At 47.6% G+C, this 143560-nt stretch overlaps 6 protein-coding genes, 1 long non-coding RNA gene and 1 pseudogene across 10 annotated transcripts; 7 read left to right on the top strand and 1 right to left on the bottom strand.

The window, feature by feature from the left end:
• Positions 1 to 6205: 6205 nt before the first annotated feature.
• Positions 6206 to 8017, bottom strand: LOC108164030 (protein snail). Its single transcript, XM_017299605.2, has one exon. It carries the CDS (start codon positions 7821 to 7823, stop codon positions 6609 to 6611), a length of 1215 nt encoding a protein of 404 aa, XP_017155094.2. The 5' UTR covers positions 7824 to 8017; the 3' UTR covers positions 6206 to 6608.
• Positions 8018 to 16051: 8034 nt separating this feature from the next.
• Positions 16052 to 16794, top strand: LOC108161462 (mitochondrial import inner membrane translocase subunit Tim17-B). Of its 3 annotated transcripts, none has more exons than XM_017295725.2 (2): positions 16052 to 16162; positions 16227 to 16794. In XM_017295725.2, the coding sequence occupies exon 2, from the start codon at positions 16227 to 16229 to the stop codon at positions 16740 to 16742; it is 516 nt and encodes a 171-aa protein (XP_017151214.1). In that variant the 5' UTR covers positions 16052 to 16162; the 3' UTR covers positions 16743 to 16794. The 3 variants fall into 3 exon arrangements, with proteins under 3 accessions (XP_017151214.1, XP_017151215.1, XP_017151216.1); XM_017295726.2 differs by having other exon boundaries at positions 16053 to 16150; positions 16208 to 16794; XM_017295727.2 differs by having other exon boundaries at positions 16133 to 16150.
• A 14261-nt stretch (positions 16795 to 31055) lies between these two features.
• LOC108163529 (serine palmitoyltransferase 2) lies at positions 31056 to 36249 on the top strand. Its single transcript, XM_017298878.2, is given in 5 exon segments — positions 31056 to 31497; positions 33979 to 35097; positions 35163 to 35425; positions 35499 to 35536; positions 35539 to 36249. Coding segments are annotated over 5 exon segments (1779 nt in total). The 5' UTR covers positions 31056 to 31314; the 3' UTR covers positions 35715 to 36249.
• Positions 36250 to 36389: 140 nt separating this feature from the next.
• LOC117188952 lies at positions 36390 to 37647 on the top strand. The gene is made up of 4 exons (XM_033393635.1): positions 36390 to 36989; positions 37067 to 37120; positions 37184 to 37474; positions 37531 to 37647. Exons 1-3 carry the CDS (start codon positions 36756 to 36758, stop codon positions 37274 to 37276), a joined length of 381 nt encoding a protein of 126 aa, XP_033249526.1. The 5' UTR covers positions 36390 to 36755; the 3' UTR covers positions 37277 to 37474; positions 37531 to 37647.
• Positions 37648 to 78707: 41060 nt separating this feature from the next.
• LOC117188953 lies at positions 78708 to 79259 on the top strand. Of its 2 annotated transcripts, none has more exons than XR_004473012.1 (2): positions 78708 to 78948; positions 79002 to 79259. It is a non-coding gene; the product is annotated as an uncharacterized LOC117188953 (long non-coding RNA). The 2 variants fall into 2 exon arrangements; XR_004473013.1 differs by having other exon boundaries at positions 78999 to 79259.
• A 7187-nt stretch (positions 79260 to 86446) lies between these two features.
• On the top strand, positions 86447 to 87051 carry LOC117188718 (annotated as a pseudogene).
• A 5898-nt stretch (positions 87052 to 92949) lies between these two features.
• LOC108163768 lies at positions 92950 to 94033 on the top strand. Its single transcript, XM_017299243.2, has 3 exons — positions 92950 to 93239; positions 93299 to 93556; positions 93614 to 94033. The coding sequence occupies exons 1-3, from the start codon at positions 93070 to 93072 to the stop codon at positions 93636 to 93638; spliced, it is 453 nt and encodes a 150-aa protein (XP_017154732.2). The 5' UTR covers positions 92950 to 93069; the 3' UTR covers positions 93639 to 94033.
• Positions 94034 to 95290: 1257 nt separating this feature from the next.
• On the top strand, positions 95291 to 129540 carry LOC108163767. Its single transcript, XM_017299242.2, is given in 5 exon segments — positions 95291 to 95572; positions 97269 to 97758; positions 124501 to 125342; positions 125345 to 126413; positions 127672 to 129540. Coding segments are annotated over 3 exon segments (3063 nt in total). The 5' UTR covers positions 95291 to 95572; positions 97269 to 97758; positions 124501 to 124552; the 3' UTR covers positions 128876 to 129540.
• Positions 129541 to 143560: the final 14020 nt, after the last annotated feature.

The following is a 143560-nucleotide window of genomic DNA, read 5'->3' as shown; positions in this document are numbered from 1 at the left end:
CCGGCCGCACAACTAGGAAATGCCAACTCCCAGGCATCGGAGGTTGGCACAAGCACACTGGGAGTACTCGTACTCGTACGAGTTCATACGTAATGCGGTAAGGTGGCCAGTGAACCGGGTGTGGCGTGGCATAGGGGATTCCGGAAATAGAAAGTGGCCAGACCGCAGTGGGAGAACCGCGGCACATCTTTTCAAAGGAGAATCTTGCCAAAGTCCATCCTAAGGAGTTCAAAATCCACTTTGGTCAACAGAATGTATTATATTTTTGCAGGGAATCAGGCATTTCCTCGGCTCAAAGGTCGAATCGAACTATCGCCACGACTTAAACAGGCTCCAGGCTGCATTAGAATCCTGTGAAGCTGTCACTGATGATAGGGACTCCTCGACTCCACAGAAACCTTTAAGATCAGCAGCGGAGTATGGATTATGGTTAACTGAATCACACCCAAAGGCCCGAGCATTGCTTTTGGCGCCAGCCTCACATCACCTTCCTTTCTCGCCTGGCAATCTAGCCAGCAGCGGATCAGCTTGCGAGATATCACAGTGCTGGCATTGAACTATATAAAATAGGGACAACACCCACCGGAGGCCCCAAAGGCAGCACCGATTCCGATGGCGATACAATCGGGCGTCACTGGCAACGCCATCTCTGACAGATTTGAAGTCTCTGCCGGCAAGCGGCAAGCGGCACTGCATTCTCATAATTTGTATGCAAAATATTGAAATAGAGAAATCAGCCCGAGAGCTCTCGGCTTGGGGGCGTTGAAGCAGCGCAGAAACATTTTCAATATTTCAATATTAAATTTGTTAATGCGCGGCCTGAACCTGAGAGGAGGCATGGACTTGGACTTGGAAGTGGAACTGGAACTGTGGCAGGGACTGGGGCTTGGGCCGGGCTTGGGGCTCGGGGCTTGGCCACTTGTTTGCATCAATTTGAATTTTAATTGAAAATACCGTCGAATGTAAGCGAAAAACACGCGAATCTGGCCCGCCATCGGGGCCTGGCGCCAGTTAGCTGGGGTTCTGCGGAGTCATGTGGGTGGATACTTCGGTGGAGACATCTGGCTGCAGCATTGGCATTGGCAGAAATGCAAATCTAAAAAGCAACAACAAAAGATAGCTAATTAATTAGTCTTTTCGTATGTTGATCATAAATATGAACAGTCCTTTCAGCTCTTTGATTAATAGAGGTGGACCCCGACATAGACCTAGAACAGCGTCCAACCGCTTATCAAAACACCATCAGAATGTTCCGAAATATACAGCCACAAGAATGGAAAACATTGTTTAATGTGGTCTGGTTTTGGGTCTGGGTCTAGGACCCCACTAATATGCCGGACACACCCAATAAATTCCGAAGAATGCTCAATCCTTTTCCCATTTCCAGGGAAGAGGGACCTGGGGCCGGCAGGACTTAGGCAGGACTTAGGGGTTGCAACTGCAGTCAGAAACATCAGAGCCGTAGCGCGAGGATAATGAACCCCAGTTTACAGCCAGAAAGTGAAGCGAATGAATTCATTAGGGAAAACGAAACCTACGGGCCGGCCAGAAGGGCAAGGGTCAGAACGGGGCAACTACCATTTGACCAACTGTTGTGGGCCCGAAAATTGATGAAAAGTGAGTGCTTCGCTCCGGTCTGGAGAGGAGAGGAGAGGAAAGGAGAGGAAAGGAGCTGGCACACGAACGGCACACGAGGGCGATGTCGATGGCGATGGCGAGGGCCTGAAGCGTGTCGTGTTAATTGCCACTAACTAAGCGGGTCGAGAGCGGGTCTTATCGGTATTGTTTGGTAGGCGTATGGGGGCAGAGTCAGAAACAGTCGACCATATGGCTATCCTGGCCCGAACTGGGCCGGTCTGGTCAGAAGATGTATCTATTTTGGGCAGTGCTGAAATTAATTACGAGCTGACCAAAATGTGATCATCATCATCGGCATCGGGCTGCCGACAGTGGCAGTGGCAGCCGGGGATCTCAATGAAACCATCGAAGGGAAGGCTAAGGATAAGGCCGGGCCTACAAGGCAACGCCGACACCTGATGTTTGATTTGATAGCCCAAAGACTCGACTCAAATTAGACCCTCGAGGATTTACGGTTTCACTTTCAGCGCTCAAATCAGAACAGGTAAACGCCGGACGATAAGCAGACGGTCCGACAGTTGTGCGTCTCGCCGCGCCTGTCGATAAAGTTAATTGCCCCCCGACGCCGCCCCCCTCCGCGGGCCTGGCTACTACAATCTTCGAGACTGTTAGTTTATGGAGTGTGGCCGACACTTCTGTATCTTCTTCGGGTCGTTAAATGCATCCCAGAGTCCCGCTCCGGCCGCAGCGGAAACGGAAGAAAGTCTTTCGCTCATGCATATTTCAGCAGCCGGGGGGCTAGTCGAGTACGTCAGCTAGGCGGGGATGGGGCCAGCCGCGGGCTGCGGTCGATCATAAGTCGCTGATCGATTTGCATACCGCCTCGGGGGCCCTTCTCCGCGCATGTGTTCGGCTGGGGCCCAACACGTGAATGGGTTGCAACACTCCGCACAGCATATATTTTCATAGAATTTCGATTTGGGATTGCCAGAACAAGTCGCCAGATGCATAGGTGCCCGTTCCCCTGCCCCTCCCCGAGAGGAGATCCGTGATGAAGTGCTGTCAATGGCTCGTAATGGCCAGGCGCATTAGCTACTCGAGGCAGGCCCACTTCTGGGAGAGCGAAGAAAGTCACATACATAAATCATTTTTGGCGTAGGCCGGAGCATCAGTCTCCAAGCCTCCAAGAACGGAGAGGGCTATTTTTGGACATCGAGTCGCATCTTTTGTAAGCGCTTTGGGGCGGTATAATCCGGAGCCGGCATGCGGGTATATTTGTAAATGCTACCGCATCGATTTGCGTGCGATGTGTGTCAAGTAGATGCAATCGATGGGCGGACGATGGAGTGGAATGGAATGGAATGGAATCGATTTGCCTGCAAATTAACGAATCGGATATGCCCGTTGGAGGGGGACTGGATGGGAGTGGGTGGTGCAGAGCGGGGGCTCTGAGGGACCGTCCACCCTTTGAGCGTGTACTTAATGCAATATTTATAACTCGTCCACCGCTCATAAGAAATTCAAATCGCAGATGAAGATGAAGATGAGTCCCAGATGCCGAGCAGGAAGCAAACGTAATTTTCGTGTAGCATATAAGGCCACTAATTAAACTGATTGCGGACAGAGGCAGCGACAAGCAGCGAAGACGAAATCATAACCACAATTAACCGTTTCGGCCGGGATCGGGACGCCAAACATGTCAATGGCAATCAGTGGGGCAGCCCTGAGGCGATCGTGGTTGCCGCTCTGCCCATGTCTCTATGTCCCGCTGTCTGTTCTGTCTCTTCTCCGATCATCCACATCCACTACAGCGATGAGGATGACGATGATGATGATGAGCAGAGGAAACACAAAGCGACATGTCAACTATAACCACCCATCGATCGGGCTTGTCGACAACTAGGAAAACTACAACTGGCGAACGACAAGTAACAACATTTATCAACGCTTGGCGATCTACAGCATCGAAGGCACGAAGCGCAGCCCACTGGGCGGGAGAGAGGGGGGAGCGGGTGATGGGTGATCTTCATCAAGTTGATGGCCACAAGATGGAGTCCGCACTGAGGCTTTGACTGCACTTAGCGACTACTAACGCCACGTTTCTCTGGTCTCTGGTCATGTAACTCAAAACTGCAGCCCAGACTGGAAGAAGACTAGAAGAGAGGAAGACTAGAACCTTTGCGGTCTGTGGGACCCGCTTTACAGTTAAGGTCGCTGATCGCTGACAGGTTGGCAATGCCAATGCCTGGAGACGGTGTCGAATGTTGGGCACGATCATTTGCATGTGGCGCGGCATAAGGCCAAGACGGAGAGCGGGGAGCGGGGAGCGGGAGTGGTGCAGAGCGGAGCTCTGCAGATGGACAGTTGTCGTGGCTGGGCTGTCAGTCGGCGGCGCAATTTCTCTCCGGGTTTTGATTTATGCAATGCGATCGGCGATCGCACATCGCTCACTTGTCGTCGGAGTCGTCGTCGTGGTCGTCATCATCAGGCTGGATGTTCCCCGGTGAGGGGGGGCTGCCTCGAGATCATATCTTCTGCTCCACATCAGCGCTGCGATTAAGCAATATGTTTTTGGCCATGTCGAAGCATTTGGCAGCAATAGACTAACCCACACTTACACCCGCCTATCTGCAGTTGGATCTCTCTCGCGGGGTTACGAAATCCAAATCCAAATCCGAATCGAAATCGAAAATCGCAAGTCGCACAGCGCTGGCGCTGGCGATGGCGATGGCAATGTGTGTGCGGGAGAGTTACCAAGATTAATGTTGATGCTTTTTCAATTACAACTCTGGCAGCATACAAATTTGGAGTAAAACGTAATCGGCCGTAATCTCAGACGTCCTAAACGACCGAACCGACCACGACTCCTCGACTCCTCGACTCCAGCCTTCCTTCCACTGACTGACTGCCTAAGTGGCTGCTGGCTGCCTGATCTGAGCCCAGCCCGCTCCGCTCTGCTCCTCGAATCCACTCCACTCCACTCGGTATTGGATTTCCTAATGTTTGTTTTGCATGAGCTTTTTGTCTTTCTTTCTTTTTCCATTTCTGTGTGACATGCGCCTCTCGCTGATTGCCACCTCCTCGTCGTCGTCGTCGTCGTTGTTGTTGTCGTCGTCTTGGTCTTGCAGTCGCAGTCGATGCTGTTGTTGCTGTTGTTGTCCCAGCAATTACAAATGCCGCGACTTGTATCATGGCCCGCCATCGATTTGTATGGCATGGAATTGGAATCGAAATCGGAATCGCATCGCATCGCATCGCATCGGATCCCATCCCATTCCATGCCATCCCATCAGGTGAGGCTGCCTCCATCGATCGCATCTGGTTTGGCCTCGGTGCTGGGTTGCTGGGTTGCTGGGTTGCCTTTGTCAAATGCAATTTGTTATCGTGTTGTTCGGTCGCCCGGCCGGACTAATGGGGGATAGGGTACTGCGACTCAGGTGGCTCTCGATTCAATCAAAAGGATTTGCATGCACCGAAGCGCAATGAGCTGGCTGACTCTGACTCCAGCGGTTGTGATTCCCTCCCTAAGACCTGATTACGGCCAGGACAATGGGCGAGCCAAAGGATGACGCGGCAACAATAGGCGGCACAGATCACAGGAGCTGGCCAAACCGTGCGGAGGAACGGCTCTTCGCAGTAGGTCACTGGGTGAGGACAAGGCCTGGTCGGGCAGACAATCGGGCGACAGGTACACCGAGTCCTGACTTCCCATTGTCTGGCCCGCAAGGTGTTTCCTCCCAGCTGATTCGATGCGACCAGTTCTAGTTTTTTGCAATTGCACAAGAGACGCGCTCTGATTACCAAGGAAGTGAAATTATTGTCCATTGTTTGGCCCGAAACCTTCCAAGAATGGTCCGCTTTTTGTGGGCTGTCTTATTTATGGTCAAAAGGTGTTGCTGTCGCTAATGGTTCGATCATTGCGATCCACATACGATCCACTGGGACCCGTACCCCTACCTGTCGGGGATTATGTCTTATCAAGACACAAACAAATACAGTGCACGGCTCTAATCAAACACCCTGCGCAGTCAGCAGATAAACCTCGTCTGGGTCTAGTCTCCCGGCCAAATCAGCGAACTACCGTCTGGCAGGACGGCATGTCAATCAACAAGGACCGACCTCGATAAGCAGCCGCCGTCACTACGGTTATCACCTGCACTTCGTGGCACTGAATGCGCATGCGCATGCGCCGAGATCCGTTCGTCAAATACCGATGAAAGTTGGAAAAGGATTGGAGAAACCCCAGAGGGACCCGGAAATGTGCAGTGTCGTCTGTCCCGGATTGGAGGGGCAGCTAATTAAATGTTTGCACTGGCAAAAGGTGCAAATTTCAGATGTTCCGAATACGCATTGTACGCCATGTATTGTGAGGGCGGGTTAAGAGGAAGTGCCTGATAAATCGCTTGCCTGTTTGCATTCGGCAAAGGTGTTTTCGCCGAGAACTCGATATGCCCTTTGTGCTCCCCCTTTGAGCTCTATTGACTGAGAGAGAGGGTTGGGCTGCTGCTCGGCAAATTGTCACAAAGTACACGAAGCACCGAAGGAATGAGGCTGGCTTCCTGTCGATGAAATGATCCCTGAGTATGTGTTTCTTGTTGTGCTCATGGAAGATGGAGAGATGGCCAAGTTCGTGGTGATTTCTGTAGTTTTATTTTCATAAAAATAGATGTTCTTAAAACTAGTAAAAGTCTTAACAACGGTGGTTTAACATAATGAGAATACGTGTGTAAAAATAGTCTGTTAAATAAACTAGAAAACTAAATGGTTAAATTTGGTCAAATGCTGCTGTGATGATGGGCAAATATACATGATCTTAGGACCTACGAGAGCTATAACTGATATAAATAGAGAGTTGTTGCGGGAGTAATCGTCCTAACTATAGCACCAAAACCGAATCGACTTAGGGATAACTAATGGTAACTAGCATCTGAGTGGATTTATTGTCTGTAGTTTGGTCTTCGCCAGCGGAATGTGTCAGCTTCGTTGGGGCACAGTCAACGTGCCCCGTCTGGAGTCGATCTGGCTGCCGACTACGCAATCGTGATGGTGCAGTTGGAGGCGGAGTGCTTGTTGAGGAGCGACATGCGAGAGAAGGACTTGTGGCACACCTGGCAGGCGTACTTCTTCACGTCCACGTGAGTCTGCTGGTGGGCGCGCAGGTTGGAGCGGTCGGCGAAGGAGCGCGGGCAGTCCGGGCACTGGAAGGGCTTCTCGCCGGTGTGGGTGCGGATGTGGCCTTGGAGCAGCCAGGGCCGCGAGAAGGCCTTGCCGCAGATGGGGCACTTGCAGGGCAGCGTGTGGGTGCGGATGTGCATCTTGAGGGCTCCGATGGTGGTGTACAGCTTGCCGCATTCCTCGCAGGAGTGCGTCTTCTTCTCCTGGTTGCACTCGGCGGCCGGGCAGTGGAACTGGCGGTGCTTGGACAGCCCGATGGACGTGGAGTACATCTTCTGGCACTGGTCACACTTGAAGCGGTAGTTCTTGGCGGCGCTCGAGGCGGAGCCAACGGCGCCACTGGCATTTGGAGCACTGCTGGCGGCCAAGTAGGCGTAGGAGCCAACGCTGCCGCTGCTGGAGCTGGCACTGCTGCTGCGGGCCTCGTCGAAGAGGTGGAACAGGGCCGGCAGGGGAATGTCGTTGCGCACGGAGAGATCCTCGGGCTCGGAGCTGGCCTCCGAGCCGGGACTCGAGGGCGGCGTCATCTGCTGGTAGCTGTACACCGAGTGCGGGGAGGCCATCGAGCTGGCCATGGAGCTGGCCGGCGACGGGAAGGCGCTCAGGTGGCTGGCGATGTGCGGCTGGTAGCTGCTCCACAGGGCCGAGATGGGGTTGCATCCGGCAGCCATCACGAAGGCCGACTGGTACGGGTTGGTCGTGTATCCGGCCGTGGCGGCCGTCAGTCCGCGCATGTGAATGTCGGTGGGCTGGGACTCGGGCTGGTAATCCGAGTGCTCGGCTATCGGCGAGAGGAGGGCCGAGCACAGGGGCGAGGCCGATCGCGGAGTCTCCGGGGTCTTGGAGAGGTTCAGGACGTATTCGCGCTTGGCGGGCAGTTCGTAATCCTCAAAGTCCTGCTCGCGGCTGGCCTTGCGCTTGAGCGACAGATCCTGCGGCTGATCCTCTCCGGCGGGGAGTGCGGCAAACGAGGAGTCCTTGGTCAGGGCCAAGGCCTCCGTTTGCGGGTGCTCCTCCACGAAGACGAAGGGGCGCTTCTTCAGCGGGCAGCTCTTGTAGTTGGCGGCCATTGTGCAGCGGTGTGTGTGTGTTGAGAGGGGTACGATTTCCGTTGGGCAAGATCGATCGAGAGGTAGTTCCGGGTTAGTTCACTGAGAGATCGTGGCTGTGAGTGAGTGTGGCGTTGCTTACTCAACGAGCGTTGAGGTTGGTGTGACAGGTCGAGGGCCGGGCACTCTCTTTTATACGCCAGAGCTCGGGGCTGCTGCTTCTCTGCCGCTCTGCTTCTGCTTCTGCTTCGATTTGGTGGTGGTTCTTCTTCAGTTCACACACACACAAACACACACACTAGGTGGCAGGCGCACGTGTGCGTTGTTGCTACCTACCAGCAAACGGCAACCAGCAACAACGACAACAACAACAGGCACATCGACACTTTTCCCATACCCTTATTGCGTGTTTCCCATTTGTCGCTCTCCCTCGCTCACGGGAGTTCTCAGGGGCTCTCCTCTACCTGCGCTCTCCCTGGGAAGTACACCGGAATCCACGAGCGTCGAGCATCCAACGCAGGCGCACCCTCCCCCTCCCCACACACAGAGAGAGGGCAGAGCGAGGCAGGCCGGTGATCCAAACTCTCGGCTCTCGTAGGTAACTTATGACAGCTTCTCGCTTTCAGACCTCCAGTCACCTCTGCTAGCGATACCCAGGGTTCTCCAATTGCCCCGCATCCGTGCTGTAATAACTCGTCAAAACATCTCCTGCCCTCTCCCCGGGTCCCTGTCTCCCCCTCAGGAGATCGTCAATCTCCTGCAGGTTCGGGCTTGGCAGCGCTCTCTTCTCGGAGCTTCTATTTATAGCCGCTGGTATTTTCCACGAGTCAAATTGGACGCCGACTCCCTGTCGGATTGTTTGGGGTGGTTTCTGCATTCCATTTGCGCTCTAAGTGCATCGAGTACTCGGCCGCCGCACATCTGTCCCCGCAGGCCGGGGCCATAAACTGGAGGGGAGTTGAACCTGAGCAGCACGGGCTTCAAAAATGACACCTTGGCGGAGAGGTGCTCTATAAATAGTGCCGCGAAGCAGTTGATAATGAGCCGAGTGCCAGCCCTAGGCTATACTCGCAGTGTCTGCTGGCTCTGGGGTGCACTTTTCTCTGACTTATGAATCATCTCCAGTGCCTCGTTGAGCTCATCGATCGATTCGATGCGATAGACACAAACTAAAGTTCCAACCTGGAGGTCCTTGGAGATTCTACAAGGCTCCTGTGAACTTACACAGTTACAGTTCTTTTTCCCACGCGATATTTGGCTAGAGGAAGCTCAACAAGATAGCACAAGATATTCTTTACCTTTGAGATATAGATTTTTGAGAGGACTGTGAACATCGGATGTACATACAAACGCTTCCGAGAGAGAGCTATTCCAAAGCTATCCTCAAAATAAAGTCTTCGAATAATGCGCTATATATTTCAGAGATCAAAAAATCCAAGGCATATCGAATAGGTCTTACAATTATTGTAAAAAAATTCTTGTTTCCATGCCGTAGATGTACCCGCTATGTATTTTGCGAGTACTTCGTCGGATCATGGGCCGGCTGGAAAGCTTTGATGCAAGTTCTATTTACTGCATTCTACAGTAATTTACGTTCCTATTTGCAATCAATTTAAAAAATATCTTTCTTTGCTATAATTAAATACAAATTTTATGTAAATAAAGTATAAAAGTAAGGAAACTAATTTTTTGGGGCTCTGTAAAACTTTTATAAATGAATTTTATTTTTGAACAATGATTAACAATGAGTCAAAAAGTGTCCGAAATCCTCAACTGCTTTATAAAACAGAAAAAAACGAGGGGGAACGTTGTGAGTTGCTGCGGAGACCGTAACTCTGCAGTTATACCCGATACTAAGTCAGTATGGCTCTCCTCCGGCAGACGCCGCTAATATTAAACGACACGACAAAGAGTGCGTGCGAGAGAGACAGAAAATCAGTCTGAGCGTGACGTCGGGCGCTGCTCAATCGACTCGGCTATTGATGCTTGTCAAGAATATATATACTTTATGGGGTCGGAAACGATTCCTTCTGGACGTTACACACATCCACTTTTACCACAAATCTAATATACCCCAATACTCATTTTGAGTATCGGGTATAAAAACCCTAAACTCAGGAGCATTCTTCTAATTTTAAAAATTATTTCGATTAAACCTACAACGATTGTGATTAATAAATACAATAAAAATTAGTTGTGTTTCAAATCAACTACAACTTTTCGCAAATAGCCTTATAAAAGATCCTTGAAAGATCGTTCCCATGACAGAAAGTTTTGTGCATCATCCTGAAACCTTAAACACTTCCATGTGCAAAAAGAATTCTTTTTGTTTATAGTTGAAAACAACAAAGTTTTACTCATTTGGTCAGATTTTTCTTATGAAAGCTATAGAGTATCACTACAAAATCACTAGAGAATCGCAAAAGTCTGATAAATTAATATTTCGCATATTTTTCCAAGAGGCCTATCCATCGAACTAAAATATTGTAGAACAAAAGGTAAACATTAGTAAAAAATATTCCATACAAAAATTCCACTAAATATTTGAAAGAAATTATCAGAATATTATTGTTGAACCATCTCACGTTGCCGTCCTCCTCCCCTGATCTTTGACTGGCGATAGCCTCATCGCACAAACAACTGTTCCACCCACTTCGAGGCTGAGTCTGAGGCCGAGACTGAGACTGTTACACCGCCCATCAGGACCCACATCTAGAACTTTCCCAACTCTCTCCTCGAAACAATTTTCCCAAGCAGCAGACTGTCGGCTAGAAACCAATTTCCCAGTCATCAAAAAAACCAAATCAGAAGTGCGCATTTTCCGGCGCGGTACACATGGAGGAGGATGAGGTTGTTCCCAGGAGAATATTTGTGAAAAAACCAAAGAAAATCAACCCAAAAGTTTTCATAAACCCAGGACGTGACAACAAAAAATTCCAACGCGATCGATCCTATCCTATCCGAGGATCCTAACTGAAAGCGAAGAATCCCAGGACCGTCAGAATTTCCCTTTCGAACAGGCCACCACCTTGTCCGGATGTGGATCAGCGTTGGATTTGAAGCAATTTCCCGGATTATCCAATTACGAGTCAGCCAAACTCAAGCAAAACACCGATGAGCGGGCCGCGGGAAATGTCCCCGACCCCATCTACCTACCTCTGACGGAATACGTGTGTTATTCCGCGCAATTAACCGCCATGCCAGCTCCAGGACAGTACCTCCTCATCATCACCGCGCAGTGCCGCCGCGGAATTGCCGCGGGACACAGGCCACAGGCCGCGCGGAGAGTCCGACTCCTTTCATTCATCCCGCAGAAAAACCCAGCCACCTTCGGCCGCACTCGCACTTGTCGTCCAATGATCGGTTGGATTACCTGAACTGCAGACTCCGATCCGGGCTGGTCCGCTCATTAGCATTAGGTAGAGATTGTCCGCATAATTTCCACCCAAGCCGTTTCCATCTTTCATTCATGCGAGCCAGCGCTATCGGAATTTCTACAGGTGCTGCCTGGCTTTCTGCTAATCTTGCCTCTGCGCTCTTACCTCTTCCCTCTTGCCTGTTGTTGTTTTCCGCAGACAATGGGCCCGTCCCATTTTTGCACCTTGTGCTGGCTCATTTGTTATAGCCGACAATAGCAGTGATGTAGAGACTTCGAAGGGCATTGTTGGAAGAGGAGCCAGGCTCGTAAATCTACAGAATACTGCAGAGAACTGAGACCCACCAGAGATGAAGAAAATTGACAGAAGAAGAGCGAGAGAATGCCGAGAGGGAACCCATAAGACAGGACCAAGATTCTAGCGGGAATCCATTTGGAAGTATTGCTCTCAAAAACTGGAGGGTACATTTTGGGGACAATTATGATGGTAAATCGAGAAAATGGGTACAACTATATGATGAGGCTGATCCAGTATTAGCCTGGAGATTCTTGGCTTCGGCACCCCCGCAGACCTACAGCGCTAAAAGCCTTCCCTTACGATCATAGCATACTATATGATGACTTTAAGGAACTCTGCAGGACATTCTGCATTGCCCCAATACCCAGCCACCACTCGGTCTACCATAGGGGAGCCGTTTTAGCTCATGGAGTGTGGGATAGGGCCTTGTGTAGCATCAGCAGTAGCGGAACTTTATTCTAGGTTGGTTATCCTTCCCTTATCTCTCTTTTCTTCCCTTAGAGCAGTTTTTCTGCATCTATCATCTGTATCTGCTTTCACAGCTTTCAGGTCTTCGCTATCTTGTCCGTGTTGCCCTATGGCAGTCCCCATCGCGCCATATCCTAACAGCATCTCCGAATCACCGCCAGTGCTCACCTGGCCCGGTGCACCTTTTGCAAAAAGCAATGAATAGAGCCGTGGAGAAAGGAAAGAAAGGAACGAACATTTCGAATACCACCAAAGAAAACAAACTCTAGGCCAAGATATACGATGTGTGATCTCGTTGACAATGAATGGTTGATTGCTACCCCCAGGCCAGGCCAGGACCGGTGCGGAGCGGAGCGGAGCGGAGCGATAGGCAGAGGCCAACTGCAGCTCCTGTTGTTGTTGCTGCTGCTGTTGTTGCTGTTGGTTTTTGGCACACAACAACGAGACTTCGATCCATAAATCGAAGAGGGGAAATCTCTGCCACGGGCCCTGGCTCTGGCTCTGGCCCTGGCCCGGGTGCATTGCACAATCAATAGGTCCACGACACAATAAACCCAACGGCCGAACACTGGGGTAAATGTTTTGAAAAGCCAGCGAAAGGAATTGCTTCCAGGAACCCGCCGCCGTAGCCGTTGCCGTAGCCGGCGTATCAATGTCCTTTAGCCAGAAGAAATCAAAAAGTTGGATCACCTGGCCGTATCGGGTTGTCTGTCGGCGATTATGTGCGGGTGCCGTTTCTGTCTCCATCTCCACGGCTGCGGGGCTACCTGTGTGCCATTGTTCTCGCCAAATTGTGAATGACCCCCGACCCGAGGACCAGGCCCAGGCCCAGACCCCAAACTACCCAAGAAGCTCTATTGTCCTTGGCCTGCACTTGTAGCAGCTGCCTTGACTCCGTCTCCATCTCCATCTCCATCTCCGAGTCCGTTTACGATATCGCTTTGTTCGCGGGACATTCGCGCAGGTTTCGTGCCTATTCATGCTTCGTTATCCTGTCAATGCGTCGGCATTACAGCCATTGTTGTCACCGTGCTGTCGTCATCTGCCCCCCGATTCCCTCCGTCTCCACCTCCATCGCCGACTAAGCTGATTAGGGAGCATTGCGTGTGTCCCCTTGTTGGCCATACTAAACACTCTGTTTAGCCCATTACATGTGTCTCCTAAATGCAGTGTATAAATATTTTATAATTCTGTTGCGGTGATTACAACTCCGACTGAAGAAGAGGAAGTCCTTTAAGAGAACTAGGAAGTAGGTCTTACAGGCAATCATTGAAAGACTCCAGGTGGGGGGTTGTTCTGTATGGAATAGAGTAGAAGTAGAATCACTGTACGTAATATTGGAAGTGAGACTTCAAGGACTCGTCGCTGAAGAAGGAAAAGGGCAAGGGGATGGCCTTAAACGGAAGTCATTCTTCCTTGGGAGCCTACAGTCTCAGAATATATCCCAATTCATACAGCTCTGATATGTTTAGCATAGTGTTCCGATGCATTAATAAGGGTGGACATTTATAGTCTGGAGCAGATCTGGGACACCCTGGAATCTGCCATATCTTACCCCAGTCCGAGCCACACACAAAGTTATCACAGGTCAAGCCATTAACAGCATATTTAACACCTTGGGCATGATTTTAGCCCAAATAGGAGTTCCTCCTGCAAAATAAAAAACCTGAAGAAAAATCAGACCGGGCAGAGGAGGAAAAATCATTGCACCGGGCGGTGACCGGCCAACAATGCCGAGGAAACCCAAAGGAGCGTAGAAAGGACTCGCATCTGCACTTCGGGCAGAGGCAGGAACAGGGACAGGGGCGGCAGGCAGCACAAATCAGTTTTGGAAATATTGTCAACTCGCCGAGCGTCGGTACCGAGGCGATGCGGCTCGAGGGTGGCACGTCAGTGGCTCGGCATTGACAGCTGCAGCTCAGCCCGGTTTGGGCCGGCTCCTTTGGCGCGTCTTCGACTTGGCATTGGCTTGGGTTTTTGGCAAGACGTGCATCTGTTTGCACAGACCAGGCCTCGACTCGGACGTTGACTTACATCTGCGGGCGCACAATGGATAGCGGGGAATAATTCAAGCAAAAGGGAAGAACAACATCCATGATCGTCTCGTCATCAAAATAATCACAGCCAGAGCCAGAGCCAGAGCAGGGGAGGCAGCCAACAATAGAGCACCGTTCGAGATTTTTAATTTCTTTTTTTTTTTTCGTTTTTGGCGGCATGCCGGGCGTTACCTGAGCTCCGTATCCTTTGTTGATTCCCCAGACATGTCCCTTGATTGTTGCCCGTTGCCGGCTGGAGGCTGAGCGGCTGAGTGGTGGCTGCCGCACTCTGGAGGATGCTGGAATTTGAATCGGAAAGGCTGCCAGTGGCTTCTGGGGTAATGCAACCGCAATTGTTTCCTCATTCTTTGTCCTTCGATGGCGTTTTGGCATGTGCAGGGACGCTCGCTTCGTGTTGGGCAAATGAGTTCAGTCCGTCCCGTCTTATTGTTATTGCTTATGCAGATGCAGATGCACATTATTATAGATATGGAAAGTTGCATAACAGCTGTCGAAACAGCACAAACACTGGCACCTTATCATGGAATCGCCTAGCGGGATTAACGGAGCAACGAAGCACTTCTTGGAGACCATCTTGAAGGATCATTCTACTTTACATAGGATTTTCCTTGTAGACCAAATCAATCAACATTCGAGTGGATCCAACCCATCATTTCGATGCTGTCGACCGGTCTATAATTACATGAGAATGTAACCCCCAAATCCCAGTCTTGATATTTCCCTGTCGGGTTTGTCGGTGTCACTGCCTGAAAGTTCTTGGGAAATTTCCCAAACAGAAACTCCCGGATTCGTGGGAAGCCCCTGGCCATCCAGATCCTTCGTAGACTTCGTAGAAATTGCCAATCCTTTGAATGCCCAAACATAATGTGCCCACATTAACAACTGATCCAACCCCAGTCCAGCCCGGTCATTTATAAGCGACAACAATTAACAGGGAAAATGAAGATTTCACAGGAAATTCTCCTCCAGCAACAATGTGCCCCGTTCGCCACCGGGGGATATCTCGCGTATCAACAATTACAAATTATACAAGAGTTTATCGGGCGGCAATTTCCTGACAAATGATCCCAGATAGCAGACTGGTGCGCCGGGGGCGGAACAATCAATCCAACACGTTCTAACGATTTACATGTCAACTTGACAGACAGTCGGCGTGGCTCGCGGAGAGAGAGAGAGAGAGAGAGACAATGGTGTGGAGAGTGTGGAGAGTGGTGGCGCTATCCTAACCGGCCATCGATCGGGACAACGACAACGTGTGTGTCCAGGTGTCCCCGTTACTCCATCGATTTCGAATTCTATTTTTGGTTTCAGTTTGAAATTGGAGTTTCACTTTCATTTGTCAATGCTGTTTGACACCTTGTTGTGTGACAGCGAGCGGCGATAGTCATCGTTAAACGAAACGATAGAACGGGAGAACGGGCGGGTCTGAAGACCAGTCCCTGTACCAGTCCCCGTCCGCGATCCCATCCCAGTCCATGTTTTGAGTAGAGCAAACACAGTTGCGCCAACCGCCAGCCGAATCAAAATTTCGATTATGCCCGCGTGATAATTATGCATGCAGTCGTAAGCTTCTCTTTCTGGAACGCAACTGCTGTCCTATCGGACGACGACAATCGGTCTCATTGTTTCCGTTTCCCACCATTTCCCATTGTACGAACTGCGTCTTTGGAAAAGGCTGCCCCAACCATCCCCATCCCCACACCCATCCCCATCCCCCTCAAATGTTGTCCAGCTGCGCAGCCCCGTGCGGCAGTAAATTTTATGGTTAACTACGTTCCGACATTCGTGCTTTTTAACCTTTTTGTGTGCCATGCTTATCAAAGTTCTCCCCAGCCCCCCCTCTGACCGGAGCTGAAAAGATCCGATGCTGACCCTCTGTTTGCTTTGCCTCCGTCTTGCTGTTCTGTTCATCGCGGTTTCTGTATGCTAATGAGTGCCAAGTGCTTCGATATTGTACAATAATTGTGTGTGTTTCTGTTTGCTTTCAGGGGGTCAGGGGTAAGGGGATCCGGCCCAACCTTCTCCGTCTCAGCAGCCCGAGACACTTGATTCGTTTCTCCATTGACGTTCAGGCCTGTATCGAATCTTTTATCGTATCCATACGTTTGTAGTAGTCGGAGTCCAGCTTTTCAAGGGCCGTGGATCACACGTACGGAGTAGAGTAGGAAAATTTCTATAAATCTGTATAATTTTGCCGTTTTCAAAGCGTAATACTTTTTGTCAAGATGGAAGAGTACTCGCGTGAGCCGTGCCCCAATCGCATTGTGGACGATTGCGGCGGAGCCTTCGCCATGGGCTTGATTGGAAGTGGCTTCTTCCAGGCAGTCAAGGGTTTCCGGAACGCGCCCCAGGGCATGGGGCGCCGCGTCATGGGCGGCGTGGCAGCCATGAAGTTGCGCTCGCCCGGGATAGCGGCCAACTTTGCCGCCTGGGGCGGAGTCTTCAGCATCGTGGACTGCACCTTGGTGAGCCTGCGCCAGAGGGAGGATCCCTGGAACTCGATCATGAGCGGCGCCATCACCGGCGGCATCCTGGCCGGTCGCAGCGGAAAGGTTTCCATGGCCTGCAGCGCCGTCGTCGGAGGCCTTCTCCTAACCATCATCGAGGGCGTTGGCATCCTCTTCACGCGCATCTCGGCGGACCAGTTCCGCAGCCCAGCGCCGCCCGGCAGTTCGACAGACCCCCAAGGCGGCCGGGATGAGTTCACCTTCGGCGTCGCCAGCGCCAACATATCCACCTAAATTACCGTTTATTTTCTTGTCAGTAAAGTCAGCTTAATTATTGACTCCCGCACTCGCAAGTGATTTGATTGCATTACCGGCTACAGGTAGGACGGCGACCACTTCACACCCGTCGCTGCGCAATCATAACAGGCACCTGACACGGCCACGGACACAGCCACGGACACGCGTCGGTGCATCGCATCGTGAGATATTGGCAAATGTTTACCTGTTCTCACCTCGCCTCTTATTTGCCTCTGACTCGGCCTCGGCCTCGTACCTGTGCGGAAGCCTGCAACAGCGCCTGCGCCTGCGCCGGCGCATAGAGTCAAGTGTGAGGTCTGTGAGGTCTGTGAGGCCCGGAGCCGTAGGAGTGTCCTCCTCGTTACAACCTGTCCACTCGAGATGACCGCACTTTGTGCGTTGAGCGGCCTAATGATGATCAGTGCGCTCGGTTCGCTACCGGCTACCGGCTACCGAGTACCGAGTACCGGCCAGGGGCCACATGTCGGGAAGTTCTCACATGTCTCGCTGCGAGGCAGATTTTTCCCCTGCAAGGCAAAAAACCAAAGGCAGGAATAAACTCCCTAAACACATGGGATGTGTGGGATTCGCCGTGGGAAATGAGAAATTCCTTTGCGGACTCGGACACGCCCGCCCCGGAACATATGTAACGTTGGCTCGTGTGTTTTTTCGAGCGCCGTCTCCCTCGCCGCCGTAATGTGCGAGTTGGGAGAATTCTCGCCTTGAGAAATTCCTTTCCTGGCGCTACGGGAAAAGCACAAAACATTATCATGTGGCACAACATGGCAGACAATGGGAATCCAAGGACTCGCACCTTCGCGTAGTACGTGCTCTGGAAGCGACTTGGTCACACATGTGTGTTGGCTCTGTCCTCGCCCTCGCCCTCCCGTGCGCCATGCAGCCATGCAGCCGTGCAGCTTGTTCTTGCTCTGCCTGATTTTCCATTCCCCGCCGGAGTTCCATCACGTGTGAAAACGCGAAGGTGAAGGTGAAGGTGAAGGTGAAGGTAAGGGCGCTTCTATCTCGGCCCTGTTGGCCCTGGTGGGAAAATGCACACTTGGCATGGGCCAGAAGAGCCTGGCGAAGTCGGAGGTATGACGGAGGACCACCCTTGGAAAAGACCTGAAGATTCACGAACATATTCCCAGCTCGAGGACGATTTTCCTAGAACAACAGAGCAACAGTTAGGAATAATATAATTCCCATGGGTAGACAGAAGGGCAAGGCCTTATTATTGGGTCATTTCCTATCAGTTTTAAGTTGAATGCTAAACATATTAGATTGGTAGTATAATCTCCTTTAAGAAGCACTAGCTAGCAACCTCCTGTCTCCTACGAGTATCTGTTATCATTTCCTTGGCCAACAGTCAAGACCCCGCCTGACCGTCACACCTACGTCTCGCCTGAGGCTCGATGGTAGGACTGTCGCCACACATGCCCAGCACATGTTTGTCGTTGGCCAACAAAACACCTCAGTGCAATAAATAAGCACAAACAGAGGATGCTGGAGAGGAAACCCTGGGAATCGATGTTTTCGCATGCTGCGCCCGCATGGCGCTAAACGCGAGCCATTCGCCGGAGATCCGATGGAACTGATAGATGGATAATAGTCCCGTACCGTGCCGTGCCGTACCGCAGCGAGCCTTGGCACATGTCAATATCAATATCAATGTCAAACGTTGAACCAGAGTCGAGGCGCATTAAAGGAATTTCGCCGACTTGCTGGCACCTTTCGAGGCGCATTAGAGAGGGGGAATTCATTTGTTTGCATTTCGATGCGATGCGATGCGATGCTAGATTTCGTATGCCAGAAAACAGGCGCCAAAAATCTCATGCATATATGACACACATTTGGTGTGAACAGAACACCACAGAACACCACAGAACAGAAGCGAAACGAAGCTGGGACTGAGGCTGGCAGAACGTTTGAGGAACAACTTTCGGGGCAAGTCTGCAGGCAGACGAATGCATTGATCGCTAGAATTGAATTTAGAATATCTAATAAGGTGCTTAGTGCATAAATTAGGCCCCAGCCCCCACACATCGGTCAGCCCAGGTTCAAGGTGTTCGACTGTACCTCCTCCCACTCCCAGAAGCACACGTTCCCTGCTCGGGATCGGGCTGGGGATCGTACTGAGGCTGTGGCTGGGGCTGGACACTGTCCCTGAAATAGCGTTTGGTGCATTGCACCCTGGCCAGAAAGGGTAACGTCGAAGCCAAAGCCAAGCCAAAGCAGCGGTGGGGCTGGGGCCTCTTCCATCAAAAATCAAAAATGTGATTTGTACTGCAATAGTTTGCGGCGCAATGACTCTTTCCGTATCGCATGATCGGCGATCGGCGATCGGTGATCGGTGGCTCGGCTCCATTTACATATCGATAAATATTTGAACCGCATCGATAATCGCTTTCAATTTTTAGCTGCCGCTTAGTATGCATGCGATCTCTCTAGATGCTGGCATTTGCATGTTTTTGGCTGATGAAATCGATGAAATCATCGCCGAAGCAGTGCCCGAAAGTGCGTTCTCTTTCTCCCTTCGCCAAAGGGAAACTGCATCTCGCCTATCCAGCCCCAGCATTGACCTTAGCCCACAAACTTCGATGGGGACTCCGATTCCGTTGAACTCATTAATACGGAGTTATCTGCCCCCGCGAAAGCACCTCAAATGCAAATGGTCGATCGAATTTCTTTGAAAGCCGTCTGCTGGGCAATCTCAGGTGATAAAATGTATATAAATCCATTTCTTGGAATTCCAGAAGAGTGTCTGCAAGCTGTTCGAAAGCGAAAGGAAAGCAAAATCGATGCGGTAGGTTATTGATTGAAGAAAGCGGAGTTGAAGAGTATTGAACCATTGAACCACCATGTGCACTTACACACATTCTATCAAAGGGATCGCTTTCTTTGCGTAGTCCTCAAGTTCTCAGGATTGTATGAGCATAAAGTTCCGTCAAGATTGAACCCAAAAAGCAACACAGCTTGAAACTCTGCAAATCTATCAAGATCATTTACCCATTTGACTATTGTATTCGAAACTATTCCCTCATTATGTGATTGCTTTGGCCCCCCCGGCTGCCAGCCGCCAAGGGCTTGCGCTGGCTCCCTTCGCCTCGGCTGTGCGCTTTTTACAGTCATTAGGCAAACGGAACGCAAAATCGAAGTCAAATGGCAAATTATTCACTGTCAGGCAGGCAGGCAGTCAAGCAGCCAAGCAGCCAAGCAGTCGGGCAACGCAAAATGCAAATCCGAATAGAGCCGGAGTCTGGCAGCGGCGCAAGGCAACGGCTGCCACTAGAAAAGTGCAACTGGAGGCAAACGATTGCAGTTAGTATGAATGCAGCTACAAAATATTATTGCCAAATGGTCGCGCCATCGATGAGGCCGCTGATAAGCGTCGGGGAGTCAGGCGAGCTGTATCAGAGGTAGACATAGAGCCACAGCCACAGCCACAGCCACAGCGATTGTGGTCGGGGCTTTCAAGGCAAGTAGCTCCAGGTCCTAACTGCCGTCAATTGTTGACTTTAATTTGTTTTATTGGCGAACGACGAGCGAAGGAGCGACCTACGTTTTCTTGATGCCGATAACGCTCACTAAGCGGGTCAGGGCTGCCACGTTGTCAGGGCTCGTTGTCTAGGCAGAGGCCCAGACACCAGGCAACAGGCACCCGGCAGCCGACACCAAGAGGTTCTTCTAGAGTTCACACATGACAGCTTCTAATCGCTTGCCGTATGGAAAAACACGTCGTATACGCAACCTGAGCAGCCTTCTTTGCATAACAATCGACTCGAGAGCCAGCGACAAGTAGCAAAAGTCGATTGCTGCCTGATACGTAAGGCCTTTAATGCCTTTAGGAAGTCGCAGAGTGCAGTCTCGAAAGCAGAGCAGAGCAGAACAAAGACTCGTACTCCTATTTACAATAACAAAGGGGGGAAGATCGTGGCCAGAGTTTTTCCAGACACAATAGACAGGTCCCCGCATAGGTCCAATAATAATTGTGCAGTGTGCTGCGCAAAGCGGCGGTCGGGGGGCAGGAGACCCACTTATATTTTATGTAAATGCCATAACAATCTCAAGACCCGTCCCGACCGTCCAGGCCAGTCGTCTACGGTTACAATTCGGGAAGTCAGAAGACAGCGGAGAGAAAGAAATGCGAATCAAAAGATGTACACATGTACGAGGAGTGTATATACCGTGTATAAAGGCGAGCACAAAGCAAATTATTGTCGAAATGTTTAATGACAAACTGTTGATGCCATGTCACGAACTCTGGCCGCGCTGGAGTCGGGTTCTCCTGCGCTGCGTTTTCTGTTTTCCAAGCCAGACGATTCACGAGTTTGTAACGGATTTAGCGTCATAAGTAGGGATATCAGGTTCAAAGACTGGGCCAGCCGATGCCCAGCATCCGCAGATTGGCTTAGAAAGTGCAGTGCCCAAGATGGATGGCCTCTTTCAATCAAGATTGAAGGGGAGTCAGCCGCTCTTTGCCAACAAATTTGTCCGCCTGTGAAGGGTAAGCAGGCTGGGCATATTTACTCTTTTTCAAGTGCAAAGCAAATATTTGTCATAAAACAAGCTAATAGGCAATCCACAATCTTGAAACACCCATCAAATCTCGAGTGGGGGGCACTCCACCGAATAGGTTCCCCTATCAATAGTAAATACACTCACAGCAGTGCTGTCGTGCCGCCACCCACCGCCACCCACCGCCACGCACGCTTATCAAAAATGAGTGTAAAGAAATTTCCATCGATCGACTCGGCTCGGTAGCCTACATAACGAACAGGAGCGGAGCCTGCCATGGCCTGCCCCAACACAGCCGGGATGCCGGGATAGCCACAGCTACACACGGTTTATGCGTGCCTGGAACTTTTGGCATTCTTATCATTTCCCAAGAGGCGTGTGAAAATCGATGCCAGCCAGCTAAAGCGCGTAGCGTAGTGGGCCAGGAAGAGGAAGCAGGCAGCATGAAACAGGAGCCGCCCTGGAATTTTTACCACTATTTGATTAGGATTCTGGAGAGGAGCCAGTCGCGTGGCAGCGGAGGCTGGGTCCCCGTTAGATGATAGTTGATGAGAGGAGCTGGAGCTTTGCTTTCTCTCTCTCTCACTCTCAGTGTGTGTCTCTCTCTGTCTCTCTCTTTGGTTCTCTTTGGGGGAAGTCATCCATCCACCCACACAGCAGGAATTATGACAAAAACAAAGCTGTGGCTCGCAACTGCTACCCTGTGATGGAGGGGTATGCGTGTTGAGTTAGAGGAACTATCAGGTGGATAGGAAGTATCCTTAAAGTATTTCCTTTTAGTAAAGCTAAAAAGTTGTACCCTTAAGGGTAACACTTAAGAAATATTTATGTTAATATTAGATGGAGTATGTTAGATGGTGCGCGGTATTTCTTTTTCGACGCCAGCCCCCGCTCTGGGAAAAATCAAAAATGGGGAATTCACGTGCTCGCCTCCTCCGGAACTCTGCGCTTCTGTTCCAGGTTCTACACCATCCGCAAGTCAGTCTCCCGGTTCTGTCTCCCCGTGTGTGCGTGAGACTGCCGCACCGTGCGCGTGTGTGTGTGTGTGTGAAAGAGAGTAGATATTTGTGCGCGCGTGAGTGGAAAATGTTTGCCCGTATATTTTGGGGACTTCTGGAGAGGTGGGGGCTACTGACACCCAGTAGTGGCTGGGGGTGGCAGTGGGTGGAATGCTGCATGCCGCATCAATAGAACAGCATCTCCTAGTTTAGTATGCGTGATGCTGCTGGCTGCTTTGGTTGCCTGTTCGCCTAAAATACGTGTCGCTGTGATAATGTGATGTGCCCTGTGCTTGTGTGTGGCGGCAGAGGCGCGGCCCTGACTAGCAGCCCCACCACCCACTGTCCGAACGGAGAGTGATAGTGAGGGGGAGAGAGAGAGAGAGAGAGAGAGAGAGGGCTGCTGCGAGAGGGTGGTATTGAGTGCCGGACGGACGGGAACTTTTGGTGGGCTGGCGGGTTCTGCGAGCCCGTTACATTTGAGAAGTAAAATCTACGCTATGTCGTGCACTTGAGCCAATCTTCTCTCTCTCGGTGTATAAAAAATATATAAAATTTAAATCCCTAACATTTGTTTGAGGCAAGAGGCAAAAAAACCGAGTCGCGACTGCTGCAAATAGGATTATCCGCAACTGCTCGAAAAGTAGTTTCCGCCTGGGATGGGGTGCATGTACGTTTCTCCCTTGGCTGTGGGATGCGCTGGGCTGGGTTGGGTTGGGGTGGGATGCTGCTCAAGTGAGCAACTTCAAATCCACCACTCACCTGCCTCTGCTTGCCCCCTCCCTTGCCACGGGCGACCGCCTCCTGCCGAGCCCCGAGCGAGACACGCACACAAGTGAAAATGTTGAATTTTGGCGCCTTCGTCTACCAGGCGAGCAGCAGCAGCAGCAGCAGCAGCAGCAGCAACAGAGTGAGAATTGATTGAGCGCAAAAACAGGGCTTTTGCCATGGCAGCCAGCAGCTGCGCGCACTCTCTCGCCGTCTGCGACGCTCTCTCTCTCTCTCTCTCTCTCTCTGTGTGTGCCATCCCCTGTGCCAGTATGTGAGCCATGTCCTTGATTCGCTTGTGGCTCAAGGACCCTTCTGTCGACTGTTCTCATTTCGGTTTGCCCTGACCTTGTTTCCCACATTTCACTCTCATTCGCAATTCCTTGCCCGTTCTATCTGCCTCTGTGTCGAAATATCTGTTGCTGGGCAATGGAATGTCGGACCGGAAGTGGAACACTTTCCTCTCGTTTCTGTTGGCCTGTTCAACAGGATGCTTTTTGCGTTTGATTTCAGGGACAAATATAATGATTGATGGAGCCGGTTGCTATGGCGAGAATCTCCATGCGTGAGAGAATGTGGGCGAGATGGTGGGCGGATGCCCCAACCCCCCCTTAAGAGTGGAAACAGCTACTATTGATTATTCCGCCGGGGGGGCCATCCATTAGCAGCCCCCCATGACCCACATGAACTAACCCAGATGCTGGGAATGTACTCGTATACTCGTATGCTGAAAAGCTCAAATGTAATCTGCAGTTTGACGAATGGCAATTGCATTTCTGGGCGCTGCTATGAAAATCGAAATTCGAATTTTGGCTGAGACTAATGTGAAATGCCTCGCAGAGATTTAACGTATTTAAGAACCAGATTTCGTACTTCGATTTCGTCCCCGCCTCTCAGCACAATTCCACTCCCACTGAACAGCCCCGCCATGCACACCGCTCTCTTTCGCAGTCGGAATTGGAAGAATTTTCGGGGGGATTAAGGTAGCCCTGTCTTATCAATCGCCAGCTGGCCACAAAAGGTCAAAGGTGGGGGAGCCACTGGGGTGCCGATTCGCCCCCCGCTCCCTCCAGCAGCGTCTCCACTCTCCACTCTGCAGTGATCTGCACGTTTCGCTCATTTGGCTAACGTGATAATAAAGTGCAAATAATATGCCTCACACAGTCGAAGTCGAAAACGAAAATTTCAGACAATTGTTGGGTCTTTTGATCTGGCAACTTTGATAGCTCTCTGCAACAGCGTCAGTGGCAGCAGCAGCGGCAACAGCAGCAGCGGTAACAGCAGCAGCCTGTTGCAAGTTTTCCGCAATCGATGCAACAACAGCAACATGGCATTATCGCTGATGGAAATGCACCTGACGCTGGCTATCATGAGGCTGTTGCTGTGTGCTGCTTGTGGTATTTGCACGACTTCAGCTGGGGCGTTGGTTGTTGTTTGCACCTAAACTGAGACTGGGACTAACACTGGGACTGGGACTGGGACTGGTCTGAGTCGGTGCCGTTGCCGGTGCCGGTGCCCCACTTGGTTGATTCTAACGCACCCAACGTAATGTTGTGGGCAGCAGCAGCAGCAGCAGCAGCAGTTGCAACAGAAACGAAACAGCAACCTCCGCAACCAGAGCCAGAGCCAGAGCAAAGTGCAACGCCAACCCAACTCTTTTGCCCTGAAGGCTAGTCTCTCGACATTTGCAAAAACCTCCAGATCCAAGCTGCCTTCGACTCCAGCTCGTTATGCGGCAATTACTCGACAAACAATTTTTACCTTTAGCCTCAAGTTCAAATTTCAAAATCAAAATCAGCAGCAAAACCGTACCCGAAGCTGGGCCAGGTAATTGGTCTCCTCTCCTCAACTCTCGTAAGATTTCCCATGGGTAACCTGTTGGAGCGACCATCAGACCATCCGACCGACCGACTTCCAGCCAAACACAACTGTAATCACTCACTCAAGCAGAGATCAGACCGGTACCGGGACTGGGACTGGGACCGGGACTGCGACTGGGACTCTGGGCCCGATTCACAATCCAAGGTGTTAGCCAGTCAGTTAGTCAGTCAGCCATTCAGTCGGTGCAGAGGGTTCGCATAGGGACACGAACTTCAAATCAAAGCCAGCCTAAGTGCTGGTTTGTGGCCCAAAAGCCCCAACACAAGCGGCACAACAGCCGCCAAGGGACGACGAGACGACTTGCGTCTCGGCGAATTCGGAAGATTTGCATGTGGCAAACTGCTGGAATGCTGCCCAGACCCGGCAGGGGGCCAACAGCCACACCATATAAATAGTTATAGATAGTTAAGTTTTTTCGGCAGCAGCCTTGGTAGTGGCTGCCACCACCACAGGTTGCTCAGAAGGGCAGACAGCTTAATTGAGATTTTCCGAGACGAATAATGCTGCTGCTGCTGGTGCATGGAAATTTCCGCGGAATCTGGGTTGCTGCAGGAATGTATGCTTCCCATGGTCACAATGTGTCGGCGGCCTGTCGGATTCCCTTAAGAAGTTCTACCAAAGTTCATTCCACAGCTCCTATATCTTCTGGGTGACATTTTATAATATTATTTCTTAGTCCCCCTCCACTGGCCGGGGAGTGCCGGGGAGACTGGCATCAGTCTCTCTCTTCCTTCGTCCGTTTAGAGTTGATTTATTTCATAAGGGGAAACCCATTCACAATTCCCTAGAAATCAAACATTTCGCTGTGCCCCCTTTTCGGAGGATCGGATCTTGGCCACAACATCTTGCAGGCCCGATACATGCCTCGCCGCCCACAAATCTGGCAAAAGTGGCTATAAAACGGACAATTAGCAAACATTTTCACGCACTGCACGCGTCCAAGATGTTCCCCGAAGGAGTGTTGGAGCTCGCTGATGGCCAAAACGTGAGCGAGGCGTGAGCATAAATACGATTGAAAATGGCAGTAATTAACGAGAGTCGAAATCGGAATGGAAATTGGATTGGGATCGGTATCGGGATCGGGATTGGAATCGCAATCGGGAGTAGGAGTGTGGGTGTTGGTGCATGAATGGCGATGGGAATCCGAGCCAAAGGCAAACACTCCCCATCCCCATCCCCATCCAGAGAGCAGGGAGCAGTTCAGCGGCCGTTTTCATAAACATAAAAAGCCAATTTCAATAACATTTTCCTGGCTAACTCCTGGCTAGTGGCGGGCGGAGGCGAGAGGCGACGGGCGGCGGGCGGCGGATGGCGAGTCCAGCCGGAGTGCTTTCAGCATGCAACATGAAACGGCGGCAGCAGCATCAGTCCAGTTGCTGGTGCTACAAATTTGTTGTTGCTAGAATATCGTTTATTGGAACATTAATTGCCCATGTGAAAATCACTTTTCGTGGCCGTTTAACAGAGTTTGCCTCCAGAGGCAGCCAGCTGCCAGCTCTTTACGTACTGTTTCCTTGTTGCGACTGTTTCCCCGACTGAATTTTCATTTTTCCGGCTGCTTCTTTCTCCCCGATGCCAGACACTTGTTCATGTCTTGCCCTGCCATTTGGTGCTCTGCTGGTCTTGGGGTCGCCTCGCCTTTTGCTCTCCGCTGGCCGCTCTCGGCTGGCTTCTGGCTCCTTCTGCCCCACAGCGATAATTGAAATTTGATGTTGGACATTTTTTGTTGCTGTTGCTTTAGTTGCTGGTTATGTGATTTGTGATTTCCAATTAATTTGCTTTGGGGGAATACTCGACATTTTAGAGATTAGCTTAAGGTTGTAGCTGGAATGTGGATAAGCTATCAAATAATGTCGTAATTGTGCTGAAATCATAAAGGATGCTATTACAAATTACAATCAAGTGTGAAATCGATCAATTTATATGATAGAAATGCTAAGATGCTTGGATATATGGTCGACTGGCTGGGATATACTAGTTTTGTAGTGCAACACCCAGACTATATACAATATATATATATTTACCAGCATCAATAGCCGAGTCCGTCCGTCTATTGATCTCGATGAACGCCTAGATCTCAGAGACTAAACGACTATTAGAGCTAGAGCAACCAAATGATGTACACAGATTCCTGTGATATCACATAACCCTCGCCCTTCCGCCCCTACAAAGGACAAGAATCTGGGGCAACCCGAAAACACAGAACCATAGAAAATTAACATATCAACAAGATTGCTGAATTTTCTTCAGATCGGATTATTAATAAAGCCACAAGCAACAAATCAATTTGCAGTGGCTACGCAACGCCGTCCAAGCGCTTTCTCTCTCTCTCCCATACACTCTCATCGTGCAGTGTGCGCCTTCTGGCGGAGTGGAGCCACACAGACTGAGTCTCTTCCTTAAAAAAAATCTGTTTCAGTGTGAAAATTTTCATGGACAATTTCCATGTTCTGGATATGCAAATCTTTGTGGTCTTGACAGTTGAAATGCCTCCTTCAATGGCACTTCACAGCTTAATCACAGATCACGGCCCCGCCGACCACCAAGTCACCCGTTGTAACACCTACACTGGAGGACACAAAGCGATTGACAGCCTGAACTGTCAACGCATTGAAAATCGCTTGAGTGACTGCCAAAGCTGGCCACGCCCTCCCGCCCAGCCCCACCTAACTGTACTTGTCGTCGCCGGTGGCAGTGGGGCGCGAGAAGGAGCGCGAAAACATGGGCACCACCACAGGCGGGGGGGGCGGGACGTAGAAAAGGTTCCATAATGAAAATGTCAACCCGTTGGCGGGGCTCAAAGTCCACGGGCAATGGGTGGACTGGGGAGGGACGGCAGACCATTACAATGCGAGTAGTTCGCAGACTGTAACTGCGAATTATCACGCGTGATTCATCAACAACAACAACAACAGCAACAAAAAGACTGTAACACTCGTACTCGTAACACCCACACACGCACACATACATATGCAAATGGCAACGACGCGCTTTCATACCCTTCTAGAGGGTATTGTGGCATTTGTCGGAGGCCTGTGTGTGTTTCAGAGTTGGTGAAAATTAATATTCCCTTCTTATTTCCATATCCATAGAATATCCGAATAAAATAGGATCCATATCGGATCACTGCAAGTCGCATAGGAAGTCGCCTGAGTCCGAAAGAGTATTTAAAGCTCCAACCACAAGCCACCGCCGTTTTTCTCGTTCATGCTTGTTAGAGCAACGCCCTCGTCTGCGGCAGACACCCCGAGAGGGGCTGGGCCCAGGGGGCGGAGTGGTGCACTTTTCTTATTTATTAACCCGCCAAAGTCGAAATTATGCAAAAGAGGAACGAGCCAGCGAACACCGTTCGTACGATATCTCTTGTTGCTGATGAGTCTCCAGGGAGAGGTTTTCCGGGAGGTATCCACCAATTTGATTGCACAATTACCAAATATTTGTCAGGTCTGAAAACGACTCAACTCCGAGTGTACTTGAACTCTCGATAAAGTGTCAGCCAAAGTGCAAGCCAACAACTAAGAGAAACAACACCAACCGCACCGTCTGCTACAGGCAGCAACACGGTTTGTGGCATTCAAATGAATAAGCAGCGCTTTGCAGCACCATCTGATCTGCGCGATAAGCATTCAGAATCTTTGACAGAATCTTTGACAGAAAGGCGAGCTTGGATTGCTCAAAGTACTCGTATATCACCCTCAAGATACGAAGCAACAATATCTATTTGTATTTCATATAATTCAGTTGAATTATAAAGGCATTCTGTTTTATTTACTGTAATATTCTTTATGGAAACAGCCTAAGTAAAATCGGTATATTTAGAACTTCTACGATCCCATACCTCCTATAATCCAAAGAGTGCACCCAAAATATATGTTCTCGGAAAGGGTATTCAAATCTCCCCTGTCTGAGCACGAACTTTGGCTTTAGGGTGCCGCCAGCATCGATTGCCAATCGCTGGATGGAAGCATAGCGTGACCCGCTTTCTGGGCCCAGCTCAAAGGGCCCCAGCCCGCCTGAGCCCAAGCACAGCCGTAGCCCTACCAGTAGCAGTGGCAACAGCAGTAGCAGCCCCAGAAACGAAACCGAAACCGATAGAAATAATTTCTGGCATCTTGGAGACGACAATTTGGCAATCATTTGCATATCAATGCAATGATCACTCCAGAGATCTCGGGGGAACGTGTTGGCATTTTGCATATGCTGGCTGGCTCTTCTCCGCTGCCCCCTCTGGCCCCATAGTAAGCGACGGAAGCCCCGATGAGCCGAGAGATTCATCATCCGGCGAAGAGTTTCCAACTTAATTAGCAACTGAAAAGTTTCCTTGATTCCACCTCCCATTCCACCTCCATGTTGTGCTGCTTGTTTTTACCTCAGTCCGAGGGGGCGCATAATGTAAGCACAACTGAAAATGAAATCGAAACCGAAACCGAATCCGTATCCGAAACCTAAGCCGAAACCGAAACTGCGAACAAAATAAAGTTCAATGTTTTGTTTTTAAAATTTGCCTAGAAAATCCTTGAATCGAGTCAATAGCCTCGCACAGCATCCATTCTCAATTAATTTACAAATAGTTGAAATTCTTCCGCAAAAAAGAAGCAAAGAAAACACAAGCTTTGGTCAACAACAACCACACGAAATGTAGATGATCATGATCCCAGCACTAGCCGCACTGGGCGAGACGAGTCTCCTTTCGGGGCCGTGTCAAGTCAACGCACTTTGCCGCCGCTCATGAATTTTACTACAACTGCCGCTTTTGCTTTACGCACTTTTATCCGAATATTTTGTTCCTTTATCTCGTTTTTGTTATTGTTGATTTCAGCCAATATTATTCATGCGCACATGAAACACGGAAACTTTGTGCGTGAACCAGAGGGTGGCTGGAAAACGCTCCTTCAGGGTTTTGTCAGAGCTTATTCGCCGAAAAGTTAAATCATTCATTCTTTAGTTTATGCAGGTGTGAAGATCAGATCTTAGTATTCCCGTGACGTAATTCATGGCGAATGATCGTGATTTATCAAAAGATCGGTAAGATCGGTATCTGGATTAGTTCCAGATTGGAGTAAGGCCAAAAATTTATGCCCTGTTTTTTATAAGCCACACTATGGTAGCACCGCCTGTCGTTCAGAAGCTGCAATACATTCATAACATGCCATCTATCGAATATTCTGTAGCTAATGGTGGGGGCTGGGGCCCAGCACCAGCACCGAACCTGGCGTATTTTTTTATAAGCGTGCAGAGCCTCCTAGCGTTTTTTGTCGCAAACTATATTGTGCAGAGCGCCCCTAGAGGGCCATGTTTCGATATTTTGAACGATAATTGAATCGAAAAAAGACCATCACCACGGGAGAAGTTTCTTTAAAATGAATGCCAACTCAAAGTGCTCTTTAATTATTTAAGTGAAACGGACTTTTCTTGTTGGTACTTAGATTTATTAGATTTGCTTGGATTCATTAGAAAAGGTGCCTGTGAGGTGTACCTCTGCACCGTACGAACCCTTTCGATAAGTCAAGTGAAGCGCACCATAATCCCTTGAATCGTTTTCCTTTGCGTAACGCCTTGGCCCGGTCTTTCAGATGCCTACCACTATCTGTTTGGTCGATTGTTGATCCTAGCTAGCTAGTAATATTAAACCGAATATCAAAATCGAGGAATATTATTCTGATCATGAACAGAGAACGTTTAACCCATCGTCGAACAGTGGGTATGAAAATACCTTTCACGAATATGATGAATCGTGAAGAATTGTTTCGGAGTTCAGGTTCAGAAAGGATAAGATGGACCCTACAAGAGAATTGTACAAACAATATTGTTTTCCGCGGTTAAACTCAAGTTGTTTTTAAAAAGAGGGGCGTTAAGTGGGTTAAGTTCGGTTTTTCATCGGTATATATTTCGGTATATTTCCGAGGTCGGGCGGTCACACTGCTGCTCTTTCCTGCAACGAAAAAATGAGTTGTAATTGTGAATGGTTGGAAAGGTATGGACAACAGGAAAAAAGCGCCAAGGCAAATTAGGCATATTAAGTAAAAGGGTGGATTTTACCTTACATGCGTTGCATTTTCTGGGTCGTTTTGCCTATTGTCCATACCCTCTTTTACCTCCCATTATGTAGCAAATGTGTAGTTGCCATGTAACATGTAATAAATTTTGCGAATGTAAACACAAAAAACAAACACAGAACTAAGAAACACAAGAAAACAAGAGAATTAATCGGAAAACCACAACGAAGGCGCCAATATAGACCCCAAAGTGAACACCCCTCAGATCAGTGCATATATACTCCAGAAATCACGCGTCTCTCGACTCGCGAACGAGAACGAACGTGTTTGGCGGTTCTTGTGGCTAGTTTTTTGTGCTGCGTTCGTTCGGTGGTTCTGTGAATTGTATAAATAATATAAATACGAAGCAAAATGGGAAACTTTGACGCCTTCGAGCAGGGCCTAGCCAGCCCCAACGGCAACGGAAGGTTGCCCAATGGACACGGCTGCCCTAAAGACAGACCCAGCGTGGACAACCAGCTGAAATTCTCGGCGCCCGCCTACACGGAGATTCGCACGAGGCGCTGCAACGCCAAGGCGGCCGCGGAATCCAAGGTGAGGACCGACTCGAAGGTGTTGAAAGTGGAGCCAAGCGCCGCCATCGCAGAAAATGTGGACACTCCCCAGTCGGCGTACCATTGATTTTGTGCGTGGGGGAGGGGGGCCCGGCGTTCGTGAATGTGTGTGTGACCGGCATGGCATGCGTCATCTCGGAGGCAAGTGCAGTAGTAATTGCCTTTTTTTCTTTCTGCCACAATATATTTAGCGGCCTTTTCCGGCGTTTCTCCGTTTTCTGGGTCAGCTGCCAGCTGTGCGTCGCCACTGCAGTGTTTTTCTTTTCACTTTCCCCTTCGTTCTTATTTGCAAACCTACCCCTTACAAACGTTTTTGTTGCCCCGGCAACAGGGGCATGTGTCCTGGAGGTCCGCAGTAGCCCCGTTCGTTGATTTCGATACACGGCTCCAAAAATTCGATACCCAGCATTCCACAGAGGTAGTCATGCCATGCCGCGCCTTATCAGGCCCATACGCTCCAATCTCTTTTTTACGTAAAGTGCGAGTCAGCGTCGCCGGGTGATGATTCACATTCGTTTGCTAAGGGCGGGTTGGGCAGGGTTTGCAGTGGGCGTTGATTTGTTCGCGATAAGATTTTTCGGCGATCATGGTAGCAGAGTAGACGAAAGCCTTGGGAATTTCTTGGGCTTCAAGATAGGGGCATGTGAAGCCCGTTGGATATGTTCCAACGACTATAATGTTCCTATTGCCTGACTAATTTCCAGTTGATTTTAATGAGTACCTTGAACATTTCTCTCATGAAAGTAAGGATTCCAGATATCTTGCACGAGAGGTTGGCAAAAAGCTGTATGAAATTTTAAATTAGAATTTTGTATGCGGATTTAGCATGCAATTATTTACGATCGCTTCGCTCGACAAAGTTCCACGTGCTAGGTCTTTTCGCATCTTAACAGTTTTATTATCATGGCTAACAGAACGTCTGCGCGTGTTCCCCTTGGCTTATAGCATGTTAACCTGTTATTAGGCGTCGCGTCTATTGATTTCATTGACTCATGATATGGGTAAATGTATAAAGGGTTCCAGAAGCGAAGTCGTCGGTTTCGTCGTCCCCATAAATGTTATTTTTCTTGTCTGTTCAAATGAGTCTTTCTTCATTCGAGAACGGGAACATGCACCGAGATAATTATTCGATAGCCAATCGTTATCTGGAATAGCATGGATCCTATGAATATGGAAACCGTTATCTGACTCCCACCTTGCTGCCCGCCCTTGTGGCTTTGCACCGTAATAAGGAGTACACATTTTGTATTTATTTACTCGACTTGTTTTCGATTATTATCTATTTACTGGTTTCATGTACAATACGTAAAATATGTAGGGTATACCCTAACTCACGTCCAGTCCATTAAAAACATCGCCGGCGCGTAACTATTGGAACCTTTCCACCCCCCTCACTCTCCCTCTCCCTTGCTCTCTCTCTCGGTGCCTCCTCACAGAAATATTTTGTTAACAAGCCAGAGGCAAATGATAATAAGCACGAAATATTATTGTCGTCGTCTCGTTATTGTTATATAATTGAGTTCGTACGGTCAACGGTCAGGCGTACTCAAAGCGTCTGTCTCTCCAGCTCCCCTATGAATGAGAGTGCCAGCCTGCATTGATGGCTCCTGGCGGATACTTCCCCAAAAGAAAATCAATAGGCAAGCTATGTCTACACGTTTATTAATAAATATGTTAATGACATAGAACCCCCCGTAAATGGGAGAGGTTGAAGCGGGACTTGTTGGGCAATTGCTGCATATATGGCTTCCCTGCCCTCGATCTCCCTCTATCCGTCCCGTCGCTATTCGGGTGTCGGACTTCATATGAAAGCTAACTCATGTGAGTGGAAGAGCAAGAGCAGCAAATTCTTCGTAGTTCGTAGTTCGGTTGGATTTTATGTGATTTACAGAGCACGCTCGACATGATGAACATTGGTGTTACCCATTCGATAGATAGTAGTCATGCTCTCCCTACCATTTTCTGGTGTATCCGATCTTTAAATGTAGATGTTCACTTCACCGAGCGCGCATTGTGTGGATATATGTAAATGTGTTTATACATACATATGTATAAACGTGCATCTATGTAGATCTGTTAGTTGAATGTTAATTGGATGTTGAATTGCCTGAACTGTACTGAACTAAACAGAAAGAAAGGGCAACCGAGTTGTTGTGCACTCGGCGGGCGAATTGATGTTTTGGCTCCAATTCGGTGAAACCTCTTGTGGCGAAGCTTCTGCGGAGAACGCCGTGTCACGAGAGATATCCCAGTAAACTAAATTATTTTTCGCACCTGTTGGTGGGGCAGAAATCTATGGAATCACAACCCACTTCCCCGTTTGGCGATTGCTGGCCTCCGCTTACCTGATAAGTGATTATTATTGAATTTTATGTAGATTTCCAGCGATAAGCTCCGCTGTTTACGATACTCAATCAATGATAACCGCCTATTAATCGCTGTCTATCCCTTTGGCCCACAGAATGCCAGCTCAAGCACCTACCACCCGGAGAAGAAAGTGCTCTTGAATGGACACGCCGCCGCGGCCAGGGAGCACAAGTCGGAGTGCAAGCCCAACCAGGCAGAGGGCAAGCTCTCGCCGGAGATGGAGCACTACCAGAAGACCTCGTTCGAGGAGGTGCCCATGCACACGGCCTGCCTCACCTACCTGGGATTCTACCTGCTCATGATCCTGGGCTACATCAACCAGCTGCTGTTCGTGCCCAAAGTGGCCACGGAGAAGGGCCGTGAGGGCTACGTGGCCCTGTACGACGCCTTCGAGAGCTTCTACTCCCGCTACGTGTACCGCCGCATTAAGGATTGCTGGAACCGCCCCATCAGCAGTGTGCCCGGTGATGAGCTGACGCTCAAGGACCGCGTGACTGACGACTATGGTTGGAGCTTCAAGTTCACGGGCACGGAAACGCGTTGCCTCAATCTGGGCTCCTACAACTACCTGGGCTTTGCCGCCGCCACAGGTCGCTGCGCCGACGAGTCCGAAGAGAGGGCCCGCGACGCTGGCCTGGCTTACTGCAGTTCCCGCTGTGAACTGGGTAACAATGCTCAGCTGGAGGAGCTGGAGAAGCTGACTGCTCGCTACTTTGGCGTGGAGGACGCTATCGTTTTTGGCATGGGGTTCGCCACCAACGCCCTCAACCTACCGTCTCTGCTCGGCCCGAACTGCATGGTGGTGAGCGATGAGAAGAACCATGCCTCGATCATCCTGGGCCTGCGTCTGTCCGGGGCCACAATCAAGGTGTTCAAGCACAACAACATGCGGGACTTGGAGCGCGTGCTGCGCGACGGCATCTGCTACGGCAACACCAAGAACGGAGGCAAACCCTGGTCCAAGGTGATGATCATTGTGGAGGGCATCTTCAGCATGGAGGGTTCCATAGTGCGCCTGCCCGAGATCGTAGCCCTGAAGAAGAAGTACAAGGCATATCTGTATCTAGACGAGGCCCACAGCGTGGGTGCTATGGGCTCCCATGGAAGGGGCGTCACGGACTACTACAAGGTGGATCCAAAAGACGTCGACATCCTAATGGGCACGTTCACCAAGAGCTTTGGCAGTGCTGGGGGCTATCTAGCCGGATCTAAGGTGCGTTCCCCCTTTAACTAAGGTTTCTTTTCCCTACTAATTCTGCCACTTCTTGTTCCCTCCAGAAACTGATTGACTTCCTTCGCACTAACAGCCATGCCCACTGCTATGCTGGATCTATTTCGCCGCCCATTGCTCAGCAGATCCTCACCTCCATGAAGACTATCATGGGCGATGATGGCACTGAGACGGGTCGCAACAAGATCATGCAACTGGCCAGGAACACGCGGTATTTCCGCCGTCGTCTGGCCCAGCTGGGAGTGATAACCTACGGCCACGAGGACTCGCCCGTGGTGCCCATGCTCGTCTACCTCTTCTCCAAGATTGGGTGAGTGCTGAGCCCAAATTACTCCATATTGTTTCATTGCTAACCCCGATCCCGATATAATTTTCCCTATCAGTGCCGTGGTTCGCACTTTGACCACCCGCCACATCGCCGTGGTGGGGCCGGTTTTCCAGCCACACCCATTATGGAGGGTCGCATCCGTTTCTGCCTGTCGGCTGCCCACACCAAAGAGCAGCTGGACTATGCCCTTGAGGTTATTGACGAGACCAGCGACGATCTGGGGCTGAAGTATTCACGCAAGCCACGCGATCCAAATCCGATTGAATACTAGAAGCACCTTCTCATGCAGCCTCACAAATAGGAGCTAAGTGCAAAGGGCGAAGGGAGGAATGTTATGTAGGGGAGGTAATAGCTCCCGCAATTGTCAGACCAAATCAGCACTCAGTCCAGAGCTATACATTTTTTTTTGTACGGTTCCAGTATGAGAGTATATTTGACCAAGCTGTAGTTGGTCAGAAGTCGGTGCAAAACTAAGCTTCAGCGCACGGAGCTTCAATATTTGACTCACTCCTTGCGAAAATCTATTATAGCAAACTAAACTAAACTGCAGCACATAGCTAAAATGATAAACTATTATTAACTATTTAGCATTTACCTCAACGTAGCTGTTATTGTAATTGTAAACTCTAAACGTCTTCTTCTGTGGGCAGAAACATTACATTTCGAGTCTTTTGCTCGCCCGAGAGAAAGGAAAATGTATGCTTATCAGGGTTCGGTTATAATACAGATCTAAGCTAAAACATAAGAGACAGGAGAGTCAAGCACCTCGCTTCTAAAATGTCAGTTTTAAGCCAAAAGAGAGTCGAGAGCGACGGCGAAATAGTTGTACAACATATATTTTGCTAAATCTGTCAATGCCCATCCGGAGAGGGGCGATGTGCACAGCGTAGCAGGGCATTGTGAGCAGAAACTTACACAATACACAACCTCTTAAATGTAACAATAATAATAATTATGTATTAATGATTTTATTTTTCTATCAAGAAATAAAAAATTATTGCTGTATGTACATACCATGTATTAATATTTGATAACTTATCCGAACATTATGAATTATCCCAGTTAAAATTAAATGCAGTGTTATTCAGGCTGCCTTAATACGTATGTATACATAGTTGCTGTTGAGGTTTTTTTTAACTGTTTATTCGGTGACCTGTCAATTTGGACTTTTCACAGAAAACTTTCCCGCTTAAAATTCAAATACAATTCTGTTAGGTTAACATTGCAATGTTAATGTTAAACTGTTTCATAAGCACCACATAAAGAGTTCTGCAAGCAGTTCATTTCGGCAGACTGTCGAAAGCTGATTGGTATGACAGAGAACATGATATGTAAACAACATTACGCGCGCTCCCTTTTTGAACCTTCACGTTTGGTTGCTACCGGATCGGTCCAATGGACGTTCGTGAGGTCGCAGGGCTGCTCAGATCTTATCTATATAGTGTCAGGAGGCTTTCACGATCTAATCCATACTGCACCCTCGTTCGCGAGCATCGCGCCAGCAGCTGGAACACCGACAGCATCATGCTTTACCGGCTTTGACCTAGTAAGTTTTCCTTGTTTTCCCCCAATTCATCTTTTCCATTGAGTATTTTTTCTTGGTTCTTTTGCTTTTATTTTGAGACCCTCTCTGGCCACAAACCGCTATGCCGCGATCCCCTCCTCTCACCAAGCCAGGTAAATTTATTAAGTTATTATTTATTAAATTATTTTATTTAACTCTTCCTTTCATTTTATCAGGTTGCCCTCTCCGGTGGCCAGGAATACCTCTTGCGTGGCTGTGGACTCGTGGCCATGATGCCGTGCGATCTTCGGGACATGATTCCGACGTAGCTCCTCGTCCTCTCGAGAGTTTCAAGGGATGTTCTCCTGGCTGGACTTTGGCAGCTACCGACTGTCCAGCTGCGGGCCATAGCTATGATGCCACTGCTGTGCCGCTGAGTCGACAATGTGGCGTCCCGTCCGCTGCAGGGACATAATTTCAGCAACCAAACCAAGCAAATCAAACGCTGGGCTTCAGCTTCGATACGCGTAAGTAAATCAGTATTTAATTGTGTATATATTTTAAAATATATCTTTCTTCACAGAGGACTATGTATCCTACGGCGTATTCGAGATAGGCCGAGTCCCAGCCAGGCAGAATCGTCTCCCAGCAAGACAGAAGCGCATCCCCTGCAAGAGCCCGAACCTAACAAGCCGTCATCATCATCTTTCGACTTTGGCTATGGCAAAAAAGGAGCAGCTGCGCGGTCTACTAGCCTCTAGATAGATCTCGTTGTTGTTAGATTTAAGGATACATAACTCACCTCTATACACAAAGATAGTAGATATAAATGCTATCAACTTGTTTATTTATTTAAACTAAGTTAAGTTATGATGAATAAAACTATTGAATAATCATCCTTGCTGTATCCTGTATCGGGGAAACTATCCCCACTACAAAAAGGCGTGGCATGCCCAGATCGGTTCACAAATAACAGAGAAAAAAAATATTTTTAATTGGGGAAAATGTCCTTGATCCTTGATAAGGACTCCATAAAATCAGGGACAATTTTCTGATCACAGGAAGCCATCGCACGTCCCGATCGAGCCTCAAATAACGGAGGAAATGAATATTTTTGATCCTTGATATCCTTGGTCCTTGAAAAGGACTTCATAAAATCAGGGACATTTTTCCGATCACAGGAAGCCGTCGCACGGCCAAATCGGCCCACAAATAGCGGAGAAAACAAAAATTTTGTATTTGTTATTTTTGAAAATCTAGTTCAAGAAATCACCGATAGGGGCGCAACCGTACATAGAAAAAAGCCTCGCGTCAAATGGCTAAAATCTGGATGGGATACCAGGCGAACAGAAATCAGCAGCAAGCAACTGCAGCAATTGCAAAAAAATTTCGCAGCATACTTTAGGGGGACCAAAAATTTTAAAAAATTCAGTTACCTTCTGCTGATTTCTGTTCGCCTGGTATTTCAGCCATTTGACGCGAGATTTTTATTTATGTACGGTGGCGCCCCTATCGGTGATTTCTTGAACTACATTTTTAAAGACAGTTATATGCCAATTTTGTTTTCTCCGCTATTTGTGGGCCGATTTGGGAGTGCGACGGCTTCCTGTGATCGGCAAAATGTCCCTGATTTTATGAAGTCCTTTTCAAGGACCAAGGATATCAAGGATCAAAAATATTCATTTTCTCCGTTATTTATGGACCGATCTGAGCGTGCGACGGCTTCCTGTGATCGGAAAATTGTCCCTGATTTTATGGAGTCCTTATCAAGGATCAAGGACATTTTCCCCAATTAACAATATTTTTTTTCTCTGTTATTTGTGAACCGATCTGGGCATGCCACGCCTTTTTGTAGTGGGGATAGTTTCCCCGATACAGGATACAGCAAGGATGATTATTCAATAGTTTTATTCATCATAACTTAACTTAGTTTAAATAAATAAACAAGTTGATAGCATTTATATCTACTATCTATGTGTATAGAGGTGAGTTATGTATCCTTAAATCTAACAACAACGAGATCTATCTAGAGGCTAGTAGACCGCGCAGCTGCTCCTTTTTTGCCATAGCCAAAGTCGAAAGATGATGACGGCTTGTTAGGTTCGGGCTCTTGCAGGGGATGCGCTTCTGTCTTGCTGGGAGACGATTCTGCCTGGCTGGGACTCGGCCTGTCTCGAATACGCCGTAGGATACATAAGTCCTCTGTGAAGAAAGATATATTTTAAAATATATACACAATTAAATACTGATTTACTTACGCGTATCGAAGCTGAAGCCCAGCGTTTGATTTGCTTGGTTTGGTTGCTGAAATTATGTCCCTGCAGCGGACGGGACGCCACATTGTCGACTCAGCGGCACAGCAGTGGCATCATAGCTATGGCCCGCAGCTGGACAGTCGGTAGCTGCCAAAGTCCAGCCAGGAGAACATCCCTTGAAACTCTCGAGAGGACGAGGAGCTACGTCGGAATCATGTCCCGAAGATCGCACGGCATCATGGCCCCGTGTCCACAGCCACGCAAGAGGTATTCCTGGCCACCGGAGGGGGCAATCTGCTAAAAGGAAGAGTTAAATAAAATAATTTAATAAATAATAACTAAATAAATTTACCTGGCGGAGTAAGAGGAGGAGATGTGTGGCCAGAGAGGGTATCGGCCAATAGAGCTGAAGGTTATAATAAATAAAAGAAGAAGAGCCAAGAAAAAATTGTCAATGGAAAAGATGATTAGGGGCCAAACAAGGAAAAATGACCCGTTCAAAGCCGATGAGGCAAAGCATGCTGGAGGGTGCTGCAGGGAAGACGGTGTCGGTGTACTAGCTACTGGCGCGATGCACGCGATCGTGGGTGAAGTATCGATCGCGATAGATCGCGACAGCCTCCTTATACCAGAAGATTGCTTGAATTTATCTGGCCTACAGTCTCCTGTTATAGCGGCTGTCTCCTGTTAGACATCTACTGTATGCTGGCTGGCCATTATGTATGGCTACATTCACCACAATATTGTCAACGACAACACATGGCTTCCATAAGTCAAATTGGTTTCTGCGAGAGAAAAATATATAAGAAGATTCGATTATCTAGCATAAATACTTTCCGACGAATGGTTTCAATAGCAGCAGATTGTTCCGTGAGTTCGCCTTCGATGACATCTCGCCTTTGCAGCTCGTCTGAAGCATTGCCACCAGCAGATGATCATTGGTGACCGCTGAAGCCGTCGATGGCTGTAGGGAAGAGGCGCCTCCTCCGATTCCAATCACATCGTCGGGCATCGAGCTGCTCTTTCGCTGAAGAAAATGATAAATGACTCTGATAAATGTAAAGCTTGAGAATTTTGTGATTTGCTAATCGGAATGGCACTCACCGTGTTCGAGATCAGCTGATGTGGCACACCGAGGCACAGGAGAAGTTATTTGGCGATCCAATACTGAGCGCTTACTTGTAAATTTTTCAGAAATAAGCCGAATCCAATAATTATGCATCTTCCGTGTAGGAAGAATCCGCAGCGTGTGAAAATGATGAAGTTGCACAGCCAGACAACACTACCCAAAGCGGGGACCACTTCAAAAAGTTCTGGAACAGGATAAGAGAATAGGGATTTTGTAAATGACAAATAAAAACGATAGAGCCGCTCGCCCGCGACGGTGGCCTGCTCAGCGAGCAGGACAAGGCATCTGCCAAGGCCGGGGATCTGTCAATTGCCGGGATCTCTATGGGTGCCCCTCGATCCTCGGTCTGTCACTTGCAATGCTCGATCGCTACCAAAAGTAACACTGCCGCTGTACGGCTCTGGCCAAAAAGGCAAGGCCTTCGATGTTATCTTTACCAATCACTGACAAGCAAAGAAAAGTTATGTATTGTTTCCTTTCTTTTATCCAAATTTAAGCACATTATGTAAGTATAATCTATGTATTTAACAGCAATGAAATGAAATTTAAATACAATCTGAATTGCTATAATCAATCCAACACATGGACTGACCCCCACCATCCACTGCAAAGACTCCAATGTATTGAATAACAATTTTCTAATTAACAGTAACTCATGACATCTGGACCACCTCCCCCTGTGCCGGTTCCGCCCAGTCCGACCACTCTGCCAAGTAAATTCCAACTGTAATTGTCTTAATTCCTTAAAAGGCTGAGACAAAGGCAGAACACAGATCGAAAGACAATAACATGGCTCCGACAGGCAGCAGCATGCTCCGAGTGTTGTTGTTCTATGGACTTAGGAAATACTTTCAATTTTATGTCCGAAGCAATATTTATTGAGTTTTTCTCGGCCATAAAGAGGGGCGACAGCAACCGACACTTCAAAGGAGGCTGAAAATATTTGCTAAAATTTCGTTTGAAATCTATTTTAAGGGACAACGAGGGAAAGGAAATAATATTGGTGTTATATTTCGTACTCACGGAAGTATTCTTTTATTTTGAGCACAATAAGCCTCGACGGTTTTAATTTATCTTGGTTTATTCAAGGCTAGGCTGCTTCCCCGAAGCTGCCAGAATGAAAAACGACAATGCACCGATGTACGAACATATGTACAAATATATGCAGATGCACGTGTGGGCGGGGTGGGTGGCAGTCCTGCCTGCTGCTGGGTTGAGTAATTGACTACGTGCGTATAAAGTTTGTGCTGGCATTTTAGCCGTACGAGGACGACTACCAGTACCAGCCCCAGCCGAGTGCCCCGAAAGTGGGAGCTACAACACCAATCAGACTGCCCTTGTGCCTGGTTAGGATTGTGTATCTGTGCGCAATCATAAATATGCATTCTGTTGGCCATTTGTCATGGCTCTGGGCCCAATGGAGACACACAGTTGAGTGGGGAGTCGGCTCGAGCTTGCTCCTTCGCAGAGCGTTGTTTAATAGAGATTGATAAGGATGAAAGTCGGCATTAGTGGGGTCGCTGATGTGTCTGTCTATCAGTAAAAAGAGGTGAGGATTTTCATTTAGTTCCCGCTGCTGTGCCTTACAAATCGCTGATGTCACTTTCGCGTGCTCCCATTTTCCTCGCTCGAGTAAAAAAGTTGAAGCACAATTCTCCTTCGCCGAGGTGCAACCTCTACAAACTTCTCCAGTTTTCTTGAAGAGTTCGCTGTGGCAGCGTCTATTTTCCAGCCGATTTCCAATTGTTGTGTCAGCTTTTCTCCGCATATGTTCCCCGGGCGGCTATGGCTCACAAATACAATTTTAATGTTTCCGTTTACTTCTTTAGGCAAAGGTAAGTAGGGCGGTAGCTTGCGGCAGCGGTAGAGGGGCACACTCGAGTTGTATTTTTCTTTCTTCTTATATTGGTTGCCCATACACCGACTGGTGCACACACAGGACACACAGGACGGGAAGTTGCATTTTCTGTGTGTTTCATAATCTGATAAAATGTTGCAAAAAGTTTTCCCTCGTCAAGCTGGCACGGCATAAAGGGAATTTATGCAATGCGGAAAAATCCGACTCCGAATCCCATTTGTAAACACTCGAAGCATGCAAATGGCAGCGTCTGAGTTATGCGCATACTTTTGATAGCTGACTGTAGACGGTGGGAGTCCTGGGGGGGAGTTGGGGGTGTGTAGAGGTTTGAGAATATCTGCTTGATGTTTTAGCTGGAAGTGAAAGCGATTGGCGGATCAGATATCTTGCAGATTATATCTAAAATGCCATTGATTCCACAGCTTCCTCTGATTTCAGTCTTCTGTCTGTCGATGGATAATCTTCAATTACTAATCGGAGAGAATCGCACCTAATGCTGGTGGAAAAAGTTCATTACGAGTAATAATCGAATCCTTTTTCAGAGCCCAGAACCCAGAGGCACCTCACAGGAGGTCACAGGCTGAGTATCTTCTCGGTATTGATATCTAATCGATAGGGATTCGACTGCAGCTGTTTTCATTGCTCCACCTTCGGGAAACTTGTTCCCCTCTCGTTTCATTTTCGATTTTCATCAACCTTTCAACCTATCGCCTCGCTATGGCATCATCAAAGTGCAAACAAATTAATCTTAGCCCCGTTTAAGCCGCTTCCTCGAGTGAATTGGCAATCTGTTACAAGGCCCGGCCCGTCCTCGTCAAGTCAAGTCAAACACTTTACCTCGGATGCTATTACTTAAGCACATGTTTTATAATCAGATTCGCAGGGGCCAAGCCGGGACGATTTTTCATGTGCGAACGTGTCGCCTGGGTCTCCCGTTATGGATGCATACAGCCGCGCTTATGCACGGGTGTACGGGCACTCGTATGTGCCCCCCCCCCTTAAGGGGGCCGGGAACAATCAGTCATTCGCCCCCTCCGAGCGTCGCCTCTGCCAATCCGTCCAAAGGTCGGCAATGAGACGTAGTTTGACTTTTGTTGCCATTATTCCCGCTGCTGCCGGTGGGCGTGGCACTGTGCGCCCTACACTTTCGATTCGACACACACGTTAATCAATCACAGTGCCTGCCAGGCTCGCTCCGCTGCTGAATGGGGGGGGGATTTAATCAAGGAATTTGCCGAGATTTTCACCAGAAAATTTAAATGCCTGGTCCCCCAAGGCTCGAGGCCTGCCGGCCCGAAGACTGGGTTCATCCGTCCGCCTCCTGCCAAGTTAACCGCAAATTAAATTTGCTGCCAAATGTTTCACAGGGAAAAGGCAAGGTCCGACCGCAGCTTTCTAATTAATTCCAAAGCGAGATAGGCCGATTCTCAGACCCAGGAGCAGACAGATAGAAATGGTATTCGAATTCGGCAGACACCTTAGCACCTGTCACAGACACATGCTAAGTGTCCTCAGCCCGCAGCCGGCTCCCCTTTGTTTGGCATCATTAAGTCTTGTGTTTTGTGGGGCGACAGCTCCTTGTTAACATTTATGGTTATTGTTTTCCCCAAGTCTCTGTCTGAGATAGGCTCTCCGCTGGCCTGGAACGGGCGTGGGCGTGGGTGTGGGCGTGGGCGTGGTCAGGGCTAATTTCACTTGAATATGAAAGAAATTAAAGTATCTGTTTAGTCAGGCCTGTGTGGATGTGTGGCGCCCCACCAAAGCCAAATAGAGAGCTTCCGAGTGACATATCGATGGCACAGACAATCAGACAATCTGCGAACAGGTATACTCTTATTTAAACTCTGAGAAGTGATGATTAGGAATCATCAGTCGGCAGCAGCCACAAAATAAACAAGCGACGCTTTGTCATTCAGATTAAGGTCTTCAAGTCTTTAATGGATTAATCTGCACTTCAAAGGAGCTGCAAACAAAGGAATGCACAACGACACAACAACAACAACGATTGACATTCCTTTCGGGCAGGAGGGCAAGCCAGCCCTGATTCGGGTTCAAACAGTCCTCTGGTAGAGCTTCAGATCACAGCCTAATCGGGGCTAATTGGGGCCCAATGCATCTGAGCTGGAGACAACTTCAATTGAATTAAATAAGTTTGGCGTCGCGGATTTATCAAATGCCAAACCTGTCTCCACGTTAAATTGAGCTTGTGTCACGGGGCGTATGCGTAATTTGATTATTAATTAAATTACCGTGGCCGAAACGGGGGCCATTCGAATTAGGCTGAGGGGAATGCTGAGGATGCTGACGCCACAGAAACAATGACCCTTGTTTAATGACAAGAACGAAGGACAATGGAAGCCAGCCCCAAACCCCAGCCCCAACCCCAAGAGTAGTAATGGGAAGTAAACAAATCAAATAAGATTTATTATGTGACAGGCATAAAACGGGGACAACCTAGGAGCCAGGAGATGCCCATGTGAGCTGCTCCCGACATGTCCCATCCACGGACAATGAGCTGTGGTCCAGGACCATTAAATCAATTGAGTGTAAGATGGCACGCACGAGACCTGGCATGGCCCAACCTCCGTCATTCCATCATTCCATCCGTTGCCAGCTATTCAGCCGATTCGGGGAAATGGTTTCTAATTAGCGCGCCTCATTTAGCAGACGCCTGGAGCTCGCTCCGTTTGCTGGCACTTGTCGGCTGTGTGCCGTCCCTGCACAGAGAAATTTCATACAGAGGTCAGAGTTTAAAGGCGGACCAGCGTCGAGAATATTTTTCCCCAGTGTACACTCTTCTCCGGCCATGAATTTCGAGTCGGCGTGTGCGAGGGGAGACCCCTCGGGCAGCTCAATTTGTTATCAATCAAAGACCAAACTGTCCTCAATCCTGTCGGGTCCGGCGAACATGATCCCCGGCCGGGCTATGGCAACAGGATTAGGGGCAATTATGTGCAAGTTCTTAGCGCATTTCCAAGCTAATTAGCCATTTGGACTACACGAACTGCTGCATTTCGGGTGTCCAATTGAACTCGCAATTGAATGCCCAGCGGGCCGTCGACTCCACGCCCTGACCCAGTTGGCATCCGAAATGGTTGGCATTGGACAGGATAGGGCAGGAAATGCCTTGCAGCTCGCCCACGCAGATACACACGCACTCGAATACCTCAGGCAACATGCCCAACAGAAGCGCGACAGATGAGGATGATACGGGGCCAGGCCACCTGCCAGGCCATCAGCGAGGCAACCTTCCCAGTCCCCACCCAGGCCCCGCTGTGCTGGGCGCATGGCCCGCAGAAATTTAATAGCCTTTTTGCATTTTGGCCGAGAGAGTGGCATGCATATCCCATTCCCATTCTGCAATCGACAATAGTTTCCATTGTCCAGCCCCGACCTCAAGCGGGGAATGGGGCAGTGGGGCACAACATGTGTGCGCCCCGACAGCTGTTGCTGGCTGCTATCCAGCTTTTCGGAGGTATGGAAGGTGCTCTAGAAGTTCGTCAAGAAGATATTCGTTCATCTCTTTACCTAGAGTACTCATCATAAGTAGGTTGTAGTTTTAACTGAACGCGAATTGAGCTTTGAATTTCAAATGTGTCCATACTGGACGTTTATTTGTATCATTGGTAGTTCTTACCAGTCTATCAGCACCCAAGTGCCGAGGTCTCCTCCTTTAGATTGCAGAATCGGAAGACGCGTATCATATCTTGGCTTAAAGCGGACACTTTTACGATTGTCTGGCCTAATCTGTCAATGTTCCAAAACGGTGACTGGATGCACAAATCACATCGGAGGAGTCATATAGATTTGTCTTTCTTGAGGGTCCCACAGTGTGCAGGCAGCAGTCTTCTATATTGGTTGAATCTAAGGATATGGGACTACAATCGACTGTGGAGGAGTATACATATTGATGAGCATTATACTCCTGAGAATAATACTCTTGGGGACTCTGGCAAGAAATTAGAGGATAAGTTTGGTTGTGGTTTTAAAAGTTCCAGCAGCACCTCTTAATTTACCCCTCAAGACAAAAAGGCCGACTATAAGCAGCTTTTAATGAAAAAGCATACATATGTAGGACCTTCAAGCAATTCGTAATGCTGTATTTCTAGTAGAATCGTTACCCCCACCAAGAGTTGTGCTGGGGATGTTGGTAAAAGCAGCGACTCTGCTTGAAGGGTTTGTGTGCCTTCCATCAAAGTAGAAGGGACTGACACTCACATCCGTCTCCCTCATATCCAAGTGCTGGTTGTAGGTGTAATTGTTCCTTATTGGATGATATTTTGAGTACCTTTGAGGAGGTCAGTCAAACAGAACGCACCAACTATTATATTCTCACTTCGAAAGCTATGCAGCAGACAAATCCCTAATAGAATTCGTAGAAAATTAGATGTTTGGCCCGATCTTGAATGCAGAAGGCGACATCGATTTTTCGGCGTGGTGTTGTATAATCATGCATAAGTTATCTTTATCTGTTTGGCTGTTGGCAAACAAATCGTGAAATAAATTGTGAAATCTGTGTGTCTCCCTGCATGGCGGCTCAAAGTGAGATCCAGCCACGTCGCGGGGCATGCGGCACGTCAAAAGGAGGGCCTGTGCAGCTGGCATCGCCAGTTGGCGGAAGTAATAGCAACATAATCGATTCGATTCCGCCTCTTTCCCGTGTCCGTGTCCCCCGTTGATGCCACTGCTGCTGCAGTTTGCGGACGGATGAGTAATGCGACTGGGGCTGAGGCTGAGGCTGCGGATGCGGATGTGGATACGAATTCGGATACGGATACGGAAGCTCTCTGCTTTTGGCAGGAAGTAATTTTCCAACAGTCGCAAATCTGAGAAATATTAAAGTTGCTTATGGCAAACACAATCCGGGCACCGCAGGGTAACAAGATTTGGTTATTGAAAACGGGGGAAATGGCTGAGCGAAGAAGCTCTGCTCAATCGGTATATCTTCGGGGATTATCAGGCGGCTCAGGAGGGTAAAAGGCAATAAGAGGATTGCGATTTCACGGCGGTTTGTCTCCATGTTCCCCACTCCATCTCCGACTAAGGACTTGTTTCAACAGGCAAATGTTACACAATCATCTGAATGGCAGCCAGACAGGCCCGAAAAACTTCGCTAGACGTTTGTGGGTCACATGTGCAGCTGTCCTGGAACACAGAACACAGAGCCCAACCAGCAGGCAGCTTGATGGACAGCCAAAGTCGACACAAATCCGAATATCTTAAAAGTTAAACAACACTGCGACTCCTGCCAACGGCCCTCGCGAGGACGACGCCAAGACGACAGCCCGCGAAAAACGCTCAAAGGAGTAAAAATGGTAAAATGCAGCAACTGCTATCATTTGTTGACGTTGTTGCTGCTGTAGTGTCATTATTTGCCATAATACCCACGATGGTGCCGTCATCAGTTTTGTCGCCCTTTTTCTTAAGCGCAAGAATCATATTTTATGTGCCACCGTGCGACCGACCCCAAGGGCCACGGCATGGGCTCTCGTCTGGCGGGGGGTCCTGGCTAGCGAGGAGAGCGTGACAGCCATCGCCATCGCCACGGCCATCGCCTGCGGAGGGACTCATCCCCGGCAAGGACATTAACACAATTTCGCTCACCTGCTGCGCTTCGTTTGCTTCCTTCTCGTCTGGCTGCCACTTTTACATTTTAACATAATCATAAATTTTTATGCGGCGCGCCGTCTGCAACGAATGTGCCACCCCCTCCCACTCCGCCTCCCTCCCCCCCTCTGTACTGTGTGTAGTTACAGTTGCCTAGTTTCGATAGTTGCCCCTTGGCTGGCCCTTGCCATCTTGGAGGCGCCCCATCGGCCTTGGCCCCCCCTTGGCCCCCGCTCACTTGTTGCTCGCACTCAACAAATTGTTTTCCTCGCGCCCTTCTCCTCCCCCCTCCACGGACCTTCTTTCGGGGTAATCGTAATCGTATTTTGCTTCTTCAAGTGTTTCCCTCGAGCTGTTTCCGTTTCTAATACATTGCCCCGCCTCGCTGCCCCTCGCCACGCTGGCCCAGGGCACGTCCTGGCTGGCAGGTACAAAGTGGCGTATACGTAATGTCTTTATTTCCATTGTGTGCAGCCGAAGTTGCGTGAGGTAATTTATTGTTGGCACTGTTGCCGCACATTTCTGCTGAGCGGAGCAACTCCGATTTTCACTTCGGTCCACTCTAGTCCTTGGGCTCGGCTCGAATCCCTTTTGCTGGTTGTCACACTCGAAATCCAATTGACATTTCAGCCCATCAGACTCATCTGTCTATCACCCAATCCGCGTGGCACTCCATCTTATTCGGCGACACAACAAAACAACAAAAACTGCGAGTGCGCAAACATTTTTAACAGCTCGAATTGAATTGAAATTGACAGCAATCGAGCAGAACGAGCAGAACGAGCAGCACTCTGCCAAGACCCGTCGATGCTCTCATTATTGATGTCGCTAACCGTTCCCTTCTGCCACATATCTGGGCAGAAGATGGGTCTGAGCTGTAGAAAAGGGGTTGTATTGCAGTGCGAAAAATACAGATAATAAGGGTATTCAAGATTTCCTGAAAACGAGGCCAGCCGAGAGGGTCTGTAGTGCCACAGCGCCGTAGCTCTAATTATATATCCGATAATAAGTCAGTATGTTATGGTATATGCGCTAGACTTGGTATCGGAGCCGATGACAGCCGCCAGCTCTCTTTCTCTTTGGCTTCTCGTTGGCTCTCGCTTCGGTGGATTTTTGTAGGACGGGCAAGGCATATGGCGATCTCTCTCAATTTGGAACAACGAACGTTAGTTGTATCTGTATCTTGTGATATTACAGGAGTCTGTAACAACAATTGGTTACTCTAGCTCTTATAGTCTCTGAGATCTAGTCGCTTATCGGGACAGACAGACGGAGGGACAGATAGACATGGCTATATCGATTCGACTATTGATGCTGATCAAGAATGTATACACTTTATGGGGTCGGAAACGCTTTCTTCTGGTGTTTCATCCACACAAAGTTGATACACATCTCTAACTCTTTGAGTATACAATCCTGCAATTTCAAGGATGTCTATAAACAAACAATTACTAATACAAATAATCCAGAGCCGAATTAGGAGGAATACATCACATAAATAAGTCTCCTAGGATGGACAGGCTGTATAGATTAGTCTCCGATTAAGATGATCAAGTATATGTTATATGAATGAATACAATATATACATTGTATGTATATAATATGTATATACGAGCAATAGGGAAAGCCTGCTGGTAGGCTATTCTTTCCTTTTCTGTTCTGGCTTTCATTTGGCTCTATCGATTGGCTGTTATTAATATTCTATTCAATGAATTTCAATTGAAGTTATTCCCGCAACACAATAGCCTTTTGCCAATTTGCTGCCAATTTCGAGTTTTCAAATTAAATTCAGAACATTTTTCCGCTCGCACTTATCAATGAAACTGATTTGATTTCGGTGTAAATAATTTGAAATTATATTTATAATTTAATTGCAATTGATATTTCTGTTTGCGGACTGGCAGCGGGCTTTATTTAGTTTCGCGAAAAACCAATTAGGCTGCAAGTGCGCAAAGGTGGATCGGAATATAAATTTAAATCCGTTTATTCTCGATAACCCAATTAAATGATTGTGTAAATGCAGCCGCAGATATTTCGCAATGTCTCTTCGGGTGCTGCTCATGAGGCAAACCAGAGGACCCGGTGTTTAAGAGGCACCTCCAGTTGTGGACTGGGAGGCAGGTCCAAGGAACTTTTCGGCCCGTTTGGCTGCGGTAATTGCCACAAGCGGCTGGCTGTTTGTTTTCGACAACTGTGAGAGTCTGGGCAAAGTTGCGGCTGGCTCAACTTTCGGGCTGGCGCCGCCAACAGGCGCGGCGACACACAGCCGAATACATTTTGCATTTAATTCAAAAATTCTATAAATTGTGTAGCATTTATAAATTGCGTTAAAAGTTGTGCCCCTGGCCGGGGACTCTCTCCACTCGCCATGCGCGGCACGTAGCGCCAACTGCAGGGACCGGCCAGGACATCATCCCCCCACCCCCCCGTTGTCCCCCATTTCTGTGCGAGGCACTGATGTAAGTGCAGATGTTCCAGAATGGGAAAAATGTTAGGAAACAGCACACAGAAATCAAACTAAATATTTCAGAGGAAGGACTTCCGGGATATTCCGATTTCTGGAACGCCTTCCTGTCGCACACACACTCGCACACTTCCTCACTCGCTCACTCGTTCACTTACATATCCACTCCGTTAACTATTCGTACTTTGCATTCTGGAAACGTTTAGCAATTATTTCATTTTCGGTAGTGGGAGCCACCGCCCCAGGAAACTTTTGCGAAATGATTTCGAGTGCATTAAATTGGTTGGCTTGCAACAAATGCGACTAATTAAAATGGGCATGGGGACGCGGCAAAGCTAAAGACCCGAGACGCGAGACTGTAGACTCGAGGCGTCTCCCAAGTTCCGTGTGGTGTGCTCTGTTCTGTCTCTGCCGCAACTCCAGTTGAATTATGAGTTTCTGTTGTTGGCGACTGCCTCTGCTTAACAGTTCAACTTCAGGCCTAGATCCTGCGCCTCCTACCTTTGGGGAAGGTGGGCTTTTCGCCGGGCGGACAGCCCCCCGAACAGCAGCCACATTTGCGACGACGTGGCGGTGCCTGCAAGTTTCTGTTTAAGCGTTTCGCACAATTTGTTAAAATAATTATCCATTTTAGCCAAATTCAAAGCGGCAACATTGAAACTTTTAGTTTCGCAACTTAAAATGAATTATCTAGCATAGGGTTCGAGGGGGAAGAAGGTGCCTCTGAATGAGTAGCCTGTGAAAAACCGCAGAGGAGCAGAGGACGATGGCACAAAGTGCCCAAAAAAGGAGCTCCTTAATTGGAGATCTCTTTCAAAAGAGCAGGGAGCCAGGCAGCCCTGCAAAACACTTAAAACGTTTGACAAGAGTGGCCAACTTTTGATCTAATTGAAGTCCCCCGCGGAGTCGAGTGCCACCCCAATCGATTGCAACCACTGTGCCAAATGTTTACTAATTTCCGGCTTCATTACGCTTAAAACCATTAGGAAAACTTTTGAAATGAATCCCGCCGGCACTGCTGGCAGAGAGCATCTTTCATTAGGGGAAAAACTCTTCACGCTCGACTCCTGACGCTCTCCACCGTATTGACATCCTTGACTGGGATGATTGAAAATGCATTAGGCGGAGAGCAGTCGTGGAAGCTCGTCCTGGAAGTGTTGACTAGTCTAATCTGGCATGGCAGAGGGCAAGTAATACATGGAGTTAGATACTTTCTGGGACCGACACCGACACCGACCACGAAATGCACATTTAAATGGAGTTGACATCGATTTATGCCTTAAAGTTGCCTCCGGAGAACCGCAGCAGGACGTGGAAGAGTTGAATTTATTGTAGGGAACTTTAGTTTCGTGGTCAGGCATCAGCTGCTTTACGAGTATCTCCCGGTCCTCCCCCGCCATCCCCTCCTCTGGTCCGGCAAAACACAACCGAGTGCAGCAGGCAGCCGGCAAGTGCAAGTGAAAAATGAAAAATGAAATAACAACTTCGGGACCAGCGGAGAACAGCACAGGGAGACAGACTGGAGATTGAGTTTGGGCCAGAACGAAGTCCGGGTACTCTGGATGTGGCATTTGGGCATTTCTACTTCGGGGATATTCTCTTCTGTTGGGATCGGAGAGTGGCAGGGCAAAGCGGCTGGTCTACCATCGAGAGGGAAAGACTGGTTTAAATGGAAAAATGGAGACGAACAATGGTGTTTCAATCTATTTTCTATATAAAGCACTGGCCAATTATTGTTGGTTTTGGCAATTTCGTGTGGTTTTTACGCTCTGAAAAATTGCTCACACTTTCATCAAGGCCCAAGCCCATGGAATACCAGCAGCAGTACTTTATCCCCTGTTAGAGTATAATGAAATAATGTACAAGTTGGCTGCTCTCCACTGTGCTCTGGCATTGAAGGGGACAAACACTTGGAGCTCTGTGGAGTGCAGTAGCAGGAAGACGCCTCAAAACGCAAACAAACTTGAAGTGTGAAACGGTCAATAGTCGGAAATATCAGCAAGACAATAACACTGGCAATAACTTGTGCCCTTCTGCCACTCGAGATGGACAGACGAGAGCTGTGGGGGTACTGCAGCCGGGACCAGGCCGAAGTTGGCTCCGAGCTGTTGGTCAAGGGCTTGGAGGCTGGAGAGACCCCCAGAGCTCTTAATTAATTTGTATGAATTGCAGGAAATTTGCCACAAGCACAAGTTCATTTTTTGGCAAGTATTTCCCGCAAGAACGAAGTAGCCGTCGCAGCCAACGCAGCGGAAGTGTAGGAGGAGCAGTGCCAGGACAATGGATGCCTGACGGTCGAGGCGAATGCCGTGACGATGATGAAGTGTCGGAGGATTCATTTGAATAGTGTCTTGGCTTGGGAATTCGTTGGGTTTGCAAAATGGCGAATAACTGATGGCGCCGCCAAATTGGATGGAATTCTCGAGTGAGCTCTGGAACTGAGGCGAGAATCCCCAGTTTTGGGTTGAAATAAACGGATCATAAAGGGCACAAGGGATATATACTCGTATATATATCTATATGCTGTATGTACTGCTACTGTAATCGATATGGAATCGAAGTATCGATTACCTTTTACCTTTTCTGTTTTGTAATGAGGTAAAGCAGCATTACTCGTGTCAGTTCATTCGAATAAAGCGATTCCATTATGGCAAATTTATACAGCGAATCGGAGCAGTCCAGCAGTCCTGCCGCCGCTCGCCCACTTGAGTGGACTGTCCGCAGCAGTTTGCTTTGATAAATCACGATAAATCCTTTCAGTTCCATATTTCTCTGGCGGGCGAGCACTGACCCACAGACCCACCGAACAGAGGGGCGTTGTTCGATGGGCGATTCCTTTACTCAACTTGGCACATGGCGCTTAATCGCATCCCCATACGTTGGAGTATAATTATGTGAAGCATTCCGCTTGGCTCATATCTGTTGGCCCTATCTCGAGCAGGTGCAGTATATGGTGGCAGTAATCTTGGGTGGGGTTCAGTCTCAGAGTAGGCCACAATAAATTATTTCATTGCTGACCACAAACAACTCCCTCTGCTGGCTGGTGGCTGCTCGCAGCGCTCACGTCTGCCATTAAACTCGGCGTAAAAAAAGCTTGAAATATGTAATTTTCCGGTTCAATTACAACGCCACATCAGCAGCAGCAGCAGCTACCTCTGAGGCAGATTGGGAATGGGGGTGGGAGCGGGAGCGGGGTCCGCGAATCCACATCAGAGTGGAGATGCATGTCCGCAGATAGCTGGAATCGGGGCTGGGTTGGGGACTGGACACGGGACTGGACTGGACTGGGCTCCGCGATGGTGCGATGTGCGGCCCGGATAGACTCCGTAATTTGTAGTAAATCTCTGGAGCACGTTAGCAGATAGCAGCCGGGGGTGTACGGGCGAACACTCTGGGTGGCACTTTGAATAGAGGCGGGGGGGCACCTCCCCAAGGACCCCGTTGCGGTTTGTTTTGGTTTTTGAAAAATTCGTTTGCTGCGTGCGGCATTTTAATAAGCCCCATTCCGAAATCAGACGCAGATAAATATGGAATTTGTATTTTGGAACGTTTAAGCTGGCAGCCGATTCGGAGAAGTGAGTGAGAGTAAATTTAATAAAGAAATTGTATCCCAATTTGGCTTAAATTGTGCTGAATTTCCACTTTGTTTGTGGAAGACTGGGGCGGTGAAGAGAGGGGGAGGGAGAGGCTTGTCTTCTGTCAAATTTAAATAAATACGTAAAATCAACAAAAATTCCTGTCACATTTTCGGGCGAGGATTCGGATACCGTAAAAAATAAAATCAATGCAGTTGCCAATGCATGTCCGAGCACAGTGGAGTCCAGGGGAGCCCAGTGGATAGATAGAGACCCAGTCGAAGAGTCGGAGTTAAGCAACTCTCGAGCTTGGGCAAAAATGCCAGGCGAGTAAATTTTAAACCTCGCACGTGGCCATAAAAACCAGGCTAACAAATGTGCCCAGGCCAGGGGCAGGAGCAGGAGCAGGTCCTGGAATAGACCCGGAATCAGGAAGGAAGTAACGTTGGGGCCAGCAACTGGAACTGCATTTTAGCGCCATATTTTATACACACTTAGAGTCACATACAGACTCAGACAGCACTCGCATGGGAGGGCCACAGAGGACCGAGGACACAGGACTGGGAGGACACAGGACTAGGAGGACACAGAGTGCTGCAGTGTCAAAGGCAATGCAGGCAGAGATAAAGAACCGAAGGCGAGAAAGCAGCATCAAAAACAAAAGGCTAAAAACTTTTTGCCCGCCCAGCCCGAAATAAAAGTGTGAAAAACTCTCGAGCGCCGGGAAGTGGGTTAAGCAAATGCCAGGAGGAGCCAAAACAATGCTCCCCCAATCACGTGGCACGAACACTGCCCACCCGCCGTCCCAGTGCTCTATTGACCGCGTACACCAGTGCGTATAATGAATATTAATAAATGCGTCTCGGAATTAATGTGCCCGCTCCCCCCCACGCCGCGATTTTCAATTAACAGCGAGAGGCAACAGACAAGAGACGAGTTTACATGGCCACAAGTGCCTCGGGACCGGGGTTAGAGGGCAGCTCAAACGCCTAATTGAATTTTAATTAATTAACAATGTTCGAAGGGTCTCCAAGGGCCGGCATGTGGCCTCCCAATGGCCGCCATCTGCTTGGCCTAAGCTGGAAAATGCTGCTAGATGGATATTTTCCTTGAGATGCAACACATGGCCACGATTTGCCCATTGATTTGCTGCTGCCGCTGCCGCTGCTGCTGCCGTTGTAATTGCTGTTCAATATGCCACATCATTTTCGGCTCATTAATCACTGAGCCATTTTCATTAGAGGCCATTTATTTGGGGGTTTGGGAGAGCCGAGAATGGAAATATATTTCATAGATTTAATGGCCAATGAATGGAGCACGGAATGGAGAGTAGATACATTTTACTGGAGAGATCCAGGCAAGACAAGGGCTTGAAGGCTTGGAAAAGTGATGAGAGGTCCCTCTCATAGAGGTATTCCCTTTCCAACTTTAAAGCCGCCTTCCAGCTTTTACAGCTTTTGTCACATTTTCGCTTTTGAGCGAACATTTAACCGGCACCAAAGATGCCAATGCCAGCGCCAACGGCGTCCATTCAATTGGAAAGCGGCATGAAATGGAAAATGTTGCCTGTTCGTATCCGAGGGAGGGGTAGGGGGGGAATGGGAATGGGAATGTGCGGCACGTTCGCGAGATGTCGCTTTTGGCCATTTCGATGCCGTTTCGCTGCCATTTTGTTTGGCTGCTGACAATTATCGATCAGCTCAGACAGTTGCAGGGACGCCGCTGTAGAGTGTGGAGCGGGCGGCAGGGGGAGCCACGCACAATGGCCAAGTTTAAATGGGCCAACGCATCCTTGGCCTCATTTGCATAAATGACGCGAACATCCCGCATGCTGTAGCCCTGCAGCCGGTGGAAGGAAGGCCCTGAAAGAGGCATTTATATGTGCATATGCAGACAATACGGGAATAAGGGAATGATGAGGGATGGGAGGGATGAGAGGGGATCGATCCATTCCACTTTTCTCGATTGCTGCAACAATGGTTAACAATTGTTGCATAAAGAGTCCTTCAACATCTACGGACTGCGGAGAAGTGTGAAGAGTCCTGTATACTCCTGATTCGAGATTCCCGATTCAAGGCCCTCCACTGGTCGAGGGCCTAAGTCAATGGCAATGGCATGCAATGAAATGTCTTCATTAAATTAAGCTCCGACTGAAATTAAAATGTTCAACTGACGAGAAACATTAGCCCAGGAGACGTTGGCGAGGGGGGGGCGAGGCAGACAAGAAATATTGGACAAAAAAAGATCAGGAAAGAGGGGAAGGGGAAGCCAGTCCTGGCCGGGACTTCAGGCCAGTGTAATTGCCAAGTGTTTTATTGCCAAATTTTGGAGCACTAAGTCGCCTTCGTCCAACGTCGAACATTTGTCAGGGACTCAGGGCCGTGCCAGTCCCTGTCCCTTGACTCGGGCTCCTCTCATCTGTCCTCCCCCCCTGTGCCCCGCTGTGATCATAAATTTTAGCCCACTTGACTTTTCGCGTGGAATTCATTAGTTTCTCGTCGGCGCTCAGCTGTGAGCCAAATTAAATTACGTTTAATTACTTTGGCCCGACTCATAACTTTTGTCCACTTGCAAGAATGCCGTCCTCTGATAAAGTCGCCGTACCCCTTGTGTCCCTGGGTCTGGGCCATATGTTCTGGTTCTGGTCTGCCTTGCTCGGTCTTCATCATTACACAAATGTCCCCACCGCCCAAGGCCCAAGGCCCAACGCCCAACGCCTTGTTCCAAAGTGCACTCCAAGATATCGTGAAGGAGGACTGCACGAAGGGCAACTGCAGCTGAGTTGGCCCAATCATTTTCGGCCAGCAAAAGTGGCCGTTCCGTTGCAAAGCTCTCGCCGCCTGCTCCTGACAGCTGAAAAATATTTGTGTTGATTCTCGAGTGGAGACGGCAGGCTAAGACTAAGATGAGTCCTTGGCCGGGACAGGACACGACAGCATAAGATACGATGAGATAAGTTGGCACACGATGAGAGTCCGGAGCTGCAGGCGATGGCTAATACAAATGCATGCCATCTATTTCGCTCCTGGCGAACACACTCGAGGCAGGCCACCGATGGATGCTAAGTGGCTGGCCAAGGCCCCTCAGTTGCAGCCATAAGGGGTGCATATGCTGGCAGTCTCCAGCCAAGGATGGTCAGGAATGGCGCTGTTTCCTAGCACAAGATCATGGAGAAATACCTGAGCCGCAATGGTCCTTCGATCCTAGAGGGAGGAGGGAAGTCCGAGAGAGATGTCTGCACTTATAAGACACAGGTAGATGCAAGATATCTTAGCTAGAGGTAGTTCGAGGTATATACTGTTAAGCCGTGCACTTTGTGGGGTTATATAAAGCATCAACTGATGTCTTCTGGTACTGAAAGAGTACACCCAGAATAAAGCCGTTCAACATCAATAGCTGCGTTGATATGGCTCTTCTTTCGGCCGTCCCGCTTGGACTCTAGTCAGATGAGAACATTTCCTTGCTAAAACTGATATTGAGAGCACAATTCGAGAGATTGGATCGTCTCGGTTGTAGGAGTGGCACAATTAATGGCACCTCCCACCAATCCTGGATACACATCCCTGGTGCTCGATTTCGATTTCGATTTCACAGAAGTTCTGTGAATTTTGCAGTCAACTTTCTAATTACCTCTGCCCCGCAGAAAATACATACCTCGCATCGAATGCCCGCCTGCCACATGCCTTTGATTCCGTTTTGGCTTTGCTTTGCCCAAAACAAGAGCAAAACTAAAGTTGGCCAATTTCTGGGCCAGGCACTCGATATCCAAATTGATGTTAAATGCCGAATAACGGAAAATAAACCAGATAGAGAAGCGCAGGGAGGGGCAGGGGCAGGGGCAGTGCTGGAGTTGTTGGAAGCTTGGCCTCAATTTGTTTCGAGTGGAAGCGGCAGAGTGAAAGTTTTCCTGTTTTGTTAGTTTTTAAATAATTTTTGCGAATTTTAATTGAACCCGGACAGCATCGAGTGCATATTTAAAGCCGGCTCCAGCCAAAGCCCCAGCCCCAAACCGACGGCAGCCGGCAGCATTGTTGCCAGCTGCGATCTCCGCTTCACTCAACCGATTTGCAGTAAATAACTTTCGCCGGTTCCGCCGTTATTCCCGTTGCCAGTAGTGCTGCTGGCCGGCTCGTTGATGTGTGCGGCTGACCGCAGCATGTGGCCAATGTTTGCCAGCTTCTTTTTTTGGGATATTTTCCCATGCACGGCACACGCACAGACACACGCATATAAATAAAAAAAAAGGGAAAGAAAGGGGAAGGGGAGCCACGAACGTGGCCAAAAGGCAGCAAGTGTAACTAATATATCAGTGCAGGGCGGCTGGCATGAGCCTGAATGTGCAAGACATAAAGTTGAACAATAGCAGCATCTACTAGGGCAAAAAGTACTGGAGTTGACGGGCTTTGACTGGCTAAAACCAGAGGAAGATGGTATACTTTTAAATCTAATATCCATGGCATTAATCGATCCTAGAAGCAGAACATAGACAGGTATTTATAAGGTACTAGGAGGGGGCCCTTTTCCAATCGATCACAGGATGGAAACCTACACGACGGAGAGCAGATTATTATCATTCTGATCACTTCAAAATCACTTTACACACATTGCCCGCCCTGTGCGTTGTATCAATATTTATTCAAGTTTAAAAATATCTGTTTTAACTCCGATTGAAGTCAACACAGAGCTGAGGGTCCGTTCGGTCAGTGCACATGTCCGACGCAAATATTGGCCCGTCTCTACTGGCAATTATTAAACTTAATCAAATGAAAACCGCGCTCCGAACCTCAATTAACTCGGCTATAAAAATCATTTGCGGTCATTTGGCGTTGGCAAAACAGAACAGCACCGAACAGCGGAAAAACAACAACTGGAGAGCCCAAATCGAGACGAATCGAACGACATATTATGTACAATGTACGTACGTACATACATATGTTGTGTACGGGTATGTACCGTTGATGCACGGATAGCTGCAAATGCGTAAATATTTCCAGAGGAAGGTGAATGCAGCGATATGTTGACCGCAAATTTATATCGACTTTGCGAGGACTATTCGCACTCGTTTATATTGCAATATTAATGCGATTTACATTTGTAATTATGTGTACAATATTTTAATTTGCATAATTTACTAACTGATGGTTGCCCCATCCTTCGGTTGCCCCACCCCTCACCTGCCTGGCTGACGGCCTCGCTGATGCCATATTTTACGGGGCGTTCTCTCTGGCAACCGAATTAATTCGCAATAGTTTCGTTCCATTTGCCATTTCCCGTTGCCAGTGCCAGTTTTGGCCAGATTGAAAAAGTTTTGCCTCAGCAGACAATGGCAACGGGGGGCCCGAGGGCGGCGAGCGGCACGGGGCGAGGGGCCAGAGGTAATGAAGCATGGGTCCGGCAATTGAAATGTTTATCCTCGAGTACGCAAATCCAATTGCCAAAGGGGCCAAAACGAAAATCAGATGCAATGCATTTGCATTGTGAGTGCAGACAGAGCTGAGAAACTTTGGAGACTGGCTTTGGCTTTCCATTGTGGCACCCTCGGGAGAGGGTCCACTGGTTATGCGATGGGCCACGTCCCACGAGGTTGGCCAATGATTGCTGATTAACTGAAAGCCTTGCCACAATAATGGTTCCTGTTCGCTGTTCAAAAACCATTCAGTACACAGTCCTCTGAGGCTTATATTAGAGATTATAGTAACTGCATACAAAGGAGTACATTCAATAGAAAGAGTGTACACTGTACAGTCACCAGTGTTGCCATGGCAGCCCTCCTGTAGCCCCTGCCAATGCCAATTCATGCACAACATTTTGCATGCTCAAAAGTTGCATTTTTGCCCAATAAAATCGCAATAAAGGCGTTGGAGGGGATAAACTGGACATTGGGCACTCGTATCGTGTGAGGAGCATCGCTGTGATGCCCTTTTGTTACGCTGCAAGGCAAAACATTTGCTCAGAGGATGCACAGGGATAGCATCAATATGGCATAAGCAATTGATTCGCAAAGGATGATCGAATTAGGGCCAAGACCAAGCCCGAGACCAAGACCGAGACCCTGAGCAAATGCCGGATGTCTTTCAGCTTCTTGGGGACAGTGCCCTGCCCCTTAGAGTGACAAATTAGCCACTTTTGGGTCTGTAATTCCCGTCGTGGCAGGCGACAACAAGAAATGACCGCAATTTGTGCCGAGAGTGGAGTGATTGGTGAGCTCGACGAGAGAAGAGAGCAGGACAAGTACGAGCTGCTCCGCCGGAGCTGGACGTGGGGCAGGAGGATGCTCACCTACAAAACGGAATAAAGACGCTCGCGGACACCAGCAGGCAGCAACCAAGGCAATGACAGTTATAAATAGCCCCAACAAAATTGTCGACGCGACATCGGGTGGCACGGCACGGCGCAGTGGCAAGTCGGACACGGTGGCTGTAAAGTAGCAGCAGCCTGACACGATTCTTGGCCTTTCCTTCTCGCTGTTGCCGCTGTTTGTTGTTGCCTCCTTTTCCATTTCCCTTTCCCTTTTCCTCAGACTGCTAACAAAACTTCTAGTTTATTCAAAGTTACGGGACACGGTGTCCTGCCACTCGGTCCGGCTGCTCTTCGTCTCTTCTTGGTAACGTCTGCTGCTTTTGTCCTTGCTGCACTGTCAGCATCATTATGGCTAATAAACATTGCCATTTGCGGCTGGCCCAGGCAGGGGGGCTGGGGCACTGCCCAGGAGGCTGACAGAAGGTGAAAGTTAGCCGAGTGATGGCCAAAGTTTCCCCTAATGATCAATGAAAGTTTCCGCGGAGTCAGTGAATCAGTTGCGATAAAGGCTAGAAGATCAAGGAGCAGAGTTGACATGGAGGGGATTATTAATGGACGGGGAAGCTAGCCTATCAAAGTGTTCCCCTACTCATAATTAATGGAGGGGGCTTAAAGTGGTTTAATCTTATCAGAATAGGACTAAAGAGATATACTATTGATAGTTAGAACCCATTAGAAAAGCGTTCCAAATGATGCGGAAACATAAGACGAGATTTCCAGCCACATCCCATCCGATTTGACATAAATCTGAAGGGTTGACAAAGGTCGGCAGGTGGGTGTCCGTCCGGAAGCCAAGAGTGAAAAATCATCGGAGAGCAGGACAGGCAGAACTCTTTAGTACTTCTGATGAATCACCTGCTAATATATCACCTGGCTGTTGGGGTCCATTGTGCGGACTCCGAGAGCACTCAGCACTCAGTACTGCCTGCCTTTGCCCTCCCCGGGCCCTCCCCGGGCCACCCTCCACGCAAGCTTTTCATAGCATCTGAATCCCCATCTTTGCCCGCTGCTCATGCATCAAATGTGGACAGACTTGAAAATTGTTTGTGAATAACCAAACACGAAGGCGGAGTGGCCATGCTCGAGCATATGGCTCAAGCATAATGCATTGCGGCTCCTGGGAGAGCTCCGGAGTCCGGAGTCCGGACAGAAACAAAAGTGGCTTAAGACCATGTTTGTGCATAAACAAATTAAGTTTTCGCAAGTCAGAGCCCAAATACGAGAAGTCGAAGGCAGCAGCTGATGCTGCAACTTTCTCCATGCATCCACAGCCACATCTAAACTTATCATATTAATCCATGTGGTGGCTAAAGGTGAGTGGAGCTCGGAGCCGACTAGACCGAAGCCTTCCAAGCCTCGTCAGCTTCTAATTAATTATGAAAAGTGCGAGGGCGGCTGCCACACCTCCGCAAACACTGAGATAACCATATACTCGTGCACTCGCTTTAAGCTCTGGCTGTGGCCGTGGCTGTGGCTGGTTTATGGAGCGCGAAAAAGTATAAAAGTTGCCAAAGAAATCCTTAGCAGAGTCCCGAAGCGCACCCCCGACAGAGAATCGACCTGGCCATACCACGGAGTCAATAGAATTGATACGGAGTGTAGTTTCTCCTGCATTAAGATCCTACCTTTCCCAACACTCATCGTGCATCCCCGTGCTCCGATGCTGGGATGCTGGGTATCTGCAACCAACAACTTTCTGCCTATCTAGCCGGATAGAAAAAGCCTGCAACAGGAGCCTGCCGCTCCACTTAACGACTATCCCGCACATTCGCATTCCGCCTCCGAGAAGGCACACAAAGCAAATTGCTATAGTCAATTTAATTAAATTTGTTTGTGGGCCCAGCGAAGCGCAGTCCCCCAGTCCCGCAGTCCCCCAGTCCCCCAGTCGACTCCTGGCAATGGCTGGCGGCTCGGTTTGGGCGGAGATTTGCCAAATCTCGCATCCACTGCTAAACGTTCCCGAGTCGATACAAAAGGATGCGTTTATCCCTACTCTATTTACTGAGAGACTCGGCGAAGGAGCGCTGGAAGATGCCTCGATTGCTTTTCAAATGTATACCGTGGAATCTTTGCCAATTTGATGGGCCTTGGCTCGAGTGTTGGCTGAGCGAAGAGGCTATTGGGGCTCCCAGTCTGTAGTCGAGGATAAGCCAAGCAATCTTGAGTCTCTTTTAAGCCTAAACCCCTTCAAAAAAGCTATAGCAATCGGAACTCTGGGTAGCTTCGACGAATAAACTGCAATTTCACCCTCAAAACTTTTACAAATTAATTTATTGGAATCCCCATGATGTCCTCTGATCTCCGCAAATCTAATCCGCAAATCTAATCCGCAAATCTAATGACAGAGAACAATTCGAATGTGATGGCTAAATCCGGCAGGGCTGGCCCCAATTAAAATCCCCGTGCAACAAGTCGGCCCCGGACTAATCCTAATTACAATTTGTCAGCTCTGCCGCATTCCTCGCGGCATGGAAAAGCCAAATAAAGTGCAACAATTATTTTAATATAACCTTTTTTCAAATCTATATTTGTGTTTGTTGCTGTTGCTGTTGCCATTGTTGACCGCGGGAAAACACACGCGGCGTGTGGGCAATTTATTTACAGCCACAAATGATTTGACTGCCGTGTCCATTGGGCCGGGCCGGGCCGGGCCGGGCCGGGTCGTTGGGTTGCTCAAACATTTATGCGGCTGTGTGTGTTGTCTGTCAAACACTCGCACCCCCAACTGCCGAGACCCGGCGAGTTGTGACGTGCCTGAGTACATAACACGGTCCTGACATGCCACAAACGGTGCGGAGATCTTCCACAAAAAAGTCCTTTTAGCCGGGCAGCCTGCACTGCTCGTAAGATATCGCTGTATGTATATTTATCCAGCAGTTGCTGCAATATACATTTCCATGGCTGCAATTGCACTTTGGAATGCATAATAAGCAAGGAGATTGGAAGCCCTCCCTCGTTGACTCAGTTGACTCTATTAGCCATTTCTCGCGCTCATTTCCATTCTCTCATTCCGAATAAATTTAGATTGTAGTCCCCCAGTTCATTAGGAGGGCTTTGAGTGCAACAGTTTGCTGCCTGATTGTTGCATTCACGAGACGGCATCTCCTCGGCACTTAATGCAATTGCCATGCACTCTTATGCAACAAGCCCGAGGCAAGAGTGCACGCTGTGACCTTGTGCCGCAGCAGAGGAGGAGCGCATCCCCCTGCGGATGCGAAGGATGCTATCTCATACACATCCTCCTCGGGCACAGCCACCGCCACCGCCACATCCCCATCCACAGGAGAGACTTGCTCTCGGCGCCAACCGTCAATTGCCAAGTAATTGCATTTACCAGGCACGTATGTTGACGATAGTTAATTTTGTAAGTGTATCTTGATATCGATTGCAGTTGGCCCCAGCCCCAGCCTCTGCCTCTGCCCCCGAGTGGCACAAGCAAACGGATTCCACCAAAACCAGAGCAGGCGGAGGCAGAGGCAGAGGCAGGAAAGCTCATGCTCAAGTTATTTACGAGGGCGAAATATTCAGTGGAGTGGGCGCCAGAGGCAGAGCCGGCGGGGGCTATGTGGAAAAAATGCAATTGCCGAGCAAAAGCAAACAATGATACAAATTCCACTAAACGGAAAAGCTCTCGAATGGCTTTCGTTCGGTGAATTTCCTACCGAAGAATTTCAATGATGGCCAAAAGCCTCAGGGCCGAAGCTCCGTCCAATTAGACGGAAAAATAGCTGAAGGAATCGGTTAATTGCACGCCGATGCCTTCAAAGGTTGCACGCTCCGCCCTCCGCCCTCCGCCCCCCACCTGGGCAGGCAAACTCAATCACTTCATGCATTTCTCAGGGCCCGAAATCATCAACAGGATGCCGATGTCCCGAAGCGATCCCCGTCTCAGGGACGTAATGGCTTTTTAAAAACCAATTTCCGTTCCATTCCAGCGGTGGAAGCAAAACACAGCACAGCACAGCAAAAAGAACAAAAAATCCCTGAAAACTAATAACCCGTTTCTCGCACTCGCACTCGCACTCTCCGGGGATCGGAAAGCGCCGGAGCCACTCAAGCATCTGTCGAGGAAATTGTTTCAATTTCAGGGAATGTTCGTTGTCGTCGAGCAAAGGGAGGCGACTCTTGGCGAGGCGAGGCGATTAAAATTCACTTTCGCAATATTTATATAGAAACAAATTAAATTTTGCCTGCTTCGACAAGTTTTTCGCCGAAACAATTTAATTTCGCAGAACAAAGTTTAGGCAGAAGAAGAAGAAGAAGAAAAAAAACGTCAAAGAAATTAAATAGTCGGGAAAAAAAAGCTGTACTTAAAAATTTACGATCCCCAGCGTCGCCCGTCGCGATTCTCGTGGCCATAAAAAGAAGACAGAGCAAGCAAATGATATATACAGAGAGAGAGAGAGGGGGAGAGAGGGGGAGAGAGGGGGAGAAGGAGGGGGAGTGAGGTAACCAAAAGTCAAGCCATTGACTGACTAGCAAAAGTTCTTCCTGGAGTACGTATCTGTGTGTGTGTGTGTGCGCGCTTGTAGGTGTTGCCGCTGCGAATTGAAAAAGTTTAGACGATGCCGGCGCGCCCCAAAACTTTACGAGTGCCCCCCGTGCACAGAGCGCCCCTTGGCCGCCGCTAGATGGCGGCTTTTTTACGACCATTTTAATGGCGGAACAGCGGCCCGAAAAACTTTGCCGGCGGTCAGCCTGGGCAAGTGCAACAGCTTCAGGACCAGATTCACAGGCAGGAGGTGGTCCCTCCCACAAGCTGGCGTCAAACAATCGTCAATGGATACCACTAGCCCTTGGGAAAGAGACACAAGACTGTATCTTCACTGAGAAAGGGATACGGATCTGGATAGACGTCCAAAAAGGACCCCCAAACGTTTCCTGTGCCATATTGGCAAATATTGAATCGGCTTTATTCTTGATTTTATACCTATTTGTACTCAGCTGTCTGGCACGCCTTCAACGGGCTCTCTATCCCCGAAGAGACCGCAGAAAAGTCAGCGGGCGGAAGTCGCGGACATACGAGTGTGTGGAGCCCCTAAATTAAAGCCCCAGGCTGGCGGCAAAGCGCCAAATGGCGGACCAGAAACCGCGGCGAAAGTGGCAGGAAGATGGCATAAAAAACAGCGACTGCCGGAGGCTGTCATGTGTCCGCAAAACAAAGAGAAACACGGCGGACGACCATAAATGGGGGGCGGAGGGGGAACGCGAAGACCAAGTAGCCGCAACAGGCAACGGTCACGGGATGGCCCCTGGAGCCAACGAGCGTTAAAAAAGCCTGCAAAAGCAAAACCACAAACGGGTAAAGGACAGAGAGACCGAAAGGGGGCGAGGCGGGGGAGAGGGGTTTGTTGGTGGCCGGCCAAAGACGTACCCAACTTCAATTCGGTTTTTGTACGCCCTGTACGCCATTGCGATTCAAATCGCAGTCGCCCAATGCCAGTCCTCAGTGGCTGCCTCTATCGATGACATCAATTGCGCCACAAGCCAGTCCGGCCGTCCTCTTATACAGTGGGCGAGAAACGCGAATCCTTGAGAGCCTCAAACACACTTACCTTAGGGATATCTATCAGATACTCTCCTCATGGAAGGTCATGCATATCTGCTGGGGTTACTTCTAGCTCTAGCTCTAGCTCTAGATCTAGGCTAAATTGTAAACTAAACTTTGGTCTGGCAACACATTTTTGTTTCATCTGAGCCACGGTGACGGCAACGTGGCCAAAAAAATTGTCATCCCAGAGAGAATTTCAGCTCATGCTTCGACGCCTTTGCAATCGCATTTGGCATTCGGCATTAATCGGGCGGGGAGCGAGACAAAAGACGAAGGGAGACAAAGAAACCGCAGTTGTATTACGGGTTTCGCCATTTTTCCGCTCCCTTTTTGCTCGCAAATATTCATTAGCCTAGAGTGGAGCCATCGATATGGGGTAAATGGCAGGGGGGGCAGGCCAGTGTTCGAGTCCGCTCAGCGGAGATAAAACTTTCCGCTCATGTCAGCTTATAGTTTTTCCCAGATTTCAGGCTCCCCCCACCCCACCCCAGTCCCAGCCCAAACCCTCCCCTGGCCATAAATTTCCCGGATAGCCAACTATTCAGCACTCGAGCGCTTGCTTCGCTGTCTGTCTGTCTCTCCGTTTGTCCTTTTGTCTGTCTCTCTGTCTATGTGCAAGCTATTTTGGTAAAAATTTTAATTAAAATCCCAGACAATTACATACACTCGTGGCGAGAGAGAGAGAGCCAGAGCTGAAGGGGGGTGCAGGGGTATTGGCATTCCCAACTAAAGTGCGTCTGCCGTGTGCTCCAGCACAGCCAATCACCTCCATATCAGCTCTATTCCAGATGAATCAAAGAATACATATGTAGTAGTTCCTTGAAGACTGTCCTTCGATTTCTTAGCTTCTGCCGATTACAGTCGGAATCGTTATCGGAGCCGATGACTGCCATATGCTCTCTGGCTCTCTGTCTCTCTGTCTTTTGGTATCCCTGGTGAGATGGGTAAAACATAGAGACAAAGAGAGCAACCACTACCGCTAGTTATGCTATGTACATATGTCTTATTTGATTAGAATTTAAAAATACTTCAGCTTTTTCCACTCCCACCAACTCCAGCTCTATCACCACCCTCTTCCTTGGGGCGTACACTGCACACAGAAGAGTATGGAGAGAGGCAGAGAGAGAGAGAAAGCGCATCGAACGGGTAGCATAGCCGCGGCAAAGCCATTTGTTCTGCTGGCTATAATAATAATTCCCACTCCAAGAAATAAATATGTATCCGTTTATCGAAACGACAGACAGAGAGTAAACTTCGCTGATCGTGTGCCATTCATTATAGCCGCTCCTTATGGGGTGTGAACCGTGAATCGATTGCTTGGATTATTCCTTAGAGTTCTTCGTTAGTATTCATCATAAAAGTATCAGCTACATAGCTTGTTGCTCTACCATTAACAGTGTTTGTAAGCCAAGTGTTCAAACAGACAGTCGTTATCTCACAGACTTTCCCGGTTTGAGCGATCCAGTCTTATGTTCTCTGAGAACTAGACGTCAAACGGGCCGAACGGATAGCAGCTCGATAGGAATACAATGTTCCAATGTTGATATCTCACTTACTTGATCTGAAAAACGATCATTTTATTGAGAGAATTTAGCGAAAGAATACTTGGAAGAAAGGCTTCCGTATGAAAGACGGCTATGTTTAAGCTTCAACCGCAGCATTGTTTCTACATCCCCATTTACAGTTGCATCCGAAAATATTACAAGGTCCATAGCCGCAATAATGTCCTACAACTCGCGTTCCGTCGAGGCAGTATCCTCCATATGCAGGGCAGCACAGTGCCGTCGAACCTCTGATGACAAATAGGGCCAATAATATTCGTACATATGCCACATACATGGTTTGAAGCACTCTCCAGTTTGGATGATTGGCTGACTCGAGAGTCAATTCGCTTCAGCGTATACCTCGCTAATCGCAATTTCACAGCTCCGAAACCATAACGATCCCCATAACGATTCAAGGCCACGCGCAATTGAAAAGAAAACACCTCATGAATATCATTCGCAGTGTATTCTGAGCAGAGTGAGAGAGTGCGTAAGGAGAGACGACTCGCTCAGAGGATCAAACGGAAAAAGCAGAAGAGAGCGCGCGTTTGAGCGCGTTCCTCTGCGGCAATGTGCGTGGGTAAGAAAGAGACAGCGCGTTCATTGTAACTGCGCCGCAGAAAATGAGTGTCTTATAGGGATGGTTTGGCAATACGGGTATCCTGTCGAGGCCTGTGTGCGTCTGTAAGCAAGCAGGACTCATACTGCTGGCAGCTTTTTACGGGCGGTGTGGTCAGTCCTTATCAATGATTTCGGCTGATGATTACGATGGAGCAGTAGCTTCAAAACATAAGTCGTATGACCGTACCTCCGATCTTAGTGAAAGAATACATTAAAGCGATTTTTCCGTGTGATGGATGGGCGTGTTTAATGTTCCTTCAACCCATTTTCTGTCTGCATCCGCCTATACAGTCACATCCGAAAATATTACAAGGTCCATAGCCGCAAAAATGCCCCACAACTCGTGTTCCGTCGAGGCAATAATTTCCATATGGACGACAGCACACTGCCGTCAAACCTTCAACGAAAAACAGGGCCAATAATATTCGTATGTATGCCACATACATGTTTTGAAGTACTGGAGGACTGTTTGGATGACTGCTTGACTCTCGAAATTCGCTTCAATAATGATCGTGTGGGAGCTACTCCTTTCATTATACACGCTTCTTATGGGGTGTGGAACCGTGAATAATAAATAAAGTTTGGCTCATAAGATACTCGCTCTACAAATTAAGTAACTTAAAGAGAGATCGGGCCAAACTGAGCGAGGAGGAGAGGTCGCGAGACATAGCCCCGGAAATTGGATTGCTTAGATCCACGTTCCACGGTTATTGATGCTGTGTACCCAACACTTTATTATACATTAGAGAGGATCTTAATGGGTTCTCTGTAGACTGGGAGTCTTTGTGCAAATATTGGCAATCGAATGAACTTGCAAGTACTCAAATTTTCAAGATCAATGCAGCTGTAAAGTCATTTTACAGTCTTTTACGGAGCAGGGAAATTGATAAAGAATTTCTAGAACTATTTTGCAGAACCCAGAGGAAGACAACAACACATCGTCTGGATTGGAGACAGCTGCGTGGGGCGTCCCACCCCCACCTCTCCGTCAGCGCTTAAAGTCAAGTTTTATTATAATTACAACTATAACAGTTATTAACGGCAGCTATCGCTGCGCGCTGGCAGCTGTTGCGCCGCTCCTTGCTCCCGTCCTGTGGCAGGTGCCGCCAGAGTCAAGAAGGAAGCGAGCGCCGGCAAACGGCGAGGAGCGTAGTGTGTCTCATAATATATAGTTGCATATTAGCAGAGGACTATGTACTTACAGTTGCCCGGCCACGCCCCCGTGGCGTTCCATGCCGCACCGTACCTTCTATTGGCCTGTAATGTTGCGTGTTATGAAGCCATTACTGGGCCAAAAGTTGTTCCTTCTTTAAGAGCTCTCCCGTTTTAGTTTCTGTGTATGACGATGACGATGACGATGATGAAGAAAGAGGGCGGGTGTGTGGCCAGAGATTCAGCTGCTGCATCGTTTTTGGCACTTAGAGCAAAAGATAATGCTTTGCCGGGATGTGCAGCGCCAGAAGAAGAAGAGGGCTCAAAGATGCTGCCTGAGATATGGGCATGGCAAGGAAATGAAAGCTTAAAGGTTACTCACATTAAGGGCAAAGGGCACACAACCCCCCCCCGCTGCTGTACCTAAAGAAATCTTTAAATGGTCGGACAATCATCCAACAAAAACACGCAGATACACTCCATTTACGCATTCGCATTCGCATCGGCATCCGCATTCCGCACGACTCGGTCGGCCAGCAAATTGAATCTGTCAAATTGCGGATTTGACTAGTTTTTCCGCTCTCCTTTTTATTATTTTGTCAAGCGGTCGTTTGGACAGATTAAGCCAAATTGAAGGAGGACTGCGAGTGGGCGCGGAGTGGCTCCAAGTCGACGTCCCTCAGGGTTCTGGCATAATTTTGTCATTTTTACAGCAATTGATCTTGGATTGAATGACGGCATCGCGATGGGCAACATTTGTTTCGCTGGCTGTTTTCCCTCTCGCTTTCCCGCTTTCCCCCATAAAACGGAAATGAAAAATGTAAATTGAATGGCAAAATGCTTTTTTATACGACTGCACTGGTCGCTGGAGTGTTTGCCTACAACGAGGGCACTTCATTAATAAAACAACTTTAATATGGCAGCAAAGTTGGATCGGGAAGGACCCATGGAAACGTCGACAGTCGCAGAGCTGCTCACCAAAATTTAAAACAATAAAATATACTGGTAAAACATTATTTTCATGTTGATTTTCCGCCAGCATACTCTGAAAGTTTTTCCCACTTTCCCACTAAACTAAACCATATCCCCTGACCCTCTCCGAACCCCTCTGCCAGGCTGGTCATTCAACAAATTCCAAATGAAAACCACATAATGAAATCATTGAAATTTGCTTTGTCTGCGCGTAATTGTTGGCCTTTTAGCAGGTCCTTCCTCGCCCTGCAAAACGTTTAAACAAGTCTTTAAGCAGCTTAGAAATGAGAAAAGCGATCATCTTTCAGAGGAAATGGCACTGATTAGAATATTAAGTGGAAGTCCGAGAAGAATCAAATATTTCCGACGAGCATTGGGTGTCCGATTGTGGAATTAGAGAACAGAATAATCAGGAAACTCTAGAACAATGTTTTATCAAAAGATCTCTGCACATTTCAAAACAACATTTGATCATTCATAGGACATTCGTGTGTGTTCGCGAATGGAGGGCCTTCAGAGCCCTGCGAATCCGGGACAAAGTCTTTAGCCGATGCTAATGCCCGGCCCGGGCACTTAATTTAATTTCAGACCACTAAAATGTATTATTAGCCCGAATCCGCAGCCCTGATTGAGTATGCAGAATCCGAAGTGGGCCAAAACAATTACCGCATAATAAATCAATTCCGAGTTCTATGATTTGGCCAGCCACGCCCCTCACCCACGCCTAACCTCCTTCAATCAGCCAGCCAGCAAGCTGATGGAGCTGTTGGTGTGGGTGTGGGTGGGGGCTGACAATTTTCAGCTCAAATATGCAAATTACTGACAGTTGCTAGCCTCGATTTGATTCGCAGGCGCTGAAACGGGCACAGAACAAAAATTCAGACAAGGAGGACAAATTCAAATGGGCACAAAATATGGCAGCACACTTGCATTTTAAATATTTAATTGAGAAACATTTGCCTCCTGATAGCCCTAGAATATTCAGGGCAAATACCAAACGGTCGATTGAATTTATAACACTTATGCATAGTATATTGTATATGGCATGTATAGGCATTCATTTTAATGGGGACAAAAGTGGCTGAATGCTCGAACGACTTCGATTTCATTTAAAGAAGAATATTAATTCGGATTCCCGCTTATTAGTGCTTACACGGGAGTATGTGTCATTCTATTAGCCTGAATTATCATCAATTGAGTTAATTATTTGAGTAAAACAAAAAATTAAAAGCTGCCAATGGAAAATTACGGAGAGCTGCCTCATATGGCACACAGGAATAAAAATTACAAAAAAAGGAATATTCAAGTCTAAAAAAAGATGGTAATTAATTAGTATCGCTTTGCAGATGCACATTGGGTTTTTTTAATTGCAGGCTCCTGTGTTTTGCACTTTTTTGTATACGCCTGAGGGGACTATTTTGAAACAGACACTTGAAACGCAGATATGGGGATTTTTTCAATCATTTTAAATGTGTACAATATATACTAATTAACGTCTACAGTGGAGCCAATAAAACCTTGTATATCATATGTCCCACGGAGAATCGGTGGAAGCCATAGGGATCGATCAGAGTGGGTCAGAAGTGTCGGATTATTATGTCACATAGATGCCATGCAAACGAGTATAGAATATATGTAGAAGGTACTCGTATAGTACAGGGTTATATTAGATTTGTGTAAGTCAGGAGGCAGCGTTTCCGATCTTATAGAGTGGCCCATATAGCCATGCCTCTCTGTAGCTCAGAAAGCAACTACAACAAGTAGATTCCCGATTCCCAGACCCATATTATAGCCAGATTAAAGAAGACTGCCTGATTTCGAGCTGCCTGTCAACCTCCATTTGAGTTTGGTTGCATTTAAATGAGAAATCAATGCTTATTCGGCTGGCGGCATCTGGAGTCTGTTGTCTGCCGCAGCACCCTTGCAGCCGTGCTGTTTGCTCACTCTCGTCACGCTGCAGCGTTGCACGACACACACCGACACACCCAGAGACGCCGTCAACTGCGCTTCATTTGATCTGAGATCGAATTTGACACGTTGGCCTGCCCGCATTTACACGGCCACATCCGTGTTGCCGTAAGAGCAGGCGCGTTTATGGGTCCCCATGCGATCTATTATTTTCCATTCCACTGCGGTGCGTGCCACATCTGCCACATGTTGAGCGACCGGCTGGAATCCAGAGAATGGCAATGGATTACACCATGAGCTGTGAAAATTGTCAAAGTGGTCAATATACAATTATTTCCATTGGGGGCTAATCGCCCGGCGCAAAATTCTATACGGCCTTTAAAGACCGCAGCACAGAGCCCCAATGCAGTGGCAGAAAGAGTGGAATTTATGCCCAGCATGCCGCACATTAGCGCATTGTCACCGCACTCGGCACACACTCTCAATAAATAACGCCAGCACACACACACACACACACGGAGGGGTGGGAAGGGGTGGGGAGGGGAGGAGTACACTAATACTAAAGCGACTGGCGCCTTGTTGCGACATTTTTGGCGAAAGTATACAAAAGGTACATGGCACGAAAGGAAGTAGTAGCAAAAATCTGCCATAAATAAGGGATAACAATTTGTTAGCCGCGCAACAAGTGCCAACTAAGTCCCCCATGCCCCATGAGCCCCCCCCCTCACATGTGAACTCCCAGAACTCTCTCTGGAAAGTACAGATGAAACTTCCCCTGACAAACAGCTCACAGTCCGGGACAGTCTGTGCGTTTAGTATGCCTGAATTATGAGGGCCATATTTCATGGGAGACTGGCAGACCGACTCTCCCTGGAGTGTGGTCTCTTTAAGAGCTACCTTTTGTTCCCTGCTCATTTAATTTTTGAGCTTAAGAAGGTAGCGAATGGACAGGCGAATCCATTTTGGGTCTCTTTTGCCCGAAAAAAACAAAAGGCTGCTCGGACCCTTGCTTTTATGTAAGTACTTTATCCGAGGTTCTCCGGCCACAGAAATTAAGCCTTCCACGAGAAGTGTCCCTTTTTATTTAATACCATTAATGCAATTTTACGCACGCGTTGGTCTTTGAGGAAGCATAGAAATTGCTTTTTGCCCCCGGAAGAATATTCACTCTTCGGCGCCCACTTACGCACCGCAGAGGGAAATCAAACATTACGTGGGCATCCTTACCCCTGCCAAAACATATTATTTTAGGCTTCATCGCTGCTCCGCTCGGCCCTTCAATGGCTTCCCATGCCAATGGCTGCCGTTTCCCTTCCCTTCTGCTGGGGCGGCTCTAATGAGCGGCCACCGAATCTATCCTAATGGCCTCCGGACAAAGAAAAGGCGATCTAAGCAGAAAACAATGGCAGGACAATGGAGGGGGCAGTGGTCGCTCGAAAAGAAGGCAACACAGAGGGCAGTACGCGAGACACGGCGCGCCATCGATGATGGGGAAGGCGATGCGAATGACGACTCCTTTGTGGCAGTCACAGTGCAGTGCACACCCGAATGGATGGAGCTGCCACTGACACGCTCAACAGCCCCACAATGGGTGCAACAATTCGCTTCATTAAGTAATTAACACGCCTATAATATTATGGAATGCACAAATGCAAATACAATAACAAGGAAAAACAAGAAAATCACATCGGCTTATGTACTTACTTATATATTACATATATCAAATGCTCCACACAATATTCTCAGATTCCCTTTGGTAGAGTATGCTAGAAGCCAGATATTATATGGAACAGATCTCATTGGGCATGCTTCTCTTCAATGTTTGGCCGTGAAATCGAATTTATTATGGAGCACCTGCAACGGATGAAACAAGAACATAGTTATTACTCGTGCAACAAGAGTGTAGTTTCATATTATCTTCTGTTGAATCTCTTTACCCGGAATTCGACAAATGCTTTCTATACCCGGTGCCCAAAAAGTCCAGCAAAGAGCTTTCTTCATTCTATCTATAATAATGATCCCATTCCACCGTCCTTATTCGATGTAGACAAAAGAATGTGAACCAACCCCAAGATATGCAAACTCTCGCTTACGGCTTTTAAGGATTTCAAACCAATAATCCTCTCTACTGGAAACGATGGAACAATTTCAAGGGTTTCATCTCTGCTCAACATAATCTCTGATTCTTAGGACACCTATCGGAAGGGAACATCTGCCGAACCGAACCTACGCGAGATAATTTTTCGGACATGGCATCATCGATCAGATACTCCAATGCAGTCGCGTCAAGTCTTTACTGAGGACATCGGTACAGAATATTCAAATTTTATGAATTAATTTCAGTACTGTGATGGCCTTTAAACGCCCTTCCAGGTATTAACATCTTATGATAGGTATATTGAGACTGAAAGGGCTGAAAGATCGATGTCTGATTGTTGAGGCTCCACGCTACTCACTTGAAATTGCCATTTAATTGTGTCTGCAAACATATCTTCAGATAACGGCCACGGTTACAGCTTGGAGAGTTCGGGATAGGCGCAATCGTGTGGTTTCTTATTTCTGTATACAAAAATAAAGAAAATTCGTATCAAAAGAGGGTATACATACATATATGCAAATTTTGAGCTAAGTGCACTCAAATTAAATGGAATTTCCAAGAAAGACAGCAACTATAAAATAGTGGCTCAGTTGGACTGAGAAACCGTAATGCTTGATGGACATCGGTCAGGTTTTGTATGACCGTTCACGTCTAGATCTGAAGTACTTCGGTACGCTTCCAGTTTGTACAAGTTGTGGCACAATCTTGCATTTAACACCCAATATAACATGCGTGAAATGCGAAAAATGAAATTAAATGGCTAGGGATGCTTCAAGGAAAGCAGAGAAAAAAGAGTTTCACTTTTGCCCATGTACTCGTGCTCCACGTTCCATACTTACCGTAGCGTAGCGTAGCACTTCGCGTAGCCTTTAACAATTCACTCCCCCCCCTCCCACGTGACCCACACTGCTTTTATGCTGCACTTTGGATTGTCAAAAACAAAACGGCCCGCCCTTTAGGCCTCACTGTTTTTCTTGTTGCTGTCATTCGCTTATAAAAACGAGAGCCAGAAAGAAAGAACAAAGAGTTTTGCAGAGGGCTCTGGCTAACCGGAAGTCGGGCATACAAACGTACTAAAAGCCGCACTCAGCAACAGCCTGGGCTGTACAATAATATATATGTATATATATATATGTACATATATATTCCATATGAACATGACGCGGAACTCCTTCCAATCCTGGTCAGGCACCACGCCCGCGTACTCTACCCAAGGGGAAAACATTCAAATGGTTCCATATTTCTTGACAATTTAGGACACCATTAGCGAGAAATTATTACTGCCAGCCTCAGTAAGAAGAGACGGAGACGGGCCTGCGTGGGGGTGTATAAGCGGGGGGCCAAATAGCGTAGAGCAGGCCGATAAAGTCGATATTCCGACTATTGGATACCCTGTATTAAATGAGAATAATTTGGTATAATAAATATATCCCCTGCTTCTGCAAAGATACTGCATATACGAGTATGGATGGATTTTTTGGGCTTGGAAATGGCTAAATTCACACCAAAGCAATATATCCCAGATCCCTTGAGTACCCTCTAAACCTCATAGGCGACAATGAGGGTGGCCGAGGGCGGAGGTCGTCTGATTTCGGCATTGCCAGTCGCCGGTTCCGAGACCAGCAGAGCAAAATTCTATAATATATTATGTTGAAATTCGGAGCATACTTTTTAAAGTCTTCACCAATGGAATGTGTTACACAGTTTTTCAGCGTACGCCCCACTGTGCATTGGTTGGTATTTTTTTTTTGTTTTTTTCGGAAAACAGCGCGGAAAACTTATGTGGGTGCTTAAGTGAACCATTAGCGCCGCGCGTCATTAAGTTGTTTCCGCTTCGCACAATTCTTCTTCTGTTTTCCATTTTTGTTGGTGTTTTCCGAGCCTAGTCTCGGCCCAGACGTGAGGCGGAGGCGGGAGGTATTGAGTCTTGTGGGCCAAATCATTAATGGTTTTGGAGACCCAGACCAAGACCGAGACCCAGACCGAGACGCAGGACACCCAACACCAGACCAGACATCGAAGTGGAGCCGTTTCCGTTTGCCTTTTTTTAGACCGAGCCCGATGCGGTTCATTGACCAGCCACGGGCGTGTTGATTTATGTCCGCCCCACTCCGGGGGCGTGGGCTCCATTCGTAATCGCTTCAAGTAGGCTCAACATGTTTTCCGCCTGCCTTCCCTTTTCAGCGCAATTAGATGCGATTGGAGCATATTGATGGCACCCTGCGGTGCGGTCCGGTGCGGAGCTCTGCGAGGCCTAACCAGTGTCAAGAGCAAAATTCAATTAAACGCAAATCGGTACAAAAATCACACGAAACGCCGGACAGCAAGCCGTGGCACGGCCCGGCAGGCAGCAGCACTCAAAAGCCGCAGGCAAACAGACACCACGGCGGAGGAATCAACAGCTCCGAGCGGAGCCGACAGACAGGTGGCCTGGCTATCAATGGCCGGCTCTCCATTTCGGTACAGTCTGGGGCCAGTCACTGGGGCACACACACGCATACACGCGCCCGGTCTGAATGGCTGAATACCTGACCAGCCTTGGTCGTGGGGCTGGGCGAGGTGTGGGGTGGGGCGGGGTACGCGTGCAGCAAGTTAATGGCAAATAAGAGCCAACGCCCGGCACTAGCAGCGGCTGGATCAGGAGGCCCGACCCCAGGGCCCGAAGAACCGACACCCATTACGGGTTAAATGGATCTGATGAGCGTTTATGCGCAGTGGCGGGGATTGCACGTTCTAATTATGACAAAGCAGTGCGCCTCCCGCCTCCACAGGGGGTCCAAGGGAGTCCGAGGGGGTCTCCAGCGTGTGGCGATTGCAGGTGGAATGTTGCGTAAGCCTGTTGTTATGTAAATGCTGGCGTTTATCGCCAGCTACCACTAAATTGTATATAAATAGACAGGAAAATGGGCTGCTGGAACTCAAAAATCAACTGACGGGGTTCAGAGTATCTCTTAAAAGTAACAATATTCTAGTTGAAAATAGTTTCGATATTTCAATCTCCAATGGCTATTTGTATTGGGTATACACTCGGATAAGTACAGCCTGTGCTGTGGATGTTTTGTGGGTTCCTAAATAATTTCTTTTCAATTGAAATATGTGCCCGGCTAGTCATTGTCCATTGTCCATGGACCCACCGACAATGCATGTTTATTGGGCGGTGGCTTTATGGGTGTAATAGCCATAATTTAGGCCTATTTGCAAGATCGCACATCACGACATCAGACAGACAGGAACACACAGAGGAGCCCGGCCAGGCCGGCCAGGCCGGCTCACCTGCTTACCCACTCGTGTGTGTATCCTGGCAACGATGGGCGGACAGGCCCAGTGTGTGGTCATTTGCGGGTCGTACTGGTAATTATTAGCACACTGGGTCAGGGATAGCACACACGCGGTGATGGAGCCGACTAGTCCGACTTGGTGGTCGGGAGCTGTCAAGTCCTTTGACTATCAGACCCCAGACCCCGACCAATCAGCAGAGAACTTCGAACAGGAACTGCATGCCAATGCCAATGCAATGCCGATGCAATGCAATGCACTCAGCGAGCGCTCTTAGCCGGCAAATGAAATGAAATGCTTCCCGAATCGCCGATTGAGCTGGAGCAATTTGGTTTATATCTTTTATGCGCCAAACAAAAACATTCTGCACGTAGAAGCAATAAACTCTGCACATGCCCTTTGTGGATTGGAAGCTGGCTGATTCAGGGCGTGGGGTGTGGGGTGTGGGGCGTGGAGCAGGATTGCTCAGGTGATGGCATTGAAAAAAAAAAAAATAGAGCCACTTTGGTATTGGGAGTGGGATGGGAAGCCAAGGCAGGTCCTTGTCAATGGCGATATCATTTTAAATTGTTTTCAATCAAATGTGACTTGCATCTGTAATTTGTATGCAATCGAGTAACTAGACGTCTCAGCAGCTCCTTCCATCCAATCCAGCTGATTCGTGATTGACTTGCTGGGAATCTTTTGGGAAGAACTTCGACGAAAAACCCTCTATAAAAAACATTAAAATATAAATACAATTTTTGTTTTATTAAAAATAAAAAACGCTTACCCGTAAAAAATCGATTCAGTTCTAGGAAAAAAATGAATCAGAAGGCTGAATCTCCTAGCTCGCCTCCTGCCGCAGCCAGGACCCATAATCCGTAAAAGACGGCTTTCCGTAGTTTGCAAGTTGGAGTATTTTTTACGATAGAAGAACAACGAGAACATCCTTGAAAAGTTTTCACTCTGTTGCCAATAACACCAATAACAATAACCACTAACAAACATATTTATTTAGGCTATATTCTGCCGCTATTTTAGTAACTTTTTAGATTGAATCAAGTTGAAATCGATTGATGCCTTCACTGATAATATATCCTTCATCTACGACCCTCTACATCCGCCAAAGCAGTTGCATCCGAATATGTTGCAGTTGCCCCTCCCGCAATAATACCCATTTGTTGGTTGTCCATCGTCGCAGCGGCGTGATAGGTTGAGTCCGACGATTGGATGGCAGCACACTGCCGCGGCGCTTTTAAAGAACAGTAAGCCCAGAATTACGTACGCCATGTACGCGTACATAGTTCCACTCCGTTCCAGGTTCCTTCCTAAACTGATCGATCCACCTCTATACCTGGAAGAGACCCAATTCCGTATGCCAATAATGATCTTTTCCGTGAAATTGGCATTTGAATTTAGATACGAAAAGGTAGACGGCCTCCCCTATTACATAAGTTAACACGCGGAACATTGGACACCAGCACAGTGCCAGACAGCAGCTAAGGTGCTCAACGGAGAACATTACAAAAAGGTTTTTAGTGAGTTCCACGTCCATTTGCTTCTGCCAATAATATCCAAAGCGATAAAGCCAAAAGCGAATATGAAGGCTTTCTTCCCACTCCATTCTAAGATGAGGTTCCACCGAGCTTGCTCTTCGCAAAATCGAACTTTCTGAGCCTGCTCTTGAAAGCTGTATTCTCATTTTCAAGGTAAAATACCAACCAAATCCATGTGTGACCTCTTAAAGCTCTTTTTTCAGTAGTCATCTCCAACATAATATCATTTTGATATGTGTTTTATGTTTTATTTTGCACTAATGACCAGGGAAACAGAGGAACATTTTCAATTAGTTGTCAGTCCCCATGGATCCCCTTTACATCCGCCAAAGCAGTTGCATCCAAATATATTGCATTGGCCCCTCCCGCAATACAAACCAATTACTGGACTTCCGTCGTTGCAGATGCGTTTTAAGGTAACTCCCGTAATACCATAGCAGCATATTGCCGTAGCGCCTTTAAGGCACAGTAAGGCCAAAAATACGTGCGCCAATTCCATAGTTCGATGTTTCTTTGAACCGGTTGTATTTGCCGATAATTGACTCTCCAAGTTCGTTTCTGAACTGATCGATCCACCTGGTAGATCGCAAGAGATCTAATTCCGTATGCCAATAATGATATTTGCCGTGAAATTTGTTTTTAAATGCTGGATGGTTCAATTATGATGCAAAAATTTGGACGGAGAACGATATCCGGGCGCTGATTCTACGCCTAGTTCTCAGAGCCTAAAAGTGCTTTTGAATCCAGACTCCTGTGATATCGCAATCATGTTTGTTTCAGATCGAATTATTATTATAGCCAGAAGGAACACGCCTTCCACGTGATTACTCATTTTCTGCCTCTCACTCACACGCTCTTCGTCGTGCAATGTGTGCGCGCTCTGGCGGAGGGGAGCCATACTGACTGACAGCATTGTCCGCTATATCTTGATATATAATAGAACAAATAAATCTGAAGCAAATGTTTTATTTTGCACTAATGATCGGCAAACCATCGGAGAACATCTTCAAACAGTTAGCATTCCGCCTTCCATCTCTCTACATCCGCCATAGCAGGCGCATCCGAATATATTGCAACTGCCTTTGCCGCAATATATTCCGCGTGGTGGCTTGAAATCCTGGCAGCGGCGTTTTAGGTTAATTCCGATAATCGAATGGCAGCAGTCTGCCATTGTACTTTCAAAGAACAGTAGGGCCAAAAATAGGTACACCATGTCCATAGTTCAATGTTTCGATGAACCTGTTGTGTGACTAGTTAGACGAACTGATCGATCCGACTACTATATACATATGGAAGAGATCTGATTCGGTATGCTGATATTTTATTGGCCGTGAAATGCGATTTAATATGGTGAACGGTGACATTTTGGGGTAGTAGGAAGGGCTTCCGAGCCCGTAACGTGTATACAGTGGATAATATTTACTGATACAGAGAGAACGAGCATTCGACTTGAGTCAATAATGTGACACGCTTCAACTTCCGGTGGCGTAGACCAGAAGAGAGCACTCGACATCTTCCAGTGCCCGATATCCAGGTGCTCCTACAGACGGCCACCGACCGAATAATCCGTCTAATATGAGCTTTTCGTGTGTAGGAATACGAGCCCTACACGAGTCCACGAGCACTGTGCAAAAGAAAAAGAGAAAAAACTCACGAAAAGTATCTGGGGCGAGTGCGGGCGGGTGTGCTTAAGTACGAGTATTTGTGCCAACACAGACGTAAAAAATCTGCTACTTATAAATTATGTTTATTTGCGAGTATTTATTATATTTTGAAGCAGCTGCGCTCAACTAGGAAGCGTTTCGTGTGCGAAACGAAAGAAAAACTCGACGCTGTCCTTGCTGTCAACGATTGTCCTGGCATGACAATGCCTGATGCTTCATAAGTCCCACAGAGAGGGCTGAGACGTTTGCCGGCAGAGGAGAGACGGCGTGTCCAAAGAAGCGTTCAACAAATGCCGTTGACAGCGGACGCACTCCAAATCCCGGCAGCCCATTGAGTTCCATTCCCCAGTACCCTGTCCTCTGTCCGCTGTCCCCTGTCCGGCTGGCCAAAAAAAGAAAAGCAGAGGGCCGAAAACCAAAGACGAGGGTAGCCCCAAATTGGCAAAGCTGACAAAATTGGTCAGCAGTCAGTAGCAGTAGACCAGAGCCGCCCCCTTGAGACGTCTTTGGGCAATTTGTTGCTAATAATGTTATCGATGTGCCAAATACACAAGGAATACAATTTACATAACGACGAATGTCGAAGGCCACAGCCGCTTTCGTCCCATTCGCTTTAAGAACCTCAAGTACATTCGAACAATGGCAGGAAGAATAAAGCAAGAGTATTTAAGTCCATTTAAGTGTATATTTAAATACATATCTGTCGGGTCTTCAGTTAAATCTTGATCCGTAGCGGCACGTAACCAGTGAATCACAGACACAAAAAAAGTTCAATGGTACAGGCCATGATGAAATTGTGCTAGCTGATCCGCTAACTCTCTTTCGGGTCTTATTTTACTCTTAGCACTGCTGAGCGCGCTTTGATGCCATGTTTGATGAGTGAGAGAATAACAAAGTGTGCTGTTGTGCTGAGCAAAATAAGACCCGAAAAGAGAATGCGTTACGGGAGCGGACCAGCTTGTATCATTTCATCATGGGACAGCCAGTGAACAATAGCAAACGGTAAATTGTAAAGAAGACAACGAAAGAGAACACTTTCGTAGTGTACAGCTCAGAATACACTGGGATTAATATTAGCATCCGACATTGGAACACTGCGGGTCTGAGCAGTAGGATCTCCAGTAGGACTATCGTGCCCTGTGTACTGGCTGGTGCTGCTATTAGCCCTTTGTATAGGGGGTAGAATGGGTGGGTCCCTGCTCACACACAGACTATCCCTTGAGCCGAAAGAGCTATGAATTCGGTTTGAGGACAGAAAAGAGCAAATAATTTGAAAAACGAATCACAGAAATATATCCTTGATACCTAAATCAATTATTGCTCATTAGCATCTTTCATCTTTCAGATCGAACTGCGGCTCTCGTGGCTTAATATCTAATCAGCGGCAGAACATTTCATGGGCCTGCTTTTCGGCTCAAGAGGGAGGGAAAGACGTCGCATTGAGGCTCATAAATTGCCTGCACAAACACACACAGACGCCCCAATAAATGCACACCCACATTTGTACCCCGTGAGGACCACTTGCTGGCAGTGCGCTTACAGTTATTTATAAAGCAATAATTGCCACAATTCATTGGTGATTGCATTCCGGGCGAAACGTGTCCGTCGATGCTCGACCAGTGCCGGCCCGTCCTTGCAGTCGCCGTACTTGTAATTACGGTTTTAATTAGTTTACACGGAACTCTGGAGCCCTGCTTTATGATGCTAATTATCATTTTGCGGTCCAATTCAATTGCACTTGCCAGATCAAACAATGCGTAATGGCTAATTTCATTTGGCCAGCATCTCGCCGCGGGCCCAGGGCCCAACTAACGACCTTCGTGGCCTGCGTAGCCATTCAATGCAATATGGATCCGGAACTACAAGAAGAAACTACAGATAAAGGCATGGAGGAGGCTGCTGAGGCTGCTGAGTCTTTGGAAAATGTATCTTTTCTATGCCAGTTCTTTGGAAAAGTTGTATCTTCCAAAACTTTGCCCCCTAGCAAGTCCTTAACGCAGGTTTCCTACCTGGAAACCCCATCTAGAAATCAGATACACGAAGATTGAAATACTCCCAAAATATTTGTCTCACCTTCCAGCTGCCATTCTGCATTTCTGCATTTCTGGAGTGCAGATGGTGCTGCGGTAACGCCTCGAAATGGGTTAGTGTCACCTCTGCAGTCGTGCCGCGAATGCAAATGGAAAGCGTTAGGAGGAAGAAAAGACAACAGAACAGAACAGAAGAGAAGAGAGAGATAAACATGCTGAATGGGAAACTTGCACTTGGCTGAAGCGAGGGCTGTCTTTCAAGGATAAGGTGGTTCAGATTTATGGTTCAGTTAGGATTCCTTCGGTTAATGCGGCCTTCCATGACGGCCTTGCAGTCTATGGGTTCCATGAAGGACTACAATTGCAGACTACAAACTGAAATCATAGAAACAGAAATTCAATTTCGCCGAAACGAGTGTAAGCCAACATTTGCTGTCACGCCAGAGGAACAGTCCCTCACTCTGGGCGCTGACGTCGGTTCTGGCCTGTTCCACCTTATCAGAATCGAAATTTATGCGGCCCTAAGGAAGTGAGTGAGTTTCTATTGAAAAATGAATGAAATTAGAATGTCTGATGGCATTTTGAATTGGATTTCTGCCCCGCCTCTTTCTCTCGCTCTCCTTTTTTTCCGCTTCTACTTTATGTTTTGGTTTGTGGCCAATTTCAGGCAAACACCGCTAGACAGGCCACAAAATGGTGTCCCCCTGCCCCTGCCCGTCCTTCGCTTTTGATTGCTGTTGCATGTCAAGATTTGTCGGGCGAATGAAAATATTTTCGGCCCGGCCGCCTCTTTTTGTTGTTTGAGGTTTATTCTCCACGTCCCTCTTCCAGTCTGTTTCGTTCCAATGTCATAAAACATTATTGACATTTCAATTGTAAAAGTATTTTGTGAGTGACATTTTCTGCCGGCCAGGGCACGACTCTCCGCCTCTTCCTGTGGGCGCCATTTCTCCACTTTGCTCAAAGGTGACTCCGCCTGCTCCCCCCCCATACGACGATTCATTAAAGACCAGAGGCAAAACCCTATAGCTCCTGGTCCCCATGCCGTTTGGCCACCTTTCGGCTCACGCATTCTCGTAAAACTTCCGGCAAACAAAAAACAAAAGCGGAAAAGCGAAACAACAAATAAACAAACTCAAGTTTTTCTTCCTCTTTGGTGGCTGTTGGCTTACGAAAAGTTTTACGAGCTTATCCCGGCAAGAAAAACCGAGCGGACGGCAAACAAGGACCAAGGACCAAGCAGAGAGGACACAAGGCTGAGGAGAGACAGAACATGACGAAACACATACAGGACATGCTCAATAATGCCCCCCAACTGCAGTTTGGCCTGGGGCAGAGTGGCAAAGGGGCAGAGTGGCAAAGGGGCCGAGTGGCGGATGGCTGGATTAAGACGAGCGGCAGTCATGATAGTAATTTTTTGGGCTCCACCTCGAGCCCGACCCCTTGTTGGCTTCGGCCCTCGTTGCCACTTGAAACATTCAGGCGGCCGGTCGGGCAAGGTGAAGCTGGAAAGTTATAAGGTGCCAAAGGCCGTAAAAGATGCAATCAAAATCAAACCGATTTGTCTCCGGGGAGCGATGCCAACTTTTATATTTACGAGCGGGACCCTCACCAGGCCCCAGACACTAACCAGGCCGATACGAAGATGGAATACACTTAAAGGTGATATATGAATATCTGAGCAGATATCTGCTGAGGCGCATTGCGGGAGATCTTTCTTCCTCATGGGAGTTTCGATGAAAAAGATGAAATGCTACCCATTCTGGATCGTTTATATAGGAAAGAATACTCTCCGCTAGGCTATAAAAAGTTTTGTTCTCTTCGGGGGGATACCCACCCACTGCTGCATTGCAGGCTGCGAGGGGAACCCGGACAGAGACTAGGACTGCGACTGGGACAGGAAAGATGCTCCGGCAGCTGGGTGCTTTAATTAGACAGTCGCAGTTGGGTCGAAGTTCCTGGAGGAAGTCGAAGATGGGCCTGGCACTGGGAATGCGACTGAGTCTGGAGCTTCCTCCCCTGCAAGGGTCGCGGCCGCGGGGCGAGTCGCGGGTCGTGAAATTTATGCGTTAAAATTGCATAATTTGCCCACGCGCGGAGACACCGACACAGAGGGGCACAGACACAGAGGGGCACAGACACAGACCCAGAAAAACTTTCAACATAAATTCTAGGAGTCAAGGTAACGAGCCAAACTTTTGACTGCCCAATGCTGAGCTGTGACCCGTCCGTCTCCGTCTCCGTCCCACTCCTCGTTCCCGTTCCCCAGGGCCATATCAAATTAAACACTTTCTGTGCGAGTATTTGGCCGTCTACTTACACTAAACAACAGAAAAGGCATAAAAGAACAGCGTTAGACCCACTTTCATTGATAGATTTCAGGCCATACATTTTCTTAAAGAATTACCTACCTTTCGGTGGGTATTTTTGGATGCAAAGTCTTCAATAGTCAAGCAGTACATCCCAAGCCAAGAGATTGTGCCACAATGTCTCGAGCCCTGTTGGTACTCTTGAAGAATCTGGGCATAGCAGATTCTTCTTCTAATAGTTCTCCGAGAAAATGAAGAATTATGTACTGAGATTGAAGCAGAAATAATTGTAAAATTTTGGTAGAATATAAATGTGTTCTGGGGGCTGCAGCCTAACTGCCTTTTAACCCTAGATTTTTACAAGCGATGCCTAAAACGAAGCCTAGTGAAGTAATAAACTATTAAACAAAAAGAATCTTTTTTTTTTAATTTTTTAAAATAGCAAAACTCTTCAAAACTAGGGATAACTGGTTCTCGCAAGCTTACCTCAGAAAAAAACATTTAAAATAATACCCTTTTTATTTTTATTTCCTAAAAATAAAAAAACCTAATACTAAAAAATATTTAAAAAAAAATTAATTAAAAAATTAAAATATAAAAATATAAATTAAAAATAATAATTAATTGAAAAAAAATTAAAAGCCCCAAAGTCGATATACTCCAGGAAAAAAGTCCAACTTTGTTGACTAGTGTTATCAGAGGGTGTCCCAAGAGCCTCTGGCCTTCTCTGGTGTGCCAGTCTGCGTAGAAATATATATGGTACATACCATACAATTGTATAGGTATTTTCATAGATACCAGACATACACGATTCGATTTTAATTTCCTGTTTCGGTTTGTTTCTCTTGGCCCACTGCAATCCCATCCACTCTCGAACATGGCCTTTCCATTGCCTCTTTTCTAATTTGCAAAAAGGGGGGAAAACACCTCTTTTTTTCTTGTTTTTGTTGGGGGCTGTTGTTATTTTCTGTCTATGACATTCTAAGTGAATTTTTTTGCGCCCCCCCCTAATAGTTTTTCACTGCGAACTTTATTTAGTGCTCCTCGATGGATTTTCCCGTTTAGTGGAGTCTCCCTCCCCTCCCCCAGTCCCATATTTCGGTCGCCAATTCCCGAACATTTTTGCAATGAATTTCGTTTTGGATTCTGTCTGGGTGGTTCTGTATGTCTGGCGGTCTGGCGGTCTGTCTGCCAGTCTGCCGGTCTGTCCGCCTCTGTCTGTTCTGTCTGGCTGCGTTTTTATGAAGATAAAAAGCTCAGCCGTTCAGCTGCCATCCAGCATTGTGTCTGGCCATGGCTTACACTCGAGTGCGACTGCCCGCCTGTGGCTAATGGGCTGCTCGCCTAGGCCCCATTTGAGCCGCGGCAGCTGCACAGAGGCGCCAGTGGCCGGAGCATAGATATTTCGGTCCCAGTTTCGTTTTGCCGGCAACAGCAATAATTGTTTATTGGCAGCAATGGATTTAAATTGTTATCGATTGCAGGGCCGAAACAATTACAAATGGCCAAGTGTGAACGAGTCGAATCATGAAGAGAAATGTGCTGCCAAGGCTCTAAAGGATTAGGCAGGGCCATCGACTTATGTATATACATTTCGTTTGTCTGCAATGTAATGACTTTTTATTTATAAAGTTAGTATTGTAAAGAAATGAAGGTGAGTCGGTGAAGATTAACCTTGAAACTGTTCAGTTTTTAATAGTTTTATCTGTTACGATATATGTTGTTTCATATTCTAAGTCCCCCAAGGAACATCCCTCCTAAATACCATAGTTTGGATCTATATATATCGATATTATTTGAGAGTCAAGATGCCAGACAGCTCTTGTTGGCGTGATCTTGACAATTAGCTCCAAAGGAACGATTCGCCAGCGATTCGGCCCAAGATCAACAAGAAGCGCTCCAAGCACTTCATCCGTCACCAGTTGGATTGCTAGGCCAAGTCTCAAGCCTAAAGGTATAGACAACAGAGTACGTTGTCGCTTCAAGGGCCAGTATTTGATGTCCAACATCGGTTACGGCTCTAACAAAGCTGACCTCTGGCTTCAAGAAATTCCAGGCAATTCCGTAAGCTGGAGGTCGAGCCGCATCAACTGCGGTGAGATCGCTCTCGCCGTCTCCTCAAAGAAGTGCGCCAATCAGCTGTCGATCCGTCTAACTAATCCCAATGGACGTTTGCCTTCTCAAGAGAACGAGTAACGAGTAAGATTGAAACGCTCTTTGTCGAGTTATTGTAAGGTGGTAGGAATACAAAATTTTAAACGATAAACTCACATCAGAATGTCTGTGAATGTCTTATAAATTTATACATAATTGTTGAACTTTTTCCCTTTTAATCTATTAAACGATTCCATTCGGATATATATTTTTTTGGAACCCAATTGCACAGGAACAATCACAAATATCTCCTCCTTCAAACTCCTGCAAATATGCAAATATTATTCACATATGTAGCTTTTACACAGAATATATTGTACAACTTCCCGAACTCCCATGGAGGTCATTGGCCTTTAGAGAACCCAACAATTTAAAGGATTCCTGCTTTATTCTTTAAGGACTAAACGTGACTGCCTCAAATGGGATCGCGTTTCGCAGCGTCTCTGAGCCGCTTAGCCGTTTACCCTGATTATGTCGGGGAGGGGGGCGGGGGGTTCCGCAGATGCCTTCCGAGTGGCCGAGTCCAGGGTTTAAGTTCAAAAGGCAGCTAACAAGATGCTGCCAAAATGCAAAATAAATACAACAAACTGAACAATCCAGCGCGGAATCAGAGTGAGAGACTCCGCGCGATGGCAGGGGGCAGGGGGAGGAAAAACAAATCCTGTCGCATAATTTTTGGCAAGAACGTGAAATTAATTATGCGCAAAAGGAAAAGTCAAATGGGAGACTGGCAGAATGGCAGAACTGAGCAAGTAAAGGGCTAACAAAGGACCTCACATAGCATCCTGGCCAAGTCGCGCCAGCTGCCAACAAAATTTCCTGGCGCCCAGACAGAACGGGAATAGCGGGCACGTCGGACAATAGCCAGTCCCTCCGGAGCATTCGAGGATTATGTTAAATTTAGCGGTGACGATGACACACAAGACACTTGGCAAAAGGCTCCTCCACAATGGCCGCAATAATTGCGCGGAATCGGTGGAGGCGTCGGTGGAGGCTGAAAGGTGGCCATTAATTGTACCCAGCAAGTGCGGCTGGAAGCGCCAAAGTCAGTGCCAAGTGAACAGCCGCCAACGAATGCCACGTGCAGAGCCCAGAGGCAAGGACTCCTTCTCCTCTATTCTATCCGTACATTTCTTTCTTTTTTTTTCTGTTCTGTTATTTTTATTGTCATTTTCATGGCTCTGCAGAGCTCTGCAGAGCTCTGCTTTGTTTGTTTAATTTTAAATACCAAACGAGGGACTCCTTCCCCCTGGCTCCCGACCCCACCAATTAAATACAATTTCGAAAACCCTGAAAAGTGCGTCGCTGTCACAGCACGCGAATACACAGCAGTCCGGCGCAGAACCGGAAGACGAACAGATAAATCATTCACAATTCTGAAACGTTTCTCTCCTATTTATCAAGCTCAGCGGAATTCCTGGCCAAGGATTCGCCGATCTTTCTCCTCTATATAATTGATATATACGAGTTTATATAAGGAAGGAAGCAACGTCTTCTTAATATTAAGGCCCAGGCCAGGCCGACGGGGAGGTTTAACGAGATGAAACCATGAAAAACATCTATCATTGATTGCGTTCATCGGACAACGTATCGGTGATCAATGATCAGGTATCACGGTCGTATCATCATCGATTAGGTGTAATGTTTTGAGGCCTGCTTAACGGCAATGATGCATTCCGTACTATAGCTTCTTTTAGGGTTCTTTTTCTTATCGATTTGTCGGTTAAAAGCAAACAGGGTATATTTATTAAGAAGATGGATAAATTTATGCATCAGAGTCTCCAATCACCTAAACCATTGATGATCCCAGATCACTTTAGCCTGTTTGACGCATATATAAGGTCTATATAGCCATGTCCTTTAATCAGGCTGTATTTTTCCTTGTCTCAGGTCCATCTGCAGCCTGTAGGACCTTGAGCTGCTCCACAATTAAATGGTAAAGCTCGTTAGAAAGACCAGCATATATAGCTGCTGATTTAACGTAGTTTCCACAAGGCCAATCTATTTTAGCCACTTCATTTTCCAATTCGGCATCGGGACCTCCTCCCCTCTCCTCCCCTCACACCCTTCATGCAGAAGGGAAGAACAACATTCCAGGCCTCCTTCTTTTGCGGTTGGCCAAATATTTGCATTAAATTTGGCCAAGTGGCAACGTTTATTCTGCTATAATATATTTGTTCTCCTCTGCTCCGCTCTCCTCTCCTCTCCTCTCCGCAGGTCCTCGTTTGGCTGCCGCTTTACTGCTTTCAATCGCATTTTTTCTTCAGCCGGCTACTCCTTTTTCTACGGCACTTGATTTTCTCATTTTCCATTTCCATTTCCTCTTCATTTTGCTTTGCTCTGGCATGTATCTGTGTCTGTGTGTGTGTGTGTGTGTGAGGTGGGGTTTTTTTTTTAGTTGTACAACAATTTCTTTGTTTGTTCTGTGCTTTCGTGGCGAGTTAATTTTGCATTTCCGCTCATTTAACTGCATTTTTTCCACTTGCGCCCCCCCGCCGCCGCCGCAGTAGCATCTGCTGCTCCTGCTGCTTCTGCTGCCGTTAGCTGACTCAAAGTGCCGTGAAGTTGTTTTGGCCACAGGCTGCCACAGGAAGCGGGGAAACAGCAGAAAAAGTCATATGAACAGGCCAGGGCCAGGGCCAGATCCCGGTCCATGTCCATGTCCAGGCATGAAATTCCACTCAGAAATACGAAATACATTTCTATTCTGCCCATAGAGGGGAGGGAAACCCTTCCTCATAGACCCTTCATCGGAAGGAACAACGTGTACATTGCTGACAGGCTTTTGCGAGGATTGTCTGCCCTGCCAGCTGATCCGAAATAAAGAATAACTCGACGACGGTACCGCTTCGGCTGTGCCTGCACTTTAAAGGAGGAGGCCCAAGAGTGCGCCTGGTGCGGGGGCAACAAACAATTTTATGCTTTATATTTATGCGGCTCTCCAGAGTGGATCCTTTTATGCAGGCGCGTTTTAAATAATTTTATGCCTATTTGCTTGCTGCAGCTCGAAAATTTCACACCTCCGACCATCAAAAGTTGGGGCGAACGTGCGTGCCAGAAGTTTCCGTCTTACGCAAATAACGGATACGGAAACAGGGGAGAGGGGAGAGAGAGACTTTAAAGCTGCTTGTGGGGGGGGCCTTGCGGGACTGGCATGTACATACATATATTATGTTGCTAGATACATTAAGGGGAGTCCCGTCCCCGTTCGGGCAACGGCTCCGCGTAGACACTTGGACAGCGACATAAAAATTATATGTCAAGCGCCAAATCTCGGGCCAAACGCGAGACAGCGGGACAGGGGAAAAACTCTTAAGCATGCACGACTCAGCAGCAGCAGAAGCCTGGCTGTTGGCAGAAAGGGAAGCTCCATCTGAGGGGGAGGAAGGTTGGAGTGCGAGTGTGGATAAAAGTGCGAGTGCGAGTGCGAGTGCGGATATAAAGCGATGATGTGCATGCCGGCAATCTGATTATTTGATATTTAAACTGGATCTCAAAACGGGTCGAGAGTGAAATTTGATTTAGCATCGCTGCCGGAACGAGACCCCCTGAAAACTTTAGAACGCCTGCAAATCTGCGAGTGCGTATTTGTACACGCCAAGAAAAATGTGGCGAATTTCTAATTACCATTTTTGTTAGCCAAAAGTATGCAAGAACTGAAACCAGAAAAAAGACTCAATCAAGACTAATAAAACAATATTAAGTAATAAATCAATACATAATAAATAAAAAATTAAAATTAAATAAAAAAGATAAAAATTAAAAATAAATAAATATTAAATCAATAAAAATTAAAGAAAAATAAATAATAAATTAATAAAAAATAAATCAATTAATAAGAAATAAATAATAAATAAATAGATAAATAAAAATTAAATAAATAAATGATATATACAAATTAAATAAATAAAAAATAAATAAATAATAAATAAAAATAATATAAATTAATAAAAAATAAGTAATAAATCAATAAAAATTAAAGAAAAATAAATAGTAAATTAATAAAAATTAAATAATTTAAAAAGAAATAAATAAAAAAAAAGAAATAATAAATAAAAAGAAAATAAATAATAAATAAATAAATAATAAATAAATAAATAATAAATACAAATTAAATTAAATTTATAGGAATTAAATCAAAATTTTATTCCAAGAGAATAGAAAACTATATACCGGAAACAGATCTACTCGTAATTCATGGGGCCACGGCCATTTACTTAACTTTAGGACTGAAAAAAGCATGGAGCTTCACAGATATCTGTACTGCGATTGCTCCGACAGCATTTTATCGGAGACTATTAGAAATGGGAGAAATGGTTGGTCCTTTTCGAAGATACCCACAATTCGAAGATACGAATATGTGATAGGCGCCCTGTACCCACCCTGTTCCCTGTACGTCCTTGAACATCCCTTTCTTTACCTGCCACAGACCCCATCGGGTTCCTACTTTCGATGAGAGCATATTGGGAATAAGGTCTTTCTCTCAGTGTACATTTATATACACTCTTTATATATTCATGTAACTTGTGCGTGTGTCGGCATCTACTCTGAGCAGCAGCTCCTTGCACAAGTCGCAGCATGACATTGCACTCAGCTTTGCTTTCTGCAGCTGCAGCTTTCACCTCCATTTCTCCCCCATTTTCCCCTCCCCCCTCTCTCTTTGGGCTGGCACTGCCCACAAGCGGCAACCAGCTGTTGACTTTTATTGTGGCTTGACATTAATTTGTTAAGTGCGGCACGGCTGCCTGCCTCCCCGAAAAAACCTTGGCCAAGTCAACTGTGAGGCAGAGAGACTTTGAGGTGAGAAACTTGACTTGTTCCACCATCTTCGGCAGCCATCCCCCCCACCCTCTGACGGTCCCCGTGTCCATGTCCCTAATTGCGTTTGGAAACGCTTTCGCGGCTCCCCCCAGACGCCTTACAGCTGACGGCTGCTGGCCTTGGATTGGGAGTGCCAGTCGGAGTCGCGACACCACCGATGCACTGCGAAAATGCTTAAAAATGCAAATTATGCGCCGCGAAATGCAACGCATGCCAAATGCTGCCGCATAAATTATGAGCCACATGCTGGGGCGCCTCCACTCCCCCACTCCCCCCCCCTGCATTCATTTTCTGCTTCATTTCTCTGGCCACACACCTAGCCGGCCCCGCATTGGGGTTGGGTGTCATCGACGACCCCTGTGCCCAGGACTGGTTGATACAAGCAGATACACAGATACAGATACAGATACCAGATACCAGATAAAGATGGAAATACATACGTGACAAGACTCGTTAGACGAGTGATCTCCATGGATCGTTGCTTGAAAAGCCCGCCTTTGGGTATTTCCATCCTTAAATTTGTATCCAGATCGTGTCACGCTCTCATCTCTACCGACACACACACACACACACTGGCACACCCTCGTGCCTAATGAAGCACAGACACACACACAATCAGCGCCACTCTCGTCCGCGTAGACTCGCGTAATATTTGTTTAATTAGCCCGTATTAATGATGCCGCCAGAGCAAACAGAGGTGGCAACTCATTATGATAGCCGCCAAAGAGCCAATCGGCCATTGTTATTGGCCACTGCATTGCATTGGCCCGGCTGCCCGCTAAACAGACCCAAAGCTCTGCCACGGCACTCCCGCCATGGCAATGCATTGATTGGCATCGCATCGAATGGCTGCTTGTGGGAAACCTTCTGCTGCTGACCCAGTATTCCATTCTCGGTTCTCGGTTCTCGGTTTTCGGTTTTCGATTTTCATTTTCATCGTCTGTTGATTCAGAAAACCATTCACAAAACCTCCGCCAACAATAAATCCGTTTGTGAATTCAATTGTGGCATTCATAATATTGTTCATTGGCTGCTGCTGCTGCTGGTGCTGCCAAATCTCTCTCCTCCTCTGCTTAATGACGTGATTTCTGCTTTATGTGCATGGCATTATGACAGAGAGAGAGAGAGGCAATCGAGTACTGTGCTACAGAAATCAGCCTAGTAGTCCCCCACCTCTGCTCTGAGAAACCTTTCAGGCTGTCAGGCTTTCCGGCTTTCAGCTTCCCATTCACTTTCTCAGTTCCCATTCAATACGTTCAATACCCCGTTCGATACTAGCTTCAATCACAACACAACATGCAAGCGTCGTGCAAGCGTAAGACTAGGCTCTGGGACCCGGTGGCCAGGGATTACCAGTACATGAAGACCACCACCCAGGAAATGCTCGAAGAGGGGGCCAAGATGCAGAGGGTGGTCCGTTCGCTGGAACGGAAGCTGGTCAACTTTCAGTCATTCAATATGGACGAGTAAGTGGGGATCAGTCCCCCCCATTTGGCGGTGCTACATTCTCTAATCCCTCTCGTAGCTCCCGCTATGAGGCGTCCGACATTGAGGACGACCTGGAGCTGCCGCTGGTGTCCAGCTACACGCGCCACTACTCCCAGCCGTTTCCCTCGCGCCTCAAGTCCCTGGCGTCGCGCAGCGAGACCCCTGATCCCATGTTCAATCGCTTGCCCACCAACGACTTCGAGCACAAGACGGGACTAGCCTTCAAGTTCCTCGACGATCACATGCACAATCTATCCGAAGTGCGCAAGAAAATTAACTTTTTCAGGCAACTGAGGTAAGGGGCAGCCGTACAGAGAGGGGAAGCAAGTATCTAACTGTCTGAATTCCACAGAAACCAATCATTCTTTCAATACTAGGCAGGAGTGTTCATCATTCTGCGTTCCTTTTGATTTATATAAGCTATGGGAACACGGGATGGTGGTGGAACGGGGCAATGAAACCCCTAATCCTGCACACACCACACCACACCACACACAACGAGTAATGGCACTGCCTGATCAATTTGTTGCCATTTAGCCAGGCCAATCATCTGTGGAGTCACGCCACATGTTTCTTCGATTGGCTGCCATTTTAAAAAGCTCTCAATTGTGCCACAATTATAAATTACCCGTCATTAGACCCCCCCCTTTGTCTGGCGATGTCTCAAGGAAAATGTGTCAATTGCAGTTCCTGTTTTTCCATCATTTTCAATGGAAATCAATTAATTTTGCATAAATAAACTCGATTGTCAGCGTGGTGGCAACAACAATCATGTCCCTGATTGGGTTAGGGCCGGGCCGGTCAGGGCGAATGTACATATTCTTGGAAAAAATAGCAAACAAATTGCAATTAATAATGCATAGGGCCCCGGGGCAAGGACCAGGCAGCGAGGTGCACGGGACTCCCGTCCAGTCCGTGGCTGCCTTGTGGCACTCGTATTCCTTGCAATTTGCATAAATGCTAGAAGAGCTCGAGGGGGTGGTGTCAGGCTAATGGCAAACTATGACAGGGATCTGATTTATTATGCACGGTAATTAGTTTGGCCTCTTTAGCGGGCCAAATGGAAGCCAATAAACCAGGCTGTCATGCTGCGACGGGCCATGAATTGATTTTGCCATAGGAAACTCCGCTGGCATCTCCTTGTGGCAAGAGTGGATGCATCAGCAAGCTGGATGGCTGCAAAGAGGAATGGCCACAAGGTGGCCAGAAACAAAACACTCCCGACTCCGACAGTTGACAGGAGCATGAAAGTCGGAATGAATGTTCCCCAGTGACAGGCGGGCGGAGGCGTCCATTGTGGCGGGACAAAACACGACTTGGACCCATGGTCCGCGCTGCTGGCCAGCAATTGCTACAAGTTATGAGGGGACTAGCTCCAATCTCTTAATCTCTCAATCCATATCAACAATTAGCAAGAAAACAGGAACAAATGAGAGACCTTTGCTTGCATTGGGGTTCCTCTGTGGCCTTCCTTGACGGGTGCGAACCTTGTAGAATGGAATGGCGGCCATAAGAGGCCATGTATCAACAAACAGTGATTCTCCCCACTAAAGTAAGTAGATCATAGGTTGTAAGGAGCAAAGTATAACTATTGTAGAAAACCAATATTCCCCAGATGGGCATCGTGAGTGATTTCCAGGCCAAAGAGATCTCAAATCAATATCCCAGAGGCTGGAGGTCACATTTGTATTATAAATCATATCGCTGGTAAGCTGGGGAACAGTTTGGCAACCTTGTTTGCTCGACATTTTGGCACATTCCGCCCAGACGCCTGGCAACATGGAGGACTAGACGTCCACACAGCCATACAGCCCGACAGCCCGAAGGAGCCCAGAGATAACAGTTGTCCACTCCACTGTCGCCTGTCCCTCACACACACAGCACAGCACAGCAGTCACAACTGATAAGAGCCGTCCTCCTCGAGATACTGAGATTTCACCAACGAGCACCCGAGAGAGAAACCCACCACACACGAGTGCTGCCAAAGCCGGCTGCGCTCTCTCTCGTTTTGCGACTGCGTTGCACGAGGCGATTTTCAACAACGAGGCGGCCACCGCTCGGCTCTGATAAGAGCCAAGGCACTCGGCGCGGCTCGGGCCTCGGGCCTCGGGAGGACCAGCAGCAGAGGACTGGCAGCGGCAAGTCAGTCGATTCGGGAGCGTGGCGATGGGCGATGTTCGTTTGCGTCTTGCGGCAGTGCTCGTTGCGGCCGGAGTGGCAGTTGCTTGAAACAGGAGCTGCCAACTGAATGTGTGATTTCTGCCGAGTGTGGATACTGTGCGGATCCTCGTGCTAGTGCCAGTGCCCTCAAGTAATGCAACCAGCGTTCAGTTCAAAAGTTCAAAACCCCAAAAAGTGTCAAGTGAAACAAACAAATGAAGAAAACACTTTCCGGCCGGGACTGGGGCTGGGCTGGGGCCTGCATGTGTAATTAATTTTTTGGCATTTAAATTGGCCAACATCCGAGGCTTTAAATCAATTTGACAAATTTGCATTTTTCTGGTGTGCGAAAGGGCAAAAAAAAAAAAAAATTTAATAAAACAAAATAAAAGGGAAGCCGAAGCCGAAGCTGAAGCCAGCAAAGGCAATTTCATTTACAAATTACAAATTGATGTGGTACATGGAAGGTCTCGGAAAACAGCAGCAATCAGGGGACTCCCAGGGCGGCCAGTGGGAGCAGGGGGCGGGGGAGAAAACCCCCCCTGGAGTGGGTTCCCTCTACGGTGGGAAGCTTTAAATCATTTGTCTGATATAAGGCCACGTGTTCTGCTCGGATTAAGCGGATTATTCGGGGGTCATCTTAGGGATTATGTTATCGAGATAACAGCTTTCGTTTTGCACTTTTCTCCTCTAAAAGCAGCAAAGATTAAGAACTAATAAGAGGCAATCTACTCTTACAGATTTCTTCCTAAAAAAAACTTCCATTTAAATCCTTTGTAATCCAATCAAAGCTTTGTAACCCCTCTGATCAGCCTCCTAGCTGATGATCTTTCCTTATCATATAAATACATGTATCTAAACCCCAAAGAACACTTCTGTAACTCTGATTCTTTGAGCAGCCATTAAAAAAATACTCAAAAATTTCTATAAAAACAATTTTTCTCGTTATCCCAACGTTGGCTCGTCTTCAAGTGAATTTTACTCTTCCATTAGCATTTCCTGCGAAATTTCAGCAGGCGGGCCCCAGAGGACATTAAAAAATGATGTAAATGATTTAAATACTTTTCTCTCTGCATATTTTTTACCCATTTTCCACGAGTTACAATACTTAATGTGGTGCAAAGAAATCTCCGAAGGTCGGAGCGGAGACAGGAAAATGGGAAAACCCAAGAGGCGGAGGGTGACTGGCGGTTGGATAACAGCAAAGAGCAAGAGTAATAATAATAATAACATGAACAAAATAAAAGGAAAGAGCCGAGCCGAGCAGAGCAGAGCGGAGCAGAAGAAAAATGACTGAAACGTGCCTCGTATGCAAATATTTGCAAAACGCAGACTAATAAGTGGAAGCCTCCAGGACAATGGCCCAAGACAGGGGAGGGGAAGGGGTAGGGGTAGGGGTAGGGGAGCCGATGACAAAGACAGAATCCTTCAGGACTCGGTAGCGAGGTGTCAACGGGTCCTGGCTGGGCCGCTTTAATGTCAGAAATGGTTGAAAAATTCCATAAATTAAAGCAAAATTTTCTTTCTCATTTATAACAATAACGGAACGTCTGTCGACCAACTCAACAGAACTCATATCCTAAAAAAATAAAGAAGAAATGTTCAACACTCGTTTCGGGGGAAAAATGAAATACATTTCATTGCATAATTCATGGCGCAGGGTGGATGGGGAGGGGGAGGTGGAGTCTGGGGCAAGTCAACCGATTGCCATTTGGTATGGTCATAAATCTTTTGGCATATGGGCTGCCATGAACAGGGGTTGGGAGGTGGGGGCGGAAATCAAACAACAACAAAGCACAGAAAAATATTTTAAAAATTAAATGTTTATTGTTCTCCCCAATCGTCAGTCGAATGGCCATGAACAATTCATCAGCAAACAGAAAAAACCAACAACGGCAGCAGATAGTGCTTACAATTGCCTAAAAGGCCGGAGGACAACCAAATAGAATAGTTTCCAAATATATTCCATGAGAAGTGGCTAAAACAATAAGCACCGGGCTTTAAAACTCCCTCCCGCTCTCCCTCTATCTATCTATCTGTCTCTCTCTCTCTCTCGGTAAACACAAACAATGAAGCACGACAGTGGCAGTGGCAGCAGCAACGACAGCAACATCATCAACAACAGCAGCAGCAGGTCCACTCTTTGGGCCATCAACAAAAGCAACAGAGCCCACAATGTTCTATGGCTAATACAAAAGTAACAAACAACAAATCGCCAGCAACAACTAAGCCAAAAGTTCGGCAAAGCAACAGCAGCAGCAGCAGCAACAACAGAATTGGCAACACTTTTACGAGTGGCCAACAACATTTTACAACGCATTTTCGTGATTGCACAAGGTAAGTCCTGGCCCAAAAGCTTGGCTTCGGAGTCCCTTGACCTATGACATCGTATCGCGCCAAAACATGGGTACTTTCTCCACTTTCCCGAGGGGCCAATAAAGAACGTTTTACTGTCTAAATTCACGAATTCGTTTAATGAGATGCTCTGACACTATAATCCATTCAAAGAAGCTGCTGCCATCCACAGAAACTGTGCATCTCAATTAGCCCTTCCCTCCTTCTCCACTCCGCATAATTAAATGCAAGCCACATGGTTGGCCTGGCCTCAGCCCCAGCGGCGCACTTATCGGATGTGTCTGACTAGCCCACATCCCCGGCCGCAGGCTCCATCGCACCGTCGGAGCCGCCACCGCCACCACCACCGCAGCCGCATTCCACTCGAACTCAAGCACTTGCCCGACATATATCATCTTTCATGATGCTGAAAAAAAGCTGAAAAGTTGTGAAGAAAATGCTGACAGGCGAGCGAGTGGAAAAAGTTGTTCGAGCTGCCATTGCATACGCTTTTCAGCTGGCAATCCCTTTTTAATTTTTCATGGCTGCCTCCACCCTCCCCCCGAAAACTTTCGTGGGGGGGGGGGAGTCCCTGGGTGCGCTATACAATGCATATGCAATGCATACAGCGCCCGAGTGCTGTAAGTCATACTTAACTCATGGCAAACACATTTGCCTGCACTCCGACTGCCCCCGCGTCGAATCCCGACTGCGCTCATCTTTCATCTCCTGTCGCTCACGTCCAGCTGCCAAAACTCAAACTTCTCATATGCTAAGCGTGAAAAATTGCTCGACTCCTGGACTCCTGGACTCGTGACCCGCTGCCCCCGACTCCACCCCCCCACGCCGATCAAATATTTGCATAGTAAATGGTTTCTATTATTAACTGTGTACACTTCCATCTCGAAGGAGGCTTCCCTACTGGCTGTTTTTTCGGAGGCCAGTGCCTGCGCCGAAACAAAGTTGTTAAAATATTTGCCAGGCTCTGCCTAAGTGGGCTCCTTAGCTGGCCCGTATCCGTATCCGTGTCCCTGTCCGTGTCTGTGGTCAGGGCCGGCCCCTACCGGTGCCCCTTTGCCCTGGTGTATGCCTCGTTATAAACGAAAATCAATTAAATCCTCTGCATGCTTTTAATTAAAATTCCCAGGGAGTTGTGTAATTAAGTTAACGCTTCCGGACGGCTCATGCATCGCATTGTGGGGCATACTCGATCCGGGAAGAGTCGAGAGCCGCCGTCTAGATCCGGGCTCCTCTGGCGGGGGCCTGTCAGGTAGCACAAGGTCGATCCGGCACAACACTCACGTAAATAAGGCGCGAAATTTAAAGCTTGAATCTCATTAAAATGGTTTTATTGCCAAGGCAGATACTGGGCTCTGGCGGAGGCGGGTGGGGGGGCTCTTCCATTTCGTTACACATTTATTTTCCACCCTTCCACACAGGCATCCAGCCACCCAGGCATCCATCCATAGTTTCCTTCCACTGGAGTTGTGGCGCTGCGGGTGTCAATTTCATTGAGCGCTGCTCACTTTGAAGTTGGCCGAAAGGGTAGCAATGGGCAGTGGGGGGCAGGGGCCGGGGAGCCTTAGCACAATTGAAATCGATGGCGGCGAACGCGTGGGGGGGGGGGGGGAAAACTACGGGGCGTGTTGGAACCCACACAGACGCAAAAACCGCTCAAACTCAATTTGGTGGCCTTCCATTTATGTGCTCCCTCCCTCCGCCCTCTTTTGGGACCCCGCATTTTCATTGGAAACAGTGCGGGAGGGAGGCAGGGAGGTAGAGAGGGACGTAAACCAATAATTTTCATTTCAACTTGGCATTTTTTTGGCGGCTGCCAGCAGCAGCAGTGGCAGCGGCAGCGGCAGATGACTTCTTGCTGGGGGTTTTCCAGCATCCCCAGAGCGAGGGAACCGTTTAAGTGGAAAATTACACTAAAATAGACACAAAATGCTATTTGTGGGGCCAGGCTCCGCATCGAGTGCCAACAGTGGTCGGCCCCCGCCCGCCCCCCGTCCACCGTCCCCCTTTAAACGTTGGTAAATGCCAACAACCCCAGTCCTGACCTGTCCATGACGTCATGTATTGGTGGGGCTTTCTCATCGACAGGCAAACGAGCCACGAAGGGCTCTTTTTTAAGGCAGAAAAGACTTTGTTTTGTGTCTAAATTTCCACACAGAAATATTCATTTTCTTGGCTTATTTCATGGTTTTCCTTCTGTACAAAATATGGCCTTCGAATACATATTTTTTCCAACTGGAAATCTATATTAATCTGATAAATATCATCTGCAAGCCCTCAATTGAAGGCTGCCCCCAAAAGGCTCCATTAAAACATCATTCATTCAGTGACAGACTCGTTTCGATCCAAAGGGTCTCCGAATTTCCGCAATTCCGAGTTTACGAATTTCCGAATTTCCGAATTTCCGAGCTTTCAAGTTTGACAGTTACATTTTGGAACGAGTGACGTCAACGTGAAAGAAATAACGAGAGAAAGAGGAGCGACAGCCCTGTTGGAGATGGAAATTTTAAAGGGCGAACAAACTTGACAGTTGGCCAATAAAAAATGCAGGACCCCAGAAATAGTTGGCAAGAAAGAGAAGGAGAGGGGGAGGGAGGGGGAGAGGGAATGCATTTAATTGTTCGAAGAGGCGCATGAGAATAAAGTTTAAGCACAATTTTTGTGTTGACACTTGGCTGCAGAAAGGAGGCGCAGAAGGGGGCAGAAGGAGGCACAGAAGAGAGGTACAGAAGGAGTCACAGAATGAAACGAATACAGAGTGCAACACTGCAACAATCAAAAGTAAATACAAATAACAAGTTTTGTGCGACACGAGGCAAGAGGCAGCCACTTATGCATGTCCCAAGTCCTGTCGTCGAGACGAGACAAGACAGGACAGAGACGTAGAGGGAGGGGGAGCGGGAGGGGGTACCGGAGAGTGCGACAGAGAGATGTGTTCAACAAAGTAGACAGACCATGACTGCACATAAGTTGAGACACGCCGGAGCGGGCGGGGGGTTGGTGCATCATCATCATCATCATCATCATCGTTCTCGTCCTCGTTATCATCTGGAGAAAAGCTAAACAAATCCTTATGTCAGGGCAGGGACATCATATCCTTGTACGTTTGTCTTTGGCCCCGCTGCCCCGCTCCCCCCCTCGAAGGGACAATGCGATTCTTCCGCACTTTTTGCTCTGCTCGCTCGCTTGTAAGCAAAATCCTTTTGGCCCAGCATTTGTATGCCCATCATGAAAAGGACAACAGGAGAGCACCCCCCCCCATCTGTCTTCTGTCGTCTCTTTCTGAGTAGTTATTTAGGTAAATTTGAATACGTGCATGCCATGCCTGCTCTCTACCTAAACCCCAAATGCACTTCCGCCTTAATGCGTTTTGTCCGGGACGGGGGCATGGGGCTACGGATATTAGTTTGCCCGATGTGGGGGTGCTTTCGGGGTGCTCCTCCATAATTGCGTGCATCTCTGGCGTGGAGGCTACGACCTCATAAAACAAGGGCGCAAGGATGTCGGAATCAAGAGAAATGTGCGCGCCAGGGTCAGGCAGCAGTGAAAAATTGCAGCCAGTTGGCAGCTCCTGTGGCACGTACCGAAAGACGAAACCATTTATACAGCTCCCAATTTCCCCCAAAAATATTACACCGAAAAGAGTTTCCTGCCAGACGTTGGATCCACGTTAGTTATTCAAAATGAATTGATGTTCTTATGCAGAGCACAATATGGGAGGGTCCTCGCTGGCTTCGTAGGGGATTGCGAATGGCCACTCCAGAGCTGATTAGCCAGGATCCTGTTACCTATTTAATATTTAAAGGCGAGGATGCCATAGGAGCCCAGAAGGAACTTTTTATCAGATGATTTCGATAATTCCCTTTCCATAATAATAACACAACATATTCTATCCATATTAAACGTGTCTGTTAATAAGTTTGCCCTCGTCTCATATCTAACCAGAATTCGCAGATGTTCCATGTTATTCCATGTATTATATGGCACAAAACAAACCGATTTACTATAATGTTTTTATGTACATAGAGTGGAGACTATTTCTTATAGGGTATTAACACTGACGCCCATCCACCATCCATTTCGGAGGTGTTCCCTAAGGTTGTGCTGTTCCGAAAATTTCCCAATTATTCCAGCATCCATCTGGGATGTTCCTAGACCGCACGTTTCTATGCGATAGTTAGCAGATAGTTTACAAATGCAACCCTAAAAAACAATGAATGGCCCGAAATAGACCGTTAATGTCGACCAGGACAAATACAACTGCTTTTCTGGTATTCTTTCTGCAACCAAGGCGCCGCACCAAAGCGGATTAAGCTGGAAAATCTTCTGGAGAGAGTCCAAAGAGTCCATATATTGTACATATACTGATTTTTTTATGGGAAGACTTTTCCAGAGAGACTGAGGCTTATAGAAGAACATCGATATAGTCTTCTAAGCAGCAGGGCACTTGCCCAGCGTTGCTAGGGATCGATAACTCATTATCGTGGCGGTCACTTTGAACCACAGAATTCTTAAATTCTTTTGTTGTGGCACTTTTTGGAATATGGTGTATGAACAGGCAATCATTAAATTCCAAGGTTTTTGTACGGTAATATATAAAATATTATTCTTAAATTACTTGCTTAAGAATACCCTCGATGGGCCCCGATTTATCAAGAATTTAAGTGCAGAAAATACAATGTCTTAAATATCAATGCTGTGGTACCAAAATTATTTACTAAAATTACAGGAAGGAAAATAGATACCCTCAATGACAGCGATTTTCCCAGAATTAAAGGGTCGGCCATTTGTATCTGTGAGATCTATTTATATCTGTGAAAATACAATTCCAGGCGACGACGACGACCCAAAACTCATTTATGTAATGAACAAATTCAAGGCCACCTCTTAGCTAAATTCCCTCCTCCTTCTCCGCAAATGGCCAATGCCAAAATGTAGTACGATCCCTAGGCTTTCAGACCGTTTCCACCTTCCATAAGACGAGTATGTTATGTCGAGTGGAAAGCAAGGTTGCGCACTTGATCCGTGTCTGCTGATGGTTATGCCGAGTGCTGGCGCCATCTAATCATTCTCCCACCTCGCCGATTCTGTTACGAGTGAATCGCACGCAAGTTGATCGGCAAAAGGGCCCGTCCCGGCCTGCATAATCAAGTTAACGTTTGGGCGGGGGCTGGGGCTGGTTTTCCCAGTAGTTGAAAAACAGCATCAAGATGGCAAAGCCCCGAGTCCTACATTTTTGAGTCGACTAATTCAGGTGAGTCGTGCGTGAGCTGCTCGCCTTAGTTTCTGTGTCAATGGTGGCACGGTGGCACGGTGGCACGTCTCTCTCCCTGTCTGCTCCCTGAATGCGGTCTCCCCTAAATACATCTCCTGCTATCTAACCGAGTGTCTGTGTGTGTGTGCTTTAAGGGGGATATGGGACATCCTGGCGTGTGCTCATCATTCTCGTATCTGTGCCTTGCTCCACTCTGCTTCCCTTCCGTTCCTTTGGCTCCTGCCTGCCTCCCAATTAAGTAAAAAATATAAAACGCTGTCAAGGACAAACAAATGTGCATTTTAATTAAATTTTTAGCTCGAGCGCGTGCCATTTTCCAGCCCCCTTTTCCCCCCTTTCCCACCCTCCTTCTGGGCCATTTAAGAATGCATGCGGCAGGGAGAGAGGCAGAGGCCCAGCCCAGCCGAAGCCTGTCATAAATCACTTGCGAGAAATGCTACCAAAAATGTGCATCTGCCGGGGGCGGGGCAGGGGGGCAGGGGGGTGGGGGGGTGCATTCGTGGGCGTGCCATAATGTGTAACTGTGCCAAATGCAATGCCACTAAATAAAATGGGCTACGTGCAAAGTTTCTGGCCACAGCAGAGCGCAAAAGCAAAAACAACAAAACGACAAGGAAAATGAACAAATGCCAACAAAAATGCAAGAAACTTTCCATACTCGCACTCCAGAGAGAGAGAGAGAAGTTCTATGAGTTGTCCTCGGGTAGCCGCACAAACCAACAGCAAAGATGGGGCTTGGTGGGGGGCATGGAGTGGCAGGGGGAACGGAGTGATAGAGCGTGCAAAGTAAGAGATACATATTAATTGCTGTTGTGCCAGAGCAACAACTGCAGCAACAACTGGAACAACTTTGTCTGTTTTTGTGTTGAAATGCTAAGCAGCATGCTGGGGGAAATCCACAAGGAGATGGAACTGGAGATGGAGAGATGGAGCTGGAGAGGCAGCCGACTAGAGCCCTGGGAGCCAGGAGCGTAGAGCAAGAAGGGGCAGAGACAGGGACATCCCCAAAGTCGAGCCCAGATTTGACAAGTGATACCATCCCCGCCCCCCCTTTCGCCTTTAGCCCTGCTCAGCCAAATCAAATTCAATTCGCCTCAATCAAAATCAAAACTTATCCCCGGCATTCATGCACTGGCAGCTCCTCCATTGGCCATGTCGCTGGCAGTTGCATCAAGGCTCCCCCCGCACCGCCTCGCCCGTCACCTCCTTTGGGGTTTCCCAATGTTGTCCCGTTGAATTATAGCCCGCTACGCACTTAATCATTTGCGTTTTCTTTGCCACATCCGAAAAGTTTTGCATGTCTTGGGCCCCCGGCCCCCGGCCCCCAGCTTGGGGGGACGTTAGTGTTTGTCTTTTCTGGGCAAAGACCGCAAAGAGCATACTCGCGAATATTGTCCTAGTCGTAGTCCTGGGGCCCTGGTTATTTGTGTGCGTGCTGCGTGTCCTTGTCAAAAGTAAGCAAGTGTCGCGGTAGCTATCTCCAAGCCCCCTGCCCTTCCCCCCACCCCCCGGTGGGGTCAACCACAATGAGCCACTTGAGGAAGAAAGTTTTGGGAAAAACGAAAAACTAAAACGAATTTCCCTAAGAACTTTTGACGTTTGGCGACTCTGACCGCAGAAAACAGTCCCACTTTCGGGTGGAGTCTATAGATCCAGGCAATACAAAGGGAAAAAGGATTGTAGGGGGATATTTTACACTACGAGAATTCTGGAATTCCTGACCTTTGAAGGAACTCCTATGTGGAACTTCCTGGTTTATAAGGATTCCAAGTCCTTGTTTGGATTGAAATTTGTTCTAGGTGTAAGCCAGCCCTTTCCTCGAATGATTTGTGCTGGCCATACGGGTCGTATGATTAATATTAAAGTTTCTGCCAGAAGTGAAAATTAAGCTCGGCCAAGGGGAGCCCGGCACCATAAGTTTTTCCCAGCGAGAGAGTGAGAGAGAGACAGGGCAGGGGGCAGGGGGAGCAGCAGTCAAAGACACGCAAAAGGTTGCCCCAGGTTGGGGCATGGGAAATTTCGCCGACTGTTGCCAACGTTTAAATCTGATAAACATTCCATGGGCTCCCTGGGCTCCCTGGGCTTCCATGGCCTCCCTGCGTGTTGCTGTTGTTATTCCAATGCTGGTTTTTCGTTTTTCTTATGCGGGCATGTGTGTGTGTGTGTGGGGGCCGAGGGGGGAGGGGGGTGTGCCAAGCTGTGCTGCTGCTGGTGCTGCTGCTGCTGGTGTTATAAAGCTGCAGGCGGCAACTTAATTTCTTCTCATTTTTGCTGCTGACAGAGGCAGAGGCAGAGTCAGAGGCAGCACAAAAAGCGAGGAAATCCAAAATAAATAAGACATTTGTTGTATTCATTGTTATTGCTGTTGGAGCCAGAGATGAGCCGCTTCCCCGGGAGTCCCGAACAAGTCACTTTGCCACAAGCTCGGGGGAGATGAAAAAACATCTGAGGGCTGTACGCGGCGTATGAGTGATTTTCGTTCGTTCTATTTGCTTGTATCCTCTGCTGAGTGGGCTTATTAATTCATAAGCTCAGCTCTCTGTCTCACCGTTTTGCCACATCAAGTGGCAGGTTCCCTGCCGATGGAAAGCTCAGAGAATTGTGGGAAAAATCCGAAAGAGAGATAGAGATAAATCTGGGGAATGCGACGATTTCTGATGATGATGCGATTGTAAATTGATTGCGGCTGATTCGACTGGGGAATCCTTGCCTCCTACTCCTGCTTTAAGACATTGATGTTGCTTTTTTTTTTCGATAAGCAAACGCTTTTATTCCCAAAATTAGCTGCGACAGAATATTTTACGGGTAATATACAAAAATCTCGTGTTTTGGTTCCTCCCAAACGGCTCTACAGATTTGTATGAAATTTGTTTGTATATTTAGTGGGTATGAGAAGTATTAATAATGCCACCCACCAGTTTTTTAATCGGGTTTGTAATATTTTTGAAGGAAAAATATCTAAATATCGCATTAAAAAATGCAAACATATGCAATTATGCATTGATCTTGATTTTAGTGGTTTTTTTGGCCGTGAAAGATTTGACTCATTAAGACACAAAGCGGATCAGTTGCACAGTCAAAGAAACAATTAAACAAACTTTCGAAATAGTAGAGCAGAGAAAGAACAGGCGATCGCATCCATCAAGGCAACAAAAATGTGCGTGTGAGCATGTCGCAAACGCGGTACAGCACGTTATGGAAACTCTTTCAGAGCAAATGGCAACAAACAAGTGCTTCGAGCACTTACATCCCCTTCGTTTCTTCGCGTGGCAGTCGAGAAGGAGCCAAATACTGAATATTCCGCTCATCCGAAAGTACTGATTTGAGCTATAGGCATATGAGCATGTCCCCAAAGTCCTGTTCTTAATTTTTAGCATAAGTAAAAGCGTAACTAAGTGAAATTAAGACACCATCAAACACATAGAACGGTTTGTTCTTCGGCTTGGATCCAGATTCAAGCATGTTCCATGTTCAATGCATGCCTCCAAAGGACACCGTTCGGGGAAACATAAATATTTCGCAATACAGCGACAAATGGTTTGCCGGATCAGCCAATAGTAGTTGTATTAAAAACAAAGTAAATAAGCCACTAGCAGCAACACCTCCAACTCTCAATTTTAAATCTCTCGTCGCCCAAATGATTGTTGCACTTCCATTGGCTGCTAAGTACGGATATGGCCTGGAATATTCATTCGAGCACATGCCTGACAGGGCTTTTTAGAGCATAAATGTGATGCTGGGTCGACAATCCCCTCACAGGAAAAGATCCCCTCACCGTCCAGACAGGACTCGTTGCGTTGCGTGGCGTGGCGTTCACTCAATTGCAAACAATATTTCAATTTTATTTTATTATCACAGGACACGCGCTGGCTCAAAAAGCGATACGGAAGCAGGCTGGGATCCGAAGGGATACAGACATGGATATCCTTTACTTTTATTGTATTATAATGCAGCCCGTTGCCAGCCAGAAAATCTCATTCTTAATCCCATTTTGCCCCATTGTTCCGCAGACACACACACGTTGCCCAGGGCTCTGTGGACGGAGGGGCTGGGGGCTGGGGGCTGAGATGGCTTTCCAGCCAAAAGTTATTGATAGTTATGGCACGCCCATACGCACAGATGGCCGCCCCCTTTTTGTTTGATTTGACCAAAATTCACATTTTTCTGCTCCCCTTCCTGAGACTTGGGGTTGGGGCTCTGGATGGGGCTCCGGATGTGGCTTTCTCTGTTCATTTCCCATCTCGGTCACTCTTTGCAATACAAGAATTTTGCATAATTTATTAGGAATATTTAATAAAAAATGCCACAAGGCAAACACTGATGGCAAGGGGAGGGATGGACCAGGGCGGGGCAGGGCAGGGCAGCCAGCCGTTTGGCAAACTTTACGCTTCGTTAGCTTCTGTTCGCTGTAGTCCCCCGCTCTTTTTCTCCCCCCCCTTTCTCTCCCATCTTTCTCCTTTTGTGTGTACGTTGAGCTACATTTATGCTTTGTTTCTCTCCTCAACACACAGATACACCCCCACACACCTCTCGCACACTCTCGCCTGCATTTGCAATGTAGATTCACTTTTGTGAATTTATGGCGGAAAAACTCACACGCCAAGGAGAGAGCCAGCAGCAGCTTGGAGCCAGATACACTCCCAGAAATCGGTGGAAACTAATAAACCAATGCCATAAATCAGTAAACGGGAAGCCCTCAGATTCGGTTACGTTTTTAATAGGAGTATTTCCAGAATTTTCAATGACTTTCGATGGCACTAGGCACCAAGACAGGGTCTGGGTCCATCATTCTTGCTGGTATCCAAGGAAATCCAAGTGATAGCCCGCTCTTAGAGGCCCCAAGCCCCCAGAAAAGACTCCAGATTCATCATAGGATTTTCTCAGAATTTTTTCCCACTACCCGATAGTCGTGTTCCACCTTCCAAGCATTTGTTCCCAATGATTTTTGCCCCCCTTTTTCCATCATAGTTGATACGCATTCGATTTCATTGCTTTGCTAAAAGGTGTGGCCCCCCTTGTGCCCCCTCGCCACCTCCCCTCTGTGTGTAAACCTTTTAACATAAATCATTGCCAGCAGTGGGGCAGGACTGTGCGGGAAAAATCCTTTCGCCTTGATTTGATTTGAAATTGTTGAAGCATGAAGTGACAGTTGAAATATCGTTTTACATGCGCCGCCAACGATGACGATGACGACGACGACGACGACGACGACGATTGAGTGGAGGTATGGCGGCTGACATGTAGCTCAACGAGCGACGACAAGGCTGCGTCTCTCCCTCTGATTAGTCAGTCACTGTGGCACCTAAATACATACACGAGTGTTGCTCCCCCCCTGGCGCCACCCCCTTCCGCAATCAACTGGCATTACATCAGACCCCGCCACACACGCAACTGTGAACTTGACATTCCCATTCGTCCCATTCGTCCCACTCGTCCCATTCGTCCCATTCGTCGCACTCGTCCCACTCGTCCCATTCGTCCCATTCGTCGCACTCGTCGCTGCATTTTGTTTCACTTGCATTCCGCATGCCATGCCTCACTTTCCAATTCAATTTCATTGACACCTGACAGAGAGCCGACTCCCCGCTGGGGACCCTCTGGGGACGACTCATGACAGTGCTAAATAGAGCTGTTGTGGCAAAATCATTCACTCACAGACAGTCATCACAAATGATGGACAAAGAGTTATTCCGCAGGGGCTTGGTGGGACAATAGTCCTCATGCCCATACAACTGGGCCTTGAAGAGCATGGGATACGTTTATATTAGTTTTGAGGTGGATGTGAATGCGAGTAACAGCCAGAAGGAAGCGATTCCAAGCCCATAAACTATATATATTCTTAATCAGTTTCGATAGCCAGTCGATATAATCCGTCTCTCCGTCTGCAGATCTCAGAGACTATAAGAACTAGAGCAACAAAGTTTACACGCGCCTACTTATTCTTTCTCTTTCCCTCTCTATATTCTTCACATTTTTCCTCGTGCAGTGTGCGCTTCCTGGCGGAGGAGAGCGAGATATAACGGCTGGTGTTGGTGTGAGTAGAGAGAGCGATAGATACAGATGTAGCGGAATAAAAACAAGTAGCAGAAAGATGGAAGCATATAAAAATAGCGGTCATGGTTCCTGCCTTTCTTTTTAAGTTTTTCTCATCTCCGATGACAAGTGCGAGCAAAATGGGATAAGATCGTGGAGGGATTCGCGTAGATCCCTCCCGCATTAGCCATCAAATCAATTCGTCGCTTTTTCGAAGAGAGATACCAAAAAATAGGGAGGACTTACGTCAGTCATTGGCTACGATACCAATTTCGGCACATACAATTCATAAATCATAGGACTACATATATATGGACCGCGTAGAGCCGCGGCCCTTGCTACGGCTCACAGCTTTCCCACTCATTTTTTCCAAGTTTGTGCGTCACGCCTTGTGGCAGCCAGCCTCCAAGGGTCACCCCCGTCCCCCGCCACATTCATTAACCCCTTCGCGGGTGGGGAAGGGAGGGGTGGTCTTATCCTTGCTGGTAAATCGGCACGTTTTGTACAGCAAATATTTTGCGCATTCAAACTGAGAATTTAAAGCACATTTTCGGTGGCGATAAATCAAGCGTGAAAGGTGTATTTTATTTTGGATTCTGTCGCTCTAAAAGTGTTTTGCATCCACATTAAAATCTCGTTTGTCTGGCTCGACGCCGTCAGGCTCTCCGCCAGTTTTGGCAGCTGCTCGGCTGGGCCTACAAATTGGCCTGGCCCACAACCCACCCACCCACAAATTGGGTATTGGTTTAAAAGAATTGAGTGCAAAAAATGTTTGAAATTCTAATCTTTTAGTTCACGCTTGAGTACATCGCAGTGCCGTGTGTGGGGGCGGCTCTAGTCCTACTAGAAAAATGTACACATATCAAGAGGCGACGAAACGGTCACAAATATTGCCCAAAAACAGTAGGCACTGCCTAAGGGAAACTTTCGCTGAAGCTGGCACCCAAAGTAGGTCCTAAAACAGCATCATATCCTGCGAACAGAAGAGCAGTCCCTCCTCCAATTTATTTTATTACCATTCATCTGTAGATCTCTCTACTGTAGCTCCCTCCACTGTCCTCTCCCTCCACTACAAATATCCTTTTGCTGTTAGTTTTTCTGGTCGTGGACAATGTTTGTGTTTCCAGACACGTGTAAAAGCCAAATATTATGCAGTCAATATATCAAAAAATATTTTCTGTGCGTCTGCCGACTTCAGAGATGAATGAACACCGAAATAGAGTGAATAAAGGGACTAGGGACTGGCTTTTGGGATGGGAAAAATAGACAAGGACCGTACAAAAAATGCCCCACAACGGAGCCCATAAAAAGCACTGAAAGAATTAAAGGCGATGCCTGAAACCGAAACAGGCACGTCATGGAGGGGGGAGTGGCCACACGCCTCCCTTTCACACTTTCTGCACTGCATTTTGTTTAAAACAAATACATTTTACGCCGAGACAAACTAACAAACATTAATCAAAAGTTTGCGGCCCGGTCTGAAGGTTGCCCGAGAAAATGGCCAACACCGTGGCAGCAGATAGCCTGGCCATTCCCTGGTTGGGCCACGGAAGTGCTGGAAAGGAAGCGAGAGAGGAACAAGGAAAGTCCGATGGTCAGTTGGCCAGATGCTGGTCGAGTCGGCCTCGGCATTTTCTATATTTAAGTCCCCACCGCATGACGGGGCAGCATTTGCAAGCTTTTAGCTACAATGGTCAAAGGTCAAAATGTAATACCGAGCAGATAGGGTGGGGTGGGGGTGGGGGTGGGGGGTGCTGTTGGGAACTAAAAGTAGGCCGACTGGCAGGTGTGGCAGGAGCAGGTGGCATTTGCTGCTGCTGCTCGGCCTTCGCGACAATCTGGGACCTGACCTTTGACCTCACAACTTTTTCCCTATCATCATGGCGTTCATAAATCGTAGATACTCGTACTCTACTACTTCTCATAGATTGTATTCTCTCAGAGGCTATGGGAGGGCATATTTCCACATCAAAACGAGTATCTTTTAAGGAAAGTTTCGTTTCAAGCGATCGATCACGCTTTTAGAGACCACTCCCACAGAAATGTCGACATGCCCCACCTAGAGTAAGGGTATTCCATTCGCTTGCTGTGTAATCAGCAGCCAGCATGCCGCAAAATGCATTCGGCTCTTTTGTGCAACGCCATGCATATTTAAAAGGCGTCCCATTCCACACGTCCACGTGCAGAACTGTTTGATTGTCCTCCTGGTCGGAGCTGCTCCTGGCGTGGCCCTAATCCTGGCCCAAAGTGTCCTTGACTTTGCCTGCTGCCGCCCCCCCCCCCCCCTCCTTTCTCCTTTCTACGAGGGAGTTTTGTTTAATTGCTAGCACACACACACACACACACGCACCACACACACACACCACAAACGCAGTCGAATGAAATTCCTAATGAATGCAAATGAATGGCGGGCTCCAACAACAAACTACTGAAAGTACATATTTATTATGCTAAAAACAAAAATAAAAAAATAAAAACAAAAATTAAATTTCATGACAACCTAAATGTGTTAAAAAGCACGCAGGGCGGGGTGGGGCGGGGCGTGGTGGTGCGGGGTTGGGGGCTCTGTGGGGCTATGCATTTATTCCTGTGTTTGCATATTTGCTTGTTCCGGTGTTTGTTTGCTCATTTAATTTAAATATTTAATTAAAATTTCGAGCGCGGATTGATTCAGACAATTAAAAATAGCACGCTCAGCGAATGCTGCGCGGGGGGGGGGGGGGGGGGCAGGCCACGCCCCATCTAACCCCTAACCACACTCTGTCGCCGCGGCAATCGGTTTGATTAATCCATAAATATCATATAACAATAAAAATATACATTCTAGGCATTTATCCATGTATTTATACCCTGTTCTGGCAGGGTTCAAGGCTGTATTGTATTTAGGAAGACGCACGGTGGGGCCTCAGACGAAAGGACGTTGAGAGTTTGGTTACGGAATTTGAATATTGTATACAATTTTATTGAGTATTGTACAGGGCTTTCCAAAAAGGATGCTTCGAGCATATAGGACTTTTAGTTAACGATATATGAGCCATTTACCCAATTTTTGTATGCACAAAATTCCTCTTTGAAGAGGAATAAAAACTAAACTTTGTATCGAATGATTATCTGTTTGTTTTTTTTTCTTACGGGTGTTCATAATAATAAATGTTCAATTAAAGAAAATGGTCCCTTCCATTGACGTCCTTCAAGAAATATATATTTTCAAACCATCTCACTTTTTGTGGGCTATCTTTCAACTTTGACTTCCCTTTCAGAAGAGCTTCAGCGAATGCTCCCCTAACTTTATTGTCGTTTAAATATTTATTGAGCATCTCTTTACCAAAGCTTGGAAGCCCGACCTGCGCTATTGTGCCATTTGGCTCCTGGAGCGATTTAAGTGTTGCAACCACAATAGCGGGGCCGCAGGTGTAAAAAGAAGATAGGCAACACTTTGATTCCCTCTAACTGCTTCCATTGGTCATTGATATTGTATTTTATACCAAAAGATGATTCATTAATGGCATTTCTTCATTGCATGCACGGTTGGATGTTTGCAGTTGGTTTTAAGCCTTTCATTGGCATTCCATTCCGCGAGAAGAAGAATCCTTTGACGGCAACAATCAAATCCATGATTCTAGACGAAATTACAGCAAAATTAAATGGAGTGAATAATAACTTAATCCGAATTGCATGTCAATTTGAATGTTTTAAAGTTCGAAGAGGTGTTACAAAAGGGACATAGTACTCCCACCCTTCGTACATTTTGGCACTTGGTCAAACTTTAATAGAACATCAGTGCTTATGCCTACCCATTGGAGAAATATCAGTAGAAGCCCAGGAAATGATAAACAAGGCTAGACAAGGATCTTCTCAGTGATATTCGCAATAGAATATTATTGTATTTGTATCTGATATATGTGTGGGTATATACTAGAGCCCTGCTTGAGTGCACAGTAAGCAAAAAAATTAATCCATCTCGCTTAACTGAATCGTGTGCTACTATATACTCAAATGCACCCTAATCTATCGTAAAACTTGATGATCGGGTTTAAAAAATTGTAAAAAATAGGTCAATAAAGACACGCTTATAAAAGTTAGACAATCTTTTAGAAAATTGATTAATTTCTGGGAAAACAATAATTTTTCCTTTAAAATTCGCGATGGAAAGGCTCTTCAAACTTAACTTAACTTAATTACAAAAAGTTACTGCTTTGCCAGCACTTAAGACCGGCACTGTAGTTGATGATAAAATAGTTAGAACATATATTTTAATAATACTTTTAGGAATATGTTGTGAACGAGCAAATACTAGGACTTTTTTGTACATTTTTTCATATAATCCAAAATGATGTACAGATATATTTTATTTAATTTATTTCAAATTGAAATCCAGATAATTAATTGTTCGACTCAATTATCCCAGCGTTTTATTTTTTTTTTGTTGACTTGGCAGGTCTGCTGTCGCTTTTTGTTGCTGGGTTTAGATAATCTCCAATGGGCTTTTATTGAAATAAATTGGAGAGATTTCGTTGGTTATTTTGTTTGTGTCATTTATACTCGAAACACTTTTTGTGCAATGAAATCAGATCCGTGTTGGAGTGTGTGTGTGTGTGTGTGTGTGTACATTTGCTTGGCCATAAACATGATTAAAAATTGTTTGGCTCCTCTCCGGGGCTCAAATTAAACAGCCAAACCCGCAACAGCCACAACAGCAGCGGCAGCGGCAGCAGCGGGGCACAAAGCACCTTGCGGGATAGGCCTACACACACACACACACACACACACACACACACACACACACACACACACACACATACGACGTATGCCCGTCATTGTGTACGTGTGCATGCGTGTGGGTGGCTGCATGCGGCTTTGAGGCTGTGTTTGCATTAGTAGGCAACCCTGACATCCCTTCCCTCCCCCCTCCTCACCCCTCCCCTCCCCAACCCTTCCTTTTCGTCCTGTTTTGCTTTTGTTTTATTTGCTTTGTTCTGGGCTGGCGGCAGGATTTGGTAGGAGTTTATTTGCTCTTCGGCTTTTATGCGCGCAAATTGTTTACTCTTTTTAGTGGCTTTTATTATACTAGTACAAGCGAGCACTGTGGGGGGGAGGGGGGGGGAGGGGTTAAGGGGGGATGGGCACGCGATTCCCAAATGATCTACAGGTCAGAAAAGGTCATCGTCATCGCCTGCGGTTGGTTGGATTACCTCAACTATGCTCTGGCAAGCGTTTCGAAAACAAATTCATTATGGATTCGAAACATTTGCCGGGAAAACAGATGCGCAGAGAGAGATTTTAACCTTTGCTTCGGAAACAAACGGAAATTTAGGAGAGATAGGAAGCCCCAGCAAATGTGTGGATCATATTTCTATATCCTTTACCCTATCTAGCAGACTGCACAAATCTGGCTGCAATCAAATCATTATTATAGCCGGAATGACAACCTTTACCATGCAGTCTTCCTCTTTTACTCCTTCTGGAATTCTCACACACAGTAGCTCAGTATTTAAGGGGGATTTCTCATCTCTGGTATCAACTTTCTTCGTTGTCTCTCTTTCTCTAGCTCTCTCCTGGGGAGACTTGTAGTCTGAAGCTTGGAGTCGCGAAAAAGGTCCCAATTTCACCCGGTAATCAGCTTGTGCTCATAAATATTGAAATATAAGCAAACTTATGAACTATCTACTTAATGATACCCTAGCTGATGCCACAAGGCGCTTTTCCTTGAATATATCTGTCTCTTTTTCTCTGTACCGTCCAACCAACGAAGCACCATCTTTCCTTTATATCTCCCTCACTCCGCCAGATGGCGTTAACGTAAAAATAGGAAGAGAAAGAGAGCGATAGCGTGCCCAGGGGTTCAGCCACAGGAATTTTCCTTCTAAATTCTGGCTATAATAGTGATCCGATCTGGATCTGATAAAGAATTGGTCAATCTGGTAGATATGGTCTTTACTTTAGTGCACAGCCATAGCTTATCTTCTGGCCGAACTCCTTGTCTCTCCATGAGCATCCCTATCCCCTGTCTCATACCCACCACCGTAATGGGCAGACAATGCGCTACCCCTTTCCCAGGGTACCTTTTTTGCGCTCCTCATAAGCAAAGAAAAAGCACTTAGCACAGTGTTCGCTCTCTCACTCTCTCTCCGCCCTGCATAATGGCGCCGGAGCACACACACACACACACACACACACGCGTGGTCTGCTGATGGGGGGAATATGGGGGAACAACACTTTCGCCTTAATGTTGCATTCGCCATCCGTCTGATGTTTGGTTAGGAAAAGCAAAAGTGCATACAAATGCGTTTCGTTTGTAGTCCCGAGTCCCCGAACTGCATTCGCTTTTTATGGTAATGCAGCCGAAGAGGACGTAAAGTGTGCGGATGGAAATGGGAAATGGAAAATGAGAAAATGGGATTGGGTCGGTTCGGAGTCGGATGGGATGGGATGGAATGAGATTGGCATTGGGACCTGGTTTGACTTTTATTGGCTTTTGATGAGGAGAGCGAGGAGAAAATCTTCAAAATGAATCAAAATTAAATTCGCACTTTCGATAAGTTTATTGCGTTTTCTTGGAATATGGTAGAGCTTTTTCAAAGTGTGCCAGGCAAGAGGTGCACCGTGTGTGGGGCTGTGGGGGAGCAGCTGTTTCTCTTCGTCTCCTGACCTTCGCCTCTTAGAGGCAGCTCCTCAAATTGGCCAAAAGTTGGACCGAAACGAACGAGTGCACAAACACAAAAAGCGAAAGTGGAGCACAGCTGGCCCCACAGACTCCAACTCATCCCCACGACGCCCACTTATCCTAGCACACACACACACACACACACACACACAGACTACTGTACATCCTACACGTATCGATGATGGCCAGTCTGTTTTTAACTTTTGTAAGTTGTCTTTGGCATTTTTGATCCACTGACCTGAATGCCAGCAGCAGCCCCCACACACACACACATCTACATACGGATAGGCATATGTGTGTGTGTGTGTGTGTGTGTGTGCATGGCATACCTATACATATTTGATGACCAAATGCTTTTCAATATCCATGCAACAACATCTGCACATCGCACAAAAGCCAACAACAATGGAGACGGGAGAGTAAACTACACGCCTGCCCGTGGATGAGAGCAAGGGCCGGGGAGGGGGCCGGGGGACAGGTGTGTAGTCACGTGTGCATCGCCTTTGTGCCGCCTGTGCAGCGGGGAAAAAGGTATTAAAAATGCTGTATTGGCTATACCACAGAGGATACAGTACAAATGGACTATAACGAGCCCTCCCTCATAGAAGCTTATCGAAATGGAAGTTTTTATACCATATTTATATATGGAAAGCAAAAGATATGCAAAAAATGCATTAAAATGTATCATTTATCCAGCCATGTTTTTCTGTATTTCTATAGATATATCTATCTATATTTATCTATCAATAATGGAATTTATTCAGATTTATCTTTGTTTTTAGTCGAGGTTCGTTTTTATCACCAATAATTGGAGTTTAAAATGGAATTGTGTAAGATATTGTAAATAAATTAGATGCAGAATTATAGGGGGAAATATTTCAATTATTTATTTATTTTAAATTTTATTTGAATGAAAGATTTGTACAAAACCAACAAAAATTTCCTTGTAGCCGCAATATACTGTATTAATCCACGAAATCTCAACCGCGAAAGAGTCAAAATCGGCTCCCCCGCTCCCCCGCTCCCACCACATTCATATGCATATTTAAATACTTTCTGCGCGAGCGCTTTGTTATTCTGCATAAATAACTAGAGAGTAGAGCGTAGAGAGAGGGCAAAGGAGATTGAATGGGTACAGGTGTAAGCCCTAAAATTTATGCCGAACCAATGCGTGTCCGTGTACGTGGAAAAGGGAAATGGGCTTTGAGCCAGGCCGCCCTGCCATCAGAGGGCGTTCCAATCCTTATGGGCCATTTTCGGAAATGATTTTAGCGTTATCTGGTCGCTTGTCGCCGTTAAAGCTATCGTTAACTGTCTAACAGTCTGGCAAACACCAAAAACATACCCTTGCAAGTTAACCATTTCAATGGCAGCTTTATTATTATAATATTAGTCGTATATTGGTAGAATACTAAATTTATTCAGAGTCAGAGCCGCCAAGATCGGACCACTATATAAATCATTTTAGTTTTTAACAATATGGAGGTACAAAACATTCCCCAAAACAGATCCCTATATCAAAATATGAACAAACATTTTTTTTATGATCTGGTACGTACCGATGTAGGCGAATGAATAGAAAAAGCGCACAAAAAAGTTCGAACCAAAGTCAGCCAAAGGCCCTGGTGCAAAAAATAAAACTAATACCCTAGCTAAAGTCACTAACTCCAGCTAAAATATATATATATTAAATATACACATCAATACTTTAAAGATTGCATCCAAGGGAGAACAAAAAGAAATAACAGTGTGCAAAAAGTATAGAAAAACAGTTAAGAAGCACTCTTCTCTCTCGCTTACCTTTTTTTCCAATTTGCTTCCCCGTGCGAGTTTAATTTCCCATTTATCCGGCTTTTACGATCTTCTTTCTTCACGCGGGTTTAATTTTCCATTTTTTAGGGTCTTTTACTGTCCGTTTGATTTTCTTCACGCGAGTTTTTAATTCAACCCGTTTTTCCGACATCGCAACTGCAAAGAAAAAGAAAAAGCAAGCCTGATGAAATCATACAAGCTGGCCCGCGAGTTCTCTTTCTATTACGCTCAGAACTACTGAGAGCGCTATGACGCCATGCTTGAAGAGAGAGATGCCGGAGAGAGAGCGCGTATAAGGTGAGGCCTAACTTTGGAAGCACTATACATGCGAGAGTTTTGGTGATCTAGCTTAGGAAATGTGACACCTCAAAAATGTGACACCTTGGGCGGAGAGCGCCGACGCTATGCGCTTTTCTCATTCTTTTATACCTCTCTCTCTCTCCCAAGCTCACTCTCGCTTTAGCTACGTTTGCTCGCTCATCTCAGCTCATGGTATTCTGCCTCTCTCAATGCAAAGGTAGATCGAAAGAGTGTGGCTGTTTCGCCTATGAGTGTGAGTGAGATGGAGTGGATGCAGCGTATGCGTATGCTTAGCAGTGGCGCCTTCTTTCTTCTCTTCCCCTCTTCCTACTCTCGTGCAAAAAAATAGCGTAAATATGTAGAAGCCGGCGGCTTTTCATCGAATTAGAAGTGTCTGTCCGTGAAGAGCTTCAATAATGGTTGTTGTGGTTGTTGTAATCTCTGTTCAAAGACATTTTGATATGGTCGCAGTTGATATCTTGCCCACAATTACGCCTTTTGTTCGATTTTCTACCAGTGATACACACCAGCCATACAATTTTCACCAAATTCCGACTATGGTTGATCTCCGAGGGGTATACCCTCGATAAGGGGAGTAAACTTGCACTGATTTAGCGTAGCCCTTCTGCCCTTCGGCTCTTTTAGCTTTTGAAGGCCTGGACCTGGACCTGGTTTTGTTCTATGCAAATGTTTGTGTATTTATTAAAAATGGCAGCGATTTTGATATAATCCGCTGCATTTAATTGACTGAAACTAACAACTGAAAAACAACTGCATGTGGGTCAGCCACACGAGAGAGAGAGAGAGAGAGAGAGCGGGAAGGAGAGAGGGAGAGTCCTCAACAAAAACAAAGTGGGGCGAATAAAAAAAGAAGAAGAGGCTATAAAGCCGGCTCGTGGCATTACGGGGGCCGTGCCTTTGTGGATATGGATAATAACTCATGACCGGGCGCACAATAGAGCGGGCGGAGGGGGGGCACAAGGGAAGCCCATTGAAACGCTTTTAATGGGGGAGGGGGGTGGAGCCGCGGATCGGGAATCGTATTTATTTGCATTCTCTGATCCGTTACAATTTCAATTATGAGAAATGGGCCGAGATGTGTTTGCATTTCATTTCGATGAGCTCAGCGCCGGATGACAATAATAAATCGCTGTTTTTTCCATGCGGGACAGGAAACAATGCCAGCGCGTGCATAGGTATTGCATTTAAATAATACACAAAAAAAAAGAATAGAAAAATATGATCATCCCAGAAACAGTTTCAGGCGAAAGCTCAAGCGCAGGAAAGCGCAGGAAAGCGCGGGAAAGCGCGGAAAAGCGCTAATAAACAAAGATTTTCGCTTGGCTGATTATTTTCGTTAACCAGCGGGAGGAGCCTGATAGCTATCCTTTATCCGCTATCCGCTATCCACTATCTGTTGGTTTAGCTCCCGCTACATGTTGTTGCAAAGTTTTCCCGAAGCAATCAACTGCGGAGGTCCTCGAGCTTCAATTGGAAAAGTCAACGGCCCGAGCCAGAGCCAGAGCCAGAGGAAATATTGTTCCTCATTGGATGAGATGCGGGCCAAGACAACGGGGGGAAATTGGTAAGAGAAATGCACTCGGCAGTCGGCAGTCGACAGACGCCAGGCAGGTGGAAAGGAAATGCAATCAAGGCGGTTACTGTCTGAGAAAAGCTTCTTGTCATAAGAGGATTTTTCGTGAGATTCTCGCAATCTTCCCAGAAGGCAGATGCTTTTTTGCTTGATTAAATAATTAAGAAAACGAATCTCAGATTCCTTCAGCAGTATTTGCACAAATATTTATGTATTATTGCCCAAACTAATTGTTTATTTAACGAAATATTTACTGGGCCGACACACATTCCTCGAGCCACAGGAAAAGTATCAAGGGATGGAATTTCTTTTGCATTTTTGAATTCTGTTACGGCAAATATTTGCAGAGCCAAACGAAAGTAAATGCCGAATGGAATTTGCCCCAAATACTGCAACCTCTGTCACTCTCCGACGTCGACTCCGCCGACTCCGTCCGACGTCTCCCGCTTCAAGTGCAAATCGAATCAGCCCGGCGTAAAAAAAAAGGGAATGCAATTCACCAAAAAATTCACGGGGACTTGTATTATTATTGAGTTTTTGTGCGCGGCATTGAAAAAGTTGGAAATCCTTTTGGTATGCTCCAGAAATGCAGGGGGGGGGGGGCAGGGCTTTGAATGGTTTTCTATGGCTGGGGAAAAGCAAATCAAATTTCCGGTTCTCCCCTCCGCCCTTTCGCCGACCCGAACAATTAGTTGGACTGCTGCCATTTCGTTGATTTCCCAGCAGCCTCGAACAATCAGCGAACACCCCGACCAAATAATCAATAACTGTCACACAAAACCAATTGAGATGTCTCCCAGGCGCCCAAAAGTTCTATATGTGGCCCGCCCTTGGTGTGGGGCAAGCACTCCCTCCCCCCCAGCGAAGCTCTTAACTAATCTCCAACTCTGGTCTAATCCAGTAATGGTTATGGCTGGCACAGCTACACCTCAAATTTCGGAGTCATATAAACATATCATTCAATGAAATTGATGGTCCCATCCTTACGCTTACCTTGCGGCTGTTTGCTGCTGCCACGCCCCCTGTCTACGCCCGAGAATATGCTGATCAGGCTGCCTTTTTTCGGGCTGACATCGGCACATTTTATGGTCTACATTCCTGGTCGGTTGTCGGTTGTCGGTTGTCGGTTGTCGGTGGTTATGGCCACAGTCGGTCGGTTGTTGCCATTGTCGTCGTCAATGCCATTCACATTTTCGTTGTGGGCTAATTTAATATTGTGCTTTGTATGATTTTCACATATTATCAAGAAGTTTTATTGCGGCAATTGAACACGTTTGCAAGGGCAAGGGGACGGGCAAGGGGACGGGCAAGGGGACTCCCTGTTCGTCGTTAAATTGAAGCACCCCGCCCGGTTAGGGCCCCAGTATTTTTTTGGATATTTATGTTCGGGATATTGCAAAAGTGTGCGTGAGGCAGGGGCCAGCCCTGTATCCTGTATCCTGGCCATGCGGGTTTGGCCCCGGGCTTTGTTTCGTCGGGTTGTTTACTTTTATTGGCTTTCGGTATTATTGGTTATTGTGGATTGAGGGGGTCGGGAAAGGTGCAATTTAACTTTGACTTCTCTATTTATGGCTTAATAAGACACACGTTTTCGGTAGCCTGCTTATCGGGCACTCAAGCCAAGATAAACGTTTATTTAATTTCACTGCAATGACAAAGGACCCACTCTCTGGCCATTCTGGCCATAAATTTGTATTTGCCTATGATGATAGTTTATCCGAGCCAATAAGCCCCAATAGAGGTTTGCTCTGCTCTCCCAGCTCTCTGCCAAACACTCTGGAGAATCCCTGGCCCATTCAATATTCTCTTGGAGTCCTACCTGCAGGGCTCTGGATTTTTTTTGGCGGGGTCGTTAGCACTGCCCTCGGCGGAGGGGAGTTAATTAAATGCTGCGCCGCTGTTTTAGCCTTATTTAAGGCCTCGGCTCCGGCTTCGACTCTGGCTAAAATCATGAACAAATGGCAGTGCAAATGTTGACAAAGGACCAGCCCGCAACAAATGTACGCAGCAAACAACAACTAGTGAAGTGGGCACTCGACAGAAATGGGAGCGCAAGCGGGGGGCGGGTCGGAAGGGCTGGAAGGATGCAGCGGAGCCCCCCCCCCCCCCAAAGGCTGACCACAGCTCGTGGCCGATGCGAATTTCCCAGCCCGAGCCGTGCCGTGCCTCTTGAGAAATACCGCTTAGCTTTCCCTGGATTTTCCCTTGCTTTCCCTGGGTCTTCCCTCGCTCCTTGGGTTTCCCTTTATTTTTCAGGCATTTTGCTTGGAGTTTCTCCCCATTTTTTTTTGTGTGTTTTTCCCCGGCAAAGTCTATTATGCTTGTGAAAATTGCTTTACAGCTGCAAAACAATGCGGCAAAAAAGGTTACACAGCACAAAAAGAAAGCCGCACAAAAAATGAATAATGACAGCGAGCTGGAGGGAATGGAATGGACTAGAGATTACTTTTAACTTGGCTTACCCTCGCTGCCAGATGGAGAAGCCCCAATGCTCTTTCACCTAAGAGATTCTTTCCATCGAAGGCCTGGACATACTTCCGATCTCCTGAAGATTCCCATCTCCATAATTATCATCCTGCCCGTTAGAGTATTAAAAGGGAATTTACTATCAAAGTCTCCCTTTCGGAGGAGCAGCAGCGAAATAATATTTGCCTCAACCTCGAGGGGGGGCCTTGGGGAACGAAAGTGCAGCTAAAATAATTTGCACATAATGAAGCCGGAAGTGTGAATGCAAAGAATACAAGAAAACGTGGCAGAAGAAAAGAACTTCATTATCAGGGGCGTGGAGGAGCGGAGGGGTGGAGTGGGGGGGGGAGGAGGAGCCCGCTACGGCTTAGTGAAAGCATTCAAGCGGAGAAAATTACACAAAAATCTTTGCAGGGATTTTCTAATTAAAGTTTCACGCAAACGAACGAAACGCGGCGCCAAAGTGAAATTAATGGCGCTGCCCCTCTCTGACCTGCCCCCCCATTTTCCGCTGTCTTTATGAAGTCCACGACGGCAGCACTTTGGGGCACTTAGTCGTGTCTGTCTGTGTGTGTGTGTAATCACAATCAATGTAATCGTGCAATCAATGCGGCCCGTAAGGACATTATTTTCACATTAAAGCAAGGGCTAGACGCCAGCCAAAGTTGGCCAAAAATCTCTGCCAAAAGCCAACATTTGGCAGCTGTCGCCGGAGGAGAACTTTTTCGACGCATCATCTGTGACATGTGGGAGATCTCCCTCCTGAGAGCCCCATTAATGGGCGTTTCATTAGGCCGAGCAGCGGCCATTGCCACCGCCAGCACAGAGAGAGTTTCTCGAACCCAGGCGGGGCCCAGAGCCCGGGCACGTACGAGTATCGTGTGTCATAAGCAGGCAAGCGGCTTACGGCAGACGACTCCGACTGCCACGGACACAAGACACGGAGACACGGAGACACGGAGACACAAATGACGCTGCAGTTGTGCAGTTGGAAATAAAATTATTAACCTCGCTGCAATGCAACATAAATAGGATTAGTGTCTGCAGTAACTGCACAAGAAGAACAAACAGAGCTCGAAGGAGACCGAGAAGGAGCGGCGCAAGGAGGCTACAACAAAAGCGGAGCCAGGCACATTTGCATGTTGCATGTTGCATACTTCACGGTGGCGTACGAGTACGAGTATGATAAACGGCAGCGACAATGCCACAACCAACCACAAATACAATACACTCGCACACATGTGGGGCTGTCTCTCTGTCTGTCTGCCACCGTTTCCCTTTTGCAGTGCAGTGTCTGGTGCACGTTTCGTCTGCCCCTGCCCCTGTCCCTGCCCCCGACCCTCCCTTTGTTTGGCAGCACAAAAATGCAGCCGAGTATTTTCAGTAACATGCAAAAACTTCATTTCATTTCTGCGACTGTCGTCCAGTGTATTGACCCCTAGACGCCCTCCACCCTGCATTAGTGACCACCCCACTCCACCCCACCCCACCCCCCCCAATACCGACACCATCGCGGTTTTTGCAAGCATTTTGTTTGCTTTGCGGCTTCCGGTTTCTGTTGTGAATCCGCAGAAGCCCTTTACCAAAGCCCTCACCCAACATCTAGACAAATAGAATTGTTGGCATTCCTGGAGGTTCAGGAGGTTCTAAATTCGTTGGATTACCCTTTAAACAGGGAGCCTGTCCTTTGAAGTTTATATTTATAAGCAACAGATCTATTTGTACCACAAAAGATTGGAGGAAATGTAAAGAAATGGGAGGGATCTGGAAGAGAAGGAGATTGTTGGTTAATGCCGTCAATATTTGAATAGGAAATGGCAGGAAATTCTGCAAAAATATTACTCAAAACTCCCAATTGCAGAGGTCTTCTGTAAGCCTCGATTGAGCACTCTTCTGGAATCGGAGACATCTTCAGCCTATTCTGCCCTTTATTCGATACATTTCAAAGCCTCCCTCCCTTAGATTATAACCGAAATACTTTTCAAAAAACACCTTTTTCTCCCAGAAGAGTGGGGAGAGACACTCCAGCTCTCGGGCTCTCAAAAAACCAGCGCGGAAATGCCAAAATGTTGTGCATACGCCCCGTTGGTCGCATGCAAATTTCATATATTGAGCAGAGCAGGGGGGCGCAGGGAGAAGCAGGGGAGGCCTGGTCGAGGGCCATAATTGCAACATGCCACACAACACACAAAGCGACTGGGGGAGGGGGAGGGGGGGACCGAGGCACGTAGCCAAGTCAAACAAGCCGCGGGGCATAACCGACAACAAAAAAAAACGTTGGGAAAAAAGCGAAGAAAAGTCAAATTTCTAGTTGGAATGTGGTTGAGCCCTGGCGGGGAGTGGCGGGGAGTGGAGAGTGGGGCCGTCTGGGCCCTGCTGCTTGGTGCTTGTGGGGGACTTGCCTTTGTGGCGTTGTTATGACTTAATGTCGCAACAGCGAGTGGCAGTGGCAGTGACGGTGAGGTCTATGATTGAAGTACACAGCCATAGCCATTGCGTAGCCCCCGGGAGCTTATTAAAATGTCAGCAGTCCTTGGGTTTATGACAGCCGCATTGATATTGATGTGCCCCCTCTCGTTGCAGGCTCGGGAACGTGGTGGTCTGATTGGAATCAGGTGAGAGCTTCTAGTATGCCATGGCAGCGGCAGCGGCAGCCGCCACACCGACGCCGGAGGAGCGGGCCAGGCCCCACGACATAGCCAGCGACAACAGCGCCCAGCACCGGACGCTGGCGACGAAGGTGCGCCGAAAAGAGTCGCGGCCCCTGCGGCGCCTGCATCCGCCCATACCGCTGGGGCAGCTCCTGTGGCTGCTCTGCTGTCTGAGCCAGCTGCGCGCCGAGTGCCCCTCGGTGTGCGAGTGCAAGTGGAAGAGCGGCAAGGAGTCCGTCTTGTGCCTTAATGCCAACCTCACACATATCCCCGAGCCGCTCGACGCCGGCACCCAGCTGCTGGACCTCAGCGGCAACGACATCCAGTCGATGCCGGACGACAGCTTCGCGGCCGCGCAGCTGCTGAACCTCCAGAAGGTCTATCTGGCCCGCTGCCGCCTGCGGCTGATCGAGCGGCACGCCTTCCGCAAGCTGATCAACCTCGTGGAGCTGGACCTGAGCCACAACCAGCTGGGGGCCATCCCCTCGCTGGCCCTCCACCACGTGTCGGAGCTGCGGGAGCTGCGGCTGAGCGGCAACCCCATCCTGCGCGTCCCGGACGACGCCTTCGCCCACGTGCCGCAGCTGGTGCGCCTGGAGATGAGCGACTGCCGGCTGGCCTTCGTGGCGGTGCGCGCCTTCGCGGGCCTGGAGAGCAGCCTGGAGTGGCTGAAGCTGGACGGCAACCGGCTCAGCGAGGTGCGCAGCGGCACCATCACCTCCCTGTCCTCGCTGCACGGCCTGGAGCTGGCCGGCAACGAGTGGAACTGCAGCTGCTCCTGCGTCCGCTCCGGGCCTGGATGCTGCAGCAGAACATACCCAGCGGGATACCGCCCACCTGCGAGTCGCCCCCCCGACTGACGGGCCGCGCCTGGGACAAGCTGGACGTCGACGACTTCGCCTGCGTGCCCCAGATCGTGGCCACCGACACGACGGCCCACGGCGTGGAGGGACGCAACGTCACGATGAGCTGCTACGTCGAGGGGGTGCCCCAGCCGGCGGTGAGGTGGCTGCTCAAGAACCGGCTGATTGCCAACCTCAGTGCCGGCGGCGAGGACTCCGACGAGCCGCGCACGGCGGCGGCCACGCAGGGCCGCAAGACCTACGTGGTCAACATGCTGCGGAACGCCTCCAACCTGACGATACTCACGGCGGACATGCAGGACGCCGGGATCTACACGTGCGCGGCGGAGAACAAGGCCGGCAAGGTGGAGGCCAGCGTGACTCTGGCCGTGTCCAGGCGGCCGCCGGAGGCTCCGTGGGGCGTTCGGATTGTCCTGCTGGGCGTCCTGGCCGCCCTGCTGTTCGTGGTGGGCTCCTCGTTTGCGGCCATCTGCCTCTGCTCGCTGCGGAGGCGGCGCAAGCTGCGGCTCTGGAACTCCGTGCCGCCGGTGAGACGCAGCGAGAGCTACGAGAAGATCGAAATGACGGCCCGGGTGCGTCCGGACCTGGGCGGCGGGGCCAGCTGTGGCGGCGGCAGCGCCAACGGGGCCGGCCTGTTCCAGGATGCCGAGGAGCAGGGCTATCTGCGCGCCGCCCACACGCCCCTCAACAACGACAACGATGCGGGCCAGGCGGCCATTGTGAATCCCAGTGCGGGTGGCGCCCAGCGCCGCAATGGCGACTATCTGCATGTGTCCACGCACTGCGACGACGACGAGGAGGAAGACCACCAGCAGAAGCAGCCATCGCGAAAGACTTCTATGGGGGGCGACACGACAAAGCGACTGGCAGGCAATGTTGCCTCCGCATCCGCATCCGCATCCGCTGCGAATAATTCAGTGGCAGTGGCGCTGGCGCTGGAGGAAACGGATCTGCACATCCCGCGCCTGATTGACATCGGCGGGTAAGTTGACCTCGCACCCTCATGGCCCCAGTGCCCGACCCAACCCCAACCCCCCTCTGCAGACGAGGCCCGAGTGGTGGTGCAGCTTTTGTTTCTGCGGTTCGTTACTTCGAGTGGCAATTGTCCTATCCCTGTCCGTGTCCCTGTCAAAGAGCTGTCATGCTCGAGTGCCCGCCCGGATCTCCCCATATTCCGTCCGTATTATGGGCAACACTTGACACTTCCACTTTGTGCTCGAGCAGCACTCACTCCCCATCCACAGCCCCGCCCGGATCTCCCTCCACCATCTTACACGCGCGTGCTAATGACGCGCGAAATATGCGAGGGCTGGCCCCACAGCTAACATTCAACATTCAACCTCCAGCATCCAGCATCCCGCATCCCACATCCCACATCCGTGAGAAGTGCTTTATTTTGGGCACACGGAGAACCGAGAACTGAGAACTGAGAACTCACTCTGTCTGATTGGCGCTGGTCGTGTGAAAGGCATACGAGTGCGGTTTAATGGATGTGCGGCTGGTTATCGTCACGGACATGGACACGGACCCGGACAGAACGAATACGGATACGGATGTGGGCATGCAGAAGAGCTGCGAACAATTATGTGTGAATTGTTGAGGAGCAAGCAACTACACTGAAAGAAAACAGGCTCTAGAATGTAGGACTTCCCCTCAAACCTTTGCTTTGTGCCCCTTTTTTGCCTTCGATCATTTCGAATCCTGCCTTCAGTCGGCATCAAATCACCCTAGACCAATAAAACCGAGTGCAAGCACTCCGGACTATAGATAATTATCGATTATAATCGTTGCGGATTCGTTCGCAGTCTCTGAAAGGAAATAATACGGCGTTCTTCTGCCAATTCGGCACTTTTTGTACACTAAAACAAAGGTTTAACCAATATTTGTCTTTTATTTGGCGCAAAAACCATCTCTTTATATTTTCGAAATTAATTTTTTTCAGTGTAAATCCAGAAATTTACCCACCCAAAAGCAAATACATAGTTTTTAGGCAGAGGGCGAAGCAAAAAAGCCAGCAAATTCGCTCTACCAGAAAATTTAAAAGAGAGTGAGCGAGAAAAAAAACCGAAATTTTCAGATTTGACACCGTAAAAACGAAGATACCTGTCCCACGCTTAACCCATTTCGGAGTGAGAGATTCGGGGTAGTCCCACATCCAGGGCTCTAGCTTGTACCTCCTTGGGTTGCCTTGCACCGACCACCACTAACCCAAAGATTCTATGTCTCTCTACCCCTCGCAGCACCGACTCCGCCTCTAGTTCCATCTCCAGTCAAGTGGATGCCGCTGCCCGGCTGGCCGGCTATGGCGGACATGCGGTGGCGTGGAAGACCACGCCCATAGCCACCACCAAGATCACTTCGCCGCACAGCAAACCCGCGACGACGACGACGACGATGCTAACCCAACCCACGCAGGGGGCGGCCTGCTCTGCCACGCCCTACTCCCGCTACGGCAACCACCCGGCGGACGAGATGGCCACGTCCGTGTTTTGCAGCAGCAACGGCGACGGGCCCGACAACGATCTTTTCGACAGCAACTATCCGGATCTCCTGGACATAGCCAAGTACGCGGTGGCTCAGGCCCACCAGCAGCACCAGCAGCAGCAGCAAGGACACGGCTATGCGCAGGGGGCTCCGACGCCCAATGGGGGACTGTGCACGCTGCCACGGAAGCTTAAGACGAGTGGCAAGTACTTCCGCAACTCCTCGGACAGCCAGTCGCCGCTGCTGGCCGACAACTCGAGCAAGTACGGCAGCAGTACCCTGGGCGATGGGAGCTTCCTCAACGAAGCCATGGGCCTGGGCAGGCGCTACTCGGCCGAGTCCAGCTATGCCAACTATTCGAGCACCACGACCTACACGGGCGGGGGCCAGCGGGCGAACAGCTTCCTCAACCTGGTCCAGAGCGGAGCGCACAAGGGGGCTCTCGGCCACCATCTCGGCCACAAGCCCAGCCTGCCCTCCAGTCCAGTGCAGCACCAGCGCTCGTTGAGCAGCGCGGCCACGCCCCTCCTGGACTTCTCGGCCCTGGCCAACAGGGCGGCGGGGGCCGCGAACTCCTCGGTGGCCGCCTACGACTACCATGCGGCGCAGTTGGAGCGGTTCCTCGAGGAGTACCGCAACCTGCAGGACCAACTGTGCAAGATGAAGGAGACCTGCGACACCATCCGGAAGAAGGAGACGCCCCTCCGGGTGGCCGTGGGCCAGTCGGCCGCCCAGCTGGCCGATCCGGTGATGTACAGCGCAGCCACTGCCTCGCACAGCCCCAAGCCCCCGGCGGCCTCGAACCTGAAGTCGAAAACCCTGCTGCCGGGACAGCCCCCCGATCCGCCGCCCTACTGGCTGCACCGCAACGCCATGCTCAAGCGACTGAACGGCAACGACGGCAATGGGGCTTCGGGTGCGGCCAGCCCCCAGCCCGGACAGGATATTTTCAAGAGCTAATCGAACCCGTGTACAGATGGGCGGTTGAACGAAGGTCAAGGAAGATATTTGGGGGCCCAAACGAGTCCGAGGATTGGATAGTTAGCCCAGCCCCGGCCCCTCTGTTGTATTATAGACACACTTTTCCACTCTTTATACTCGCTAATACGCCATATTAAAGCCCCCCGAAGCAGCCCCAGCAGGAGGACAATGTAAGTGTATAGTATCAAGCCCTTAGAAAGCAAAACAAACAAAAACAAACACTACCCACTATGTATTTCGAAGATCCTTATCGGAACCTAGTCCTGGAAGCCCCTGACCCCTTGAACCCCCCTTGAACGCTCTCGTGTTAGTCTCACTAAAAGTGTTTTTGTACTCTAAGCGATCTCAAATATACATACGAGTAGAAGAAGGACAATGTAGTGGTCCCCGGATATGATATTGTAAGTTTCTTTTGAGTTCCGCACAGACTGGCAGGAATCAATCGATTCGTATTGTTTGATTGATTGATTGTTTGATTGTTAGATGGTTCTATTTTTAGGTACACAAAAACCAAAATTCAATCTAGACTTTAAACTGAAATTGTAAGCCAATTAAATCTACCAATTGTAATTTAAAAACAAAAACAAAAACACAAACTAAAAAAAACTCAAAGCATTTCACCCAAAAACAAACAAAAGCAAAACCAAAACGAAAACGAAAACGAAAAAAGCAAAAATAAATTAGTTGAGAATTGAAGAAAATAACAGAAACAAATCGAATTTTAATGGGTGGCGTGGCCTGTGGCATGTGGGACAATCGAGAGGCGTGCAAAGGGCCATTTCCGCTGGGAAAGGGCTGGGCTGGAACGACTTCCGCAGGCCCCAAGTCCAGGCCGAAGTAATGGCCGCTTGTCGTGCCACATTCCCGCTTCAGTGCGGGGGCAGTGGCTAAGATTAAACAATAATTTCACAGCACAGCACTGGCCTGGGGAGGGGGAGGGCGGGCGCCCAATTGGTTCGGCGTAAATTTTTCTTTTATTCCCGCTCCGCATGCAGCATGCCGCATGCCGCATTCTCCGGCTGCCAAATGAAGTTGTAAAATGCAAATGAAGCCGTCGACGGAGTCACATGCGCGTTAAAGTTCATGTTCGATGTGATGTCGCCATAAAGCAGGATTAAAAGGAATTTATGAACCTTTGACACGGTACGGGAGGAGAGAGCAGAGTCAAGGATACGTGCAGGGAGGAGACAAACCCACAAACGACAACGAGGACATGATAGCTGCCCGCTCACCTTCTTCCACACACACACACATACAAAGTGGCACGGTGAGACATTGTCTTTGCTGGCAGGCATTTCGTTGAAAAACGTTGCCTACTTTTAAGGGCCCGACCATTCCACAGACATTGTACAAAATGGCGGCCCCAAAGGGCAACTGAAGCTGAATCTGAGCCGATACTGATGTGCCCGAGCCATTAATAGCTCATTTGTGCCGAGGGGTAAGCGTATCAAGAATATTGTTTATATATGTACAAGAAAAGCTTCAAGAAGATTCACTTTCAGGGGCCGTACTTTTCCACTGGCAGGAGTAGATCCTTCAGTAAATTTACTACAATATTGCTATATATTTCAGCAACCAATACCTCCTAATATTTCCATTAACTTCCATCTCCATGGCCCATGATAATTACAGACCCAACCCATAGCCCATATCCCTTTTCCCCATGAGGCCATATATTTTATCAACCCACAGGCTGGCAGTGATCTCAACTTTCCCTCCATTCCCTTTGATTTATACCTGAATGGCATGTAATTACCACGCTGCCCTCTCCCTTCTCCCTCCTGTCTCCCGACTCCTTCCCCTTCTCCCTTCTCCCTGGCTTATGAATTTTAAACACGCAGACATGTCAAAGCAAAGGACCTGCAAAAGTGACCAAAATGCTGGCATTTTAAACGAGCTACATCTGCCAAAGCAGAGCGAGAGTCGGTTAGCCAGAGTTACTTACTACGGAGCAGCCTTGGCCAGAGCCAAGCCGGATCCCAGCCGCCCAGCCGCCCAACCGCCCAACCGCCCAGCTCTTTGCGGTTTGTCGGCTTTAAAGAGCAAAGCCATTTACATTCCCCCAATTCCGAGCCACATCCCCAACGTCCAACACCGCTCCGCCTGACTGCACGCCTGGCTTCTGTCCAGCTAAAGCGAAAATAATGAGCCCGATGTTGGATCCCGGCGTGAAGCACGGTAAAGAGCAACAACGCAGAGAGCAGTCGAGTTCATGTCAAGCTGTCAGTCAAGGTCGATTTCGTTTTCCGTCCACTACTCGGCCCTCCCCTCCCTCTTCTGGCCCCCCCCTCTTGGTGCACTTGTTAGGACCTGGCGCAGGTGCTTGTACCGGGCCAGGAGGAAGGTCGGCAAGTGCCTTTTTGTCACTGTCTTGCGGCTGCCAGTGCAATTTTATGTGTGGCGAGTGCAGGGTATTAGAGCTTAACGGGTATACGCCATGTGGCAGGATTCTGTGTGCCGCAAAGTAAGTATCTTTTGGCTAAGTATCAACTGGTAGACTCCTGCTGGGGTCACAGGGGGAATGCCATGTGTGTGTGTGTGCCTGGGGAATTTTTCCATCATTATCAGCGTCCTTGTAGCCGCTTCCACATGCCACTTAATGCCAACGCAGCAGCTCTCGTTCCACTTTTGCGTGTCGTCGTCATCTTGGCGGCCTTTGTAGAGGTATCGCACAAATGCATGCCCATGTCCGCCCACCATCCATCCAGCCATCCATCCAGCCATCCGCCCACTCAGCAGCCATTCTTCATGCTTCCCACAACGACCATTATATTCAAGCATTTTTGTGGCATAAGTTGGCACTTTAGCGCCAGGCACCTGCTGCTGCCTGCAACCTGTTTCAGCTCTCCCTCTGCCCCTCTCCGCTCCCCCCTCTCTGCAATTGTTTCCACTTTTTCTGTTTCAGGGCTGTTTCTGCCTGATCTTGGAGCATGTAAGAGCGAGCATTGATTGCCTTTGGATCTATCTGTCATCGCGTGGATCCACAGACGCCTCCCTTCCCAGCCATGTCTCCCGTTCAATCGATTTCCTGCAGCCCCTGCCTCTGCTCGCCTGCTCCTGTCGACCATTTTAATGGATGTTGCATTACTTTGCGTGGCAGCTGGAGGAGCACAAACTTTTCCAGAAGCACCAGCGAAAATTGAAAAATAGTTGGCCAAAGTTGCGCCCCAGAAAGTTAATGGCAACTGCATTTACGAGTATTGATTAGCCGAGCAGGGCTTAAAGAACATACTCGTAGGTTTTAATTTAAAAACGCATGTCGGGCTTCCCCTCCCTCTCCCCTCCTCTCAGCCGCAAGTTCAACAAGTCAACGCATCAATGTCAAATAATCCTCTGCGGGTATAGAGCACGAGTGCCATTCAGCGGCACGGACACTGCCGTCGACATAAAACAAACTCAAGGAGCAGTGTCCTAGTCACAGCTCCCCAGAGCCTGCCTGCCCCCCTCCCCCCGCCCATTAAGTGCTGGTAATGAGCGCTCTGATAATTCATTAATCAAAGCGACCAAAGAATCCAAAGAAACCAAAAAATGTCAAGGATTGGCTTGGAACCGAACGGCAGCCGCAAATAAAATGACACGAAAATTTAAACTTTATTTATATAATAATTTTTTGCGTTGGTAATACGAAAAGCGGGTCTAAAATTGAACATATTTTGAACAACCCACAATGTGGGGAACAAATTTTCGGTGCGCCATAATTTGGAGTTTATTAATTAGGACCAAAAAGAAAGGCTCCAACACACAAATTCGGGATTGGCACTACGCAGCAAATTTGGGCATTTTCTACCTCAATCCACAATTATTAATATTTCATAAACATTTACCACCATGGTTTGGCGGGTAATAAGTTCCCCCTTTTAGTAGGCATCCACAGGGGTTCCTAAAAATGTGCAAAAATTTGTAGTTTATTGATTTTTTTGAGGGCCGTATGACCTTAGACTTTGCTAACTGATTAACGGCAAAAACAGAGAAAATCTATTGAGAAAAACCTGCAGTGCAAGCGAGAGAAATATATACAGTATACAGTCGAACTTCCATTTGGTGAATATATTTATTTCAGGGACCGTAACGATTATAATTTTTATAGAAAAAATTACAAAAATAAGATATATTTTTTGAATTTTTGTTTTAAATTTTTTTTTAATTATTAAAATAAATTTAAATGATAAAAATTGAAAAAATAAATAAATAATAAAAATAATAAAAAAATTAATTTTTTTTTAATTTTTATTTTATTTTCAATTTATTGAAAATAATTTTTCAAGAAAATAAAATTATTTCCAATTTTATTATAAAAATTGAAAATAAAAGTTATGATTTAAATTTAATTATAGAAATTGAAAATAAAAATTGAATTCAAATATCTTTTGAAACAAAGGAGCCAGATCATACATAGTCCTATATATATGACCTACCTTTCAGTTTATTTAGTTTTTCAAAAGCTTGTAATAGAGAAGTTCGACTGTACAGCTGTATAGCTTTAGTTTTTCTTTCCAGTGGAGCCGGGGGCAGAGATGATAAATCTAAGATAGATAGATCTAATTTTACTAGTCATTTAGAATTTTACAATATTTTATGTATTTTCCTTTTTCCGCTACAGCTTTTTAATCTGCAACATCTGTCTATCTCTCTCCCTCTTCCTCCACCAACACCAGCCGTTACATCTCACACGTTCTGGCTGTTACACACACATCTAAACAAGACAAATATATGTACGAATACCTCTTTGAGTGTCGGCTAAATCAAGACTCTTTTATACATATTCCTTGACGATCTCCGAAATTTTGTTGATTTCGAAATTGCATTTATTCTTAATTTATTAAGAAATTTGTATTTGATTATAAAATATTTTCACAGATACAATTATGTTTTTTGCTGTTGCTGTTAGAGCATCTTATACAATAATCACAGGAAAAAGTACGATTAAAAAATAAACAAAAAATAATGCGTGTCAAGGTCGAAGAATTTTAAGGGTGCATCTCTTTAAAATATTAAATAACTCGTTTTTTCTTATATATTTCGTCTTTTTTTGCAGATTAACTTTTCTAGTTCTTCATTCTTGGTAAAATTCCAAAGAAATAGTCTGAGATTGCTCCCTGAAACACAGTCTAAAAGGACAGAAGTACTTTAAAGTAACAAAAAGAGCTACATGGCCTTGTGGCTCTCTTGTGTCGGGTCTTATTTTTCAGGTCATGTCAGTGCTTCCATGTGGATCCATTTCCAATCCAAGTCACACCTCACATCAGCCAGCTCGAACAAGCCAAAGCTGGCAGCGTTGCCAGTTCCTCAATGCCGAGCAATTAGCGAGGCCAAAAGTCGAGAGGAGGAGGAGGAGGAGCAGGAGCTGTGGAGGAGCAGAGCAGGCGACGAGCGGGAGCCACTTTAATGAAAACTTTGACTGGGCGCTTAGCGGTTTTGAAGCTGCAACTGGGACGGGGTAATAGTCCGTGTTATGGCACATTGCCACTCCTCTGCCGCAACGTAGCCCATTGCCAGTGGCAACCTCTTCACGGATGCCGAGGGTTCACGGTTCAAGGGGATTACGGCCCGGCGCTGCACTTGAAAAATGTTTTTGTTGTTTGGCGGAAACAGGATTATCTAGCACATCGTTCGCAGCCCATTCTCTCTAGCTTCTATGGTCCAGAAAGTCGTACTATTTGGCTTCTATTTGGTGGATATTTTTTGGGGTAGAGGGTATTCTATAGTCGGCACGAGGTCTGTGGCCTGTTGTCTCTCCATCTTTCCGTGTTTGTTGTGCCTCGTCGCCTCTTTCGACATTTGTTGGGGCTCTCCAAACACAAAAAAAGTCACAAACTTTGTGCAACTTGCTTGATATTTTTGTTCCGGGCAAGACTCCGCCTCAGATGCGTTTTTGCGGCGCGATCCGCCAAGATCCAGAGCTCCACTCAGCCGGAGAGGGAAAATGCAATTGTTACGCTTGAAATTCATTTGAATATTGAGGACGGTCCAGTGTGCATTTAAATTGAATTTAAAAAAAGAATCCTGAAATGCTCGAGAGAGGCCAGGCCACCTTTGGCCCACACAGAGTCCTGCCGGGGCGCTATCCAACATTTGATGTGAGCAAATGTGTGGCGGACAGTTAGCAAATGTTGTTCGTCGAACAAGCCAGAATTGCCGGAAGCCCACATGCAATACACAACACGGGGTATATGCAAAAATACATCCCCCCCACCCGCCCACTGCCACACGGACACGGACACGGACACAATGCAAAGTAACCAATTCCCAAGTTGAATCGTTTAGTGAAATCACTTGAGGCGATTAAAATCAATCACAGACTATCAGCGCCAGCCAACAACAGGCACTAGAGAGGGAGAGAGAGAGGCGAGAGAGAGAGAGAGAGAGTGAGACCCAAACGAAGGATAGACGTCCATGGACTACATTTTTCCTGCCACTTTGCGATTTTATTTAATTTGCACTTGAAGAAATGTTGAGAGTTCTCCCACTGCCTGGCCGTTGAGCAAAATTTGATTTTAAATTGGATTTGCCATCGACGAGCGTAGAGTTTGTTTGGGCCGGGCTAAAAATCACAGTGCCAGAAACCAACAAAGTCCTTTTCCATACAGCCGGGGTCTGGCAGTGTTTGGGCCATAAAGAGCCACAGGTTATGTTTCCTTCAACGGCAAAAATAATAGCAACAAAAAAAGCAGCGAACCAACAAGCAAGGGAAGTGCAAAGCATAAAAAACACACCTTTTCGATTGAGGGTGTCGCCAAGTGTTTGCTCGGGGTAAATGTTACTGAGAATAAATAAAAACAAGAGTATTGAACAATAAGATTTAAGTTTTAATTAAAGTTTATAGAAAAAATTCGAAAAATTTGCTTTTAATAGGTAAATATCCATGAAAGCTCATTGCCCTTTGACTGAAATATTGCCTGACGAATGATCAATGGAAGGACTTGTGTCCCCTGCAGACATAGCCGAATAATGTGAAACAATTGCATGACCAAAACATATCGGATTTACCAAAATTTACGGGAAAAAGTGATGAAATGTTAAAACAATTGTCTACAAATAGACAGATATATGGACAGACAAAAGAAGCCACAAACATGGCGGATCAGCACGGATATCGACGCTGATCAAGAGTCAATATATGTAAGATATTATTTAGATGATAGTTTGTTGATATTATTATATAGCGGTGGTAATAATTTCTTCCGCTGATTTCTTCCGATAGTGCTGATTATTATGTCTGGCTGCTGCGATTATTTTTGTACGACTATCTTCTGTTGCTGCACGCTCTGCTGTGCTCTCCCTCTCTGCTGTTAATCTGTTGTTTATGTCGTTCTGCTGTTACTGCTGCTGCTGTGTTGCTCTGCTTTTGCTCTGCTGTTACTCTGAGCTGCTGTTAAGCTGCTGTTACACTGCTGCTTGTCTGCTATTAAGCTGCTGTCGATCTGCTACTACTGTTATTGTGTTCTGCTGCTGCTCTGCTTTTGGTCTGCTGTTACACTGCTGTCGATCTGCTGTTACTGTTACCGTTCTGCTGTTACTGTTGCTACTCTGTTGCTGATCTGCTCTCACCCGCTGTCAATCAACTGTTACTGTTATTGTTCTGCTGTAACTGCTGTTGCTCTGCTTTTTGTCTGCTGTTGCTGCCGCTAATCTGCTGTTAATCTGCAGGTACACTGCTGTTGATCTGTGGTTAGCTCCTAAAATGCGCCGGCTTGCCCACTCCTTCTTACATAAATACCACAGAATGCAAATGAATTCTTTTCAATAGGATATATAAAGTCCTGTCCTCAAAGCTTCGACTCATTGTTGTATTCATGCATTTATTACGAATACATTTCATCTTTAAATTTTTGCTTTTGAAAATTAATGTAACACTTTCTATACGAGAAAAAAGTACCCGTATAATTGTAGATTCAATGCAGCCAACGCATCAGGAATTTATACCGATACCTACATGTATTTTCGTCATGTGACATTTTCCCAAATTTGTTCAATTTTAATGTAAATTTCGAGTAATATATATTCTCTCTGTCTCTTTCACGACAAATCCTTAATTATGGCAATAGTAATGCAGCACAGATAAAAGATAAAAGAAGAAACAAAAAAAAAAACTAAAAAGAGTTTATTTTTTGCGGTTGCCTGGAAATATTTATATAATTTCCAATTAATCTTTTCTAATTTATTGACACAGACACACATGCAGGCGGGCTTTGAGCGGGCCTGTGTGCTATTTTGTGCTGGCTTACCGTCGAGCTGTGCATAATTTATGCAAATTTCGCTAAATCAATTTTTAATTAAAACCTCACACAGATACTCACGCACACTCGCACACTCGCACACGGACATTGCAGCCGAGAATCTACAGCTGCTTTGCGAAAACAAAATAATTGAAATGGCACTCCGAAGAGGCAAATAGACAGAGGAGATAGAAAGAGAGAGAGGGAGAAGGATGGCTGCTGGCAAACAAATCAATATGCAGAGCCATCAATCTATCCAGCTGTCCATTTAGGCATTTTATCCATTCCATTCCATTCCATTGCAATCCATTCGACGGGCCAAAAGTGTCGGCCTAAACGATAATTCTATTTGCATACCACTAAACACTAAACATAAAACTAGTTTGTTGTCTCGCTTTAAATGCCTCAACTAAAACAGTTGCACGGAATTCGATTTGCCCGGCCCAAAGGTCAGCTGACAATTAATTAATCCCAATTAAAATGGTTTATCCATCTTAAAGCCAGCTCCACTTCTAATCATCTTCGTACTCGTCCATAATTGTGTGCATCAAAGCTTCGTTTGATTTTCGAAATTATTGCAGTCACTTAGGCGATTCGGGTGCCAGTCCAGGAGTAGAAACTTAACCCATCCGTTGACGCTCAATTTCCTAATTCAAAATTTGTTGCAGCTTTCCGATTTCATTTGTAGATCGGCTTTGTTCGGCTACAGAGCGTTACAGATAACAGATCTGTAAACGCAGCGCAGCGCAGCTCTGTACTCTGTTACTGTTAATGCTTCTCTCTCGCTTTAGCTCATCGTTCGTCAGCAACGAGAGCTGCCAGAGAGCCTCGTCCGCAGCATGAAGAAAGGTGGTCAATGATAGAGAGAGAAGAACGAAGTTTGCTGTGCTACTGAGCAATATAAGACCCGAACAGAGAGCGCCTTGCGGTTGCGTACCACCTTGTATAACCTTAAACACCCTTAAAATCGATTGTCGGCTCAAGCAAACATCTTCGTTGGAGGACTGCCACATAATCAGTACTATTCTAGACTAAATTGAAGTCGTCGTTGGGTGTGACTGTTATAGTTCTCCCATCTAAATCGCCCCAAGCAAAACCTATATATTACGAGGACTGCTATTTATATTTCGGTAAAAGCAAATAAAAATGCAAACTTTTAAATAAAAAAAGGCTTTTTGGTCTTTCAAAATATTCCCCCTGATGATCCATACACTTATAGCACTTTTTCAATTCTTCTGGAGACACCTCCAGCACCTCTTCAAATCCAACAAATTGTGTACTCATTTCGAATAGTTCGAGATCGAATCTACGCTGCTAAAGCTAGAATTTTGTGGAAATTTGTAGAAATAGAATACCAGAACCTAGCACATGGTATGTAAAGGACAGTAAGTATCAAGTAGTTAAGACTATCCCACTTAAATTAACATTTAAACTTAAGATACCATCGATAAGATCTAACCGATAAGGGATTATCAATATGACTGTCGGTTTTTGGAAGCAGAAGCGAGAAAGTTAAACCAAAGTCGGGAGAACAGACTCATTAAGTGTACCTTTCGAACCACACTCTTTGTACCCTTTTTCCGATTTAAACACTATTAATAAACGATATTTTATTATAAATCTTAAATAGTATTGTACATATATATTTTCATAGGGATCTCCACTTCCAGGAACCCTTTCAGTACCCCTTCAACCCATCATCGCAGTGGGGATTTCCATGTTATGTGAACTCTGCAAACATTTAATTTTCATAACCGTGGGCGATATATAATACACCAATTATGAACATTAGTTGGGTGTAAAAATATATATATAAATAATGTCCAACATATGTCTGGCTGGCAACAAACATAACCTCGCTTTGCGGCTCATTCATCTTTCAAAAAAAAAAGGGACATAAAAATGCGTCTGCTCAATTGACATGTCACGCACCTATCCGCCACGCCCCGTCCCGCCACGCCTCGCCTCGCGTATCCCACTTCCGCTGGCACTGTGGCATATCCGTTTCCGTCAGACGCTTTAGCGTGGCCATTATGAAGGCCATTTTTCCCATTTAGTTGCAGTCCACGGACCATTTGATGTGTCATTCAATAGGAAAGAAGAGACATGGCACTACACTTTCGCTGCCATTCGGCTAGTCGGCGCGTCGGCGCTGCTGGTTGGATAAATCTCAACAAAAATTGAATTACACGAGACACGAGCCAGGAGTCGCCTCCTTATCGAGGTATCGATGTCTGGGCCATGTCCCTGGCAGTTATAATTAATTTGTGCGGCAATCAGATGGCTGTCGACAATGCAATCTCGGCGGCCAATCGGTTTTCAATTAATGGCAAATTGTCGAGAAAGTAAAGCCGTTGCCAGCCCTAAAAAAATACACACAGAATGCGGCAGATGATCGGAAGAGAAGTCTCCACCGGAAATGGATTGCAAAAAATTAGTTTTATGGCTAGTTTTGGCCGTAAATCAAATCGAAATAACATGGAAAACTTTCGAGGAGAAAGAGCTTACAGAAACAGCCTCCAGGACGGAGGGAAAATGGAAAATGTCCAAAAGCAAACATTGAAAGTTTGGGATGGAAGGCTCGCCTGAGATGGCAGGACGGCAGGGACATTTCGCCAGGACATAAGTAAAATACTTAAGATAAGCAAAAGTGATGGCCAAGTGGTGTCTGTCTGGCCATAACCATAAGCAAGGGACCCAGGACCCAGGACCCAGGACCCAGGATCCGGGCCAACACACAACATTCGAGTACTCAAGGGTCCTATTATCGAAAGGGTTACGCAATTACATGTTTCCCCAGTCACCCCTCCGTGGTTGTGTGTGGGTGTCTGCCGGGGAGTGAATGCTGGAGCCAGAGGACACTTCTGACCAGATTTTCAATGTGTTTTCGGCTCAGTTCGGTTGCTTACATAAATTGTTTACCAATCTGCTCGAAAATCGGAATTTCAAATTTTGTCTACCAAAATTTATGCGCACATTTATACAATTTACACACACACACACACACACACAGAGAGATAGATACAGGGAAAAAAGGATATGCATCTACATTTCATTTCATTTGATTTCGTTTCAGAGCAAAAAGCTAACTGGCCATCGAGGGGGGGGTGGAGAGGGAGGCGGCTTTTGGCGGCCACTGATACACGAATCTAGGGAGATTTTTTGGGGGCTTCCCATTTAAGGAGCACCTGAAACTCTGATTTAAATTGCAAAACTAAACAGCAATCAGCAAGGGGCCTAGGCACACACTCCCCTCCCCTCCCCTCCCCCCCCCCCCCCCCTGGATGCGTGTCCTACAAGCTCATGCGTAAGCATGCGATTTGCTGCTCCTCCTGCTTGTCAGCAACGGCGCTGACGGCAGAGATTAAGATGCAAATTTGGGTACCAGGACAACATCCACATCGTCCTGGTCCTCGTCCTGGGCACCCGGGGCAGACTAGCAAAACACCTGTATCCAAAATCCGTAGCACAGGCAATGCGGTCGCAAAGTGCAAAGTGAATATTCATGTTGCATGTCAGGACGTAATACAACAGTTGTGTGACATGCCGGATGAGCACGGGCAGTGGGAGACCGGCAGCTGGTCACCGAGTAGATGCCGGCTTGGGGGACGGCTCACAAGTCATTGATGTGCAATTTCGGTTCGCGTTGCGAGGCAAAACAGCTTAAGATCCGATGCGAAAGGTCAATTCAATCGATATGCAAGTCGGATCGAAGGCAAAGGACTCATAAGAGCAGAGCTGTGGTAGAAAAAAGCCTTCGCCCTCATCATCCACCACCGTCTGAGGCATAATGAACTCTTCAGACAATCTAATCAAGCTAATTTCCTGCTGCCAGGACTCCCCCAAAACTTAATTTCAGGCCGAAGCGAATATTCGGTCTGCCCAGGGGGATCCTTTTGCAATTTCCTTTGAGGCTGCCTATTTTCCTATTTTTTAATCAATAAATAGTCGGGGGGGGGGAAAAAAAGAGCAGCTTACGAGTCCGGGCCATCCATAATTGGCCAGAAGAGGGTTGTCTGCTTTCCCTTTTGGGCATTTGAAAGTGATTTAATTGGCAGGCAGGATGACCATCAGGTATCCATGGAACTGAAGCTGCTAATTGAAGGGGTAATTGATCAAGAGTCTATAGATGCATATAGCATAGAGTATAGACCCCTAAAAGAAAGCCCAGGCCCTAAATCTCTTCTCCTCTTGAAACAATCATTTCATTGCAATTCATTTAAATGACATCTAAAAGAGATTTTCCCCAAGCCCAGGCCTGGGCATGAATATTTTATTGTCTCACACCAGAGGGCAACCAGGGTCCTGGGAGTCCAAGGAGGCGTTCGTGGAGGAGTCAGCGAGAAATGGCCAACTCGTGTCAACTGACTTTTAAGCCATATTTAATCCGGCTTGTAAGGGAACTGCGCCTCAGTTGTCCTTCTAGCCGGCAAAACAGCAAAAATATAAATAACAATGACTGGGAATCCCTACCAAGGGATCGACTGCGAGATGCCCTGCAATCCAAAGGAAAACTGAGATTTTTTTTGGGAGGAGGTAGGCATTCGAAGGCCATAGCCCTGATATATACCCTCGATATACCTCTGACCCACTGAGGCACCCGATAGCAGAGGTGAATAGCCCCTCGCATGCCCCAAGGCCCCTCTTATATGTATTTGTATATATATAAACTGTTGCGACAATGTCAACATGCGAAGTTCTTCCTACCGCAAAGATGACAGATGACCACTTCATGAACCCATGCATTTTAATCCGCAGGCTGGATTGGGCCGGAGCCGGAGCCAGAGCCAGAGCCGGAGCCGGACAGGCCGAAAAACAATACAAGTACCAAGGGGGAGGGACAGGGACAGGGACAGGCGGACGATGCAGAGATGGACTCCACTCTTGTGTCTGCATCCGGTCAGGCTTCAGCTGGGATCCGATCCTGAGTGGGTGCCGCACTCCCCCCCCCACCCCTCCCCTCTCCCGTCCTGCCCCCGGTGGATAATGATGGAAGTGCACTCGGTAAATGCAGAATATACTCGTATATTTTGCAATGCGCAAGTTAAATGTGCGACACATAAATAATTTCAGTGCCATGGGCCGGGCCGGTCCGGGCCGGTCCGTGCATCAACAATGGACTCCCTCCCTGCACTGCCACCCCCCGCACTCACCCGTCTCTATGCAAGCTCTCGTGTCGAAAAGTTTCGCCTTGGACAGGCGACAGGGAGTCCTCCGTCCATGCATTACGTTTTAATTTTGCAAAAATTTATTTAAATGCGAGTATAATGTAATGTAAATTTCCATTCGGTACAAGTGCAGGGCGAGGGGCGTGGTTGGCCGGGAGGCGATATAAGTAGCTTTACATGGTTGCCGCTACTCGAATTAATGGATTTTTAATTGTCTCTTTCTCACTTACGGGCTTCAGTGCGGGACCGTGGATGTCGCCTTTTTCCGGGAAAATTACCTCGATGGGTCACCACTGGTGACCCCAAGGAGGAATGGCTTACCGACAGGGGAAAATCTGCTTTCTCCAGGATCAGCTTTAAGTTTACCAACAAAGGTTACATTTTTATGGGGTATTTCTGAAGCGAAAGAAAGAAAATATTCCTTCAATAGTTGGTGTTGAGGGTAAAAGCTGTAACAGGGCCAGCGCGCTGTTAGCAGCCCAGGCTAACAGGCTGTTAACGCTGATGGGTACCGAGAGAAAGATATCTCTGTTAACTGGCTGTTAACTGAGCGCTGTACCACTAACCACACGGTATACAGAGCTTAACAGCGATCACTGCTTGCGACCGTCTGTTCTCTACAGAATAATGTCTGTTAAGGGTAACAGCTGTAACAGGGCCAGCGCGGGCAGCCCAGGCCAACAGCATGTTATCGCTGCTGGCTAACAGCCAGTTAGCAGCGCCCTCTGCCTCGCTCTCGCTCTCTCGATTCTGAGCGCTCTTACGATCCACACATGGGTCACCGTTTTCCTGGCTTGTAAGCAAGAATCGGCTACGATCCACCCCCGTTTCAAGCGGCCGACATACAAAACGAATCACCAAAAATATGAAATGTATAAATATTGGAAGCCACCTGTTTTTTCCTATTACGACGACTGCTTGGAGCGGTTCTACAGTGCCGTACTCTTCGTTGGATGATAACGTCTCGATCCGCCCGCTCTACATCCCCCCCCCTAGTGAGAACTCATGGGTATTTCCTCTTTTATAATACGTTTAGTTTGCTTTCCATTTGGTTTGCCACAAAATATGCATCTTTTCAAAAGGGGACTCCCAAGAAAATACCATAAACCTCCCTCCCTCCATTCGAACCCCGTTGACGCCTTGGCCGTCCAGGGGCTTAGCAAATCTGTCCGTTCTGTGCAGAGAGGGGGGGGAGGGGGGGCCTAAGCCGCCACAGCAATAAAAATATCAACGGCAGCAGCAGAATAGAGCAGATACGCCTCCCCTTTAGCCTTTTTCGT

The sequence above is a fragment of the Drosophila miranda genome, chromosome 4 (assembly GCF_003369915.1).
Source record: "Drosophila miranda strain MSH22 chromosome 4, D.miranda_PacBio2.1, whole genome shotgun sequence".
Lineage (NCBI taxonomy): Eukaryota > Metazoa > Arthropoda > Insecta > Diptera > Drosophilidae > Drosophila > Drosophila miranda.
Note: the sequence above shows the minus strand (reverse complement) of the source record. Positions and strands in the feature narration are given on the sequence as shown.

Bases quoted from the DNA above. Each gene is read 5' to 3' on its own strand.
- LOC108164030 (XM_017299605.2), bottom strand. From the start codon at position 7,823: ATGGCCGCCAACTACAAGAGCTGCCCGCTGAAGAAGCGCCCCTTCGTC.
- LOC108161462 (XM_017295725.2), top strand. From the start codon at position 16,227: ATGGAAGAGTACTCGCGTGAGCCGTGCCCCAATCGCATTGTGGACGAT.
- LOC117188952 (XM_033393635.1), top strand. From the start codon at position 36,756: ATGACAGAGAACATGATATGTAAACAACATTACGCGCGCTCCCTTTTT. The intron at 36,990-37,066 runs GTAAGTTTTCCT...TTTTATTTTGAG, and splicing joins GCTTTACCGGCTTTGACCTA to ACCCTCTCTGGCCACAAACC. The intron at 37,121-37,183 runs GTAAATTTATTA...TCATTTTATCAG, and splicing joins CCCTCCTCTCACCAAGCCAG to GTTGCCCTCTCCGGTGGCCA.
- LOC108163768 (XM_017299243.2), top strand. From the start codon at position 93,070: ATGCAAGCGTCGTGCAAGCGTAAGACTAGGCTCTGGGACCCGGTGGCC. The intron at 93,240-93,298 runs GTAAGTGGGGAT...TCCCTCTCGTAG, and splicing joins CAGTCATTCAATATGGACGA to CTCCCGCTATGAGGCGTCCG. The intron at 93,557-93,613 runs GTAAGGGGCAGC...TGAATTCCACAG, and splicing joins AACTTTTTCAGGCAACTGAG to AAACCAATCATTCTTTCAAT.